Here is a 144179-nt window from a genome sequence, read left to right on the forward strand (position 1 = left end):
TTACATAGGCCTGATATTCGTAGTATTCACGAGGACTGGAAACTAACATATTAGAGGTGGACACAACTGTAATTGCGTCATTAATCAGAAATGGGGAATAACATATGCATATTGGTCATGCATACATAACATATGATGGATGGGGCGTAGGGACACAGAACATGGCAAAATTTACTTTTCCACAGCATCAGGGCTTGTAATGGACGTACAAAGTCTGACATTCCCCCAAAATGTACATTTAACAAAGTGGGAAGGGAGTCAAGACTGGGCTACATTTTTGTTTCACTGTCCTCCTGGTCGCACATTGAGGACTTCAGGGTGATACCCAGGGAGGATATCGATCATAACGCGCTAGAACTAGAATACTCCCTCCCTGGCACTGATTTTCCAAATGGGGGCGGGGCAGATGTGCCCGAAATGGGACTGTCCCTGGCCAGCAATAGACGGAGAGTGAGGTGGGAAAAGCTAGCTGCCAACCCAGAGAAGGTCCCAGGGCTGTATGCCCGTGTCATTCCTATTTTTGAAAGGGTGAGCGCATTAATGGAGCAACCTAACATCGGCGATGTGCACACAAAACTTTGGATGGCACATGAGGACCTTATTAAGTCCATGGCAGAAGTTCTTTTCTCTATGGGAAAGTCAGGGGGAGGAAGGCCACAATGTCCTACCTGGTACAATGCGGCTTGCCGAAAAGCTAAATCTGAACTACTGACTACCCTCAAGGGAGGCAAAAACAGATCTCTTATACAGGAAAGGAGAAAGGATTATAAGTGGCTGATCAACCATGCCAAGGCCGAATGGGACTACAACAATTGGGAGAATCTGACCATCGCACTAGCTGCTAGGGACTCCCGGAAGTTTTGGCGATTAGTGAATGCAGGGTCTGAGGAACTATCTCCCGCAATTGAGCCTAACATCTTAGCCGAGGTCTGGCAAGATCACTTCCAGACCTTGTACACGGATGGAGATAGGGCCTCAACCGATGTCTTGCCGACTACTGGCACACTGCTAGAGGGGAATAATTTCACAGAGGCAGAGGTTCGGGTGGCCATTTCAGGGCTGGCTTCAGGAAAGGCGCCTGGCCTAGATGGCCTCCCGGGCGACATCTTCAAACAAGAACCGGATATCTGGGCTCCCTACTTGTTGACAATTTGTAACGCCGTTCTGAGGGGCATGGAGGTGCCCTGTACTTGGCTGGGAGCAGAGATTGTCCCTATATTCAAGAAGGGATCGCCTCTGCTTCCAGCCAACTACAGGCCCATCAGCCTTATCGATGTGTCCCAAAAACTATTCGGCAGGCTGATACGTGATCGCCTCCAAAACTGGATTGAGGAGTTCTCCATTCTTAACCCCTATCAGGCGGGTTTCCGAAGGAAGATCTCAACAACGGACCAGATTTTCCGACTGAATCTTCTGTTCTGGAAAACTGCAATATTCGAGGGTGGCAGCCATTTCACGGTCTTTGTAGACCTGCGCGCCGCCTTCAATTTGGTCCCAAGATCTAGACTGTGGACCGTCTTGGCGGAGATGGGTATCCCTCCTGATATCCTGAACATCCTGATAAGACTGCACCATGACAACTTTGCATGGGTCAGGTGCGGTAGAAACGGGATGCTTTCAGGAAGATTCCCCGTTGACAGGGGGGTGAGGCAGGTTTGTGTGCTTGCACCGACCCTGTTCTGCCTCTTTGTCAACGGGGTAATCGACCACCTGACTGGGATAGCTGACATTGATGCACCAAAGCTCAACAGCAGCAGGGTGCCCGCTATTATGTTTGCGGATGACACCCTGCTGTTGTCAAAATTCCCGATGGGAATACAACGGGTCTTGGATGGGTTTGAAACCTTTTGTGCTGAGCGGGGACTGAAGATCAACGCCCTGAAAACTAAATACATGATTCTCAGTCCCCCACCTTCAACACGCCCCAATCCCACCATAGGCACACTGAGATTAGAGAGGGTTCACAGATTTGAGTATCTGTGGGTGACCATCAAGCAAAATCTGACCTGGGATACACATTGGACAAAGGCTAACATTAAATTAGCTCAGTTAACGGGTGGCATCTCCAGGATGGCAAACAGATCAACTCACAAACCCCTCGGCCCAGTGCTCCAAATTTATAAAATGCAGGCCCGGGAGGCAGTCACACACGAGGGGGAGTTGTGGGGCCATATACCCGCCCAAAACCTGACAACCAGATGGTGGCCTTACCACCAAGCACCCCACTCTTCCCGCTCAGACTAGATCTGGGCCTAAGATGAATTGAGGAAGAGCTGGGATTAAAACCTCTAACTTTCTGGCGATGAATCTGGAGTACCCCAGAGCTCTTGAGCTACCGGTTGGAGTTACAAGAGATCTTATCTCTACCAAACATAATGAACATTCCCTGGCTAAAATATATAAAAAAGACATGTGAGAGCCAGGGTTGGCCAGAACTGTGGTTGGACCCAGTAAATGCTTGTGGCAAGGTTTCGCGCAAATCTTTATCACAGGACTACTATGATTCCAAAATAACATCTTTACTACAGAATCCTCGCATGGGGTCTTTAACTCAATTATTCATTAAATCCAAAGACTCATACCATCGGGAACTCGCCCTTGATACAATCAGCCCTGCCCTGACAAGAACATTATTTTTTACAGTGGAGGTATGGCACACTCCCTCTTCGAGCACTCAGCAGCACCTGGTCCCACCCCCCTACCCCAGAGCTTTGTCCATCATGCACGTACCACCAGGAAAATGATTTGCATGTCTTATTTTTCTGCAATGCTTATCAGAAACCCAGAAAGTACTGGCTCGTTCCCCTTCTTAAAAACCTGGGGTTCTTGCCCGCTTATAGAATATTAAAGACGGATGTTTCACCTCCGATTGGGTTTGCGGTAGCCAAATTCTTAACTGCGATGTGGCATATACGTACTCGTTGCATCGACCCTGACATAGATTCGGCATAATTTTTAAAACAATTTCATGCTTTGTTGACATTTAACTGAAACACAGTGCATTCAATCTACGATATTTGAAATCGGACTTGTGATTTATGATAGGCAAACTATTGTAACTGCCTGATTCTGTATAATTGGATGAAATCTGTAATGTCATTTTTTTAAACCATTGTAGAATGTACTTGGATTAACCAAGTGCACTTTTTTAAACTTTGGATGTACTCTTTTATGATCTATTCGATCAAAATAATAGATCTGTATACTTTACATCGAGCATATCTCTCTCCCCAAAGACTCTCTATGTTCCAACCAGGGAAGTGCTGCAACAAATGCCTTCTTCCGGCAGCATCCGATGTCCACATGTTTTGGGAATGCCCCAACATTAGCACATTTTGGGAGGAGGTCAAGATTTCTTTAGAATCAATCCTTAAAATTCCGATCCCTCTTTGTTTGTCGTTAGTTATATTTGGACTGAGCGACAACATGGTGGGGACAGAAAGAATATTCCTATTTTATGCTATCCTTTTAGCAAGACGGCAAATATGTAAAAATTGGGTCAATACCAACCCTCCGACTCATGCAGACTGGCTGACATCGCTCTATGAAATATCTAAAGTGGACATGATAAGATCTGGCAGTCCCAGAAGCTTTGTCTTCTGGAATTTTCAACTTAATTGGAGATGAAAAACCATCTGGACATCCGTTTTTTTTTTCCCGGTCCGATGATTAGGCCTTTTACTCCAGGTCCAGAGGGAGGCTCCCCGTGCCACGATAAAACTGGGCCAATAGCTCGAAATAAGCCCTGCTGGAGTAAGATCTTCCGGAAGATACCTCCCGCCAATCTGATACTTCTTCCCCGGGAAAGATTGAGACCACTTCTGATCTCTAGCCTTTCAAGGACATTAATGGTGGTTGGATATTTCTTGGAACGATAATGTTGCTAATTAGGACCAAAAAAAAAATTACAAAGGAAAAAAAAAAACCTGTCTGGAACAGGTTAAGAGCTGGATGACGATGTCATACCTCAAGCTCAACGGTGATAAAACCGAGCTTATGCTTTTCGGCCCACCAGCCCTGCATACCATATATTTGTTATGGCCCACTAGTATGGGCGTGCCTTCCACATCCAGAGACGACATAAAAAGTCTTGGGGTGTGAATGGATAAAACCCTGACCTTTAACATCCAGGCAACTAAACTGTCAGCGACCTGCTTCGGACTTATCTGGATGCTGAAGAAGATTTTCCCACTCCTACCCTTCGAAGCCAAGCAAGTCGTTATGCAGGGCTTAATTCAATCCCGCCTCGACTTTAGTAACACCGTGTACTTAGGGGCGCCTGAATACTGTCTGCAAAAATTGCAGCGGATCCAGAACTGCGCAGCACGAACAGTGCTTAGTCTCCCACGCAGAGCCTCGGCGGAGCCTGGACTGAGAACTCTGCACTGGATACCTGTTAGGGAGAGAGTCAAATTTAAGTCCATGTGCATCTCCCATCAAGCGTACTGGAAAACTGGCCCAAAAATCAACCATTCTCTGATCACTCCCCACTGTTCAAACAAACAGCTTCGCTCCAACCATGCTTTTCTGGCGACAGTTCCCCGTATCAGAAGATCTAGAGCTGGTGGTCGATCCTTTTCCTATAATGCCGCCAAGTTATGGAATTCACTCCCCCTCCATTTGAGATCTAATTCCAACCTGACGACTTTTCGCAAACAGCTCAAAACCTTTTTGTTTAACACTGCAGACAGCCCCTAAGTTACTACCTGGGGAGGCACCAATCTAATCCTCAGCGCCTGGACGCCTCAGGGCAGCAGCCGCGCTTAATAAAAATTATTTTCATTTCATTTCATTTCTCTCTCAGGACTCGATCTCCCAGCAACCCGCAAGGGTGACTGGAAACACCGGAGCTCGAATTTTCTCAGCTGGAGAAAAAGACAGCGTCTTTCTCAGTGTGTCAAAAGGGAGGGGCGGCTTCCTTCAGCTCTCGCATCAGCTGGGCTTCGGGCAAGTAGATAGCCGCTCCGCTCCAAACCACTGTGTGTTTGCTTAAGGCAACGTTGGTATATTTATACCTGAAAGGTGCCGGGTTTGACGTAAGGTTGGACATAAGACGTCACTAAGAACTAACAGTTCTTTCTGGACTCCAGGAGTTCTTGTGCAAATCAAAACAAAAGCAGGGGGATTTCACGGGCTGCTGGGGGCTTGGTTTGTTTAAAGAACGCGTTGTACTTTCTAGGAGTCTAGGGGAGTAGCCTTGCCGTATTTGGACTGCATTGGCTATTACTAAATATGGATATGATTCTTATGCCTTTATAAGGATATTATTTATTATAACCATATAAGGGCATAAATTGGGAATATCGAATTAGGGTCCTAGATAGAAACACAACACCCACTCCACGTATTAATGTCCATCATTATTAAAAACTAAGCAATATTAAACATATAATGATGCATGTGTGTTTTACAACCCACCTCAAAATACATAATTCGCATTTGAAATGGTATATGGTAAATACACGAAAATGAGTATTGGTACTGTACGCTTTTCAAGCAGTGTTATCATTCAGTTAAATGCATATATATATCAGCTGAATGAATTGCGAAAATTACACATGAAATGGCTCTGAATACAGAAAAGAAGGTCGAGGCCATTTCATCACATATTTAAAATATTGTCTCTAGTTATCCTAAAAATAGAAGCTCTGTTCTCTAAGAATAGTTCTACTTTAAGCAGAGTACCATGTGCCAGAGAAAAGGTAAATATTTTGGAAGTGAAAAAAAAATAATTTCGCTTTCAGGGGAAAAAATTGTTCCAAATGTTTTCAGTAGTTTTGAAAACTGTAATTTTGTTGATCAAAAGCTCAAGGCCGAATTCAGAGTTCATGGAACGCTGTGTGCTCGTTGTTTTTAAAAAGCTATTCTTGTTGTTCAGGGGAGAACATCATATCAGACAGGCTTGCAAAAAATTGGTCTACAACATCAGGTGAAAGGTCGACCAAGTTCGAAAATGCTGAAATTGTGCATATGTGAGAATGATTGCTATCATCGATGTTTGGATCAGCAATGCTCACAGAAGGTTGTACCTGTTTGGTGCTGCTTTCCGCTCGTACTTCACCGCCACCTACTCGTAGTGGTGAAGTCTCAACGAATGCCGTCATCAGAATAGGTAGCCGCTGGGGACAACACGTTGCATGAGTCGTTACCGGACTTAGCAAAGTATTGATATCCATTGGTACTGCTGATGGTAGTGTAAGACAGACGTCCAACACGCATTCTTCTCCGCATAGCAGACATCGAAGCACAGGTAAGATGCAATCTTGCCAGATTGGTCTGAATGAAAGAAACCAAGTTGTACTTAGATCTCTTAGCCGGGCTAATCCGAGGACTTTAGTGATGCGGTCTCGGTAGCGTATAGCTAGGATCGTTTCTCCCATCGTTCCTGGAGTCTTGTCTGTGGCTTGGCTTGCCGTATCGGGGCAGAAGGATCAAAAATAAAATTCCTGCTACGAGTCCCAAAAGAAGAGGCAGACCGCCGAAGACAGAATGGACAAAATTCGGGAAAATGCCCAAAACTGTTTCAAAGGGTGCTAACAGTCCCGAAAAAATTGTCTTAAATACATGTGCGATGCCACTGGTATCAGACATGTTTAAGATTTGACTTAACATTTCTACGAAATGGACGGTAGCAATTTGTTGATAATAGGGAATGTATCTCTGCCGCTGTCCTTGCAACTTGTAGATCACACGTCTCTTTGGACGAGGCTAAAGGCACAGTTGTCTGTAAAAGAATAGACTTCATTCTGCTTAAAGTATCAATTTGAGTAGAAGAGATATTCAAAGAAGGTCATAACACAGCCTCCATGTCTGGATTGCTGTGTGGATACAATACTTGCATACAGCAAATGACCCTGGAAGTGACGGTTACAAGATAGGCTTTTCTTGGCATCATGCCACAACAGCTGTGGTCACTTAATAAAACATAACTGCCGTTGGAAAGCTGTCTGAAAAATGGCTCTATCTGTTTTGCAGGAGTGCCATGTAGGTGACATGAAAGGTTATTTGAAGACCCTTCGCAGGCTCCATGCAAGTTAATACCTTGACACAGAAGTGTACCACTTAGTGATTTTTTACAGTTGTTACCACTAAGGAATACCTCTTTTTTTCCTTCACTATAACATTTGTGTGTGTAAGGTAAATGCCAGGTTGATTTGATGTATCCTTTACCCAACCTTTCATACAGGCCTGCTGGTATATATTTTTGGCAATACTTAAACTGGAAAGTTGCTACCGGAATTGTAATTGTTCTGTGTATTATCCATTCAATGACAGGTCTTTCTGACATTGTCAATGGTAATCTCTCAAGTTGTTCAATGCTCAGAATCGTATAGTCTGCTCCTTTTTGTGCCAAACTGATTTGTTTATCAGTAAGGTTAAAGATAGAGAATAATGATGTTATGTTGATTAAACGCCATGGCACGTAGCCTGAACACAGTTTTTGCAACGTCCAGCCAAGCTGTACAATAGAACGCAATTGGGACTGACCATGTTGTAACATTAGCAAGTCCTGCTCTATTATATCAATAGCAGATGATACAATGCTGGTCAGTGAATATATTCTAGAGGACAGAGTCGTTAACCCATTGTCCACTACAGAAAGTGATTTTTCCAAATGTATACGATGAATTTCTCGTATTTTTTCAGCTGTTTCAATTTGTGTTACTTTCCAAGCCTCGTTGTAAGCAGCGTATATACCGGCGTATATGAAACATTTTTGACGCTGTTTGCGTGGTCCCAGTATGAAATCACGCAAGTCAGCACCGTCTTTAAGTAAAGTCAAGTGTTGCTTAATTTCAACCAGTGTGGATTTCTGTAGCCACTCATGGCATAGTTTCCCTACACTGTATGTTGTAACTATCCCTGGATGTTGTCTCTGGGAATATCTCGGGTCTGGCCTGTTCTGTTTTAACCCCTGTGTTTTGTTCAGGAATCTATCTTGACAGTTATTTGTGTCTGTGGGCCAGATCAACCATTTTTTCCAATCAGGATTTGTTCTGTTTTGGTGTAAAATATGGGATACATCTATCTCAACATCTGTAGTGCTATTACTATCAGGTATTGGCTTCGGAATAGATGGTTTATTAAAGTCTTTTATCTTGGCTAAACCAAGACAGGTCGTTTGCTGAATTGTATCATTCAGGAATATTATTTGTTCTGGGATCATGCAGGCTCTAAATAATGCTTCTAGGCCTTGTACCTGCCAATCTTTTGAACCCCAGATGGTTTTTGTTTCAATGTTGTTTTTCCAAAATTGAAAACCAAATGTAGACATTTTGTCATAACATTATTCAGAATAAATCAATTTAGTATTTGTCAACATTGTTTTCATTCCTGTCTTATTTAACATTTTAAAATAAAACGTTTCTGGATCACTGTTGTTAAACCCTGAGAAGTATTGGAATTTCTCATAAAATGTTTTCGAGCTGCCTTTTGGCGGAGTTGGACAATGTTCCCATTGCTTATAAGTAAAAACATTTCTAGGCTGAGCAGTTTCATGCAAATAGTGATCGCCAAAATGATTATAACAATATAACTCTTCATATTTTGATGAACCCTGCAAATAATCATGTTCTGACATCATAGTATTAATGTTTTCAAAGTCCCAATCATCAGAGAAAGTACTTGGTGTCACAAAGTCACTTAAGGAAACTTTAAACTGGTGTGGATATTTCAAGAGCTCAATCCGGCCATAGATTTCATAGTCCGTTTTGTCCCATGCTACCCCACCAGGTATTGGATTGGCTGTGATGTTCAGTGATGACAGTTCTCTTTTCTCGATGTGAGAGTATCTGTGAGGCTTTAGGACCAAGTTGATGTTCTGACTTGATGTGTCCATTGTACTATATTTTCCATCAATAAATCTACCCAAACAGGAATTAGTAATTCAAGATGTATTGCCCCTTACGTGGTCTGATCATCATGCAATTGTATGTCATATCCCCACTAATCAAGCCCCTAATCCTAAAACAACCCTTCCAACGCAGGAACCATTTAGAATTTGGAAGGATATTGATTATGAGGTTTTTAGAAGGTCTTTGATTAAAACATGTCCCGTTATCTCAGAAGACCCTAGCATAGCAGTAGACCAGTATTGCACCTGGTTGGGCAAGATGGTGGAGGCACATGTCCCGTTCAAAACCATCTCAAAAAACAGGAAAGTGCCCTCAGCCCCGTGGTTCTCAGAAGCCTTGCGAAGGCAAAAGCAGGTCTGTAGGAACCACGAAAGAATTTGGCGAAAGACTTATGACAGCGAAAACAAATCTATATATAAAGGAACACTAGCTGTCTACAAGAGAATGATTCTGGAAGAAAAAAAGAAATACTTTGAGGAACAAATCGAAAACTCAAAAAACTCAACAAGGCAATTATACGAGGTGGTAAAATCATTGGCTGGGAAATCTAAAGATCTAGGCCCCCCTCCTTCGCAGGAATTTTGCGACGCCCTAGCTAACTTTTTCTACTCAAAGGTACACGATATTTATAGTGACTTTTCAGTAATGACTACTTCTATCAAGTTGAAGGGTACTTCTTTAGTCAAACCTCTGGACAGGGCATTTTCCCAGTTCAGAGAGATAAACAAGGAACAAACAGCTGATATCATCAGGCTTATAAAAACAGGCTCTGCCTTAGACCAATGCCCTCCAAAATATTTTCCCCCAATAATTGATTTAATTAGTGAAGTTGCAACACAAGTTTGTAACAAGATGTTTATATCAGGGGTTTTTCCGGACAGATTGAAGAACACCTTACTCAAACCACTTCTCAAAAAAATCTGGTCTTGAGAAAAACAAGTTAAAAAATTATAGACCCATTGCTAGCCTGCCGTTTCTAGCTAAAGTAGCAGAGAAAGCAATGAATAAACAACTGTCCGAATATATTGAACAGAACATCTTACTTGACGACTTCCAATTTGGGTTTCGTAAAATGCATGGGACTGAGACTGCACTTATCAAGGCCGTCGATGATATTAGGACCATCAGGGACCAAGGAGGGACAGCGGTGCTGGTCCTGCTGGATTTATCCGCGGCCTTCGACACGGTCAATCATTCTATTTTGATTGACCGTGTCGAAGAAATGGGCATTCAGTCCATGGCCAGTGCCCTGCCTGCCTCTTTTTTGTCAGGCAGATCACAGGCAGTAACTTTAGGATCCTTTAGATCTGTGGATCTTGCTCTTCCATGTGCTGTTCCCCAGGGCTCATCCCTAAGTCCGACACTTTTTAATATCTACGTGTCGAACTTAGCTAGGGTTATTAAAAACTACCGGATGAGCCTCACCACATATGCCGATGACACTCAGTTAGTGCTTGCCATCAAGAATGATGGAGAGGAGGTGGCAGCTCGGTTTCAGGAAGGTATGCTAGCAATTAAGGAATGGATGGCCGATAATTGCTTACGACTTAATTCAGAGAAGACCGAGGTAATCATCTTCGGAAAGCTATTCCCATTGTGGTCTTCCGTCTGGTGGCCTCCGTCAATGGGAATTTTACCAACCCCTGTCCATAAGGTTAGAAATTCAGGGATAGTCTTTGACGAAAAACTGAATTTTACTAACCATGCTAACCAGATAGCATCGGCCGCCTTCCACAAACTCAGGCTTCTGAGGAAAATCCTGCCATTTCTTCCAGAAAATGCAAGGAAAACGGTGGTTAGTTCCTTGGTATTATCAGCTCTGGATTACTGCAACGGTTTGTTTATGAATGCTCAATCTAAGGTGGTGACCAAATTACAACTGATTCAGAATGCCGCAGCAAGGCTGCTGTCAGGCACCCCGAAATACAAATCCGCTAAGCATGTAATAAGGAGCAACCACTGGCTAACTGTAAGAAATCGGATTAAATTTAAAACTTTATGCCTTACTTTTAAAGCACTTCACGGTCTTGGCCCGGTGTTTCTCAGACAGAAGCTTATCCTATATCAACCCAGGAGATCACTCAGATCCAAGGATCTGCACCAACTAACAGTATCACGGACCAGGACGGCCACCTGGGGCGATAGATGTTTTACAAACACCGCGGCGAAACTTTGGAACACTCTGCCGATGGCGATAAGAACTACCTCATCATTGTTGCAATTTAGAAAGTTGTTAAAAACTTGGCTATTTGACCAATGATCATTTCTTCCACGGTACTACTTTTGAAATCAGACAATGTTCCTACTGAGACAAGAAGTTGAGCTACAGCGCCAAGACACCCACGGGTATAAGTCGCGCTTTATAAGTCGTAAAAATAAATAAATAAATAAATAAAACCATGATGAGCCAAAGCAGGAGGAAAAATACCCCTGACACAATCCAAAATTCAATCCATGGTGAAATCAGATATGTTTCTTTTAGTTGGTGAAAAAGTTCAGTCATTTTTTCTTTGAAAGTTTTTGTTGCTGGCGTTTCTTCATGCTAGCTTGGATCTTCAGAAAAGTCATCGAAATTGATGAAGTAGCCAGATGTAGTTCTGTCAATTGTTGGAATTGTTTCCGGATTTTTATTTGCCTTTGGATCTTTCTTTGTATCATTAGCATAGTCTGAGGCTACATCGTTGTAGACTGGTGTTTCTTGACGAACTGTTGCAATTTGGGTTTCAAGAGGCACAAGTTCCATGGCTTTGTTGCATAGTCCTTTTTTATTCACTGCAGGTTTATCAAATGTGATTAGTCTTTCAGTTTGAACCTCTTGGATTGTAGCAAGATTTGGTCTTCTGCTATTTCTTGGGAGTTTTTTTTCTATGATTCTGGCAAGTTCAAATGGTTGTTCTGTTGTATCTGTTTCTTTTCATTTCTGCAGATATGTTATATCGTCCTTTGCAAATTGAACTAATTCTCTATATGCCTTTGTTAATTCTTTTAGTGTAGCTAAAAGTTCTTTGCTTGACATTTTTTCTTTTTTTTCTTTTCTTTTTTTTTTTAAATATTTTTTTATTTTTCTTATTCACCAGGCTGAGCACAGTTTAACTTACAATAAGTACATTTTGACAATTACAAAATTTTGCTTAATTTCTGATATGTAAATTCCATCTTCAAAGTATATCATACGAATATTAATTTCTACCAACATATATTAAACACCTTGTTTTAAACAGTGAGGGAATCTAACACAAACAATAAAGGAGGAAGCGAGAAAACAAGAAAAACAGAAATATAAAGGGAGATTACACAATCCCCTCATTCTTTCGCGCCCCCCTCCAGTCATCCTTTCTTTGCCTCTCTTTCCATTTACTTATTGGCTCCCATATTCTTCTCCCCAAGCATCTTCCTCTCCTCCCTTTACGAGCATAGATATTTTTCTCTATATTATATGCGTGCAGCGTGTTAGCTAGCCAGTTTTGCAATTTTGGGGGGTTTTTATCTAGCCAAGCTCTGGCTATTGTCAGTCTATAAACAGCCATTATTACAAATAAAAATTCTGCGTACTGCTCCTGCTCCCGTTCAGTCACTCATAATCCAAGATGGTGTAAGGGAAATCGCAATACCCAAGGACCTTGCTAAAAACCCCTCTATATCTTTAATCAGTGTTTGCAGTTGGGGACAGGTTGCAAAAATATGTATGCTATCTGCTTCCAGTGCATCGCAACGGGGGCAATTAATTCCTGTATTCCCGCCCCATTTTGCTATCCTTGCGGGAGTAAAATAAATAAAATATAATGTTTTGTAGTGTTGCGACTGCAGAGGGGCTGCGCTTAATATTGTACAGCCTAAGTTTAAGGAATCGTAAAACAAATTGCTTTCAACTCCCAGTTTTTTCTGCCCATTTCTTGCTGAATTTCTCTAGGTCTTCCTGCTTTTCTTTCAGCAGACTTGCGTAAAAGGACCTAATTGTGCAATCCCCCATCAGCTTTATTTTCTCCATTATTTCTATTTTATTAAAGCCTACGCGTCCTCCCACTTGTTATTTAAAAAACTTCTAATTTGCAAGTACTTGAAAAAACCCCTATTGTGTATACCATATGTGTCACGCAAATCTGAGAATTGCTTAAAACCTTTCTGAGAGAACAAATCTCCTATTTGCGTAATCCCACATATTGTCCATTCCGTCATTGTCTGATCGGCGAATATTTCCGCTGGGAGTGATCTGTTATTAATCAGGGAGACATACCTATTATACCTCCCCATCTTAACTTTCTTTGAGAAGGCATTCCATACCGTAACTGCCGCCATAACAGTTTTAAACTTGGTTCTCTTAAAGTAACTGAAATCTGTACATTTTAAAAAACAAATATAGGAATTTGCCCCTAATGCAACAGCATAGATCCCAGTAGACATATTGAACGTTCTTATATCATCAGTATTCCCCCCAATAAGACCTTGTAAATACTGCAAAACAGTGGCCATATAATATAGACGGAAATCTGGTGCACCCCAACCCCCTTTTTCCCTAGGAAGAGTCATATATCTGTAGGCCCTCCGGGTCTTGCCATGTGCCCAAATGAACCTATTACATAGAGCCTCAATAGTGTTAAACCAGCTAGCTTCAAACAACAAAGGAACAGCCCTAAAAAAATACAAGAATTTGGGTAGAATCATCATCTTAATAATATTTGTACAGCCGACCAATGATAAGTGTAAATTGTTCATTTTTTCCAGATCCTTTTTAACTTGAGTTATCAAAGGGCCCATATTGCTTTTAACAATCTTATCTACTTCTGCTGTGATTAGCACCCCTAGATACGTTGCTCTTTACGCCACTCTATCATCATCACATGTGACCCACTGGTTTTTAACAATCTGAGTTTTAGTGTTGTTGAGACTATATCCTGAGAACTGTCCAAATCGCACAGCTTCATCTTCAATTGCCCTGATTGCAACTGTGGGTTTTGCAGTCAGAACGGCCACGTCGTCCGCATAAGCTAGCGCCTTGAGTCTACAACCATTTAAGACTAGTGGTGGGATCTGATCATTACTCTCCATCTTGCGAATATAGGGATCAAGATATAGAGCAAAAAGCAGCGGGGAAGAAGGGCATCCCTGCCTTGTCCCTCTCTGTATATTAACTGCAGATGACTGCCCTCTATTAACCCTTATCTTGGCTGTCGGATTTATGTATAGAGTCTGGAGGGCTTTCAGAAATCCTGCACCTATACCATTCCATCTCAAAACTTCCCACAGGTATCTCCAGGAGACCCTGTCAAATGCTTTTTCAGCGTCCAGGAACAGAGCTGCCATCGGATCTTTTAAAGTATTTGCTACATCGAATGCGGTAATTACCAGTCTGGTATGTTGAGTTGTTCCCTTGCCCGGAATAAACCCATGCTGAGACGATATTACTAGTTTTTCGATTACCCTGGATAACCTTTTCGCCAGCATTTTGGAAAATACCTTGATGTCTGCATTCATTAGAGTAATGGGGCGATAAGACCCCGGGACGTCTGTGGGTTTGCCTTTTTTTGGTATTACAATAATATCTGCACCTCCCCATGACTCTGGAACGGACTCGCCTTTTTGCGCTAGTAGCATAACATTAAACATTTCTTTTAAGAGAGAAGGTTGAAAGATTTTGTAGAATTCTACCGGAATCTGGTCCGGACCAGCTGCTTTCCCAGATGGTAAATCCTTCAAAGCCTCAACCAGTTCATCTAACTGCAAAATCTCTTCCAACCCCTTTCTGTCCGCCTCTGCTAAGGGTGAGGGCTCTATCTCACTAAGATAAGTCCTTATATCCTCCTCTCTTTCCTGACCATCTACTGTGTATAATTCCGTATAAAATTGCTTGAATACCTCTCTGATCTGGTCCACTTCCTTGACCCTGACTCCCTGAGAGTTTATAATCTCCTTAATCTCAGTCATCCCATCCCTTTGCCTGGCTCGCACAGCCAATATGTGACCCACTCTTTCACTGAGTTCGTAAACCTTTTCTTTATTTGCAATATACCTCTCAACAGTCTTTTCCGCCATCCCCTCCATAGCTTCGGTTTTAAGGGCAACTATTTTCAATAAAATCTGATCAATTGGAGACCGCGTGTGTATGGCTATCATAAGTGCTTCCTCTGCTTCCATGATTAATTTATTGATTTGTTCAGTTTTTGCCTTCACTATTTTTTGAGCCTTAATAACATAACTCAGTGTTTCCCCTCTTATTCCAGCTTTAAAAGCGTCCCACACTATCCCTGGTGCAGATGTGTCTTTATTTATCTCCCAGTATTCCTTAATCTACTTACTCATTCTTTCCCTATAGCACAGATCCTGGAGCAGTGCTCTATCAAACGTCCATTGTCTCAATTCTTTCTTTGTTCTTTGCCCAATAATTACGGTTAATACTAATGGGCTATGATCGGAAATAATCCTTGGCTCCCTACGTATTCTTGCTCCTTCTTTCAGCCCTCTTGTAATTAAAAAATAATCCAGCCTAACCAATGTCTGGTGAGGGGCTGAAAAAAAGGTACTCCCATCTAGGTTTGGATGACATTTTAACCATGGATCTTCCAATGAATTATTCATTACCATATCTGCTAAGGCTCTATAGGTCCTTTTTTTCCTTCCTGAATAATTCCTACCAGAATCTAAAAAACTGCTGTCTTCGACATGTATATTCAAATCACCACAGAGTATAATGGGTTCCGGCCACTGTGCCAATTCTGTATCTAAAAAATGAAAAATATCTGGATCATCTCCTGTGGATCCATAGACCGAAACAATCGTAATAGTTTCCCCCCTGAAGACTAATTCTACTATGACCCATCTACCCAACACATCCTCCATCTTCCTCTTAACCTGCGTGTCCTGCCTCCTACCCAGGATTGCCACCCCTCTCGTCTTTGTGTCTTGATTAGTTTTCGCAAGTACATTGAAGCCAAGATGGTCCAGTAAGTAAGCCTTAGTGCCTTCAATGTGTGTTTCCTGGAGGCACACTAGATCGGGATTTAGCGATTTTAGCAAAGCAGCAGTTTTAAGCCTTTTGTTTAGCTCATTAAGGCCACAGATATTTACTGAAACTATTCTACATGTCATTACACTTCGAAATTTTTCCTGCATTCTGCATATACCTATGCCGGTGGGATACAATAAACTTGGGTGTTTCATTACCTATATTTTTTATTACTGCATTGTTGTATACCATGTACCACACATCATCTTTTACTCTCCTACGTGTACTGTGCTTGTGACCACCTCCTACGTGCATGCCTTCCCCCCCACCCCCCCTACCCCCCAGCGCCCCCCTCCCTTTTAACCCCCCCCTCCCTACTACAGGCAAATAGGCCAATCCTGGCCTATGTGTGACCTCTGTAGTCTGCAGTGTCGCTACTCTCTCCTATCCTGCTCTCTCATCTGTTAGATATGTCCATATATACTTTCATTAATCTTCTCACTTATGGGGTTTTTGGTGGGCTATTTGTTGGAGTTTTTGCTGGAGATCCAACTCTACTTTCCTTTCGTTTGTCTGACTCCGTAATCTCTGCGAGATACTCCGCTGCTCTTATTTCGGACGTAAACATCTTGGTATATCCTTTCCTGATGTCTTTCAGTCTTGACGGAAATAACAGATAGGCTTCTGCACCTTGCTTTTAGAAGGGAGCTATCATCTGCCTTAGCTTCCACCTTCTTTCCACGGTGATGTGGCAAAAATCTGGTCAGGCGAAAAACGTGTTTCCGTCAGCTGACATTCTGGAATCGGGCCTAGCTTTATCGATTATTTCTTGCCTTGCTAAGAAGTTACCTAGAAAGACCAGCATTGCTCTTGGTAGTACATTCTCTTGCCCTCCCCGGTTTTGCCTAATAAATAGAGGATACCTATGGGCTCTTTGCACTTCCAACTCCCAGTGCCATTTTGATTCTGGAAAGGCCTCTTTTAATACTTTAACCACATATCCTCTAGGGTCCTGCCCTTCTCGCCCTTCCTCAAGTCCCAGAAGTCTTACATTGTTTAGCCTTTGGCGGTTTTCAAACCCTTCTAGCTTCCATTGTATATCCTCAACCACCTTTTCTTGTTCCGTCTTAAAAGTCTGCCAATCTGTAACCTCGTCTTCCACTCTGCTAGTCCTTTCTTGAGTTACTCTCACCTCGACTTCTTCCTGCTTTCTATTTACTCTTCTCAGCGAGGCTTGCAGTTTTTTGTATCTCTTTTTACTCTTCGGCTTTCTGCTCTTGCTTCGGACTGCATCTGCTTCAAAGTTCCAAATAGCATTTCAAGAGTTACATTTTGAGGTTTTGAACTCCCGACATTTTCTCTGTCATCCTGATCGTTTTCCTGATAGGTCTCTGATGTAGCAGAATAATCCCACGACAATTTCTTATTCATACTACTTCTAGACCCTGTCCCATCTCTTCTAAGACCAACTCTCTTTTTCCTCTTAGTTGCTAGATCCCCTGAGTCCTTGCTTGTGTCTGAGCCGGAAGACTGATCTGCGGAGTTCCCCCTTTCCTCAACTTCAGGGTCGCTAATGTCTGTTGTATCAGAGCCCTCATTAACGGAGAAAAATTCAGGGGAGCCTCCCCTCATGTCTCTGTCTTCTCTCCCACTCTTATCATTGTCCCTGGCGTACACAAGCTCTTGTTTATCTCCCAGGCTCTGAGTACTCCCCCAGCTCGGGTTGGATTGTTGCAGAGTTTTAGATTTTAGGCCTGTCTCCACACTTAGCAGCGCGTCTAACATTAAGTTATTGTTATGCCTCTCAAGCTGCTCTAGTGCATTACAATCTGAGCTGGCCTTCTCCGCTCTCTGTTCGCTCACCGTCTACGCTTCAGTGCTCTGCGCCGCCTGCTGCGTGGTGTCTCCCGCAGCCTTCGTTGGTTGCTCAGCAACCAGGATTTTGACGCTTGCGTCCTCGCGGTCTGCCGGTTCCTTGGCACCCGCGTTCAGCTCGGTTGGGAACCTTTGCGCTCCTGCTTCAATCTGTGGTGCCGTCAGGTGTCCGCTCGCTGCCCCAGACTGCCGCGGATCGGCCACCTGTAGCTGGACCAGCGGGGGTGCTCTGGACGAGAAGGATTCTGGTAAGGTTGATTGCCGCATCTGCTCCTTTGCAGACACAATTTGCACGCGCTGAGCCTTCCCTTCCGAATCCGCTGTTAACTCCCTCGCCGCCTTGGTTGCTGCTGAGCGGGTCTCTAGCTTTGCTTCGGTTTTCTTTTCTTGTCTTTCCGTTTTCTTAAGCGGGGCACTTTTAGAGGATCGGTTAGACAGCTCCGTGTGCTTTTTTGTGACAGTGCCTGGGATTTTTGGAACAGCGCCTTCTCTTGCTGCTGCTGAGCCTTTAGTCGACCCAGCTAACATCGGTCCGTCTTTTTCCTTGACTTTATCTTTGTCCTTATCTGGCTTACTTCTTTGCGACATGTTGCGGGATACTTTGGCACCGTTGATTAATCTTCTCCAACAGTAAATCCAAATTTTCCCCGTTTTAATTGAGAAGCTCCTTAGCAAGCCTGGCCTGGAAACTCCTGCCGTGATACGCGATATCACATCAGCCAAGACCCACATCCCCGTATTCACAAATCCATTCGCATCCTTAGGATAGGAGAGAGGAGGGTAAGCGACTGGCTTCTACAGAGCTACAGCGGCCATCTTGCCTCGAGTCAATCGTGATAAATGCTTGACATTTTTTCAATGTCTGGCTGTGGTGTGTAGCTGGCTATAACCGGCCAAGTAGCTCCGGGTCTACCTAGTGGACCTAGCCTGGTGATGTGATTTTGATGTTTTAGGGCGCCTTTAAACCAGAGCATGTACTCTTGGTAAATTAGTGGGATTTCAACGTCCTCAAAAGGAGCGTATTCATCCGGAGGTTCCTCTATTTTATAATAGTGGAATTCGTGTGTCACAGCGTGTGCTGCTGGAAATTGTATCCATGAATAGAATACCTCTGTCTGCTGATATTCATGAGCCCCCTACCATGAATATGACTGTACCACCTCGTGATGATACTCCTTTTTCTATAAGTTTTTTAGTTATAGTTCTTCTTACATTTACCGGAATGATTATAGCATTTGGGTCATTGTCTTGGAGACTTGTGTCATCCGCTAGGAGTTGAGCTGCTAATCTAGCTTTCTCCCTTTCATCGTCACTTTCCGTCATTTTTACTAACAGAAAGCTTTTTGTTGCAGAGCAAGTTTCAAGGAAACAAAGATTAGGTGCACAATATTTTGGAACACTGTATCCTTCAACGTTGATTAAACCAAAAACGAATACATAGGAATCTCTTCCTACTAAGTTCCGGCGGATATTCACATTTTCCCCACTCCAGACGTCTTTTTGAGTTTTTACGGGAAAAGGGGTCTGTGTGAAAAAGCACGACTGAGTTACTCTAATGTCTTGCGTTAGATTATCGCCTTACCAAACCTTGGGCGCCATATAGAGTAGTTCCTATATTCCCAATAGGCTCTGCGCATTAGAATAATATAAACAGCAGTGTAGACGTAGGACTGAGGTCGACTAGGTCTCCACTGACTATATTAGACTTAATTTGTTTTGCCAGCTAGCTCAGAGGTCACTAGAAACTTTCTCGAATGTTCAGGAAAGAGTTAACTCTCTTGATTTAGACAAGAAGGGATTCGTTTCTGACAACCGCATAAACATGACAACTTTGCTCCCTCAGAATGAAGAGTGTATGTCTAGAGTCTTGTGAAAACAATAGACAGCTATTTCACTCAGTCAATCGTGCATACTTGGTTTCACCAGAGTGCAGAGAAATAGAGAGACGGGCGTTTTCAATAAAAGATGTTATTCATTGAGCAGTCTTCTTTCTCATGCAAGAGAAATGAATTGCCACAATTGCAATACTTATCATGAAGTAAAGTGCGTACAGTAAAAGTAGTATTACGAAATAATACTGTAAAAGCATTGATATGGTTTCTTAGCCATATGGTACTTTAAAATGGATAAAATATATACATACATAAAAACATCGACTAACGTACTCAACAGGTGCTTCTAAGATATGCCTACCCCGGTGTACCTGACCTAAGCCTAATACGTGGGCAGGAGTAAGTAAGTTGCAGTTTAAGTTAAGTTGTTTTTTTGCCAAGGAATCTGAATCAAGAATTCTCTTAAGGGTTTAGTCAGCTCCGTACCTTGGTAATAGAATGTAGGAGGTCTTGTATCTCTCTCTCAGGACTTGATCTCCCGGCAACGCGCAAGAGTGACTGGAAACACCGGAGCTGGAATTTTCTCGGCTGGAGAAAAAGACAGCGTCTTTCTCAGTGCGACAAAAGGGAGGGGCAGCTTCCTTCGGCTCTCGCATCAACTGGGCTTCGGGCAAGTAGATAGCCGCTCTGCTCCAAACCACCGTGTGTTTGCTTAAGGCAACGTTGGTATATTTATACCTGAAAGGTGCCGGGTTTGAAGTAAGGTTGGACATAAGACGTCACTAAGAACTAACAGTTCTTTCTGGACTCCAGGAGTTTTTGTGCAAATCAAAACAAAAGCAGGAGGATTTCCCAGGCTACTGGAAGCTTGGTTTGTTTAAAGAACGCGTTGTACTTTCTAGGAGTCTAGGGGAGTAGCCTTGCCGTATTTGGACTGCATTGCTATTACTAAATATGGATATGATTCTTATGCCTTTATAAGGATATTATTTATTATAACCATATAAGGGCATAAATCTGGAATATCGAATTAGGGTCCTAGATAGAAACACAACATCCTGATCCCCCTGCCCCCTCACACAAACACCTTTTTCTGGAAATTTTCCACATACAGCTGTTAACATTAGGTGAGAATTAATATGTCTACTTTTGTCCTGAGGAGACCCCGAAAATCACTAGGGGTTGAAACAGCGATATTATTTACCTGGGCTACTGATCAATAATGATTCCACATGTTGCAATGCTATATGCACATGTCATCCGTTTTTTGTAACCAGCGAATATTTGTTGCGTGTCCTTTGAATATATACTATATTTATTCACACACTGGAGAACTGCGTCCCCTGCACTTACATTTAGTTGTGTCATAGTATCAGCATATAAAACTAAGAATAGTACAAAAAATAATTTCAGAAACAATTCTGAGCAATTTGTGATCACTAAAGCACATCTTTTTTGAGTGTTATAATTTTTGGGGTTAAACACTACCAAAGTAGGTACCTATCACTTGGAATTTTCAAACATCAGATTGAATGTTGGCTCTCTCAGACATGTGCAGGAGAAGGTCGCTTTTTCAGAGTCTGAAGGTGGACTTTGTTCATATAACAATTATTGACCCTGGTACACAACTCCGCATAGAAAGGGTTGTCCTTGTGATAATATATAGGTAATTACATAGCTGGCCATGCCATATTAGTGGGAAGGCTTAACCAATGAGCAGCCATATCTAGATCTGGTATCTAAATCATTTCTCATAACTACAGCAAACAAATCTGGATCCAGGTGTGAGTCGTCCGGCGTCAAGTAAAGTACTTACTGAAACATCTGTCCCTTTTCTGCTGTTCAATATCTGCATGTACCCAATGACATAGCTTCCTGAGCAGTACTTGGAGGAGGTCTAAATGTAGACTGAAGACACCTACAGTTGGAGGACTATGGAACAGGCGCCACTGAGCAGCACCCTCTATTGAGAAGTAGGGACCTACACATCTTCTTTTCCTAAACCTGTGCGCGAACAGCGTTATTTGGTAAATAGCATATACAAAAGGACGGTGCACCAGAGAAGAATATCCAAGAGATCCAAGACGTATTAAAAAAATCCTTTATTCGATTCCAATTAAAACAAACTCCTCAGCCAACGCGTTTCGTTCACAAGGAACTTTGTCAGGGCTATTTTGTAAAGGGAATTCACTGAACCTGTATCCGTTAATAAAGTCTGATTGGAAGTAAATGAAAAGCCGCTTCACAATAGGCCAATAAGTTGAATGGCCGATATCTAAAATATGTATGGGCAGTACTCTGAATATCGGAACAACAACAATTAACCTTTCGACTTACTACACTACCAGCGATACGAGCTGGCGACTGCGACTTGAACCTCTCCCAAAATTATCATACGGCGGGATCCTTAATTGTTGTTGGTCCGATATTCAGAGTACTGCCCATACATATTTAAGCCTGACTAAATGTACTCAGAAAATATCTGATCTTACAGCTAGGTGGCACCCTCTCTACCTGTCCTGGTGGGGTCGTTTGGACACCATCAAGATGATGTTATCCCCCATTATTTTATACACAATCTTTAATATCCCTGTCCCTATCCCAGCCAAATTTTTTATGGAAAATCAAATCGGTCTTATCCTCCTTCTTATGGCATAACAAAAGACCCAGAATGTCCCTTGCCAGGCTCATGCGCCCCGCTTCTGAAGGTGGAGTTAATTTTCTGGACTTCCCAGCTTACCAGAAGTCCTTCTTGTTACATCAAGCTTCCTTTTGGTTACTAGACCCTGCTTCCCCATGCCCCCTGTGGACTAAGGTTGAGCGCCTCTTCCTTTCCCCTTTCTCCTTTGCTGAATATATCTCTTTTTCACGCAAACCCTCCTTGATTCCCACTCCCATTCATACATTTACTGTCAAACTCCTCTTATCCTCTAATCCCCCCCCTACGACTGTTTGCCCTCATCCTTTGCTACTAAATACCTCCTACTCAAAGCAGCGGTTATGGAGGTCTACCCAAGACTCATGCAGGCATCCTCTTCCCCTATTTCTCCTGACCTTACTCTCCGTCTTCATTCTACCCTACGAGCTATTCCTAAAGCTTCTATCCTTTACAGGCATCTTCATGCACATACACTTACCAGGCCTAAGTCTAAGGTGGAGGAGCAGTGGGAACATGACATTTCCACATCATGGCCAACTTCCTTTTGGGACAAGATTTGGACAAAGGTCGGTAAAACATCAAGAGCGGCGTCCTTGAAGCAATCCATGTTTTTCATCTACAATCGGCTGCTCCACACTCCTTCCTCCCTTAACAAGCGATTCTCTACCACTCCAGAGGTTTGTTGGTCTTGCTCCTCGCCTAATGCTACCCTGTTTCATATGTTGTTTCTCTGCAAGCATGTACATGATTTTTGGTTACAGGTCTGGGCTCAACTTAATGTCATTTTCCATACTTGTATTCCCTTGTCTCCCCCATCTCTTTTTGGGAAGTATTTCCCCTTGTTGGGATGGGACTGATCTCCATGTTCGTATTGTTGATTTGCTACTGGCTGTTGCGTTTCAACAGATTACTATTAATTGGAAAACTTCCTCTACCATTTCTTTCAGAGCATGGTTGTATAATGTATGTCATAATCACAGGCTTGATACTGCTTTTGTTTTTCCTGCCCAGCTGGAAGCCAAAGGTGCAGATCTCTGGCTTCCTGTTACGATGTATTTAGATAACTGTACAACTCGTTCATTCTGTCCACGACCTGCTCAGCAGGAAGTCTCCAAACCCCCCTGAGGCCCTTGTCATTTTCTTTCTTTTTTAACATTACCTGCATATCCTCGTTTGCATTTGCTTTGTTGTTTAATCATTGTGCCCTTTCTTTTTACTCATTAATGCCCATGATAAGTTAGTTGTTGTTTCCTCAATTATAAAGTTTATTCAGATTTTTCTTCCTATGCTTCCCCTTCTCTCCCCGTTTTCCACATAATTCTTATATATCTAAATATATTATGATTAATAAACTTCTATTGAACTAAAAAAACATTGCAATAGAACGCATTGATAAGTTCATGTGTGCCTTTTGTACTGATAGATTGCAAATTTGATGAGGAATGAAGTGTCCTCCGTTCTATGCTTGGTGCTATATTAAATGTCCTCAGACTGGAAAGATGTTCAGAAATCTCCAGAGGGTGAGTATTTGAGCCCGCGTCTACGTGGCAGAATAGAGGTTGTTCTCATAGGCTGTTGAGATGAAGCTTTGAGTCAACAAAGATGTTCATTAGACTTGTTTTCCTAAGGTAGAATGTTGACTTTTTTCAGCGTAAACCTTGGTATAAATATTGGCTCTTCTGAGCTCCTCAGTAGTGCTGGTGCATCTATCTTCCAGAGCCTGTCTGCACCCACCTGCCTCTGCCTGCACCCTCCTGCCCTGACTACAGTGAAGAGATTAGGGACTGTGACTGAACCATCATGTCTAAAGGAGGTACGGCGACATATCAAGTCTTTTCTTGACATACATGTGTCTACTCATTTAATCAATGTTGCATCTTATCCTGTGCTGTGATGTGGATTGGAATTAAATGGGAAGTTGTCAATTTATATTACATTTTGTCAGAAATGTTTCTTGCAATAATGATGAAAGTCAAAAAGTATGCTCCCTCCATACACTTTGCAAAGTGCCAGCGATGTAACTGAACCAGTCTGCAGAAAGCAACAATGATATTGATACTAAATCTTGGTTTGCTATGGTGCGTATGTTTGCAATGGAAGAGGACTTTCGATGGATCCAAATGCAAAATGACACAAACAACTTGCCAAAGGCTCCCTGCTCCTTTACATTTATTAAAAAAGATGTTCCTGGTGTATTGCTAGATCCAGGATATCCCTCAAGTCTTCTTTCCCTCCTTCTCTGAAAATGCTGAAAAAAACACCTGGGACTGTATTTTGAATACGGTGCACTTTCTATTTTTACGCCATGGAGCATGGCGCACCTTTCAAAAGGTGTGCCGAGTGCAGTGAATTGCACTGTCTTACAAATAATGAACTGCCCTCAAGGCAGCACACTCATGTGAAATATGGAGCAGCTGTTTGTAAGCCGCTCTGTGAATCACATTGCAGGCGGCAACCTGCCCCACAAGAGGGAAGAGAGATCCCCAAGCAAGCGGGTGCAGTGAGTGACTGCACCCATCTGCAGAGGGGATGTCTGGGGGGTCCAAGGGCTTTTAGGAGGCACACTGAAATTGTGCCACCTGCTTGTGGCACACTTTCAGTGCGCCTCCCAAGGCATGTTTGCCTCTATGCCAACGTGAATAATATATAAAAAGGAACAAGGAAACCCTTAAAGTCAGAAGGGACCAAGGGTAGTAGTTTGTAAGAAAAGAAAGTGCTCCCTTACAAAGTAAGTCAGTATAATACCCCAACTTCACAATCACGATTGTGTCTGTTGTAGTCTCAATTAACAATTTCTATGAGTTTATTAACAATTAGAAAAAACAATACATCACATTAAAAGGTGAGTGAGCACGACGTGATAGGGTAATGGGAAGTCAGCCGATTTTGTTACCACAGGCAAGTAACTTAAAAGTGACTTTTAAGGTGAGAAAATGTAAATACGCAAAAATCACAATCCAAAATACATCTTGTACTCCGCAACTATAATTACAGTTTAGAGTTTAAGATGCAAGTTTCAATGACGTTTCGATCCCCAACAGGGTAGGGGTGTCATCATCTGGACTAAACAATGAAATAAGTGCCTGGGAAGTTCCTCGTGGTCAGCGTGCTTCAGGAATGCAAAACAAGTGGGTATGTCATGAATCCTCTTGGGGGAAGCTAGAATATCGTAGGTGGGTATATGAGATATTCTGTCATGATTGGAAATAGAGATGGTGGCGGGGAATCCTGCCCCCCTGCGGACGGCTAATGAAAGGATCATTTGCGCTGTATCTGATGAATTCAGCAGGTGTGCTAGCGGGGTTAGTTCCAATGAACTTCTGCTTGCGGTGGAAGATGCTGTGAATAATATGGCACAGACACAGCAACGAATGGATTCCATCCTTCACATGGGGCTTTGCCTCCATGTAAACCAGGGAACGCACTCTTATGATAGTATCATTCAGTATAACAGAAGGGGACACACACGTGTCTTCTGCCCCCTCTGTAATACTGTAGAACTTCAGGTCGCATAAAGTGGGCACAAACATCCGTTCCCCCAGGCCACAATGTATAATACTGATTCTGGGGCCCTTTCATGAAAAGGGCACACTTTCTGTGTTTGTGCCCAGCGCACCTAAAAAATAGGTGTGCTGGGCGCAAACAGGGAAAGTGCGCTCTACTACAAGGAATACGCTGTCCCCAGGGCAGCCGCAAACTTGTGTTGCCATGGGGGCAGCGCATTCATGTGAAAAAAGAGTGACTGCTTTGAAGCCGCTTGTTTTTTTCACAGTGCAGGTGGCACTTGTACTTTTAAAGGGGATTAGAGATCCCCCTTGCAGGTGGTTGCAGTGAGTGATTGCACCTGCCTGCATGGGCATATCTCGGGGATCCATGGGACTCCCTTTGCCCCCTGCAGAGGACTGCCATCAGGGGACGCACTGACAGTGCGCCATCTACTAACTTCTTTGTTTCTGCACCTTTGTCTATAAAATGCGGAACGGGCGCAAAGGCGAACGGATTCCCACATTTGCATGGGGCCACGCCCCCACGCAAATGTGGGACGCCAGTATGAGGAAAAGCTCTGACGCTGTATGTGCGCATGCAATTTCAGTTTACAGAAGGGGACGCACAAATGTGGCTGGGCTGGGCTGTCTGTGCACAATGGACACATCACCCAACTATGTCATCTGGCTCAATGGAGTAATTGGTGCTGGCTGTGTGGTAGGCTTAACTGCCGCCTTCTGTCACTGGTGATGAATTGATTTGCAGTGTTTCATTAAACAATTCTGCTCCATCCAATTTGGTATTTTAACTGCACATCACATCAACAATATTTGAATTCTCATTTTTTTATATGCTATTTTATGAGTCTTATGAATCAACTGTTAGCACTGCACCACACATGCCACAACATACCACTTACATTTAGCTAAACTCTTTCCAGCTATTGGCTTGTTTGGTCAAGCCCCCTTCAGGCACTGGCTTGAATGGAGAAGCCTAAACATTTTACAGATATGTATTGTTTCTTTCCAGCAGCCCAAGTTAATGTGAGTGATAGAGTGAAAACAGTACTCGTTTTATTTATTTGTATCCAGCCTAGATAGCATATTTGAATTCAGATTTATTTTGCACAATATTTCTTTTTTCCTTCTCATGCTGACATCTTTGTTATGGTAAACCAATCAATATCGCAGTAGCCCCCGCTCTTCCTGTCCCCTTGTAGAGTGATTGCAGGTCTCAAAAAAACAGCTGATTAACTAAGAGTAAAGGAAGTGACTGAGCACGCTGCTGCCCTCGATGGATGTCAGTGGATGCAAACCTGGCAAGGTTATGGCAATGACTCACACGTGTGCTTCTTCCAGGCAGAGTTACGGCCCCTACGGTTACTCACAGAGTGATACCAGCGAGGGGAATCCCAGCACGTCGGACCGGGACAAGCACCGATTCTGCCGAACCTGAAGATGTCGTAGATGTTTCCACCTCCGACAGGGAAGGTAAGTGTTGTGGAGCCTTGCTCGGGTTTCTTTTTTGAGACTTTGTGCCGTGCAGTAGATTCCTGTCTAGGATACATATGGAAACTAGTATCCTGTTACTGCAATTCTTCAGTTTCCTACCCTTCCTGCTACACCCCACTCAAAAGTGCCACTGAAGCTCCTATCCCGGGGCTCAGCTCTATTCCCCCCTCACCCATAGCTCCTTACCTCCCATACCCCTTTCACCCTCCTCCTTGACAACCATCTGCTTTCCAGATTTGCCCACGGCTGCTCCATTTCTTTTGCCTTCTGTGAACTATGGCAACATCTTTCTTTATGGTGAAACAACCAAAAAACAATGTTAATTCAAAAAAATGTATTAAGAGTGTAGGTCTTTGGGAGGAAACAGCTCTACATAAGGAGAGACGGGTGGTAGGTGTTTCATGATTTAAGGTCCAGTGTTTTTATTGGGATCTCAATATTGCCTCCCTGCAAGAACCCAAAGCTGTGACTGGTTCAGTACTAACAACGTACTGCCAGGCTGAATACTTTGGATTGTGCAGAAACGTACATTTATTAGCAGGTCTGCAATAATATAAGTGCGAGCAAGTACTTCTCTACTAGGATGCTATACTTGAAGTGCGAGCTAGCACTTCAATACTAGGATGCGGTACTTGAAGTGCGAAACTAACACTTTTCTATTAGGATGCAGTAACACTTTTCTATTAGGATGCAGTACTTGAAGCGTGAGCCAGCACTTCTCTACTTGGATGCAATACTTGATGTGCAAGCCAGCACTTCTTTACTAGAATGCAATATTTGAAGTGCGAGCCAGTGCTTCTATACTAGAATGCAGTACTTGAAGTGTGAGTCAGTACTTCTTTAGTAGGATACAATACTTGAAGTGCGAGCCAGTGCTTCTATAGTAGAATGCAATACTTGAAGTGTGAGTCAGTACTTCTTTCCTAGGATGCAATACTTGAAGTGCGAAACCAATACTTTTCTATTAGGATGCAGTACTGTCGCCAAAATTCCGGAAGGCAGAGGGAAGCCGTGACGACAGGACGGGACGCTTCTAAAACTATTTTCTCTCTACACTCAGGTGCGGAAGCCTTTCACCACATTGTACTTTATATGGTGGCCCATACAAAAGAATACTTGTTCAGGGTGTGAACCCACATCGACCAGTTTTCATTCATAGAAACTTATGAATGCGAAATCCCTTGAGGTTTTTTATTAACGGTGAAAGATTATTGCTCTGAGAATACATGGTGGCATATTACGTCCGCCATGAGGTCCCAGGAGATCCCCTCTTATTGCGACATCTTTTGTCATTAGTGACTTGGTAAAAGGACCGGATATATCTGCACAATTATTCGTGGATACATTTTTTCATCTTTAATGAAATACGTACAAGGCTTATGAATTATATACCAGCTAATTGAGAGACGAATATTGTTAGAGTCCTGATGAAGGTGGTACATCAATAAGTTCATACTACCGAAACGCGTCAGCACCCTTTTTGTGTAACACGTTATATCCACAGAACCTCCTGATGTCGAAGATTACCATGAGTCTTTTAGACTGAGATCTATTAATATATTTATTCCATTTAAAGTAACTTTAACATGATCTAATTTGTTCACATTTTGTCTGTCTCTTATTGCTTGTTTTTATCCTCTGCTATTTTTAAATATGTTATTTTTTAACATTGAGTAAAAGCACTTTATCATTGTGTATATTACAATTGGTTTTAGGGTTCCAAATTAGGGTGTTCCATTGAGTTGTGTGGTAGTCTGAATATATGAGATGTGTATGACTGATTATATTGATTGAATAGAGGCAATTCTAACAGTTCCAAGAGAATCTAGCTGTTTCTGTACTTGTGGTACCCTGTCTCTTGGCAAGTGGGGTCCCTCCCTTGTTCTTTTCACTTGAAGCGCAAGCAAGCACTTCTCTATTGTGATGCAATAATTGAAGTGCGAGACAGCACTTCTCTACTCGGATGCAATACTTGAAGCGCGAGCCAGTGTTTCTATACTAGAATGCAATACTTGAAGTGTGAGTCAGTACTTCTCTACTAGGATGCAGTACTTGAATTGCGAGCCAGTACTACCCTATTAAGATGCAATACTTGAAGTGCGAGCCAGTACTTCTCTACTAGGATGCAATACTTGAAGTGTGAGCCAGTACTACTCTACAAGGATGCAATACTTAAAGCGTTAGCCAGTACTTCTCTACTAAGATGCAGTACTTGAAGTGCATGACAGTGCTTCTCTACTAGGAATCTGTACTTGAAGTGTGAGCCAGTACTTCTCTACTAGGATGTAGCACTTAAAGTGCATGCCAGTACATCTCTACAAGGATGCAGTACTTAAAGTCCGAGCCAGCATTTCTCTACTATGATGCAATGCTTGAAGTGAGAGCCAGTACTTCTCTATTAGGATGCAATACCTGAAGTGTAAGTCAGTACTTCACTAATAGGATACAGTACTTGAAGTGCCGTCCAGCATTTCTCTACTAGGATGCAGTCCTTGAAATGTGAGCTAGTATGTGAGCCAGTAGTTCTCTACTAGGATGCAATACTTGCAACAAGACAGTAGCCAACACTAAGGGGCTGATTACGATCTGGGTCGGAAAGCATTCTGACCAGCCGGATCCGGGGTGTTTTCCGACCGATCTGGACTCCTGCAGTCCGACCCAGCGAGCACGATTCAGGTGTATGCTGAAGGACTCGGTTCGGTTGGACTCCCATAGAAGTCAAGGGAGCGTGCTCCCAGCGCAAGATGGCCATCGGACAAGAGGTCGCCTAAGAAGCTCCGGGGCTCGGGATCACAATTTGTGTGTAAATCCCTGCTTCTTACTCTACCCCCACACTTTGAGGAAGTTCTCAGCCACACAGCGACCAAGAATTTAAGCACACATCAACAAATATAGTGCTTCTGGTTTAAGCCTACCTGTGGACTGCTGCACAGCCAGAATCGACATGGCCACTGATGTCCATGAATGGCTCTAAATTCGGGTTGCTTCCATCGCTCTTTAGGGCTCCTCCTGCAATCTCCTCATTTTTGGCATCCTGGGGCTGCTGCAAAACCACACCTTTCCCCATCCAACCGCGCACCACGGGGTCTGATGGCCCTGTGAGCTTCACACTCGGAGCTGGGCTCACCCGGTGCCGAGTTCAAGGCCGCGAGGGGTCGGGCCCCCTCCTTTGACCCTCGGGATCTCTCTGCCTGCCCTCTGCCTTCCCTGCATCTCGGGCTTGATCCAACGACTGCAGGACCTGCCAGGGGACTTGGGGGCTGAGGTCACGCTACCGGTCATGCGGCGATGCGAGGGTCGGCCTCCTCTCGCTGCCGGTAGATCCCGTGAGTTGTTCCCGTGACATTTTCACGCCTGTGCTGGTCTCTCCCTACCCCCGCAAAGGCCCGGGTGAAGAAGTGTCTCTGATGGGGGGCACGTTCACTTTCACTTTACTCTCGTGATCACATTCCCGATGCGCTTGCCTGAGCGGGTGAAGAGAGGACTTATGGCGGCCTAGAATGTGGCGTTCCACCTCTGGTGAGCCCGAGGTATCTCCTAATGGTGCTAGGTTTGTGCTGCTCCCAAACTGAAAGAGGGGGAGAGGAAAAGAACGGGTGATCCCTTTTAGTTCACTCCCAGCCACCGGTGATTGTTTGCCTTTGGCCCCTGTGGCAATCTGCAACACAGTCCTCAAAGTGTTTTTTTATTCGCGGAGTTCCTGGGCTATGGCACTTGGCGGGGAATGACTTTGGATATCCACCTCGGACGCCTGACCTGACTGTATTATCGAGTCCCTTGGGGGAGATAGAGAGTTTACCTGACCTCCATTCTGCCAATGGTATCTTTTGCACGATCTCCTAGAGTATCTTGGATTTCTCTAGCGTCCATTTTGTCCCTGGCCTCTTTCCTTCGACAATCTCCTCCCCTACCTCTTCACTGGTTTTTGCTCCCCAGATCATGAACACTAAAATAGGACTATATTGGCACCCTCATCCTGAGTTATCATTCCTCGACAGTTCCTCCCTGTAAGGCTGGAAGCTGCAGTTGCCTCGGAAGTACCACGGAGGTGCTGCTCAATCCCTAACTTCCCCCAACCGGTTCACCATATGCCAGAATAGAATTACTGAAAACAAATGGTGATGCCCGCAAGGGGAAAACAGGGAAACAAAACAAGGTAAGTAGGGGAAACACAGGTACTTCGTACACACTTGGATTGGCTGTCAGTCCTGGGGAACCAATGCACCTCTGTCAACCATTTCCTAGATATAATGACAAATAATAAACATTAATGTAGTCCCTATTAACATACGAGGGAAAATAGAAATAGTGGCAAATGCATGTACCTTTAGGTAAGTAGGTGTTGGCATGAAAATGAGAGGAGAACTGGTCCTTTGGCAGGAATGAAGTGGCTAGGTGTGTCCTGCAATAACATAAATATATGTAACCTCTCTAACCCATATGACTGAACCCTTTAGTCTACAATTTACTCCAGGCCTACCTGTGTATGAATGAAGGAGAACTTGTAAGAAGAAACCCGGACTAGAATCAATACTCCTCTTGTCCTGAACTATGAAAGTACAAGTTAACTTTCATCAAAAGTATACTAAGTAATGGACAATCCGTCCAGAGGGGAGCAAGTAAATAAATCAGAAGTACTGCGAATCCCTTAATAAATCAGGGATTAACACATCTAACTGTATCACAGGAATGAGACTCTCGAGTGGTTTACTGAAAACGAACGAAAACGCTGCACCAGACAGATACTTCACATCCTTCTCATTCTTAGCTTTAATCCTTGACTGTACATTTGGACGTGTTCTACTATTGTTGTTTATTCTATATTACTATGCTGTCTATTGTTGTTTATTTTATTTGATTATGCTGCCCCCAATAGGATGTTCTTTTATTTTGTTCTCCCCCATTTCTTTGTTGTAATTTTGCATTGGCTAAATGTATCTCTTCCATAGTTCCGCCTTTCTATATCCCTGTTCTGATTAATCTTATGGTTTAATCTGCTTGCTTCTCTCTCCATACTCTCCTAATCATGCCTCCCTTCTCTCTTTCCCCCTCCCCCTCAGTATCACCTATCTTGAAACTTGCCTCAACTCTTGGTCTATCCTCTACCCCTCCCATCTCTCCAAGCCTGGTAAAAAAAAATTCAAACACAAGCTCCTCAGTCTCCACCCTGAAACCTTATTTGCCGATTACCATAATAGCCTTAACGCCTCCTTAATCACCAACTACATCTTCTTTTCCAAAGGCCCTTCAAAATGGAAAAGCCTATTTCTTAGTCACCTCCCTATCACTAACTCTCACAATATTCCCTATGGTCTGAAACTCTCCACCATTCCCTCGTCCTCATTTCCTGGTGAAATTGGTATTTCCATCCTCAAATCTGGAAACATTCTCATCCAAGCATCTGAAAATCACCTCTACATCTTTGAACTCCACTTTTGTGCCTTGTCCCAATCCCTCGCTCAGTCCCTGAACCCCCCTCTCCCACCCCCTCATCTCCTTGTTCCTTCACCTCCCCCCTCGTCTCATACCCCCCTAACTCTTCTCTCTGATCTACCTACAACCTCTCCCAACTTTGACGTCTACACCCAATCTCCACTGACTACTCGAACTCTCAATACCGTTACTAGCATTGACACCCCACACCCCCCAGCCCCACTTTCCCTTCTCACTGATTCACCCACTCTTTAACTCAGCCCTGATGCACACACCCAACCACAGCTGTCCTCCCTAGCTGACTGCTATATCACCAGTGCTGACTCCCCTCACCCACGTTCCCCCTTATCTCCTCTAACTACCTCCCTCTCCTCCTCCCCTAACCATGATGTTCTCTCTCAATCACTACAAACCACCCCTTCTCTTAACATTATAACCTGTAACGACACCCCTATCTCCCAATCTCCCAGTTTTTCTGCCTTTCTCCTATCCACCTCCACCAATGATTCTCACACCCCCTTCGTTCACTCTCACCCCTCACTGTCCCGTCCCCACCCTCTTACATCCTTGCCTCCCATCTCTACGTCCTCGCTCCCTCCTATCCCCCAACACCACCCTCTTTCTGCCTGTCCCCTCACCCCGTCTTCTTATTCCTCCCCTGCCCCTCCATCCTCCTCTCGCCTCTCTACCCACTGCCTCCCTCAGTAAGGGTCTACTCCACCCACTTCTCTTAAGCCTTCAAACTTGTTTGATACTCCTGTTACCCGCACGCTTACTCCTCCCCTATAAACCAGCAGTCTTTAAGCTCTGCTGAACACTCCACTCCTTGTGATCTCTCCATGAACAAGCCCCCTCCATCCTCCACTTCTTACTAATCCACCTCGTCTCCTCCAACCTCTCTCACGGACCGCCCTATGCCCCCTCTTCTCAATAATTCACTTCCGTCTATTCACCTCTCTCGTTCTGACTCCCATAATACCCCACCCTTTGATGCACTTTATCTTAACTATCTTCCCATACCTCATGCCTCAACCACTCCTACCTCCTCTGTCCCCCCGCTCCCCAATACGAAACCTCCCACCCATCATAACTCCCTTCTCCGCCCCCCCAGGTTACCCGCCTTCCTCTCCCCAATCCCCCTCTTCGATAACTCCTACTTTTCACACCTCCCAAAAACTTTTGATCCACCCCATTCCTCACTTCTTACTCTATCACTCCTTAATGTAGAATTTCTACTTTTGTCCCTTGTTTTAGAACTCTCCTCCCTCAGATCTGATGTCTCACTCCTTGCTAAGGCCCACTCTTCTGATCACGCACACAGACCTCGGTCCCTTCACTAAACAGCTTATCATCGCACTTAAGCACCCCTCTCACCTCCCCCATCAACAGCTCCCCTAATACTGGTAACAATGATTATTCTCCACACGGCCCACCCCTCCCCACAAACTTCCTGATCCCACCCAAACCTGTTGAACTTTTCAATGCCCCCCCACTGACACAGCAACTACGATCTCCACTCCCCAACATGCTGCATGCCCAATATCCTTGAGGGTTAACTTTTCTCCAAACTCCCCTGTCTCCCCCTTCCCTCTTCGTCCTCTTGTCCCCCTTGCCTGCAGTCTTCTATCCCAGTTCTCTTGGGAACGAGCAGACTCCCCCTTTACCCAACATCACCTAGGCCCTCTCAACAACTAACAACTGTCCTCCCTGGTGCCCTCCACCCAATACCCTGATTCTCCACCCCTCTACTGCATGTTGATTAACTGCCGATCTGCATCGTGCCATGCGACGAATATTGCGGAAACCATTCTCAATGAAAACATCAACATGGCATTCCTAACTGAAACCTGGCTCAACCCCCACTCCACTCCTATCCTCGGCTTGCTCATTCCTCCTGGATATTCCATCATTAGGAAAGATAGAATCGAGCAAATAGGAGGTGGCCTTGCCCTAATCTTTAAAGATGAACTTAATCTCACGCTAGTCCATCTCCAGGACCCTTCCGCCTTGAGTACCTTTGCGCTGATCTTTCTATTCCTGGGTCCCCCATCATTCGTTTACATTCTATCTACCACCCCCCCCACCCCCGGCAATTCTATCCCCTTTACCAAGGAGCTGTCTGATCTTATCATTCAAACTTCGCTCTCTCGCTCCAAGAATCTCTTTCTTGGCGACTATAACATCCACTGGAATAAAATTGATGACCCTGCTGTCATCCTTTTTAAAGACACCATGGACATTACTGACCTGTCTCAACTCTGCCAATCTCCGACTCACTCCACAGGCGCCACCCTTGACGTTATTATGACTAGCAAGGATCTGGCCTCTCTCTCAACGATCCTTCCCATAGACTGGTCCTCTTCACTTTGAACTGCTCCATTATACGCCCCACCCCTATGGGTACTTTACCCAGGAAACACACTCGTAATCTTAACCTTATCCCCCCAGGCGATTTGGAATCCTCAATCAAAACCCACCTACTTCTCCCCCCTCTCACAGCACTAATGACCTAACTGAACATTACAATAATTCTATCCTTCAAGCCCTTGACCAAACTTAAACAACAACAAAAAATCCTCCCAAATCCTGGTTTAATTCTGACCTTAATAATGAAAGACGGGCCCTCAGGCAGTCTGAACGTTCTTGGAGGATTCATCCCTCCCCTGCCAACCTGGTATTCTTTAGAAATGCCAGAGCCAAATAAAAGAACCACATCTTCAATGAAAAAGCCTCCTTCCTCCGTTCGCAACTTGACCAGGCTAGAAACCGTCCCAGAGAACTCTTTAGCATTGTTAAAAAACAAACTTCCTCTGGTCCTCCGAAAATAACAGCCACTGTTAAAAGATGTGAAGAAAGCGCCAGCTGCTCTTCGAATAAAGTCAACTCAATTGAACTATCCTTCTCTTCCTCCCCTCTCCCATTCCAATCTCCCCTCAGCCAACACCACCTCCTTAATAGGCCTACTGCACCTTTTTCCTCTTCCCCTTCATGTCAGGACCCCTCTCTACCCCTCCCTACTCTACCCCACCCTGACTCTATTTTTAAGAACACCCATGCTAAAACAATGCATCCTGAGTGAATTATGTCCAGTATCTGAATCTACTGTCCTCAACATCATCTCTAAACTCAAACCATCCTCACACACCAAAGATCCTCTTCCCGCCCAGCTGGTTCAGGAACTCAAACACATCATTGCCCCCATTTGGACCAATATCATCAATTCATCCTTTGCCACTGGTTGTGTCCCAGCATCCCTTCAACTAGGTCAAATCTCCCCCATCCTCAAAAACCCCACCGCTAACCCTAACGACTTTAACAATATGCGCCCTATCTCTAACCTTCCCTTCCTCTCTAAAGCCCTTGAAAAATGTGTCCTGGCCCAATTAGACAACCATATCATCTCCTTCAATCTCCTCGACGTTTCCCAATCTGGTTTCAGAAAAGGATGCAGCACTGAAACTGCTATGCTCAGTATTACTGATGATATTCATCGCGGTATGCAACCTTTACCACGCAAATTTTACAACGCAGGATCCATTACAACGAAGTACCATTACAACGCATGTTTTTACAACGCAGATACCTTTACAACGCATACCATTACAACGTAAGTATTGGTAAGTATATAATTTTATTAGGAATATTATAGGTTTGGGTTTTTGGGTAAAGGGGTATTTTTAGGGTTCCGGGCTAGGTTTGGGTTTTTGGGTAAAGGGGTATTTTTAGGGTTCCGGGCTAGGTTTGGGTTTTTGGGTAAAGGGGTATTTTTAGGGTTCAGGGTAGGTTTGGGTTTTTGGGTAAAGGGGTATTTTTAGGGTTCAGGGTAGGTTTGGGTTTTTGGGTAAAGGGGTATTTTTAGGGTTGAGGGCTATGTTTGGGTTTTTGGATAAAGGGGTATTTTTAGGGTTCAGGGCTAGGTTTGGGTTTTTGGGTACAGGGGTATTTTTAGGGTTCAGGGCTAGGTTTGGGTTTTGGGGTACAGGGGTACAGGGTAAAAATAAAGTAAAATTAAAAGTAAATTAAATTAAATTAAATTAAATTAAATTAAATGAAATTATATTAAATTATAATAATTTTAATTAATTTACATTTAAAACAATATTATATACTTACCAATACTTACGTTGTAATGGTATGCGTTGTAAAGGTATCTGCGTTGTAAAAACATGCGTTGTAATGGTACTTCGTTGTAATGGATCCTGCGTTGTAAAAATTGCGTGGTAAAGGTAGGCGTTGTAAAAGTATGCGTTATAACGTCATACATCCATTCATCGCTCTCTTGACAAAGGCAAATCCTCCCTCCTTATCCTCCTAGACCTCTCTGCTGCCTTAGATACGGTCCTCCATCCCACCCTTCCTAATGCTCTCAAAGAACGCTTTGGATTTGAGGGCATTGTTCACCAATGGTTCACCTCATATCTTCAAAACAGATCTCAACAAATTAAACTCAGTCACTGCCTCTCCAAACCCCAACCTGTCTCACTTGGTGTCCCACAAGGTTCTAGCCTTTCCCCAACCTTCTTCAATCTATTCATGGAACCACTCACCCTCATTCTCCAACAAGCTAATATCAGTTACCTCCTCTACGCTGACGACACACAACTATATTACAAAATCAAGTCCCACCATGACATCCTTCACCTCAATGATACCTTGAATAAAGTTCAAGCCTGGTTCCACCTTAATGATCTCAAACTGAATCCTAAAAAAACTGAAATAATCCTTTTCACTCCCAAAAACAGTTCTTTGCCTATCCAACGCTGGATCAATGATATTAAAGCTCTCAACTGCTCCCTCTCCACCTCTAACTCTGTCAAATCCCTGGGCATCAGCATTGATCAGAATCTTACTCACATCCCTCACATTAAAAATGCTGCTAAAGGTGCTCTTTTCACCCTTCTCCACCTTAAAAAATCAAACCTTTTATTCCAGCTGATGACTTCAAAATCGTTGTCCAATCTCTTGTACTTTCCAGAATTGACTATGCCAACGCCACCCTTGTAGGCACCCCTAAAGTCCACCTTGCCCCGATTAAATCTGTTCTCAACCTGGCTGCCAGGCTTATCTCTGACTGTAAGCGATTTGATCACATCTCTCCTGTCCTCAAAAACCTCAACTGGCTCCCAATTGAAGGTAGATCCACCTTCAAGATGGCTTGTATCACTCACAAAGCCCTTCACCAGAACACCCCCTCCTACCTCTCTGACAAACTACAAAAAGCTGGTTGTTCCAGGTCCTTGAGAAGCACAAACGACCTTGTCCTCATCCCCCTGACACTCAAATGTAAGAAGACCCAATCACGTGCATTCTCTCGTAATGCCCCTACGATTTGGAACTCTGTCCCCAAAGATCTTCGCTGCAACCCCTCCTACCCTCTCTTCAAAAAAAAACCTCAAGGTGCTTCTTCTCAACAAATACTGTGGTACCTAGCGTCGCTGTAATGATAATAAACCTAAATATGTCAGGTCACCTAGGGTAGCCTGGCTTAGGGTAAGACAAAATCACTAGAGGCACCTGTGTAAAGGTTGCAGACCACCCAGCAGTAATTCAATGCAATAACACGCAAAAATGACACTACACCAAAATTTGTGTAAAAATACGAGCTTGTTTATAAAAATATTCTCTGCTCTCTTGTCTTCAGATATCACAGTTCAGTACATTACATTTATCCATGAAATTATGAAGATTTTAAAAGTTGCCAAATTATGTCATTAATCAGCATTAACAGCACATTACATTAGTCTCCAAACTTTGCTAGACTTGACTCCTCTGAAGGGTTTTATACCTTTACCCCCTCTCCACCTTTGACTCCAGAAGAATGGGCTAGCCTCACTCACTTTAGTTTCTCTAAGCAAGGGGGGGTTGGAATATAGTTATTTAATCACAAAACGGGGAACATCCTACATTCAAAGTTAAGTTTCAGAAGATCCTTTCAAGAAACTAGATGGGCATTACCCAGTACTAGCCCAATCCTAATATAGCCAACCGGAAGTCTTTGCTCCTTTAAGAGAGACGCTAAAGCCTCCAAGTTCCCCCTCACGACCTCTCCTTACTTTGTTTTATGTTGGGCCCAACGGCCGGTGTCTCCGTTTGCTGGGGGGGAAAAAGACAAAAGGACCCAGACTCCTCCGGCCGAAGTTGCGGCCCCTCGTCCCTCCTCCTCGTTAGCGCGGAGTCAGGGAAAGAGGACACACCAGTCGCACCTCTCCGCTTGAAGTGGGCTCTCCTTTGGAAACCGGGCCGCCCCGCTCCCTCTCTTCTCAGAGAAGCAGGGGCCCGCCTTGATGTAGCTCCCAGCGCTTAAGCGGGAAGCCCGGTGCTCGGCGGCTGCTCCCCGAAGATCTCCTCACCGGCTGCTGACAGGATTTCCCCCGCGAGGACGCAATCGCGCATGCGCGGGGAGTAAGCAGACCAGCCAACAGAGTCTGCTCTGCCTGCCGGACGCGAGTAGTGGCTCCGCAGCGACCTGCTCGGTCCTAGGCCCCTCCTGTGATGGATCACCAGTTCAACTTGGAATATGCTCAGTGGCGCCGGGCACTATACAGCTAGCCCCCTTTTTCTCTTTCTTAAAGCAGCGCTGTCACGGAAGCGCGATCAGCGCCCCAGGGGTCCCGCTCACGGCGGAATCAGGGAAGACGGCTCAGCCCCAATAACCCTGTCACCCCACTCTTTCTCCTCACGAGTGGGGAGGTTTGCTCACACGCTGCAGGACCAAACACCGGTAAGGGGGTCTCGGCGTCACGCAGGGCAGGAACCTGCTTCACACCATGGAGAGAGGGGGTTAGAGGTGGAATCCCTCACATTTGGGCCCCCAGATCTCCAGTTACAGCAGTAATCCACTAACCCTCCATACTGGACAGGAACAGGTGCACAGGAGAACTCCTTGTTTGGTTCCCACAGCAGGGATCTCCGCAGCTCCACAGTCCACTGGGATTGACCCCTTCACCTAACTTGGGCACCTCCCTGACCAGGGTCAGCAGGACGAAACTAACTCGGCTAGGACAGCAGGAATGGGGGGCGGGGAACCCAGACAGAGGGCAACCCTTGTAGACCAGTCCACCCTTAAGGACCCTACCCCTTCCAGACCTCAGCCTTCCCTCTAGCTGTTCCTCACTGGCAAGACAAAATGGTTGCCCAGCATTCCGCCTTTTATAGGCTGACCCTCAGAGGTCCAGAAGGGACCAGAAGGTTCTGGAATGCCCTACTCTATCCTATGGGACAGGTTCTAGGTATGTCAGTTCTGACAGTTGGTAGCCACCATTTTGTGACTCCAAAGAAATTCCTGTCAGGAAAGGCCTCTAGGCCTGAGGTGAAAAACTATAAGGGCGAAAGAGCACCTATCCCCCAGACCAACACCTTGAAAAATCTAGTGGACACAAAAAAAATGAATAAGGGTATGAGGGGCAAAAAGGGGACAAAATAAATAATAAATTGGAGGGACTACGCAAAAGGCCAGACAGGTCTAACACACGTCCCCCCCCAGCTGAAAGTGGGGAGAACTACCTAACCCCTTGGGAGTCCTCATCACTAAGGCGGAAATACCTGGAGAGACCGTCTGCATTGGCGTGGTCCACTCCAGGCCGATGTTCCACCCGGAAGTCCATTCCCTGTAGGGAGATGGACCATCTCAGCAACTTGGGATTCTCCCCCTTCATCTGCATTAGCCAACGAAGGGGTCGGTGGTCAGTCTGAACCAGGAAGTACGAGCCAAACAGGTATGGCCGCAGCTTCTTCAGAGCCCACACACCCGCAAAAGCTTCCCTTTCAATGGCACTCCACTTCTGTTCCCGGGGAAGTAGTCTCCTGGAGAGGAAGACTACAGGCTGATCCAGGCCCTCTTCATTCAGTTGCGATAACACTGCCCCAATGCCATGTTCTGATGCATCTGTCTGGACAATGAACTCCTTGGAGAAGTCTGGGGCCCTCAGGACCGGTGCTGCACACATTGCCTGCTTCAACTTTTCAAAGGCTTGCTGACAAGCCTCCGTCCAAACTACCCGTCGAGGTTGTTTCTTTGAGGTGAGCTCTGTGGGGGCGCTACAATAGTGCCATACCCCTTCACAAAGCGACGGTAGTAGCCTGTGAGACCCAGGAAAGCTCGGACCTCAGTCTGTGTCTTGGGGGGTTCCCAGGCCATGATTGCCTCAATCTTTGCCTGCAGGGGCTGCACTGTCCCCCTACCCACCAAGTGTCCAAGGTACACAACCGACCCCTGTCCAATCTGGCATTTGCTGGCCTTGATTGTCAATCCAGCTTGTTTCAGGGCCTGGAGAACTGCTTGCAAATGTTGCAAATGGTCCTCCCAACTGCTACTGAAGACAGCAATGTCATCCAGGTAAGCAGCAGAGAAACCCTCCATTCCGGAGAGGACCTGATTCACCAGCCGCTGAAATGTGGCAGGGGCATTTTTGAGCCCAAAGGGCATCACGCAAAATTGGAAGTGTCCCTCAGGCGTGGAGAAGGCTGACCTTTCCTTTGCTCCATCTGTCAAGGAGATCTGCCAGTACCCTGAAGTGAGGTCAAAGGTACTTGGGTATTGGGCAGCCCCTAGCCGGTCAATTAACTCATCCGCCCTAGGGATCGGATGGGCATCAGTTTTTGTAACTGAGTTCAGTCCCCGGTAATCCACACAGAACCTCAGTTCTGGCGTGGTGCCCGGTGGAGCGGCTTTTGGCACTAGCACCACCGGACTGGACCAAGGGCTGTTGGAAGGTTCTATCACTCCTAGCTCTAGCATCTTGGCAACTTCTCCATGGATGCTAGCCTTCACCTTATCTGACAGCCGGTAGGTCTTTGACTTCACTGGTGGGCTGTCTCCTGTGTCCACATCATGGGTACACAGGTGGGTTCTTCCCGGGACAAGGGAGAACAACGAGGAGTACTGCTCCAATACCTGGCGGCAATCCTCTCGCTGCTCAGGAGTTAGGGATGGGGAGAGATTCACTCCCTCCACCGACCCATCCTTCTCTTGAGACGAGAAGAGATCAGGGAGAGGCTCGCTTTCTGCTTCCTCGGCACCATCAGTCACCATCATCAGGATGACCTCTGGCCTCTCATGGTGGGGTTTGAGGCGATTGGCATGCAGCACCCGTAGGGGCTGTCGAGGGGTCTTAAGATCCACCACATAGGTGGCCTTACCCTTCTTTTCCAACACCTCAAAGGGGCCAGCCCAACGATCTTGAAGGGCACTTAGCTCTCCAGGTTCCATCACCCACACTTTCTGGCCAGGCTCCAACTCCACCGGGTGAGCATTGTGGTCGTACCATTCCTTCATTACTGCCTGGCTGGCCTCCAAGTTGTCAGAAGCTTGATTCCACAACTTTGCCATTTGGCTCCGGAAGGCCAGCATGTAGCTCACCACATCCTGAGGAGGCTTTCCGGGAGACTTTTCCCATCCATCCTTCACCAGGCTGAGAGGTCCACGCACAGGGTGCCCGTACAACAGTTCAAAAGGGCTGAAGCCCACTCCCTTCTGCGGCACTTCTCGGTAGGAGAACAGCAAACAGGGCAGGAGGACGTCCCATTTCCTCCGTAGGCTCTCAGGCAGACTTCTTATCATGCCCTTCAGGGTCTTATTGAACCTCTCTACCAGTCCATTGGACTGGGGGTGGTATGGAGTGGTGAACCGGTAGGTCACTCCACACTCCTTCCACATTGCCCGCATGTACGCTGACATAAAGTTGGTCCCCCTGTCGGACACAACTTCCTTGGGAAAACCCACTCGGGTAAAGATCCCCATCAGGGCCCTAGCCACCACAGGTGCAGTGACAGTCCTCAGAGGAACTGCCTCTGGGTACCGTGTGGCATGATCCACTAGAACCAGGATGAACCTGTGACAAGCTGTTGTTGGTGGATCCAATGGCCCTACAATGTCGATGCCCACCCTTTCAAAGGGGGTGCTAACGACAGGAAGTGGTTCCAGGGGAGCTTTCAGCTTCACCCCTGTTTTCCTACTGGCTTGGCAGGTGACACACATCCTACAGTAGGTGTTAGACGCCACTTTCATCTGAGGCCAGTAAAAGTGGAGGACAAGCCGAGCAAAGGTCTTGTCCTGACCTAAGTGTCCTGCCAAGGGTATAGCATGAGCCAATTCCAGCAGAAAGGCTCGGTATTGTTGCGGGACTACCAAGGCCCTTGATGAACCAGGTAAGGGTACCTTGGGTTCACTGTAGAGGAGTCCATCCTCCCAGTAAATATGGTAGTGTCCCGTAACATCACCTGCTGCCTGGGCTTCAGCCTGTCGCCTCAGTCCCTCCAGGGTAGGGCACTCCCTCTGCCCCTTACAGAATTCCTCTCTAGTAGGCCCCCCCTCCACATGCCACTCAGCAGGGATGGGTAGGTCCTCCAGAGAGACTACTTCCCCCTCCTCGGACTCCTGGTCCACCACCGCAGGTGGCCGATCTGTCACATGGGGTGTGAAAGCCGAAGCAGGCTCTTCCTGTCTTCGGGTCTGTCCCTTTTTGGCAGCGGGTTGGGCCTTTGTTCCAGGCTCCAACCCAGGCGAACTCCCTCTCCGGGCAGTCGCAGACCTTGTGCTCACACAGGCCCAGTCAGGTGTACCCAGCATCGCAGAGTGCGTCCGGTATTCCACCTCTCTCCAAGCGTTGTGCTCCATATCATTCCCCAGCAGACAATCAACTGGCACGGCAGGGCTTACGGCAACTCGAAGTGAACCTGCAACCCCTTCCCACTCAAAGGGAACCTCAGCCACGGGATAGTGGCCCATTCTGCCGTCAGCCATCGCGGCAGGGTGGAGTACATTGGGAACCACCTGCTCTGGAGACACCAGTTGACTTCTCACCATAGTCATACTGGCTCCAGTATCTCTCAGAGCCTCCCCTCTCTGGCCATTGATGGTGATCCATTGCCCATACTTAACAGTATTTGGGGGCACCTGGATCTTAGGAACCATCTCCCGTTCCCCCAGGGACACTAAGGTGACACCCGCCCACTCACCCCCCTTATCTAAGGGCAACTCCTCCCCGAGCGCTACACTAGCTACTCCCAGTGGTTTTCCTCCGGTGGGAGGGGGTGGTCTCTTTGGGCATCTGACATCTCCCTTATAATGTCCAACACCACCACACTCGAAGCAGTGGAGAACCCTTGGCTGCTGGCTTTGGCCAGGATTAGGGTTCCTGGGCGGGTTTGCCTTAGGGGTGAAACCTGTTCCCTTTCCCTGGAAATTGTTTTGGGGACCTTTAGGGAACTCCCGCTTTTTATCTCCCCCCTCCTTTTCTGAGGGGCGCCCTGTCCGGCCTTTTGGGAATCCCCTCCAGTCCCCTTTGAGGACACCCGGGTACTTGCCCAGATGTCCGCCTCCTCTGCAAGCTTCCGGGGATTGGTCAGCTTGCTGTCCACCAGGTGTTGGCGCAGCTCGGGAAAGCATTTCTCGAGGAGGTGCTCTTTCAAAAATAGATCATACAACCCCTCATAATCCTTCACCTCACTGCCCTTGACCCAGCCCTCTAATGCCTTTCTTGCATAGTCAAGGAAGTCCACCCAGTTCTGGGTGCTTAACTTGTGGCTCCCCCTGAACTTCTGGCGATACCTTTCTGGGGTTAATCCAAACTTCCTGATCAATGCTAGCTTCATGGTGGGGTAGTTGGTCTGCTCCTCCGGTTCTAAGGCTAGCAAAGTGTCCCGACCGGTAGGAGGCATGTACTTGTACAACCCACCCCCCCAGTGCTTCTCCTGGATCCCATGGGCTCTTAAGGAGACCTCATAGGCTGCCAGCCACTTGGCTATGTCAGCCCCCTGACTATAGCTGGCAATTATATCCTTAGGCAGGTAGGGTCTGGACTCCCTGGTTGGTTCTCTGGTTTCGCTGCCACCATTTGGAGTCGGAAAGGGTCCCCGTTGCAGGGCCTGGAGTTCTAACTCTTTTAGTTTGAATTTATGAGCCATTCTCCGCTCTTCCTTCTCCTGTTCTAACCTCCTCCCCTCCCTCTTTTCTTCCAACTCCATTTTTGCTATTTCCCACCTTAACAGTCTATCTTCTCTCCTGTCAGCTAACTCGGTTTCTGACAACCCTCTCGATGACACACTGCTGCCCTCCCGTGAGGTTGCCTTGGGGCTGATTGACATCTCACCCACCCCTGGGGGACATTCCGCAGTCCTATCAATGACAGTACCTCTGTCCGATTCCTCCTCTTCCACCGTTCCCTCCTCATTGCGCGCTTCCACCCAAGCCCTCAAACTGGTCTGGAGTTCCCCCTTCTTGGCACCACGCTTAAAGAACACTCCCAATTGTTGACAGAAATCTTTTAGCTGGGCCAATGAATAAGTGTCCAGTTTTTCCATTGCAAATTCCATTTTGCAAAAGGCAACACAAGGTTAACCGCACAAAAAGAATAGAGTTGCAAGGGCAACCTGAAGCTACCTCCACCCCACCACCAGGAACAAATTTGGAAAAACAAAAGTAAAAATTAGGAGGGCCGCTAGGAGAAAACTCCAGGTGTAGGCTAGTGGATTACACTAAATTACTACAGAGTAGTTGCAACCACAGTCAAGATCCCACCGCTAGACACCAACATGTTGGAACCTAAATATGTCAGGTCACCTAGGGTAGCCTAGCCTAGGGTAAGACAAAATCACTAGAGGCACATGTGTAAAGGTTGCAGACCACCCAGCAGTAATTCAATGCAATAACACGCAAAAATGACACTACACCAAAATTTGTGTAAAAATACGAGCTTGTTTATAAAAATATTCTCTGTTCTCTTGTCTTCAGATATCACAGTTCTGTACATTACATTTATCCATGAAATTATGAAGATTTTCAAAGTTGCCAAATTATGTCATTAATCAGCATTAACAGCACATTACATTAGTCTCCAAACTTTGCTAGACTTGACTCCTCTGAAGGGTTTTATACCTTTACCCCCTCTCCACCTTTGACTTCAGAAGAATGGGCAAGCCTCACTCACTTTAGCTTCTCTAAGCAAGGGGGGTTTGGAATATAGTTATTTAATCACAAAACGGGGAACATCCTACATTCAAAGTTAAGTTTCAGAAGATCCTTTCAAGAAACTAGATGGGCATTACCCAGTACTAGCCCAATCCTAATATAGCCAACCGGAAGTCTTTGCTCCTTTAAGAGAGACGCTAAAGCCTCCAAGTTCCCCCTCACGACCTCTCCTTACTTTGTTTTATGTTGGGCCCACCGGCCGGTGTCTCCGTTTGCTGGGGGGGAAAAAGACAAAAGGACCCAGACTCCTCCGGCCGAAGTTGCGGCCCCTCGTCCCTCCTCCTCGTTAGCGCGGAGTCAGGGAAAGAGGACACACCAGTCGCACCTCTCCGCTTGAAGTGGGCTCTCCTTTGGAAACCGGGCCGCCCCGCTCCCTCTCTTCTCAGAGAAGCAGGGGCCCGCCTTGATGTAGCTCCCAGCGCTTAAGCGGGAAGCCCGGTGCTCGGCGGCTGCTCCCCGAAGATCTCCTCACCGGCTGCTGACAGGATTTCCCCCGCGAGGACGCAATTGCGCATGTGCGGGGAGTAAGCGGACCAGCCAACAGAGTCTGCTCCGCCTGCCGGATGCGGGTAGTGGCTCCGCAGCGGCCTGCTCGGTCCTAGGCCCCTCCTGTGATGGATCACCAGTTCAACTTTGAATATGCTCAGTGGCGCCGGGCACTATACAGCTAGCCCCCTTTTTCTCTTTCTTAAAGCAGCGCTGTCACGGAAGCGCGATCAGCGCCCCAGGGGTCCCGCTCACGGCGGAATCAGGGAAGACGGCTCAGCCCCAATAACCCTGTCACCCCACTCTTTCTCCTCACGAGTGGGGAGGTTTGCTCACACGCTGCAGGACCAAACACCGGTAAGGGGGTCTCGGCGTCACGCAGGGCAGGAACCTGCTTCACACCATGGAGAGAGGGGGTTAGAGGTGGAATCCCTCACATTTGGACCCCCAGATCTTCAGTTACAGCAGTAATCCACTAACCCTCCATACTGGACAGGAACAGGTGCACAGGAGAACTCCTTGTTTGGTTCCCACAGCAGGGATCTCCGCAGCTCCACAGTCCACTGGGATTGACCCCTTCACCTAACTTGGGCACCTCCCTGACCAGGGTCAGCAGGACGAAACTAACTCGGCTAGGACAGTAGGAATGGGGGGCGGGGAACCCAGACACAGGGCAACCCTTGTAGAGCAGTCCACCCTTAAGGACCCTACCCCTTCCAGACCTCAGCCTTCACTCTAGCTGTTCCTCACTGGCAAGACAAAATGTTTGCCCAGCATTCCGCCTTTTATAGGCTGACCCTCAGAGGTCCAGAAGGGACCAGAAGGTTCTGGAATGCCCTACTCTATCCTATGGGACAGGTTCTAGGTATGTCAGTTCTGACAGTTGGTAGCCACCATTTTGTGACTCCAAAGAAATTCCTGTCAGGAAAGGCCTCTAGGCCTGAGGTGAAAAACTATAAGGGCGAAAGAGCACCTATCCCCCAGACCAACACCTTGAAAAATCTAGTGGACACAAAAAAAAAATGAATAAGGGTATGAGGGGCAAAAAGGGGACAAAATAAATAATAAATTGGAGGGACTACGCAAAAGGCCAGACAGGTCTAACACTCCCATTGACTGAATGGTTACATCCCGGACAAGTGCGCCCCCTACAGTGGGTACACGTCGGTGCCATCTGCACCGTACATGCCTGGTTGGGGAGATGGGTCTCCCCCTGTGTCCGAGTCGTAAGGCTGCGGGTAACAGAGGGTCCGACGCGGACTCCTGAAGTCCAACTCCGGGAGTTATTTCGAGCCAGATGCTCCGACTCAATCCGGCTGTCCAAATCGAGCATCGTACTAGCTCAGTCATGAAATGTTTCCATTGCGTGCCACGGTTTGCTTGTGACCAAGTCGTACGGAGCGGTTTGGACCCGGAAACAATTCGGATGGAGATTTCGCACTTGTTCGCATCGTACTTCAAGGCCCGGACCCGTGTACGAATCGGACGGAAATCCAGCCTCCGAATCGGATCCGCTAATGCCAAACCCGATTTGGTGCCCTTCCGACCGAGCTCGGAATCGGCCCCTCAGTAGCGAGCATTGCTTCAATGAATTAACAGGATACATACACTACCGGACTGAAGCTCTTTGAATTGTAGAAATGTAAAATTGTAGTACAGTGCTAGTGGAACTGCCCTTGTCTACAGTGGACTGACAGAGCTTGGAGGTATGTATAAGGAATCTAGGATGTTACTTACATTTTTTTAAAGGCTTTGAGGTCCTGTCTGTGGAAGGAAAAGCCTATTGTCTACCTAGAGCCACTTTAATTCACTTGACTTTTTTTTAAATATCCAAGTGAGTTAATATTGAAATTAAAGGAAAGTATAATACTGGAAAATACGGAATTAACTATTATGGTGATAAAATAATGAATAGTAAGAGTGCCCCACGAAGTGCGGCAATATATTTTTTATAATTGTAAAAGAAAAATTTATAAATATGTTAAACTAAATAACGTATTGCTGATTAAATATCTGCTAATAGTTGGCAAGCCATCTAATGCCATGCTATATGCTGAGTGCAGAAGCAAACGATTGTTAAGAAAGGCACATGGCCACAAAGAAAGGCTGTGTTTATTTTACATTATCAACAGGCTGCAGAAAGCAGGGCCTGATAATGAGCAGTTCTGGAGTCAGATTTATGACCCAGGGTCAGGCACAGAGGTGAAGATCCGAAGCACTGAGGAATTTAAATTCTATATAAAAGTCCTTATCAACTCAGTATTGGAGCTGAGAACAAAATGATGCTTCTGGATGTATTTAAATCGGAGAAAATTAAAATGAGAGTTGAATAAATGAATACATTAATTCTTCATTTTAAATTTCTCCCATTTCAAACCATTTCATTTGCAAATAGCAGGCTTCTTGCCCCCAGTAGTTACTGGACCATAATTATAACTGATAAATAAATAATATTTTCTAAATAGGAGAAATATAGAGTGAAGAAAAATATTTCTATGGAACATTATGGGCTAATTACAATGTAGGGCCAATCGCCACCGCCTGCATGGCGGTGGTGATCCGCCCTACATTTCCCTCTGACCGCCACCCATTTCCACCGCCATATTAGTATGGCAGGGGGACTACGGCGGATGGAAAGACTGTTTGCCGGTTTTCTGCCGGTCGAGCAGTCGGCCGGGCGGAAAAGGGGCTAGGTATGGTGACAGTGTCTGCAAGACGCCACTATCCATATTACCATGGGTGTGGGAAGTAGCCTTTCTGTGGCGGCGATGCCACTACGGAAAGGCATGCAGATTTTGCTGTTCGGTCCTGTTGTGGGCCCCCAGGTTATTGGGGGGGTGTGGTGCACATGGGGGTACCTGTGGTACCCTCCTATGTTGTGCTTGTCACCTTGTGCATGACAATGCACACAGTGCATTCCCACCTGAGTGGCGGGCGGTGCTGTGAGCACCCCCCCAAAATGCTAAGAATTGAGGATGCCACAGTGGCATCCTAATTGCAGGTGCGGGACCACTGCACCACTGGCGGCTGGTCCCAGCAATGCTAGGGTGGCGGGTGGACGAAAGTTCGCCCGCCGTCCTAATCGGTCTGTACTTCTTAATGTTTTCCTCTTGTGTTAAATTAGCCAGTTATGTCTTAAACGTTTCTGAAGCAAGTTTCTTCACTTTAAGTTCCTCCCACTAAAACAAATGAATGTTGACCAAACAATATTATGTTTTTCAACACTGGGGGTCTTCATCAGGACACAGACAGAGGAAGCAACTTCCCAAACTACTTACTCTATTTACCTCCTGATGATGCCCCCAACAAATTATTTAATGGATCAAAACATCGGTATATATTTTTGTTGACTGTCAAATAATATTGCATTTAACTTGCACTTCAATTCTTAAGTCCTAATGTTGAATACTTGAAATTATTTGGTCTACCTTTATTTTTGAATATTTTATGTAACTTTCCACCATCTCAAATTGTTTTCACCTTTGTCACCAATCACTTTCACTGCGCCATTTATGAAGCACCTATTGTATATAGTGACTGGCCTTCTACCTCAAATTTTTTCTACCTTTCACAGCAAACTCTAGAAGATGCGTGACACATCTTATATTTATAATTCTGATGGATACATCTGCCTGTGGATTCCTCACCTTATGAGTATCCCTGGTGCCAGCATTACGCGGAACTTTTTTCTAGCTCTCCATGCCGACGAGGTCGTCACAATGCCACGCCTTGCAAGCGGCTCCGCATGACGTCACTGGAGCTATAAGAAGACCACATCGGCGTGATGACGTCAGTTCCCTTTTTCCGCGCTTTCGACGCTAACAGTTTTTCTGGGACTCTCCATACTTTTGACAGGATACCTTGTAATTTAGATTGTATCTATCTGTGTTATGGCAAGTCTGCCCCTAGGAAGTCAGGCTTGAAGCCTTGTAAAGAATGCGGGGGTCATATGTCGATCACTGACCCTCATGAGGACTGTCTGTGGTGTGTATAGTCTGACCACAACATTGAGGACTGTTCTTCTTGCAGGAAGATGAACCCGAAGGCTCTGAAGGAATGGGAAGGCAAGTTGTATATGGCTAAGACAAGAAAAGAAAAAAGGGGTCGTAAACGATCAAAGTCAAGGTCGTCGACATCGCATGACTCCAAAAGGAAGCATAAGAAGAAGAAGACGCATGCATCTTTCGTCGAAGGCTATGGTTTCGAGGTCGATTTCTGCAGCACCTCGACGTCAAGAAAAGGACTTTCTCTCTCCTTCAGTATCTCCTCTTACAAGGGGACTCTGGCGCAGTCACCGATGCTGAGATTTTCACCGACTCCAGAGGGTGTGTCAAATCTGGCTGATGATGAGGTTCCTTCAGCTCCTGCAGTTCCGCCTGTGGCTCCGGCGGCTCCGACTACAGAGGTGCCTCGTTTGGATCTCAAAACGGCTCAGTACCCACATTTTCCGGTGCCGGATTCCGATCCATTGCATTTTTTAAATGGGAAGTATGGCCAGAGACTCGTACCCCTCTGGTGCACTTTCGGGTCCCATGGTTCCTATGGCATTTAATTTGAGTGTGCCTCACCAGTATCTGGTTCCAAGGATGTGGACGCCGTATGGGCAGTCCCCGACTCCATCCCATGAACCTTCTCGGATTCGATCGGCGCTGGTTACTACTGCAGATCCTCCTTCGACGCCGCTCCCGGAGACCAACTGTACACATCCTTACATTGGAAACCCACGGAGCGTAACACTCTACTCACGTACAATAGCCATCATCCAAGGGCTCTTAGGGATAAACTACCATATGGCCAATTTTTAAAACTGTGGCGCAAATGCACCAAAAAAGACGACAATATGAGAGAGGCAAATGTACTGAGAAACACATTAATATCAAGAGGATACCCCAGGAAACTAATAAAGAACTCACTGAAAAGAGCCTGGTTCTGTCCCAGAGAGGCATTGCTCATGCCTAAAGAAAAATCCAAAATAAACAAACTCATCTGTGCCACTAAATTTGGTGTACACACGAACAAGCTACGCCGATTGATTACTAAGAACTGGCATATCATTAAGAGCATAGAACCAAGTATAGAAGTCCCCATGTTTGCCTATAAAAGGGGCAGAAACATAAAAGACCATCTCATTAGATCATCCCTAGAGATTCCTATACAAACAACCAGAACACTGCACGCTGCTTGGAGGCTTCCAGAAGTTAAAGGAAACTATACATGCGGCAACTGTGTGGCATGCACATTCACCTGTAGCACAAAAACATTTGAACATGGAAATGTCAAGCAGATTCTAGAATTTTTTGCCATCTGTAACACAAACAACGTAGTATACTGCATTACCTGCCCATGTGGTCTCCCATACATAGGCCAGACTCAACAACCAATCAAAGCGCGCATTGGACAGCACCGTAGCAGAATCAAGAACGCAGTCCTCAATACCCCACTTGTCAACCACTACCTAGAGAAATCTCACACATCAGTGGAGCTTAGGTGGCAGGTCATGGACAAAGTTCAGATCCCTGTCAGGGGGGGTGACCTTTCTCAAAAACTCCAAAGACTAGAGTGTCGTTGGATTGAACATAACTCAATTGTAGACGGGCTCAACTCCGCAGAGGAGTGGTGCAGTTTTGTTACTTCACTGGCATCGTAAATTCCATTCGGCATTACTACTCCCCTTGTCAATAGTTCTAACCTGGCATTCAGGGGCTTGACCTATCTGGTTAACAGGGGATATTTGCAGTTAGAATAACACAACAAGGTTTTCTGTTCAGGTACTACTGTGCGGAATGATTGAAAGTATGCATACCTTCTGTTATAGCGCTATTATCGAACATGTATTAATTGTGGTAGCACAGTCGACCAGTGTACTCTATACCTATGTGATGAATAGACCGCCCATAATGTAACCATGCTACACTCACGATATGCGTAATGGCGGCTAGTACACGCCTTATAGGACCACTTGAACCTGTAGATATTGCTATATTGTCGTCGCTACATAAGTTAAGGTTATTAAATGTTTGCTTTGCTTTAACATAAGCTCCTGCAAATGTAAGCTCATTGTTATCACTGTATGTTAAAAAACGGCACATATTGACATGATCATGATCACTGACTGTATTGACACTGTTTGCAATGGTACATCATGCCTCATCGACCACCACATTGTTTCGCATTGAAATCTTCTGATGCTAGTATTATTGTTAAAACCATATGAATATTGATTGATTATACGGATGTGATGCTATATGCCCAACACATGCATTTAGATTATGCTACTTCTACCATTACTCCATAAGTTCCTAACATTTTCCACCCCTCTCTATCCAATTGCCGCAACACAATGTTAAGGTTCCCCTAATACCCGGGATTGCACCAATAGATGCCCTTGAACTATATATACAGAACTCCACTTGGCTGTACATTTTCCACCACACACGGTTAAGTCTGTTGGCCCTTTCCATGATTATGTGCCGTTTCCATCAACATACCTCCATCGAGGGCCACATGGTCCTCTATGATGGTCATATGCTGACTAGATCCTCCGAGAAGGGTTGTGCACGGATTAGAGGCCTACACCACAATAATGACTGTTCGTACAGACACATTTTTAATTCAATCCAATTCATCTTAAAATCCTCTTGGTTTTTGCAAATTGCCGGTATTTGGTTATATGTTTCTCTAAACCGTGTATCACTGGTTAGTGCCCGGTTCATTACCCAGAGTACCCCACAGTCCCTCGCACAATGCGACTGATACGGATTAGTAACTAAATGTAAAGTAGAAATCTCTTGTTTTTTTAACCACACCATTATTTCTCACTTCAGTAGTAGAGGTTTGTTTCTCTATATGTTCACTTGGGACACACTGTCACTTTATGATTATTTGTATGGATAGGATATTTTAGATACTTTGTAAAAATTGGTTACGTTTACTTACATAAACTATGCGAATTGTTGATCACACTCACCAAGTGTATATACAGCTTCTTTTTTTGACATCCCAGATACCACCCACATTGCCATTGTGCTTTGCATTTATCAGAAAAAAGATATATTTATCCACAGGAGCCGTTGTTGTTCTTATAAGAATTCCCTTGTCTATGGCATAACAACATTACCTATAAAAAACATAACCACAGCCCATCACCTCAATCCTAACTTGTCACTCTACCTCCCATAGGCGCATACCCAACAAGATCCCTTCAAAAGGTTTTTGGATGATGAAATGATACCCACAAACAACAGTTTTGTAGGCCAGATATGGTTAACACCATCGCCAATAACACACCTCACAGATCTTCAAAAGACAACATTAACATTCCTCAGCACAAGCATCACATCCAAAACATATCTGTTAAACTGCTCACTAATCAATGCCCGATCCATTAAGAAAAACAAGTCCCACATTTTAGATCAATTGACAGGTGCAAAGCCTGGCTTATTCTTCATAAATGAATCATGGCTACAGACAAAGTCACAGGAGATCTGTGCTCCAAGATTAACTGGTTGTCTCGTGGACTTAGACGTTGCATTTGTCTTACACATTGATCTTTTGATTGCCTGACTTTACCTGTCAGAATAGTGTATGACCATTTCACTCAACTTTTCATTTCCTTATTTTTACGTTCTTCCAGGTCACTAGCAGATTTACTGTTTCCTGTGACTATACTGGACACATTCATTAATTAGAAAACTACTATGGTGGCTACTTGTTAAGGCAAATCTCACCAGCTAGAGCACTAGCAGAGAAACGTTTGACCACAAAATCACCCATTCTGACTTAGTGCACTTCATCTGTAGTTCTAGGGAGGACCCTTCCCTTGCGAGGCCCTCTCCTATTTATCTTAGGTCAGTCTTCAATACATATAACAGGAAATTGATCAATAAAACATTAAGTTAGGTATTTGGGTAGATTATGCTAGATTACCTAAAAAGAAGACACAAATATAAAATATATAACTGATGTACTTCCTCCTCCTATTAAAGTTGGTAAGATAGGATGCTCAGGATAAGAGCTAATATTATCAAAAGGAAGTTCAAGATTGAAATCGTGAGTATTAGCACTTAATAGTTTCCATGGGCCTGAGTGCTCCATGTGAAATCCACTGTCTAAAACTAGGCCATGATACCCTTGAATACACCTATAGAGATGCACATTAAAGTCTTCAAAAAAGAGATAAGAGACCAGAGATACACTTTGCCTCTATAGTCCCTCAAGAAGGTATGTAAAACGTTTAGCTATGTCAAATGATTAGTTGAGCAATTGACAGTGTTATAATACATCATCAGGGCACAAGCGGTATTGAGAGGACACAATTCCACAACCTGCAGATTAGGAGAACTAGTATAAACTTTTGCGGTTTCCTCTATATGGAAGGAGATTCAAGGAGCATGTATCTCCCTTCGGCCTGACCAGCGGGAGAAGGAACAGCTGGTACATTAAATGAGCTTTAAATGTCCCGCAATAAAGAGTTAGATGCATCACTTCCGCACCATGTAAAGTGGTACATGCGTGACGCAGGGCTCCGAATGATATTTATAAAGCCATGCAAGTCCATCCTGTGTGGCTTTGAGGGGCCTCATAAATCTTGAGTGAGGCGACGCAGTGCATATCGCTGCATTTCCTTCCTCTGCTCTCGGGTGGCATTCCATGGGTATTGCTGTGGTTGTTTCCCACACAACACCCATGGATTTTGACGCTGCCCCAGATTTAAAAAATCAAGTAAACCTGGGGAAGCCCCAAATCCTTATGCCTCCCGAGGTGAGGTGGAACGATGAAAAATATCTTTACTTTTCCTCCTTTATTTCCTCTTTCTAAGCGTGCTGCATCACACATAGAAAGCAGAAAAGTCCTTTTAGGATTATTTCAATGCAGGAAGATGCCCCTTCCTGCACAAAAACAATTGTGCAGGAAGAAAGGGCAGGAATGCACAGTTTTGCATAAATACGGTGCATTCCTGCATTTTCACTTTGGTGTAGGCAGCACAGTACGGTGACTTGAAGCGCTGCCCTGAACCAAAATCCTGTAAACGAGGGCCCAAGTTTCATGGAAACAAAAAAAAAAAAAATGAAATAGAATGTAACCCCCAGTTTATCAGATTACTGATTTCCATACCTGCTACATTCCAGCTTAAAATGTGAACACAGTTCTGATAACTTGCAAACACAATTCTGATACCTAAAAAGAAGTATATACTTTACATGCACAAGAAGAACCTTTAGTAAGTGATACCAGAATGTATAGAGGAATGATCTGTTTTAGGAAGGATTAGAAATGAAAGTATAATGACCACAATTCTTGCTGTTTATTCAGACTTTGAAAACGGAGACAATCAGACACTTTGTGTGTGTTCACCTAGACAATCAGACACTTTGCGTGTGTTCTGGGGTTACCCGTATGTGAATGACAGTTAATACAACATTTAATCAAATGTAATTTGAAGATGGATATTTAATTCAGAGAAGTAAATCATATGCTCACGATCAATGTGCTTCAGCTTGTCCTGCTGACACTCATAGTTACAATGCCCTCCATATATGAATGAACATGAGCTCATGAGCAGAGCCTGATGAAGGACTATGGGATAATGGGTGCCTTCTCTTTCATTCTAGAGACCGTGTTTTTTTGTGTTGATGAGCACAAAACCTGCAAGATTGGCATACCTCCAGCCGCAGAGGGGGACAACTACCACCAACGGGCCATTGAATTAGGAAAGTTAGAGAATGTCAGACATGTTTTCTTCAATCCCAAAGGTGAGATGTTTGTTGTGCGTGGGCACGAGCTTTACAAAGGACCAACACCTTCAGGACAGTGGAATGACTGGTTCCAGTTGGCAAAGTGTATCGGAAGAGGTAATTGGGATGAGGTGAAATTCCCTTTTTTCACCCCTGGAGGCGTCCTCTATGCAATAACCTTTGCCGGGGCGTTAGTTAGAGGCCCTGAACCTAACAACAAACATGTATCCTGGATCCATAAACACGCCACTACCCTAGGCAGTTTTAAGTATTATTTTCCTGATGCTATCTTTTCTGACCCAGAAGGCATCATTTATGCCTCTTGGCAAGGTTCACTTTATAAAATTATCCCCTCAAAAAGTGAAGGGGGCTCAGCTGATCTTCTAAAAGAAAAAGTTGGAAGGTCTGGTTGGGAGGCTCTCTCCGTTTTCATGGGGTGTTCCTATGAAGGCGATCTTTGGTGTGTTGCAAGTGATGGGAAGATGTACTCAGGTCCACTACCTACTGACGAGGAAGAATCATGGTTCGAAAGAGCGAAGAGGATGGGGTCGAATTTTCATTTGTACGATCATATGAACTTCACACATGACAAGACAATTCAGAAGGTTTTGAGACTCGACTTCCTGGTGGACAATGGCAAGATCCTGGACACAGCCCCAGAGCTGGTCGCTCAGCAAGAATATGATAACAAGGACAGCAGCATTCCATTGAATAGCACCTTTGAGTGAGTATGACATGCATGTAATGTAGTTATATGACTACTTTTACAACTATGCTTGCTGCTTATTATGAAACAATTTATTTGTAATGCTCTTCTCGTCACCTTTTCCGCCCCACCACACTGTCTCTCAACCCACCTTTCACCATGAAATCTTAGCCAGGTGACCTACAATGTACCTCTTTAACTGTTCAACCCTTTTCCTGATTTCTCAATATCATGCACCCTAATTACTTGCAATGAGTGATTGATATCACTAACCAGAGTATTTTATTGTATGATTAAACAAAGTCTTTACAATTAGAAGAAAATAGTTTTAAATGAGGAGGAAAAAAGAAAATGTGTATGCTAAGCAGTAAAGTGCATTATCACAAGCAGACAAAAATGGTCCAATAATCAAAGGACTGTGCTAGTGTAGAAAGTTATTTTGGGCTAGCATAATGGAGTTAGCACCCAAGTAACAGTTAGAGGCGGAGACGTTTCAAGGCATGGGCAAACCGGGCTCTGGTCCAGGAACCCAACCTTTCAGGGGGCCCCTGATAGAGCCAGCTATGTTCTGCAGAGTCTTGCCCTGATTAACTAGAATACTTCTTAAACAGATTGCTTTAAATACCATTTTCCTTTCATTTAGTTTTAATGTGGGTGATGTGTGAGTCTATTTCAGACATTTTAAGGAAAATTGTTGTTTGTTTATGTTTCATGGAACAGGCATAAAAAAGTATCTTTTAGAAAAACCATGTGGCATATTAGCAAGAAATACCGATCATTTTCGCTGCCTATCGCCAGATATTATCGCAGAGATAACATGCCATTAGCAACTTTTATCTCCAATGTGATCAAATATCCGGCGATAGCGGCTCAATGCGAGAATATCGCTGGAAATCTATTAACGCCAATAGGGGCTTAATCTGATAATCCACCCCCCACTGACTATACAGGTAAGTCATGTTTTTAGCAGAGGTTAGATTCTAGCGATAATCGCGCTTAGCGTGATCTTTTTTTTTCGCTTCGCCCGCCTTGCTAATAGGCAATAGCAATTTGGGTACGCCCACTTTGCATGTCATTAGCGATAAATATCGCTGACATGCAAAGCGGGCCCCAAACCTGTAGCTATCTCCTAAAAGCTGTCGCTAACTGCTGTTAGCGACTGCTTGCTAATAGGGCGATAAAATTATCGCTGCTTTAGCGGGAAAAAGTCCTGCTAAAGCAGCGATATCGCTCTTGCTAATATGCCCCCATGATCTCACATATGAGAAGTGGAAGAATGTCACAGAAATTATTTGAAGTAATATTAGTAAGCTGCTGATGCAGGACAATATTGCAAACTCACAGCACTATCCCTGAATATCAGATGTACACCATTTAGAATTTGGACTGGTGTGCCTATGTGTTGACAGTGACCCGGCCAAACATTGCATGAAAGAGCTGAAATTGGATCATATTTTCAAAGCTGTTCCAAACAGGGGACCCCAAAATACATTTGTTGCACGGCCTCCAAAATCCTTAAGATGTCCTTGGTTGGAAGACACTAGTGCAGGAATGTTCTGCAGCCGGACTGAACAAGTCTGGAAGTACTCATGCTTGCACGGAGGCCGAATACTCAGCTGGGCAGACCTACTGTGATTATAGCCTGTAAGTGCACAGCTGTAATCAACAGTTCCTGTGCAGTGTGACCAATTAAGCACCTCTTCTATGTATCATTGCGTGAGGATGATGTATTTTGCCAAGTTTCGACTGTGTCATCGGCTCCATGAGATTGAACACCAGGCTTGTGGCTTCATTGTAAGTAGTTCTTATTTGCTTCGCAAGGAACAGTGATCTTAGCAATGTACAGAGTAAGTTCACGAGTGCATGGCAGCAACATAATAAGTGATTAAAGGATTCATACTTGTAGGCACAAAGTCTGCAGTTGGAAGTTTTAATGAGGGACTGCCACTTGGGTTTACTTCTCTGGATTGTAGACCCATTAGCCTGGCAAACATTATTTGTTTCAGGCACACAACTGAGGTAGGGTTGAGGTCTGAGGAACTCAGATTGAACACTGGCATATGATTGTCCCACAGCTAACAATAGTTTGGATTTACTGGGGCAGATTTACAAGCCCCGTGCACCACTTTTGCGCCGCTGTTGCGTCACTTCTGTGATGCAGCGGCGGCGTAAAGCTAGCGCCATGCTGCAGGGGATTTACAACGTGACGCATCTAGGGAGATGCGTCATGTTGTAAAGCCCTGTGCCACATGGCACCTGTGTCAAGTTTCACGTGGGCGTACCGGCGCAGGGTGGGCGTTCCGTCGCAGGGACACCTCATAAAAGTGACGGAGTCAAATCTACACAATTCACTGAGTCACTTTTAAGTCCATTCTGCATCAAAACCCTGCGCCTGCTTGAAGTAGGCATAAGGAAGGATGCAGCATGTCAGGCATAGGGTGCCCCTGTGCATTGCTGGAGCCCCGTCATGCTTGCGACACGACTACAGCAATGCGCCGCCCTTATGCCATAGGATGCGACACGCAACATCCTATCCCTGTGCCATGATGCACCGCATTATAAATGCGGTGCATTTGTGGTGGCGCAGGGAGGGAATTGGGTGTTGCATCTGTTCTGGCGCATCCCTGCTGATTTGCAGAGATGCGCCAGAACTCGTAAATCTGCCCCATTGAGTTTATCCATGTCACATGCCTTGGACAGTATTTCAGTATTGGTGTTTTGATGGCGGCACAGAAGAGCTGCAGACTGTCCAATACTGACTTGTTCAAGTTCAAGTTCAAAAGACCTTTATTCGAATTTCATAAAATTCATAAAAGTACCGATAACAACAACAATTCATTAGATAAATATACAAACAAATAAAACAGTGTTATACAGAGCAGCATTACATGATTTCATAATATACAGCAGTATTACATGATTTCATATTATACAATTCCATACGATAACAATGCAGTGCACTTCATTTCATTATATTATTTACATTGTAGCAGCATTAAAACTAATTATATTCAGGGATTTTCCATCGTTTTACGGGCTCCTATGGCCGATCTTAGGAAAGTGCTGGTGCGAAAAGTCAATTCATCGTTATCCAAAGTAACCAACATGATGTATGATTCTTTGAGTGTGAGTGGTCTGTGCTTTTTGAAATAAGGAGTTAAAAACCATTTAATGAATCTAAGATAAAATTTGCAGAAAAATAGGAAGTGCAAATCGTCCTGTGTACTCACACCATCACAGGGCATGGAGTGAAATCAGCACTATGGCGATATCCCAAAGGAAAAGACAACAAAAATTTTACGGTACCCGCCCTTAAGCGAAACAGTAGTGATCGCTCCCAGCTGGTCATGGGAAGGGAAAGATAAGGCGGCAAAGTTTGTCTACATAATTCATTTCCTATGTATTTCATAACACTTGATTTCTTTGATTCACTTCTTATCCGTTCATTATTCTAAAGTGCATAAAGTGCATTTTTTACCTCGATTTTATCCTTTGACTTGTTGATTTGAAGGGTGGCTATATATCTGTAAAGATATAGTAACCAGGGGTTCCCTTCTTGGGCAAAGATGTTCTGGAGAAGGGCTTTCATGGTATTGGGTGTGGCCTTTTTGATACTATAGTAGTAATTTATGAAGAACTCCATGTCTGACCCTCCTGGCTGAATTCCAGCCTTATTAAGCAACTCTGGAGATATGTGGGAAGTCTAAAGACCATTTTATATGCCTTGAGCTGATACTTATCCATGATGTTGACTAGATAGCCCGGATAGGATCCTTGTTAGGCGGGTTGCTGGTATTACTCGTCTTATTGGGGCAATGGAAGGGCTTTCCAGGATATTGTTTAGTTTGCACATTTAATTTAATTTAATTTAATTTAATTTAATTTAATTTAATTTCAGTTATAATTGCTTCCACCTTTTTTGCAGTGTGTGTAAGGTGCTTTTGACTCCTCTTTTGGTTGATACCCAAACATCTAGATAGTTGCTATCAGCTTTTTCGATTTTTAGTAAGCCCAGGTTCCAGGTGAGATTTGTTTTTTGGTTGAATTACCAAAGACTTATACTTCGGTCTTGGAACCATTAGCCACCATTTTGTTGTCCTGATTGTACCTATGCAAGGCATTAAGGTCCCTCTGTAGGCCAAATGTAGCACGAATAGGAATTTACCTTGAAAAAACAAAAGACAAGAGGCGTTTGGCAAAACAGGAACAGTTGGTTTAATCAAACATTTCGGCCAGGAGAACAGTTACAGAAACGGGGTAGGAGGACTGTCTTAAAGAACAATCGATCTGAGCGTGTTGTATACTTTTCTTTGAGCATCATAAAACAATTTTAGCATTCCTTTTTAGGTAAAGAGTGTGGGCCGTTGTCTTGGAGCCGTAAATAAAGTCCTGATGACAAAAGCAGGTGGGTCCTGACCTTGCGTAGATCCAATGTGGGCCAGTTGTTCAGCATGAGGGGCATGTGATTGCTGTGTGTGCTGTGTTTTGATTGGCTGAGTGTTCCTAACTGTATGCGTCATCTGACTTTATGGTGTTCTGAGAATGGGTGCAGCCCTCTGGACATGTGCTTTTTGGGGAAAATCTCCCTGGACCATTCTGAAGTCACTGTGCCTATCGGTTGGATTGATCTGAGTTCCCTGTTTGCGCATTCGTCTGCCGGCTAGGCGCTACCCCACCTGTAACCTGTCAATCAGCAACCTCAGGCCTAGGTCTCAGAGCCTGTCAGGCCACCTATTTATGAATCAGGGTTAATGGAGAGTTCATTAAGGGTGAATTTGATAATAGTGATGCAATTTTGTTGTTAAATGTGAATGTACCATTGTTCACATCGGCATCAACCTTTTCAATATTAACACACTTTTAGATTGGTCAAGGAGATTGATTTTGTCAGCATATTGAAGTAGTAGACTTTTGGAACTTACAGGTTTTACGCATGATATAATTTGCTTTTTTCAGACCTGCACCCATGTCTGCAGTGTAGAGGTTAGATAGCAAGGGCGCTAACACGCAACCTTGCTTGAGGCTATTGCCTGTCTGGATTTTCCTGCTAACTGATGTCATTGTTAACTTAACCCGTACTCAAGTAGAGGTGTATAGGGATATTACAGCAGTGCTGCAAGCCTACTAGTAGTATTTGATTTACAGGCCCAGGGCACACACAGCGCACTGTACCAGGGTCATAGTAGTAAACCAAATAAGCCAATTATGGAAATACCAATTCACAAACACAACTTACACGGAGAGCATATGCACTTTAGTACTTATAAGCAGTGGTAAAGTGCCCAGAATCCCAAAACCAATGAAAAATAGGTAAAAAATGGGAGGCCAAATATCAAAAAGTGTGTGGGTGAACCCGCTGAAAAAGCCAAGTCTAACAGGGGTTCAGGATGGAGCCCCTCCATCTCTCTGGGACTTTCTTGGTCGCTAGGAAAGATTGAAAAGGTGAGATTAAGATGATGGTCCACAGGTCTGGATCTCCCATGAAGACATTGGCAGCTATACCGTTTGGGTCTGGCAATCGTGTTGCTCCGGTCTTCTTTGGATTTTATAGACAATATTTTGTGTGATCTTAACCTCTGGGTTTTGGGCTTCCAGATAAGTACTTGGAGCATCCGGTTCAGTGTCAATAGGAGTTTTTGATGCATATAGGTTATGTACATGCCGAGTCCACTGCTGTTGAGTGATGCTGTTGATTCTGGCAGTTGGCCGGCTCATTGTATTCTTGAGGCACTTCCAAAGATCGGCTTGCCACTGTTTGCCCATCAATGTATGAACTTGCATCCATTTAGTTTCCAGCTTCTCACATTTTGCTGCTTCCATACTTCCTATTTGTGCTGTTTGTTTAAGATCTGCAATTGACCTTTTTGGTCTTCCTTTGTTGTTTTTTACCATTCTTTTTGACAGGCTTTTTGGAGTCTGCATATCTTCAGTTTACTGGCAGTTATATGTGGCTTTGTAATAGTCTGTGAGGAGGTGGCAGATGTTCTGTAAAGGAGGGATTATTTCTAAGCACTTGGTGTGTTTCCTTAAGGATTGAGACCCACTCAGCTGCAAGAAGTTCTCCATTCAAGGTCTTAATGTGCAGGTTTCTGGAGGATTTCCATATTTTAAGTTTCCGCAGGTTCAGTTGACCCCTTTTATCCTTCTGATTAGGTGCCTGCTTTCTTCGCCCATTGAAATGTTTCCCAACCTTACGGAGCTAACTTTTAAAATATAACAAGACCGAAGTAGTCACTCTCGGAACAGGTCGGGATCTCAAAGTTCAACGGGGCATCTAGGGTTTTTGCTGTGGTAAATACATAATTCAAAGCGTTGATTCCCTCACATGACTTCTGGAATTTTGGAGCCAATGGGGTACTTTCTATATAGTGCTAGATTGATCTTAACTGTGGTTGATAAAAAGAGTGACAAGCAGATTGGTGTGGTGGCTCTCTCCCTCCTGGTATGGTTGGAAAGCTCACAGGTGGCGCTGGTGGAAGTCGCCACATACGATCACTTCAAAAGTTGTATTTCCGAAGAGCACAGATTCAAGAGAGTCACGAAATATGAACAGCCGATCTGTGTGATTTTCACCAAAACTATTGAAGTATACTTTAACCAATAGGGCCTTCAGAGGCTTGCCATTTAGAAACATACCTTCCATGATAGCTAACTGGATCATTTTGTCTTGGATTTCGAGGAGTTTGACATTCATATCCACACTCAAGGATGCATAGATTGAGAGGTTGCCTGAGGGTCAAATAAATTCGATCATGTGGCAGTTTGGTGCATTCTGTAAAATCCAGAGATTAGGATGGGACGTATTTCCAAGGTCTATTTTTTATATTTTTTTTTTGACAAGAACAAATATCAACATATACAATTTATTGTTAATATTACTTCTTTACATTTGGTCGATACATTTGCGCGCTCGCTAATTCACACATGCCTTCACCACCATCACACGTCGTCGTCTGAACACTCTCTTCATCCTGGGGGGGGGTGCAGATGACTCCCCTATATGTATTCAATTTTACCTAGATTCTTCCTCATTTTTTTGGGCATTTCCTATTAATAAATGTGGTCTTCTCCGCTGCCATGATTATATCCATAATGTTACCCCACTGCATTACAGATGGTACAGTCTCAATCCCCCACTTTTGCGCAATGTTTCTCTTGGCTATTATCATGCCTGTCGTTGCCCATTGCCGTTCGGCATGAGTAAGATCTGTAAATTCCCAAACATCAAGAAGACAGTGTTTAGGGTCTAGCGAGACTTGTTTCCCTGTAACCTCTGTAACAGTTCTCACCACTGTCTCCCAGTATGGTGCAAGTTTCGTGCAGCCCCATAAGTTGTGATAGAAGGTACCTGTGTCACCACACTGCCGTAGGCAACCTGGATCAGGGGTCCTCCCCATTTTGTGTAAAACCACCATGGTGTAATAGGTCCTATGTAGTATTTTGAACTGCGCTAGTCGTAGTCTAGAGGAGATTGCCACCTCCTTTGGCGACGGTCATCCATTTCCCCCACCTCTGATTGCCAGAACTCCCAGAGCCGGACAAGTGGATCTGCCCGGTTATTGATGATTTTCTGATATGTTAGTGAAGACGCTCGCTCATACAAATGATCTGTGAGTAATCGGTCCTCTAGAGGTGATGACTCCGGGAGAATCTCGGCAGGAGGGAGGACCGCCTCTATAGCGGGTTTTATTTGCATATACCTGAACTGCTCTCTTGGGGCCATCGTGTACAGTTCTTGCAGGTAGGCAAAACTGACCACCTCTGCCTATGTTTCTTGAAAGCAAAGGAGATCTGCTGTGTGGATGAATGACATGGCAACTGGAGATTCAAGTAGCTTCGATAAACTCGCCACTTTCCATGATATCAGGTTTATGGTTGGTTTTCTTTGGAGCTTTTTCTGGCGTGAATCACTATTTTGGCTAGGAATGCTTTTCAATATTGCGCTAAAGTGTAGCTTATAGTAAGCTCCAGTCATTTCTTTGTTTAGATCTGTTAGTTAGCTCTAGGTCTATTCTCCTTGCTGGACCTTTTTCATTGGAATATGAGTTTGATATTTGCAGCGTATTGTAGGACAGATTAAGTTGGGAATTTCCGCCCCCTTTAAGAATATTGAATACGTTTGCATGCAACCTTAACTATTATCCTGAGGCCCTCCAAGGGTGAGGATATTTAGGGACTACTTGTTTCGTGAGCTCTATCCCCCATACATCAAAAGTTCTCTTACTAGTCAGAATTTCTGCCGCTAGTGAGGGGGATTTGAGCAATGTTATTGTTGATTCTGTTCTGCTCTTGCAGGTAACCAAGGTTTTAAATTCAACTCATAGAATGTCTTTCGATGTTACATTAGATACATTCGAAAAACGTTTAAACAACCTCAGCAAATTTGATTCATTTAGGGTGATGTGTGGACTCTCAGACTGGTAGTGTGGAGACAAAATCAATTTTGTTGGTATTTGTTCGCCTCTGACCTCCATTTGAGTTCCATTACAGTTGTCATAGTTGGTAGCCTGATTGCACCGCAGTTTGTCTTGCCTGGGCCTATTCAGGCTGATACTAGAGTCACCAACTCTGTTTGGCCAAAGAAGGAGGCAGTCTATTTTGCACGGCTACTGAGATTGGTGACTCAGCTCCAGGGCCCAGTCTGGTTTGTACCTTTGCTGGGTGAGTGGCACTTAGCCGGGTTTGTGGCACAGTTAAAGACTGTGCCTATGTTTCTGAGGCTGTCTAGCAGAAGGCATCTGTAGATGGGCTGCCCCTCAACAGGATGGGTGACACTGAGTGGGCTTCTGGTTCCTCTTGCTTTGGCCAGTTGAGGCAGATATTGGAGTTGACCAAAGGAGGCGGCACCTGTGTTTTTTGCAAGACTACTAAGATCTGAGCCTGACTTGACAGAGTCCCAGGGCCTGGCTTGGTTTGAACCTTTGTTGGGTGAGTGGCACTAAGCTAGATTTGGGACACAGTTGAAGACCGTGACTGTATTTCAGGGTCTGGCCAGCTTTACATTTTTGTAGATTGATTGCCCCTTAACTGGGTATGCGAAACTAAGGGGGCTTCTGGTGCCTCTTGGGGATTATAAAAGTTGGCAGGAGTTTCTGATCTCATAGAATGCTATGAGCTGCTTGCTGGGGATTAGTTTTGTTTCTGTGCGCCTGTTTCCTTCTTTGAGGCAGTATTACCCTTGAAGATGGGGTACAGCGTGACTGTTTTTTCACTTGATGTATTAGCCTGAAATGGGAGCGCTGGATGTTGTAAGATTTGTTGATGTTGTTTCATAGCTTTATTTTGAGCTTTTTTCAATCTTTTTTTTACAAAGAGGTCAAGATCATTTGTGTTTCTGCTGTTTTATGGGGCCTTAGGTGCTACATAAAGATTCACTGCCATTAGTTGCCATTATATGATGGTTGGGAACGATTAAGTTTCTTGTCGAGGTGCATTTCCAGCTTATTGGGGCATCCTTGATAAGAGTGGTTAGAGTTGGATCAGGTTGATCCAGAAGATCTGACAAGTCAGGTTGCTCTCATATGGCACTTTGAGTGTCACTCTAAGATTGCCTGCTCCTATGTTACCTTTACAAGGCATTTGGGGTCCAGTAGATTTGTTCTAGGAATGTCTTTACTGGTTTTTAGAGCGCCCAGGACCTGTGTAAAGGGGAATGAGCCTGTGTGACTGTTAGAAATGGGATTTCTGGTTGGCTAGGGCAAGCACCTCTGGCAGACAGAAACGACCACTCTAGTCAGGGCAAGGGAATTACACACCAAAGATAACCCCTGCTCACCCCCTTGGTAGCTTGGCAGAGTAGTCAGGCTTTTCCAAGAGGCAATGTGTAAAGCATTTGAGCAACACACACACACACAGCAGTGACACAGTAGGCACACCACAAAAGAGACTCCACACAAGGTTATATAAAAAATAGCCTTTGGACTAGCAAAAACTGATTAGAATCATAATCACAAATGTACACTGTACACATTATGCAACACATCAGGGCTTTCGCCCTACCAGTACCGCAGGTACTCGCAGGCCAACTGGCCTGTCTCGGGGGCCCATCTGGGACTTCCTCGCAATGCCCTCTGTGCAAAAGTCAGGGCTCTAAATGGAGCAAGGATGCAACCCACCCTTGTTTCTGTTACCCAAAAAGGAATGCCCCCTTGTAGCAGCTGTCCGCGCTCTCGTGATGCAGCTGTGTGCTAAATCAGCACCCACGGTGCTTAGAGAGCCCTTCTTTCCCGCGGCTCCTCTTCACAGTATGCTGATGCCCCCAAATAGGCACTTGTAACGATGCAGTGACCGCAATCAGGCAGTGCAGCTGTGTGTCAGATCAGCACCCTCAGAGTGCCTGGGGGAGCCCCTCCCACTGGGGAGTTGCTTGTGGGAAAAATATCAGCTCCAGGTTAGGCACCAACAGTGCCTCTTACGGGTCCCTTTCACACAACCCTTGGGCACCACCTGGAGCCTTTAGGACCCCCTCAGTCCCGCAGCTTCGTTCGCTAGTTCTCCCCTGCGAGCTCCCTGGTACCAATACTCCCCAGGGCACACGGGACACACACTGTCTACTCTGGTGGGGTTACCTCTTTCGACCATCCTGCCAACACTGGAAATGCCAAAACTAAGAAGAACAGCCACAAGGCTCCTCATCCGGGTCTACTCGATCTCAGGGCCACTGGCTATGACGATACTGCGTGTGGGACTTGCTCCTCTCACAAGGCCAGCTGCGTTACTCCCCCTCCTTAGAAGAAAAGCGCTGATGTGGGTGCCCCATTGTCTATGTGGGCAACCCAACCAACTTCTCTGCCCTCACATCTTGTGGTGGTGGACTCCGCACACAGTCAGGCATAAACTTTACCTGGCTTCGTCTTTGTGATTAACCGGCTTTGTCCTGAATGATGGCAGCCGACCCCCACGGGGTTGTCGCTTTCTACCCGGAAGCCCCGCCTACAGTCAGGCAGAACATCCTCTGCCTGACTTTCGGTTTGCCTTTGCGGCTGCTTTCGTCACGTTTGAGAGTAGAGCCACCTCCTGGGATCAATAGGCACCATCATGAAGTGCCCCTACCGCGCTTCAGTTGTCCGGACACCGCAGGATCCCCACACCTCAGGGATGTAGGTGAACAATACCATGTGTGCTCACTGCAAGCAGGCAGCAGCGCTCACCCCGTGCTACTGCAAGATGAGCCCAAATCCGGAGCTCAGCACAGGGGTGCCTTTGTAACATTCCAAGCCCAGGTGCAGGGCCATCAATAACACATGCCACGCTCGGCCTGTCTCCCGCTTCCAGCTACCAGCAGAGAGCAGGCAGCTCTTTTCTCCAGGAAAGGACACAGGCAGAACTGACACAGGCAGGCTAGCACACTGGGTCCCCCAAACAGAGCAGCAGACCCTTCCACTGCCAAGCAGGGCAGCAGGTCAGTCCCCAGTGGCTGCTCCTCATGGCAGTCCAGCAGCCAGCTGGCTGCAGGTCCACAGTAAGCCCCAAGCAGCACCAAAAAACATGGGGTCCCAGCGCCACTATTTATACTATTTTCTCTTTGATCTGCCCAGGCACAGGGCTTGGAGAACCAGTCACAACTGGTTCTGGGGGGTTCTGAAGAACTGTACGTGTTTACAGTGCTTCTACTCCCCTTTGTCAGGTGGGGGCTCGGTCCTCAGACACATCACAGGAAGGCAGAGCCAGCATTCACCCAGGCAGCCACATACCTATTTAGGGTCGGAGGACTACTCCTCCCACTACTCCAAATGCAGATATCCTATTCAGCCTTGCGCTGACTCACCCTGCCCCTCTGGATCCACACAGCTCACCAGCCTCTGTCACTCCAGAGCCAGACATGCAATATACATCAGGCAGGCAGAGACACATAGCACACAGAAATGCCAACTTTTAAAAGTGGCATTTCTACAATAGTGATCATAAATCCGCACACACCATTACACAGCATTTAGTATTACTATTCCAAACATACCAAACTTGACCATGCTACAACTCTCATATCAGAAATTTTACCACTGAAACACTTATCAGGGAATCCTCAATGCATTCTTAGGAGAGGGCAGCCTCACAGCAGTGAGAAACCAAAATGTCTGTTTGTCACTACCAGGACATGTCGTGCACTTAAGGAACATGTCCTACATTTTACAAAGCACCCTGGCCATAGGGCTAGCTAGGGCCTACCTTTGGGGTGACTGACATACAGTTATAATGGAATGTTTATTTTTTTGGGGTATATATATCCATAACATCAAATCTACAAAAAATAAACATTCTATTATAACTTAAACATTAAACTATTTAAAAAACTTGAAACTTAAATTTCACACTCCAGTGAGTGAAACTGTAAGGAAGGTGTTGGATAGCAGAGGGGTAGAAATTACTATTCCCACTCAAATGAGTGCAACAGTAGAGGAAGTGTTGGATAGCGGAGGGGTAAGTACTACTATTCCCACTCCAGTCAGTGCAACAGTAGGGAATGTTTTGGATAGCGGAGGGGTACAAATTACTATTCCCACTACAGTGAGTGCAACAGTAGGGAAAGTTTTGGATAGCGGAGGGGTAAAAATGACGATTCCCACTCCAGTGAGTACAACGGTAGGCACATTGTTAGATAGAGGGGTAAAAATTACTGTTCCCACTCCGATAATTGTAAAAAGTAGGGAAAGTGTTCGTTAGCAGTGGGGTAAAAATTACTATTCCTCACTCCAGTAAGTGCAACAGTAGGGAAAGTGTTGGATTATGGAGGAGTAACAATTATTATTCTCACTCCAGTCAGATCAAAATTAAAACAAACAAAACATTAACAACAACAAAAATATTTAAAAAACAAAATACCTTTAAAAGTATATAAATATGTTCAAAATTAAAATACAAATATATTTAACATTAAAACATTTAAAACACATATTATAATGTTAAATACATATGACAAATACCGACAAATATTCTATTAAATAAAATAAAAAATAATTTCCAAACAAATAATTATTTGTAATTAGAAATTATTTAGAAACAAAAACATTAATCATTACATAAATTTACTTTGTAGGTCTCGCCTTGGCAGCGCACACGCTACATGCACTGTCGCAGACATAAAGTAATCGCTTTATGTTGGCAAGCAGCCAGTAGTTTCTCCGGCCGCTTGTCATTTGCTAAATGTTATCGCTTTTGTTACTTTTGTTTTCTACTTTTGTTTTCACTGGCTGTTGATGTCCAACTGACTTCTGTGTAGTCCGGAAGAAGCGGCCACCAACTACAGTTTTCATCTGCACTGTTCCGCCTTTTTCTTTGTCTTGTGCCGGACCTAAACATGGCAGCCGTGCATGCGCAAGGAGCCGGTGAACGCCAGTGGTGGGCAGCGAATGCTGCTTGTTTCACGTGCCGTTGAACAAAGCAGATCTGAGTGACACCTCCATGACTCAGAATTCTAGTTCCTTTTCCCCGTGGAAGTTGGAGTGCCCCTCCTTAAATAATGAATAGCAGAGATGCCCCCGTGCTGACATCACAAATCTGGATTGTAACCACAATAGGGGTTAATCCAAGGACCTGCCTAACGCTGTTGTTTGCCATCGGTGGCCTTAGATAAACAAAAAAACTCTATGTTTGATCCCTTAGGGCTTCCAAAGTACAAATAGTGCAACAGGTTCAACGAGGCTTTTACGCTGCCACAGACAGGTCAGCGGGTTCGACAGTGACCTGCTTTGAGGCAGTATTTTTTGTTTCTTACTTCCATTACCATGTGAAGCCACTCGGCTTCACGTCCAGCCTTTGAATATGGATAGCACTCGTCATGTTAGGAACACATCTTAAGCCGGCCTTCAGTACTGCTCTCTTGAATGTATTACAATGGGGTCAGAAATGCCACAGGACCTCTATTCAGACAGATTCAGCTGTTTCATAGGGTGACTTTAAGCCACAGCAGAACTAAGTTGCATCTGAGAGTTTCCTTCTCTAGCACATTGTGCCCAAACTAACATGGCACCGTGCTTGTTTCCTGCTTTTAATGAGCGAGCACATGGTACAATCAGTTTGCAAGAATGGCCAGAAGAAGTGGAAGAGTTTACATTGGAGACATTGCAGCCTTGCTGCTTCTTAGTACTCATGTACTGAAGCGCTTGAGGCATTAGTGCACAGTGGGCTACTCAAGAAAACACATGGGCTCACATGTGTTACTAAATAGCACAGGGGTTCATGTTATGCAAATGGCAGCTTCAATCAACCTACGAATAAGTGTTGTACGCTAAAGTTGATAGAAGCGCTGTTATTACAACAGACTTTCATAGTATAGCATGAAACGACTGGTAAAGTATGCAGAGTGGGCGTTTTTTAGGGTGGGAGCAACAAACATTCATTCGCACAACTGCTAACCACGTCTTACATAACTTTCATGAAGTTACACAAATGAGCATCCGTGTTTATAGGGGGGAGAAAAAATAGCACAAAATGGAAATAGGTGAAAACATTGCACACTTTGTCTACAATGTAGCACAGCACAAGTGAGAAAACATCCCAACAATTGGCCAATAACAACCAGACAAAAGGGAACAGGCATTAGCAATGCAATAGGTCTCGCAATTGCGATATTTTGAGCTATTGGCATTGTAAATAACAATGCCTTTTATTTATGTGTTTAAAAAATCTGCAATAATAAAAGGCATTGTCATTTGCAATAGGTCAAAGTTTCTAAAATGCGAGACCTCTTGCATTGCAAATGCTTGTTTTTATATCCTACCCTATAACACCACCCAATTCACAACCCCATCTACATTTTTTTTAAATGTACATCCTTAACTAACATAAATAATTACCAATGAAATAAATATTGTTAATTAAAAAACAAATTAAAACTCCTAACAATTATTTGCCCACAGTTTACCCCTATAATAACCGCAACCCACAGCTAAAATTAAACTATAAAAATTAATTACACAATTAAAAGTTATTTTCAATTCAAGAAACTATTAGTATTTAACAGCTAATTTTAAAGTAAGATAATTAATTCACTCCCCACACTGTACCCCTATAACACTAAAACCCACACGCAAAAACATATCAACAAATACCCTAATTACATTTCAATTAATTAATATTAATGAACAACTGATTTTTAATTAATTAAACACAAATTACTTTCCACGTTTTACCCCTATTACACCCTACAAACCACAGTGAAAAATGTATTACACAAATTCCATATTTAATATTGAATTAAATAATTAAGAATAATTAACAACAAATATTAATGAATTGAAAATAAATTACTTTCCACCCTTTACCCCTATAAACCCCACAACCCACACATAAAGAAAATCACACAATTACCATAAATAAGTATCAATTAATTAGTTAATATAAATTAAAAACGATTTATTAATTAATTAAACATAAATTACTTCCCACGCTTTCCCCTATAAATCCCACACCACACCTAAAATTAATTACACAATTTCCATAATTAATTTTCAATCAATTAATTGATATGAATAAACAAATTATTAATTAATCAAACATAAATTACTTCCCACCATTTACCCCTATAGACCCCACAGCCTGCACCTAATTTTATTTACACATTTACCATAATTAATTATTAATTACTTAATATTAATTAACAACCAATTAATAATTAATTACAAATAATGTAATTCTCACAGTTAATATAAAATCTAAAAAAATATAAAATAATCATCAAAATACATAACACTATTTAAAAAAATCGATATTTAAACAACTATATTTTTGCAAAGAATATTGACTTCTATATTTTTAAAAACAATATTTCTTACCTCCAAGTCGATATTCTTGACCACGATATTCCTGCTGTCGAAATTTCTAAATCACGTTATTTCCAACTCGATATTTGTGTAAGTTGACATTTCCAGCTCAATATTCTGTCTCAGAACACTTCAAAAGACCTCACACCTTTCTCATCCCATCATGTTTCCTATGGTGCTTCTCGTCTCCTTCCTTGATCGGATGAGGGAAACAGTTCACCCCCTGCACCTTTTCAAAACTAGAAGGTAGCAACATGGAAAATATTGAGTAGACTTTGTTTTAAATTAAACATACACATGAGTGAGGCAGTTGTGTACAGTGGGCACACTTCCTACTGGTCAGACTCCATCAATACTCATGCAGTTCACACTGCTTCCAAGACCTTTTGATTCCAGCTCAGGTGGATGCGATCAGTAAGCAGCTATTTATCCTTCCTTCAAGATAGCATCCACATACCAGTAAGATAAGCAGCTACAAGTTATTTAAATTCCACTGGCTCATTTTCAGTCAGAGGTGGCTTGAACTTCATATTTATGTCACACCCCTAGAGTCAAGTCAAGTTAAATTGACTTGATTAATACAGATTATTCATAAAAGATCAAAAATACATCACATATATATATACAATACAAATGCCAATGATGACAATTAAAAACCAGTTAAAACAGTATCAAATATTAAGAAAAACTATTTGTCTCAGCAAATGTGGAGTTTCCTGGTTTTCAGCGACTGACATACAAAGGAGGCAACACCGAAGCAGGTTAAAGGGTCGGCCAAAGTTGGTAGGGAATACAGGGCTGGGCGACATTGACTAAAATTATATTTGCGCTTAATTGGAATTAAAATATCTTTTGATGCTCACAATAAAGTCTGCAGAAAAAGAAAATGTGCAAATCGGATTGGGTCAAGGAGCTATCACATGGGCAGCACAGGAGATCTCTCAAGAGTAAATGCCAGTAGGAAAGCCCAAAATGCATGAAATGAGGTTAAGGCAAAACCGTAATAAAATAAATCTGTGATGGGTTTGTTACAAGATCCGAATAGTATGGAATCCCCTCACCCGGCATTGGGCCCTCAAGATACTCACGAACCATAGGTTTGAAGTTCTGGGCAGTAAGTCTGGCTTCCTTCGTGAATTTTAAAAAGCGGACTCTTATGGATTTTTTCAAGATAGACAAGCATTTTTCTGGGGTATCAAAGAGACTCCCTAGGTCCAAGGAATAAAGGGGCACATGCATCAATATTGCTTTTTGCGATTCCTTAATTGCGAAAAACAAGGAATTGCAATTAAGGAATCGCAAAATGCAATGCATCAAGAAATCTCTAAAAAAACTTGCGATTTCTTAATATTCCTTAATTGCGACTCGCAAATTGCGAGTCGCAATTAAGGAATACCTCCCCATTCATTCCTATGGGCCTAGAGGCCTATAGGAATGAATGGGAAGACATTCTCAATTTGCGATTAGGAATTAGCGAATCTCAAATTGAGAATGCAATTTCAAGGGTACAGGGATGTCCAAAGGACACCCTGTTGCACCCCTGAAATCAATATGTGCACATATGTTGTGCACACACATGCCTTAAGGGCACGTGTGTGCAGAACATGAAACTTTGAAAAATGCACAAAAGTGCATTTTTCTAAGTTTTTGCAAATTACCAAGAGGTTCAACCTCATGGTAATTTGCTTCCCCTAATTGCGATTTTTTTAAGTTTCATGCATTGCTTTTAAGGAATCGCAAAATGCGATTCCTTAAATGCAATCGCAATTTGAGAATTCACAAATATTTGCGAATTCTCAAATTGCGAGGGCCTTCACCCTTCCTGCATTCCAAAAGCAGATTTTGCGATCGCAAACGGCCGGTTTTTGCGATTCGCACCATTTGCGATCGCAAAATCCTTTGATGCATGTGCCTGAAAGAATATTTTTAACATACGCTAACCACATTATATTCTGTACATGTTGTAGCAAGAAACAGTCCATAATGATTTGTTGTGTGATGTTAACTGTATCTCTACTCCATATAGAGTGCCAAAGGAGAATTGGTGCTACATTTATTTCCTCAGTGATGTAGGAAATGTTTAGCTCGTAATCTAAGTTTAAAATTGGAGCAACAAATAGGAAGACATAATTTTTTTTCTAAAAGAGTTTTCAATTGTTTGAATTACCTTTTCATTAGCATTGCCCCACACTCACGCACCATAGGAAGCTACTGACCTTGATTTAGGCCCGTAGACTTTTTTGACCACATCTAAATGCCTGAGGCCAGCTTTTTAGTAATTGAGTGAATGGCATTGGTGCTCTTTTCTAGCATCATCCCTCGGTTCAACACCATTTTGGTCCAAGATAATCTATGATCAAAGGTCACTCCTTAGACTGAAAACAGCTCAGTCTGCACTACTTTGTGGTCAGAAATAAAAAAGGAAGGGGGGTTCATCACCTCTCGACCAGTAATTACAATAAAAGAATTGGCCTCATTTGTTTTTAAGTCCAAACTTTGCATGCAGTTTACATGCCTGTCTAGCAGTTTCTGGCGGGCCCTATCCATGTGATCCATCAACACTGCATCATCTGCATATAGAAGAATTAACTCTAGGAGTTGAGACTCTCCTCCATTTGAATATAGGGAGAACAGGAAAGGGGCGAGAGTGCACCCTTGACAGACCTTCTTGGAAATTGCAAACCATCTGGTGCGCTCCCCCGGTTGCCCATAGCGTATGCAGACTTCAGCCTTAGAGTACAGCTGCCTTATAAAAATAACTATAGCTTGGTCGACCCCCATTTCTTTCATGATCCTCCAAAGATGGGAATAGGCAACAGAGCCCCCTGTGTCATTCCTCATTCTTCTCTTTTAGAGCTTCATTCTGTCTCCTAGATTGCTTTGTTTTCAGGCAGGTTGTGGGATCACTGACTCTCTTATCACTATTCTCATAGTAGATGGTATATCACAAGGGACGGCTGTTGGTAAAGCAGAACATTACTGATTATATCACAGGAAAGGGAATAATGATGAAATAAGATAAAGGACGTTATTTAGAGTTTGGTGAATACAGAATGCAGGACTTCCGCAACAAATTGACAGATGTCCCTGCAACCCTATGCTAAGTGTAAACACAATTATATACACTTTTTCCTAAATGTCCTGAAAAGAAACTCTAAAAAAAACATAGGGTCTCATTTACAAGTTTTTGACTCATAGCAGTGCCGCAAGTCTTTTTGGTGCTCTGCCCTGCGTCAAAAGAGAAGAGCAGGAACGTGCTGTGTCTATGATGTACTGCACATTCCTGTCCTCTTCCTCAGCTCTGGCACACAATTGAGTGCTTTGTGCCAATGAAGGCACCCTTCCAGTCTGCTTTGTAGGAATTATTGTATTTGTGAAGGCATGGACACAGTGAACAGCGTTTACATCGCAACTTTTACCACGCAGTACCTTTACCACGCAACTTTTACAACGCAAGTCGTTACAACGACTTGCGCACGGGGGTGCTGTAGGATAGGGAATAGTGTAATTTACTATCCAAAACCTTCCCTACTATCCACGGGGACTGGAGTTGGAATAGTAAATTAAACTATTCACTATCCAGCGCCCCCCTACGCAAGTCGTTGTAACGACTTGCGTTGTAAAACCTGCGTGGTAAAGGCATGCGTTGTAAATGCATGCGTAGTAACTACATACATCCCTTGGACACCATCCGACACGAAAACAATTAATCAATGTGTTTTCCTCCTTCTATGTGTGTTGCAGATCATATAGGCTTTTGACGCATACCCAGGTTTGAGATATGCCCTAAATCCGGGAATTTATCAAAGTCCATGGGCATTGCATGGGAACACCCACAGCAACGCCCAAGTCACACCTCCCTGACACAGTGTGAGGGAACACAACGACTTGCGCTGCTTTGCATTACAGCACAACTACGAGGCCATGAAAAGCCACGCAGGGTGACTTTGGGTGTCCTCGTAGACATCACTCTGCGCCACTGGAGCATCGAAAACCGTAACAATGGCGGCAAAGGCCTCTTGTAAATCAGGCCCCAGGGGGCTTATTTACAAGCCCCTTGCGCCACCTGTGCATCACTTTTATCAAATAAAAAGTGACGCACCGGCAGTGCAAGTGGCTTGTAAATGAGCCCCTTTGTGTTTCCAGGATATTTGGGCCAGGGTGCCCCACTCGGGTGTGAGCATAATTCTAAGCAAGGCTCTAGAGAGCCAGAGTGACTATGATCACACTGGCCAGTCATTAACCTGCTAAGAGACAGGTCCATAGGCTACTTGTACTGTTTTTCAGATTGAACCACAACACACAGTGCATATAGTGGCACATTGTAGTTATATGTCCTATAAAGAAAAGGCGCAGTCCTGGAACATAGATAAGCAAAGCAGCTGCATGGAGAGAATCCCAAGTACTGCTGTTGTCCATCTCAGCAATGCACTTCTAAAGATCAGAATTTGGGGTACCCCAGCTTCATGCAGCACTTGGGTAGGTGAAGAGCTCTGTGTATATAAAGCGATAGGGCAGAAGGCAGGAAAGCGTGTGGACAGCTGTATGCAGTACTAGAGCATGTCATTTTAAATGTCACTATGCAAGCAAATCATATTCAGAATATCGGCTTAAGAAGTGTTCTAATGTATGCTTATATGTATTACTATATAACTTCACATCTTAGTAACTTGAAGATATATATACTGTGCATTCTTGAAGTAGTTCAGTTCAAAATTACTTTATTCGGCATAAAACAACACCATAAAAGTACAATGTTAAAAAGGTATCTCAAACATTTTAAAAAACCGTGCTAAAAATCTATTTACCAATAATACATGAAGTAAAATTGATTCAACACAAGGTTCATCTCATAGAGCAACCATAGAATGTATGACAGATATTAAACACACAGACCTTTATTCCTCCCCTCTGCTGGTTCTAACTTTCATTGCCAATCTTAAAAAATTATTTGTAAAGAAAAGCGTTAGAGTCTCTGCAGACAATTTCAAAAACAATAGGGCCACCTTGTCTTGTTTACACTTAGCGTTTCTTAAAATATCTTTTACAATTAATCGCCTAGGGTATGCATAAAAAGGGCATAATAAGACAAAATGGAGCGTATCCTGCGGAGACCGTTGGTCGCAGCCGCAAGGACCCTTCGTCTCCAGGTGCATTATATACCCTGCTGGAACTACCAACATATGGTGTAACAAGTTTAGCCTGAAACGGGTCGTAAGAAATCTGTCCTGGGGATTATAAATAAGGCCAAAACATGACTTTGTTAGCTGGTGAGTTCTCACTGATAACTTAATCAGATCCCTGTCTTCCCTATTAGATATTACTCTATTTAAAAATTCTAACTTAATGGGGCCCTGGTCCTTAGATAACAATTTTGTTGGGTGAATAAAATATTCCACATGACCCATTTCCATCAGGTTTTCCTTAACATATTTGAGCCACGGAATATTATGGCCCTGGGCCCAGGACATACAATCCAATATTATCTGCTGGTTTAACGTCGCCTCTGGATTTGTCCATGTTTTGATCCAGCGTGCAAGGGGTTTCCACTGCAACCTGTCACACAGATGGGCTATGCCCAGTTCCTCATGAACAACATAAGAAGGTGTACTCTGGGGGACATTCAATACCCGCCTCAAGTATTTATTTTGTTCTATTTGTAACTTCTGTGGGTCTATAAAACCCCAAACCTCGCTACTATATAGGACTTTGGCACATCTTACAGAACTGCAAAGGTTCAAAATTTGCTAGGGGGACCATCGACCTAACCTCTTTGCAAAATTCATAGTTGCCCCTGTGAAGTTAATTAGTGTATGACATTTCTCCTCTACAAGGGCTTTAAAGCTAAGTCGACTATCAAATAGGATCCCCAATTAGGAAAATGACTTGACCTTCTCCAGCCCATGTGTGCCTATTGTGTACTTAATTTTCCTAGTTGGTCCTTTCCCTATCTCCATAACATATGATTTGGTAAGGTTTGGTGACAAGTCTAGACTATCGATAAACTGGAGAAAGCCGTCTTTAAGGCGCTACAATCCACGCGCAGTGCGAGCCAAAAGCACTGCATCATCCGCATACAATAACACAGGAATCCCTCTCCTTCCTATCTGTGGGCAGTCCACCCCAAAGGCTACCAGATCCTGAGCTAAGCCATTTATGTATAGAGTAAATAGGAAGAGGGCCAGGATACACCCCTGCCTCACTCCCCTTGAACACGGGAAATGGTCAGTGACATTTCCCTCCTCATCATATCTGACCTGTGCAGCGGAATTCTGGTGCAGTGCTCCCAATAATTTCCACAATTTCTTCCGATTTACTCTATCAATTGCCGCCGTAAGATCCATGAAAGCCAAGTACACTGTCCCCTCACTGGCCACAGTGTACTTGGCTACCAGGAGATATAAATTGAGACATTGGTCTGTGGTGGAGCGGCCATGCCTAAACCCATACTGGGTGTCCGTAGTAATCTCATGTTCCTCCGCCCAATCCAGCAAACGGTTAAGAATGGCCCTACCTAAAACTTTCATGGTAACATAAATACGTGAAATGGGCCGGTAACCATGTGGGCTATTTCTATTCCCTTTTTTTAAATATGCGGACTACTGTGGCCGTAAACCAGGATGCTGGCATCGTTGACTCTACTGCAGTGTTTATTACCCTGGTGAGTATGGGCGCCCAAAGTTCTTTCTGGCTCAAGAAGAGGTCTGGGGGAATCCCATATTGGCTTGGTGCCTTATTACGCGTCAGCCCCTCAATCCCCGCCTTTATCTCTCCTAGGGAAAAGATAATCTGCAATGGACTCACACTGTCTGGATCTACTATGATCCGATCAGCAGTACTACCATAGTTATAAAGACCCTGATAGTGCTCGAGCCAGGTATCTGGGAGAATATGACAGGCCAACTTAGGTTTATTTGAATCGTGAAAACATGGTTCATTGATGACTTTCCAAAAGGCAGTCGAGTCCTTTGTCTCGGCTGCTTCTCTCAGGTTTTCCCATGCCTGATTCTTCAGTGTGGTCTTACGGCATTTCAATGTCTTATTATCCGGTGCCCTACACCTCGACACCTTCATCCCATCTTCGGGTACTCATTTCAGAGCTGACTTCAATTCCCTCAGGGCGAGGGTGCAGTCATGGTCAAACCACCCGGGGTTACTATGGTCCCTATTAATCTTCCTACTCCTAAGTAAACCATCAATTTGTTGGGCAACGCCCTCAAATGCCCTGATCAGGTCTACCCCCTCGACTTCTAGGTCCAGACACTGCCGGAGTTAGATTCATCCTCTGTCAGTAAGGTTCTGTAAAATGCTTCGCTGTCAATGTTGACCCACCTTAATTTCCTACCCTGGTCGATGGCTTTAATTATACCTCCGGGCTCCCTTTGGCCTAGTTGGTTTACCGAGTTTGGGTCTCTAATACATAAGAGCAGCCGGTTATGGTCACTAAAAACGCTGACCTCTATCTTGAACCTTGTGACTTGACACTTTAACGTGATAGTAACAAAAATAAATCAATTATAGAATCCTTTCCCCTACCTTTGAAGGTTGGGGTAACCGTACTGTTTCCCTCCCCGCCAATCAGATCCATGGTGTGTGTAAGTGCATGTCTGCCTAAGACCTTGTTCAGCGCTCCTCCATCCCTTGTATGATTCAAGTGCCACCCCTCTACCATCGGACAGGCCGACCAGTTCCCCCCATTCATTCTTAAAAAGGTGCACGGATGACAATTGAAGTCCCCCGCTAATACTAGCTGGGAACTTGATGCCCCTTGCTCCTCCATTCCTGTCAGTCAAGCCCCCAATTCAGTTAAACATAAGAGGAGTTGTCCAGGAGTGATAGCATTATAGAAATTAACAAGGGTTAGATTAAGGCCCTTATTGCGGTATGTAATTCCCAGTATGCAATCCGAAGCCCATCTTAGTTCATCCCATCTTCCTGGTAATCTAAGGTCGACATAAATGGTCACCCCACCTTTTGCCCGCCCCGAAGTTGACTTACGTGCTGGGACAAAGAACATTTTATATCCTTCTTTTGCCTGGGCATTACTATGTACCTCCCATGTTTCTTGTAGGAGGATTATTTGGTGTTTCTTTATATAAGTTAGCCAATTATGTTTTTTAACTTTTGATAATAGACCCGCGATGTTCCAGGATATTATATTAATCTCTCCCACTATTTGGCTACCTGCAATATCAATTGTGGGCCTAGTATGCATTGCTGGAAGTTCACCCAGTTTGTCCTCATTTTCCACTGGGCCCCTTCCACCGGGCTGTTTATCTCTCGCATTAGGGTTGGAATCGTCTAGCTGTATGTTACCTGACCCATCATGGTCTCCTAGTTGGGACCGCCCCTCCCGCATGGCTTCTCTCCCATATGACAGTCTTCCTGTCAGTCAGTCTAATCGTTTAGGGCTGAAGCACAGTGAAGAGGAGCATATCAATTAGTTAGTGGGACTATCCAATCCTCCCCTTGTGGTGCAACCCAGTTCCGCCTGTGGTCACCTTGCGTGTTCCTATGCACTGTGTCCCTATAAAAAAAAGGCCAGGGGGAGGAGTCTGATACTAGACCTTCCCTCTCCTCGGTGTTGACCCCTCGATTGATTGTAAAGGAGGTCTCTAACTAGCTCTGGGTGTCTAAGAATCACGCAGTCACCAGCAAAACTCTTCCTGCTGCTTCCAATCCAGGCCACCCTCCTTGCCATCAGGATATGCCTGTGTTGTGCGACATTAAAACCTGTATTTGTAGCTAACCAAAGGGCTGTCTTATTAATTAGGGTACGCAGGGTTTTTTCCCTATCATCCCCACAAGTCAGGACCCCTACTAAAACCACCCTATAGGGGCATGAGGCTGGCGGGAGGTCCAGTGTTGGTAGGCCCCGGGTGCTCTGCACAGGGTCGGCCAGTATTGGGACTATATCGCTGTCTGTTGCCCTTCTTCCCTCAGAGCCCCTATGGACTGTGTCATGGTGAGACGTATAAGTTGACCCAATTCTACTTATGCCTTATCCCACTCGTTCTTCCCGGCAAAGGGCCCTTGTTGTTGACCTCACTGACTTCCACAGACTACCTGCATTCATGTGGCCCCCCTCCCTGGCCGTCATTACTTGTAACTGGCTTTGGATGTGGTGCAGCCTCTACTACCCCTTCCTCTGGCCCCGTGGTTCTACTGGACACATTTCTATCCTGATCACATAACAAGGAAAGTTTTTCCTCAATCGCCTTGATTTTATCCAACACAGGCCCCAAGTGAGTAATAAAGAGTAACTCTAACATAATGAGTTTTCCGCTTCCTGGTCAACCTCACTCTTCCCACAGTTTGGGAACTGTCCACTATCTGTGGGTCCCACTGAGCTTTTGGCCCCACTCGTCTTTACCACACCCCTCTGTTTTGGCTTAGGTCTTGGCGGGTGCTGCCCCCTCCCCCCTGATCGTGTACCCCGATTCCTTGTGTCAGCTGACGGTGATACCAACTGTGGGATGCCTACAGCTTTTATAGCTCCTTTCGATCTTGTGACCACATCTCAACCCTCGCTGGCCGTGGTCCCTGCACCAAAGTTGGCTCTGGGTACTGCCAACTCTGCTCCCCCCAGTTCTCTCCCATCAGTCAATGGTGCTGTTGGGTTAGAATACTCCTCCGCCTCTTCGACGATAATCTGGGACTTATCTAAGTCAGGGATGGCCGTATCAACAGGAAATGTAGGTGAACTAACCTCCTGTACCATGTGGGGAGCATGAACTATGGCACTAACGCTATTACTACAGTCTTGTTTTGATTGGCCTTGGGGAATGTCTTTATTTGGGGATTTAGATTGGCTATAGAACCCATAGATGTTCGCTTGCAGTCTAAAAGTGTGTCTAGCGACAGTCTTTTTTCTGTGAGTTGGATTTCATGAACTAGCAGCAACAGTCCCCTTTACCCCACTCCCTACCCCACTCCCTACCCCTGCAGGTGTCGCCTTCCGCTTACTCATACTAGTAATTGTTTAAATTAAAATACAGCATAAATATACTTTAAAACGTAACCTAATCTTACAGTGCATACAATGCACAGAGCACTAACAACTGGGGTAAAATCTGCAAAGGCACTGACTCCGGGTCAGCTAATAGGCTGGTGTGTTCTAACTCTATGCCCCAGACTGTCCTACTATCAGTACGGGGCTCGTCCACAATGTACACAAATCAGTCTGCTTTTCCTCTCAGAGTCTTCCATTCGTCCCTTTAAAAGTTGTCCTAATTATAGATACAAAGGGGGTGGGCCTCCTCCGGCCTATGACGGGCGCGGATGGGCCCGCCCTTGGCCCGGGCAGCGCCCGGGCATGCCCTGGGCGTCCCGCTCTGCGGGAGCCCTGGGCGTTCTTTAAGCGCCTCCTGGCGCGAAGCGCGGCGTCAGCGGGCGCGAAGGATGCTGGGTGTTGTGGTCTCCTGGCTCCCCCGGCGTTAGTGCAGGAATGGCGGGAAAGAGATTTGTGTATATATGTGCATTTTATATGACAAATAACAGTATATATATATATATGTAAAAAAAAGACCGATTGCTTTGAAGTACGGATTACTACAAATAAAATTGGTAATCATGATGTGTAAATGTACAGGAATTTATATAGCGCAAATCACCGAGCGGTTTCTAAGCGCTTGCTTAGGGAACCCATCCTGGTATTCCCCTGTGAGATAACCCCGGCAGGGTATCCGCAAGGTGAAAGCCAGGCATCCCACCGCGAGGGGCCGTTGTGATGATGATGACTAGGCATGTGATCATTGTATATAAAATAGTTCTAAATTAATGTTGAGAATTGTGTTCCCCCAGTTAAGGAATTTGTAGTCCCTGACTCGTAAAGGAGTTTGGTATTGATCCCTCCCGACCACTTCTGCTCTTTGAAGGAATGGCGGCCCTCGGCGCTTGGCGCGCAGTCCTCCGTCCTCTGAGCAAAAACAGCAGACATCACACCAGGTAATTGCAGAAAAGGACTCCTGCGCTGGGGGAGCCCTGGGCGTTCTTTAAGCGCCTCCTGGCGCGAAGCGCGGCGTCAGCGGCCGTGAAGGATGCTGGGTGTTGTGGTCTCCTGGCTCCCCCGGCGTTAGTGCAGAAATGGCGGCCCTCGGCGCTTGGCACATAGACCTCCGTCCTTTGGCAGCAGGGCACCTGTCCATCTCGGATATACCTGTCCACTGAGACGGCATCCTTGAAGTACATAACTGTGGAACTAAGAATAGTAAATCTGTACCGACCTCTGGATACACCATAAATGCTTCCCTTCAGAATATTGTCTTATTTGATTCTAAGTTTTATGTAGAGAATGCTTTCAAGAGAAGATTGTGGAGTAACTGGTGGGTTGGAACCAAGTTGATGGCAGAGCTGCACGTGGGTGCACCGGAAACGATGAATGTCTCTGCTTTCACGCTGCCCTGACAAAGGGGCAAACCCTGACAAACAGCTGAAATAGACGGTTCTCACCGCCTCCTGGGTAAAACTGTGTGATGGTTCAGTCCTATGCGCAGCCTGTCCAGTCTGTTGTTGAATGTGAATGCTGTTGGAGAAGGGTACAGAGAGCCTTTGTGGCATCGACACGCCAGGAGTACTTGTGCACTCCGAAATACATAAACAAATGTGCATGGCATTATAGGAACCATGTGATGTCTATTAAGGACTGACAGGCGAGCCCCATGTGCCTCTGCCTGGCAATACTTAATCTGTAAAAGAAGTGCCAATGCCCAAAGCTTTCCTCAGAGCCCCAGAGCCAGTCTTCATCCACCTCATGCCTCCTAATCCACTACCAGAGCATCCCTGCCCTTTCACCTCACTTGTGCGGCTTCTTTTTCATCCATGCTTTCTATGCGTGCCACAGTTTTTCTCCTTCTTGGCCCTTTTTTATGTTTTTCTCCCTCTTGCTCTGGTGTGGAGTCTGATGAGGAAAAATAGGTGTCCCCAAAATGGAATGGCCCGACCTGTAACCACCGGCTCCAGTTTAGCCTCACACATGTGCTCAGGCGCTGGATGGTGCTGGGCCTGACCTCAAGTTCCCTTCCATGCTGATGTATTGCTCATCTGCAGCCTCTTGTTATAACATGCTCTAAGTGTGGTGTGTGTCTGCTTATTTCAGAATCGATAAAACAGTGACTGCTGAGTCCCAGTTTTCCCACGAACATGGATTTGAGATCGGAATTGAGGCTGAAACCACCTTTACAGCTAAGTTGCTTGGTATTGCTGAATCAAGTGTCCGCATAGCTGTGAACGCATCCACATCACACACTTGGAATCTCACTGACATCAACACAATTCAGGTACTGATTTACCTGCTTACTTTATTGTATCTATCGATGTGGTTGGGTAACTATAACTGTACATCAGAAGTACAAGCAACTGCAACTCTATGAGCCATAATGTGAAATGTTATGTCAAAGAAACCTCTTTGTTTCCTTCTGTGAACTAACAACGCATGTTAAAGAGACAGCTTTCAGGAAGGCTTCTTCATTGCTTTCTGAAGGCAGCATAGATTTCCTTAGGATGTAGAATATTATATGTATATTATATGTTTCACAACTTTTGTAGCACAACCTAGTTAGTCACCTAGTAGCAGCTGTCAGCCTGAAAGCTCTTCAAATCTTTACTAACTGCTTAATTGGCACTCATTCTGATGAGTATCCATCCTTTCCTGAAGCTTTCTCTTTGGGAAATGTGAAAATGTCATCGTTTTTGTCCAGATCACCCCCACTTTTTGATTGATACTGGTGGTAACTGACTGACTGTGTCCTGGGCTCTGCTAACCAGACCCAGGGCCAGTGCTTTGATTAAAAGGTATATGGTAATTAGGTGTAATCACAATTGGTACTGACAACCTACCTCTAAGACCCCACTATTAATATTATTATTTTTAAGCTTATAAAGTGCCTGGTTACTCCAATGAAGCGTCCCTGCGCTAGGGCATCACGGACCATACCACAAGCCCATAAACCCCCCCCCCCCCAAGGTCCCACCAATCCTAAGGCAAAAAGCTCTGTAGCCTAAGTGCACCGGTCCCCAGAGGGTGCTTGAATGAACCAGGTCGTTTAAATAAAGAAAGGGGAATGATTCATTTAATTCTGAGGCTAGAATCAATAAGCTAATATCAACAAAACAGAGTACCTCTGACACCATAAATCACGCAACAATTTTGTACGCAGGAGTCCCTTTTATTGACCCTGCACTTGTTTTAGTTTTTTGTATCTCTGTATCATTTTTGCAATTAAGTATTCCTTTTCCGTATATACAACACAAAAATAACTTCAGCGTTAAAGAGCATTGTTCGTATTTCTACAAAATTATAATGCTTCAAGACTATATACGATGTTAGTCCTGTCCACCTGTCCTGATTTTTGCTCCTTTTAAGTGGTCTGAAAAGAACATTAAGAAACCACATGAAGTGCCACACCTTAAATGCGACCACTTCTTTCTCAGGAGGCTTAATATACCGCCCCCCGGGGAACGCAACCATGTCCTTAGAATCTCTGAGTGACTCTCTAGGGCAGCTCCTGCTCCGCTATCCTTATTTTACACTGCTAGGAGATTTTAACCTCCAGTTGGAATCTAAATCCGATGTGCAGGCGCTTAATTTCTATCAGACTCTAGAGATTTTCGACCTGCACCAAAAGGTAACTCAGTCCACACAACAAGCAGGACATACTCTTGATGGGGTATGTTCAAACTTCCCTTCAATAGAGACTCAGACTCCTAACCCACAAATTTGGACAGACCATAGCTTAATCCCCTTCCACATCCGAGTACCTAGCTCTCAAAAAGCATCAAGGATTAGTAAACATCTCGCAGTCAACGTAAACTGGAGAGAGGTGGAGGACAGTATTAAGCTTAAACCAATCACTCAGTCCCAGATCCCTAGTACGGCAGGAGAAGTAGTGCAGGACTCTATACGCTTTCATATCTGGATGCAGCAAGTAATTAAAGAGCGTGTCCCATTCAAACGCTCCCCTGAAAAGGAGAAGAGAGGAAAGAGAAATGCTCCTTGGTTTTCATTAAAGTTAGCCAAAACCCATTTAGTTTGTAAGAAAAGGGAACGTAAGTGGCGCAAAACATACGATCCTGCAGCTAGAATCCTCTATATTCAGCAGAGGAAACTTTATCTCTCTAGTATTAAAATAGCTAAAAAGGAATACTACATTAACGCCATTAAAGAAGCCAAGCAAAAACAAAAAACAGTGTTCTCCATTGTTAAGGCTTTTACACACCCAAAATCCTTACAGCCTGAAATCCCTCCGTCTTCTGCAACCAAATTGCGGATTATTTTGAGGGAAAAATCGAGTCACTACAAAAGGACTTTCCTGCCCCGGGAGTGTCTCCGGTACCAGGCCTTCCAGACCAAGTGGAAACCAGTCCGGGCAGTATTACCACCTTCAAACCGCTTTCCCTACTCCAAACTCATGAAGTGATCCTGTCGTGTAAATCAGGGGCTCCCTCCGACTCTTGCCCCCCTTGCATACTTCACCAATTAATCGATGTGGTTAATCCCATTATAAATGGGTTAGTAAATGCGTCCCTTAGCACAGGTACGGTCCCATTAGAGTGGAAAAAAGCTATCGCGAAACCACTTATGAAAAAGCCCAATAAATCCACTACAGATCTTACAAATTTACGACCAATTTCACTCCTTCCAATTCTGGGCAAGATAACCGAGCAGATGGTATATAAAGAGCTAAAAGGCTATGTTGAAACTCACAATATCCTTCATCCCCAGCAATCGGGTTTCCGCCCACATCATTCTCCGGAAACAGCTCTGATTGAGCTCACCGATTCCATAAAATTACTACAGGATGAAGGGAGGAGCCCCGTTCTGATTTTATTGGACCTCACGGCGGCATTCGACACCATCTCCCACACAATATTGATCAGCAGGCTAAGAGATATAGAAATTACAGACATGGCACTGGATTGGATAATCTCATTCCTTGCAGCTAGATCCCAAACCATTGCACTGGGTCCTTTCCTTTCTAAGGAAAAAAAGGTGTCGTCCGGAGTTCCTCAGGGCTCGATTTTGAGCCCTTTATTATTTAATATTTATATGGTTCCCCTCATTTCTTTAATTGAGTCATACAGCATACTTGTGACATCCTATGCCAATGATACTCAATTAATTGTACCCCTTGATAGGAATTCCACCAAGGCCGAGCAAAATCTAAAGAACTGTCTGAGGATGTCTTCCTCTGGATGGAAAATAACCATCTAAAATGTAACGTTGATAAGACAGAGATCATACCTATGGGAAAAAAATTACCAATTCTGCCCAAGTAAATGGTGGCCTGACGACTCCCCTGCTCCACCACAAGCTGTGGCATCAGCTAGAAACCTGGGTGTCTTATTCAACGCCGAACTGTCTTTTGATCAGCATGTGAGGAATGTGGCAGGAAGCTGCTTCAACATCATCAAATCCTTAAAGAAGATCTTCGATTTCCTCCCACAGACTCAAGAAAGGCTGTAGCAGTGGCCTTAATCCTTGCCCGCCTTGACTATTGCAATGGCTTGATAGCAGGAGCAAAAAAGGCTACGCTAAAAAAACTCCAGAACGTGCAACATGCTGCAGCTAGACTGGTATTAAAATTACCGAGGAAATCCTCAGCATCGGCCGCCCTGAAGACCCTTTATTGGCTGCCTCTGCACAGGAGAATATTGTTTAAAATCCTTGTGATAGCTTTTCGTGCATTTAACGCCACAGGCCCTAGGTATCTTACCAGACGATATATCCATTATAACCCCGCTAGGACGCTACGATCCTCAGATGGGAACCTGATACATTTGCCCTGATTTAATTATAAAACCAAGGGGGGTAAGACCCTAGCCTTTCTGTCCTCCAAAGCCTGGAATGCAATGCCCAAGAACCTCAGACACTTACATCAGGAAGGCTTGTTCCGGAAGCAATTGAAGACTTGGATCTTTAATTTGCCAGCTGATTATGCAATGGCCGCCATCTAGCCTCCCAATTGTATTGCACACTGTTTCTGTCAGCGCCAGGATGCTCCTTTCGGAGCGATAGTTGTGCTTTATAAATACACAATACAATACAATACAATACAATACAATTTATTTTCAAGGGGCGAGTTTATCTTATTCCAACTCAACCAGATGGAGAAATGCCAACTTGTCTTAGAATAGATGTTTCTATACCACTGTGTTATGCCGACGCGTTTCGACCTTGCAGTTGTGGGACCAACATGTTTATCTCAAGGTCTTCATCAGGGCTGGTATCAGTTGTGATAGGATGGGTTTTGGTGTCGTCTTTGTAGCAGAATAACATACATTTATTTCTTCTTTGCTACCCTCTCTCTTATGGTTTTTGTGTTTTCCGGGGTTAAAATTTGTCGCTGTTCATGCAGCTGGATGCGCTGTTTGGTCTGCGTTCTTCTTCCAGTATCTCTCGTTTCCGTATTTGCTCTCGCTCCGACTTGAATGGCCAGGTCTTCAGTTTTTTATGAAAATTTGTTTCAGATAGGTGGATCCTCAATTTGAAAGGTAAGTTATTCTAGACCTCGGCCACAAGAAAACCAAAGGATCTACCGCCTGATCGTGCCTTGCGGACCTTAGGTACTACCAACTTAGCAGTGCCCATTGATCTCAGGTTCTGGGTGGGTCTATACGCAGTAAGTAATGGGCGCAGGTACCTCAGCCCTGTCTCGTTGAAATTCCTGTGGCAGAAACATAAAGCCTCTAGTACAAATACAAGTTCAAGATCCCACCACTGACCAACAGTGTTAGAACTAGGGGTCTTCTAGTTTGCAGAGGTAGGTACCACTGTCTAAATGGGGACCCTTGCTTCTAGTCAGGGTAAAGAGGAAACACTTTTCAGAGAACCCCTGCTCACCCCCTTGGTAGCTTGGTACGAGCTTGGTGAGAGCAGTCAGGCTTATCGAAAGCAATGTGCAAAGTATTTGTACCAACACTCACAGTAACACAGTGAAAACACCACAAACTGACTCCACACCAGTTTAGAGAAATAAAGGTATTTAATCTAAACTACATAAGACCAAAACAACAAAAATCCAACATACACAGTTCCAGAATATGATTTCAAAAGAGTTCTTAAGGTTGCCTTAAAATAATCCACAGTTGCGTCACGTTTTAGTCAACACTACCTTTAGTAGCGACGAAAGGTCCCAGTGAAAACTGTAGCGTTGAAAAGCAAGCGATGCGTCACTCCTGAGACCCTGGGCAGGCGATGTGACAACCCTGCTGGACGCAGCGGGCATGTTGCGGTGACTCCGGTCTGTACGGGGAGGGATGCGATCCCTAGTGTGGATTCCGGTGCACAGATTTTGGGGTAAGCGGCTCTCAAAAGGTACGATGCGACGATCTTTGTGGTGGGGACGATCTCCGGTGTGGCGACGATGCGCGGCTCAGCGTCGATCTTCTACTCTCACGACCCCTCGATGGGATGGCTCTGCGACGACTCTCGCAGCAACGTGATGCAGTCCGCAAGCAAGCGGTGCGACGATCTCACCTAGTGACGACAGGCTCTGCGACGATACTCGCAGCATTGGTAAGCTTCCGGCACCGGACTGGTGCATCCCGCAAATGGAGGATGCAATGACTCTGGCAGCGGCAACAGGCGCTGCGATGATCTTGACCTTCGTAGCAGTGGGAATTTCCTCACACCGACGGGAATGCACTCCGCAAGCAAGCAATGCAATAAACTTTGCAGAAAGTTATTTACATCTTGGTTTCCAGCTTTGCAACACAGGTACAACTTCCAGAGGCACCAAAACTGGCATAAGCACTCTAGGAAGGACAGAACTCTCTCAGCAGAGTTCAGGGAAGCTGGGGGTGAAGTTCTTTTGTTCCTGGGACTTCTTAATAGGGAGCCAGCTCTTCCTCAGGCCCTTGGAGTTCCTTCAAGCAAGGGGACACAGCACAAAGCAAAGTCCTTCCTAAAGCAAATGCAGGTCCGTCCAGCAAAGCAACAGCCGGACAGTCTTCCTTCTTCAGTCTTTCAGCTTTCTCCTTGGCAGACGTTCCTTCTTGATTCCTGGACTCCTCCCTCACGATGACCAAACAAGTCACCGCCATCTCATCCTCATGCTTCAACACCCTGCGCATGCTCCGTAAGATCTTCTGGTGAATCCCCACCGAAACCAGAAAGACGGTCACCCAAGCCCTCGTCACCAGCGGACTGGACTATGGGAACGCCCTTTATGCAGGAACCACAGCCAAACTACAGAAACGACTCCAGCGCAAACAGAACGCCTCCACGCGACTCATCCTTGACATCCCTCGCCACAGCCACATATCTACCCACCTGAGAAACCTACACTGGCTCCCCATCAGCAAGAGGATCACATTCAGGCTCCTCACCCACGCACACAAAGCACTCCACGACATGGGCCCCGAATACCTCAACAACCGCCTCTCGTTCTACACTCCTACCCGCCAGCTCCGCTCCGCTCTGCCAGCCTCGCCCTCGCCACCATCCCACGGATTCGCAGAACAACCACCGGAGGAATATTGTTCTCCTACCTGGCCGCCAAGACATGGAACTCCCTCCCCGCACACCTACGACTGACGCATGACCATCTCACCTTCAGGAAACACCTCAAGACCTGGCTATTCGAGCAGTAGCGCCCCCACCCCTCCCTTCAGTGCCTTGAGACCCTTGCGGGTGAGTAGCACGCTCTATAAATGTATTGATTGATTGATTGATTGATTTCAGGATGATCTAATTTTCTGTAGTCAGGGGTCCTGTACTTATACCCCCTAAAAGTCTGTGTTCCCTTTGTGCAGGAGGGCTCTGAGCCCGGTCTGAACCAATTCTGCGTGTTCCTTGAGCACTTTGTTTTCCTGGCTTCTCCTTTCCTTTCAGAGAGAGGGGCAGGGTTGTCAGCCACCCAGCAGGAGGTGGAGCCAGCATTGTGGAAGGCAGGCACATCCCTATTCAGCCCCAGGTGCTACCCCCCTCCCATCACTCTAGATGCAGTTGGAGCTATTCAGTCCAGGGATGGCCCACTCAGCCTTTGGGAGCCACCCAGCCCCTGTCACTCACAAAGCAGACAGTCAATTCACAAACAGGCCAAGGCACACAGAAAGGTCAGACAAGAGAACAGCCACTTTCTAAAAGTGTTGGTCTCAAACACAGGATTTAAAAAACACCTTTTCTAAAAGATGTGTTATTAAATTCTGAGTTCAGGGATACCAAATGTTTATGTCCTACCTTGCTCCTATGGGAAGATATGCTGGTAGCCATTGTAGCCAGCATTCCCCATGATTGCCTATGAGCAAGGTAGCCTTACAATAGTGAAAAACGAAAATGGCTGTCATTCACTACCAGAGCATGTCACCTGCACTAGTACATGCTCTACCTTTCACATACACTGCACCCTGCCCAAGGGGGTACTTTGGGCCTTCCATAGGGGTGACCAATGTGCACAGAAAGGGAAGGGTTAGGCCTGGCCAGTGGGGACACTGACCAGGAGGACATGGTAGTTCACAGACTGCACACAGGCACTGCGGTGGCAGGCCTGAGACACCATTTTAGGGCTACTCATGTGGGTGGCACAATCAGTGCTGCAGGCCCACTAGTAGCATTTGTATCACCAGACCTGGCACACTCAATGCACTTTACTAGGGAATTTTAGGTGATTCAAATTTGCCAATCATGGAAACTAATAACAATCACAATTTACACAGGGAGCACTTGCGCTTTGACACTGATCTGCACTGGCAAAGTGCCCAAAGCATCTAAACCAGCAAAAACGAAATCCAGCACAGCATCAAAAATACAGGAGGCAGAGGCAAAAAGACAGGGGAAATCACGCCAAAGATGCCAGGTCTAACAAGCTTGCACAATGGTCTTTTTTACATCTAATGACAATATATCTACTATTTTGCGCAACAATCAAAGAATGCCAAAACATGTTCTAGCCACAGCTGATATCTGCTCTGCAAATGATAGGGTTTTGTCAAACCAGACTCCCACATTTTTAACCTTAACTTTGGGAGTCGGTGTTGGGCCCAGTTCCTCCAGCCACCACAAGTGTATCCATATAGATATCTGTTTTCCAACCACCATCACCTCTGTCTTTCCTGTTTAGTTGCAAACAGCTGAACTTCACCCAGTTCGCAAGATCACTGAGGCAGGCTTTGCAATTAGGTGCAACTTCTGCCTCCTTTTGTTCCAATGTGACAATCAACTGAGTGCCATCAGCATATGACACCAGTTTCACCCCATGTTTCAGCACAATGTCTGCCAAAGGGTGCAGGTAGATATTAAATAAAGTTAGACTAAGGGCTGAGCCCTGTAGTACCCCTTGAGACAGCGGACACATCTCGGACTTTAAAGGATGTTGTAGGACCTGGAATGATCTGTTCTGTAAGAAATACTTGATTCATTCCCATGTGCCCCCTCTGACACCGGCCTCCCACAGATGTTGCTGCAGAAGGCAGTGGGAGACCGAATCAAACGCCGTACTCAGGTTCAACAAGATCAATGCCGTCACTATTCTATCATCAGCTGGTATTTTTAGAACTTCAGAAGCAAGGAGTAAGGCCGATTCCGTGCCGTGAATTGCCCTGAACCCCGATTGGGTTTTGTGGAGAATCTGCTTTTCTTCCATAAAGGTAGTCAATTGAACGTTAAAATGTTTCTCAGCAATTTTTGCAAAATAAGGAAGCAACGTGTCCTCCTCCAGTAAATCTTTTTTTAGCAGGAGCAAAGCTATAGTTCCTGCTACTATCAGAGAAGGTAGCATATATGTTCTCTATCTTTCCCAAGAAGAAATCAGCTACTTTATTCCAGTAGTCTGCCGAAGCAGGCAGTACTGTGATAACACGTTCTAGGGAAGTAAGTTGTTTTACCATACTAAAGTTCTTAGAGGAGCTTTTAGTTGCTTCAATCTGCTCAATGTAAAACTCCCTCTGCACTCTCCTAATTTGTTGATGGTAAAACCTGAGTGCTTCTAAATATTTCAGCTTATTGTCATTTTGATAGTTCACCCTCCAGTGGCGTTCAAGGCATTTGCATTCAGTTCTCAGTTTTGCCAGTTCCTCTGAAAACCATTCTGCTGATGGAGTTTGTCGGGCACTCCTACAGGGTTTCAAACGTATTAAGGAGTCCACCACCTCCTTAATCCACAGAGAGACTTGTTTCTCTGCTATCTGGGTATCAGCCCTTAATTCCGGTTTGCTTTAAGCCAAATTGTCCCTGAACGCGTCTTTGGTGAGTTGCGCCCAACTCTGGGTCATTATGGGCTCTGGTCGCTTTTCTAAATTGCAGGGGACCTTTCTTGGATTTACAATCCTAAATGAGAGAATCGACTGGTCAGTCCAAACTATAGGCACAGGTGGTAGTGCTTTTATTTGAGTGCTGTTAACGAAAATAATGTCTAAAATATGGCCCTTAATGTGTGTGGAGGTATGGACCAACTGTTCTAAGCCCTGTACTAATCTCAGCTGCGCGACCACTTTAACATGTTGAATAAATAGTGTGTGTGTTGGAAGCACTAGAATGCTTAACAAACACAACACACTCTATGGCCGCAAATGAGGTGGCCGGAAGTGAGGCCAGAGACCCAATGGCACGTCGCTGCGCCCTCTGCTAAAATGGCACCAGACAAGGCAGACCAGGGTGAGAGTGACCATCAGGCTAAAAATCAAGAACTCCAGTCTAGAACACGGTAAGTGGCCCGCCACTTTCCTCTGACCCCCACAACAACGTAAAAACAAACCCACACAACGCTAGCAGAGCACACCTTTAGTACTTCCTATCAGGTATATTCAGGCAGCATAAAATATTTAAAACAACAGTGGCATACAGGGCAGCGCTGTAGACTTACTCATTTCCACTGGGTGCCCACTTTAGCATGTTGAATAAATAGTGTGTGTGCCGGGAGCACTAGACCGCTATCAAACACAGCAAAACATATGGCCGGAAGTGAGGTGGCCGGAAGTGAGGCCAGAGGCCCGATGGCACGTCGCAGCGCTCTCCGCTCAAACTGCACCAGCCGCCGCAGACCAGGGCTAAAGTGACTCTCATGCTAAAAATCAAGAAGCCCAGTCAAGCACAGGGTAAGTGGCTCCCACACTTTCCCCCGACCCCTGCAATGGCGTAAAACAAACCCACATGACGCTAGCAGAGGGCATGTATATGGTAGGGCATGTAGGTTTAGAAGCCCAGCAGATTCAATGCACTTCAGTGTGCACTGTTGTGTTGCTTGCTGTCACTTTAAAAGTCAGCCCTGCTTTGCAAGCTGCTTTCAAACTGCAATTATATGTATATTTGACTTAGGATTTAAAAGTACTTCCAAAGTATTAAAATACCTTATTTTGACATATACGTCACCACTAAGGTCTGTTACTTGAACATGAAACACTTTGAAAAAACAAGAAGCAAGAGGCATTTATCAGAACATGAACGGTTCGTTTAATTAAACAGTGCGGCTGGGAGAACAGGTACAGGGATAGAGTCTGAGTAATGTCTCAACTTAAAATTGGTCCGATATTGTCTCACAGTGGGTGAGATGAGAATTTATGTTGCCGTGCATAAGTTGTAGGTTGTAGCTTTATGCAGATTCTCTACTGATCCGCTTTATAAAGCACAGCAAATCACTCTTTACGGTCTCATGGTGGGGTGGCTGTTAGGTTCATGGTTCTCCATTCTGAAACCTCGTAGATTCCGGCAGGAAAAAACATATAAACGCTCCTTTTCAGGAATGGCACCCAGGATTTGGAATTCACTCCCTCCAGAAACCAGGCTTATCTCCTCCACTACATTTTTTAAGAAAGCAGTAAAAGCTATCCTCATGGCTAAATTTACCTGAACTTTTACTTTAGAACTATTTGAGACTCTGCACCTATTTGTACTATTCGTTTTTCTGATTGTCGATTTGTATTATTGGTCTGGCTGATTGACTATGCTCCCCCATGTACCTACCCTATTTTGCTACTCATTTATTGCCTACAACTATTCTTTGCTCAAAAGTCTGATAATCACTCTTGTTTTCTTACCCCTTGTTTTTGTAAAGCGCTCTGATATCTGCAAAGATCTTGTTCGCGTTATATAAAACGTTCAAAATAAATAAATAAATAAATAAAATTGGTTTATATTCAATACAGTGAATGCCATAAATAGTTCTGGTGATCCTTCTTTTGTGAGGAATGTAAAACTTTGCCTTTGGAGCCTTAAATTAATGTATTCGATGAGGAAAACAGGTGAGCCTCAACCTTGCGTGGACACAATGCGGCCAGTGGGTAACATGTCCAGATGTCCGGCATGGGGAGGGTGTGATCACTCCTTGTACTGTGTGTGCTGTGTACTGATTGGCTGTCTGCCTAACTTTATGTAGCATCTGACTGTAGGGTGTTTTAGGAGCGCCTGTACCCCTCAGGCCATGTGTGTTGTATTGGGGCCTATCTCTCTGGACATTATGGTGTCGCTGTGCCTATCTGTGGGATTGATCTGGGTTTTCCTGGTTAATTTTTGTCTGACAGCTACGTGAAACTCCCCCTGTGACCTGTCAATCAGTAATCTCAGGCCTAGGTCACAGAGCCTGCCTGACTATGTATTTTCGAGTTGGGGTTGCAGTGAAGTTTACAACGGGTGAATTTGTCAATAAAGATATGATTTCATTTTTATATATGAATGAATCATTATCCATATTGACATCAACATTTTCAATATGAAGAGGTCTACCCGAGGTGCTCCCAGGGTAGGGTGCCAAGTAAAAATTACCACGGACATTTCAAAAGATTTTTTATATGCCCTGGTGAAGGAAAAACTTCTAATTTTGTTTTTCCTTATTGTAGCATTTTAGTTCCATAGGCTAACATGGGAATACCTTTTTTTAAGTCTCTTTATTGAGTTTTTAGTAAAACACAGAACTTAAGAAGCGAACATTGCCACTCGACAGGCCTGATAAGGTTATTACACATACTCCAATAAAATAGCATTAGCACGTTGCATTGACTGATAACATTTTCATTTGTACAAATAATGTGAGAAAATTCTCGACATAATCTGGTGTAATAGGAGCTAGACCACATCCCCTGTGTAAGCACTGTCAACCATCCGACAGTAGTCCTGTGTCAGTGTCATCGGGGACAGTCTGCGCTAAGAGGTACATATGGAGGGGAGACAGATGTTGTGTGGGCAGGAGGAGGGTGGTAGGTGCTCAACATAAGTGGGCAATTGGTCTTGGCAGAATATAAGGTGATTCAACCATTCTTTGAATGGGCGCCCTTCCTTTACCCCATCTGTAGGCGACCCGCCGTTTAGCTAGCAAGAGTGCCAAGGAGATGTATCTTTGAGATGGAGCGGCCAATGACCCGCGTAGCCCGGTCATCTGGTCGAGCGCCTCCAATACCATCTTCCAGTAGTGCCGGATGGCGGTGCTGTCCTAAGCTATGTAGCTAATATCCACCCCCTCTCTCCCACATCAGTCGCATTGGTCTATGTCTTGTAGGTGAAGACACATCATAAGTGCAGGTGTATAATAAAGGTGGTGGAGGTATTTATAATGAATGATACACAGTTTACTGCTGGATGTGATTTTCCCGGTTGGCTGACAGCAGAAGGACCACTATTCTTCGGTGAGGGGGAGAGACAATTTCTTCCTCTCAGCGCGCTCTGGCCAGCGGAGAGTCATATGGGCAGTCTGCATGGGTAGTGCTGGATAGCAGCAACACATGTGTAGGAGTATCTTTCTGAAGTAGGGTCTGCTGGGAAGAGAACGGAAGCAGCAGAGCAGAAGGCAGGATGGGGTTGGCATAGCCAAACTGGTCTTTAAAGAGGGAAATACAGTTGAGACAGCACACAGGCTAATCTTCACATCCTACCACACAGTGAGATTGAAGTCCCAGTAATTAGATTAGCCAAGGGGCTAGAAGGGGAGTGTTAAAGCAAAATAGACCAAACCAGTAATGTTGGCTTAGCCTGATCTTAACTCCAAGGGGAAAGTTTCTCCATTTTGGATTTTAGATACTAGTGCTTTGAGGGACAAAAAATTGCCACACTTTGGAGGAAGTTCGTAGATGGCAACCAAGGACACAGAGTAAACATGGGAGATCTGCCTGAAACAACCAAAAGAAGAAGGCCCTGCGGAGAACTCTGGCCTGCACCAAAAAGACTGCACTGATTGCAGCTGCTGCACACTAAGGAACTACAGCCCTAAGGACTTTACCTTGCTTTACCAAGTGAAGGAGAGGATTTCCTGAAAGCGACATGTCAACAGAGCTCCACCTGCACCATTTCCAGCAAGAGGACCTGAGCTGATCACCTTCAGCTGGACTTTACAGGATTTGGCCAGGTACATTGTGGGAACTGTAGTCCCAACATCCGAGGAGCCTCTCAGAAACTCTTGAACCTTGGATTTTGTTTGTGGACACTTTAAACCCCTAAAAGGAACTTTATATAGCACCCCTTGAAGTTTGGAGAAGATTGGAGAATTCTTGATAAAAAGCAACATAAGATGACCGACTCATTCTGGATTTCAGATTTGTCCTGCTGAAAGCTCAGGAGCTCAAGACTTCTAGGATTTCACAGAGGCCTCCCACAAATCCAAGCTGCTGTGAATGAATCAAAGATCGACCTGATGGAGTGCCTTGCTCGCCAACGAGAGAAAAAGCTCTAGAAAACAACATAGCAGGCAGGCTCTCTATATCAACATCATTTTGTAAACCATTACTCCTGAGGCGGAAGCCGGGAGTGTTACTGCATCACCTGTTTTTAAAATATTCACTTGAGAGTCACATTTTGTGTATGTTTTAAACTCATCCCCATTCTCTGCTGCTCTGTTGGGACAGAGACCTCAGCCTAACAACTCGCGCTGCGGATTCTATCGCTGCCGCGACCCCCTCGCAAGTCATACAGCTGACGCCATTATCGGCGTGCACAGAGGCCACGCCCCCTCGAGGCCACACCCCCTCCTGCTATTTGTTCCATCCTATAAATCATGTGCATTTGCAGGAAGCGCAGCGGACGTGCGCAGCGGGCGTGCCGTTTGCGCGCCAAAGGCGCGCCTAAGGCAAGCCCGTCTGCGCCCGTCATCGCCAAGACATCGCCTCACGCCGGTACCCCTGCTCAAATCACACGGACGGCATACTACTATGATAAAAACTGTCTCCTTGCACTTAACCCGGGCCAACGCTGCGATAAGCTAGTAGGATGCATTGGACAGACCGACCTACACTGTAAGTCCTGTAACTTTGTTACACCTAGGCCGTGCTTACCTGGACACAAAGATAGCACGATAAAACACACCCCGCTCACGATTCTTCAGCTTAATGTCAGGTCCCTGGTAAAGCACCACTCTGAGGTCAACACTTTATTGACCGATGAGAATCCAGACACACTATTTCTGTGCGAAACCTGGCTCAAGGATGAGCTAACCAGTATTCCAAATCTCACGCTGCCGGATAGTTTCTCTATGATTTCCATCAATAGAGACTCTAGGGGAGGTGGCATAGCTGTTATCTATAGAACACTATACTCCTGCTCCTTTCTGAAGGAAGACATCACGGGATGTGAGTGTGCCCGCTTCAAAATCACCACTAGCCCTCACGTCTCCCTTTCAGGCCTTTTCATCTGCCGACCCCCGGGGCCCACCTCTAAATTCACAGAGGAACTCCTAGAGGTAGCCCATGCCCTGGCTGTGACCTCCGCCAACTTTACTATTCTGGGAGACCTTAATCTCCACTTTGACTCCACGTCGGATCCCATCATCATAAATCCATCCAGTCCACTACGCATTCTGCTGGTCACTTACTGGACCCTGTCTTTACAAATATCCCGGAGGCCAGAGCCGATCCACCCAAGCCCATGGGTTGGACCGACCACTTTCTCATTAAATTTGTGATATCGGCCGACATCCAGCCCAATAATGATCCGCCTCCCTCCTGTCTTAAGCGGCCCTGGCACAAACTCCAAAATAAGGACCTTTTGGCTATTCTAGGAGTACTCAACTTCGTAACCACTAAAGACATTAACACGTCCTATGCTTTGTTTCAGAACTGGATCATTAAAGGACTTGACACCCTCATACCAGCCAAATGGACTAGAGGACGCAGCACCCCCTCTAAGCCCTGGTATAATGAAAATTTGAAACTCTTAAGAAAGGAATGCAAATTAGCAGAACGTAACTGGAGAAAGGATTATAAGGACAAGGATAAAGCTATCTACCTGTCCAAGCTGAAATCATACCATAAAGCTATACGCGCGGCCCGCGCATCCTTCTACGCCAAAGAAATTGACTCCAGCCCCAACCCTACAAAAACCATTTTTAAACTGGTTCAAAAGCTGCAAAACTGTGGCAATCCCACCTCGTGTATCTCTTCCACACAGCAGTGTGAGAACCTCGCCACCTTCTTTATTGAAAAGGTAAGGAAAATCTATAACACCTTCTCACAGAACCCTTCCGACTACATTAGGTCCTCTAACTCTCCCTTTAAAGGCACCAGACTCTCATGCCTACCTGAAATCTCCCATGGGGTCTTAGTTAAACTCTGCAGTAAGGTTAAATCCGGCGCCCCCACAGATCCCATGAGACCGGCTCAATTTTTAGAGGCACTGGACTTCTTTCTTCCATCCCTGGCCACACTTCTCAACCTCTCCTTTTCTTCGGCAATTGTTCCCACTTGCTGGAAACAAGCATGGGTCACCCCCATTATCAAAAAGCCGACCCTGGACCCCACAAAGCCGGAGAACTATAGGCCCATCTCACTGCTCCCCTGGGTGTCCAAACTAGCAGAAGCCCATGCTAACACCGTACTATCAGACCATATGGCCCAAAATAACATCCTGGACCCTTCCCAAAACGGGTTCAGGCCAGGGCATAGTACGGAGTCCGCCCTTCTATCCACCACCGAACATCTTCGGAAAGTATTAGATGCCGGTCAAAGTGCTGCGCTGATATTGCTCGATCTCAGCGCAGCCTTTGACACGGTTTCCCACAACATCCTGCTGAAACGCATGGAAGATATAGGGATCAGTGACCTGGCCCTCGAATGGTTCCGCTCATTTCTGACGGGCAGGTCCTTCCGAGTATCAGCACCCCCGTTCACCTCCCGGTCTCACTCTATCAGCCAAGGAGTCCCGCAGGGTTCAGCTCTCAGTCCATCCCTTTTTAATCTGTATGTGCAGCCCCTCGCGGCAGTGGCCAGAGAATGGGACCTCACGCTGGTGTCGTACGCTGACGACACACAGTTGGTGATTACCCTCACTGAGGCCCCCTCAACCTCTGCCACACGATTCAGGGATGGACTGGCCGCAATCGCCCAGTGGATGACGGGTAACTGTTTACAATTGAACGCAGGGAAAACCGAGGTGCTGCTCCTTGGTAAAGACCCCTGCTGTTGGAGCGACCATTGGTGGCCTTCCTTGCTGGGCCCCATCCCTCCCCCTAAAACCTTGGTAAAAAACCTGGGAGTCTGGTTGGACTCCTCGTTGAGCTACCAAACCCACACTAAAAGAGTGGCAGCTACGTGTGTGGGTCTGCTGAGAAGCCTCAACCCTATTCTTGGCTTCTTAGATCCCAAAACACGTCAGCTCATAGTCCAATCTATCATTCTCTCTCGGTTGGACTATGCTAGTGTCCTACTGTTAGGCGCTAGCAAAGCAGAGACATCAAGGCTTCAGCGAATCCAGAATTCTGCGGCCAGAGCTATAGTCGGCCTTCCAAGAAGATGCTCTGCTAGAGCCACCATACATAGACTCCACTGGCTCCCAGTGGATGCCAGAATCCAATTTAAGGCCCTCACTACTGCCTTCAAAATCCTTAAAACAGATGGCCCTGTACTCCTCCGTCCGCTTCTACTACCCTACACCCCCCAGCACAATCTGCGCTCCCTAGGTCAACATCTGGTAGTTGTCCCCCGCACAAAACTTTGCCGTGTCGGGGGTCGTTCCTTCAGAGTCTTGGGAGCAAAACTCTGGAACTCCCTTCCCCTGAACATCCGTCCCCTGGACAATCTGTCCGTGTTCCGCAAGGCAAATAAAACCCATCTGTTCCCACTGCCTTAGCCTCCCCCCCCCTCCCCTCAGTAGGTTATGATATGGTTTTTCAGCGCCAGGATGCCACGTTGCTGGGGCAGCTGTCGCGCTTCAACAAACTCGTAACGTAACTCGTAACATAACATTTTCATTTGACAATGATAACAACAAATGAATATTTTGAGCATCCGAAAATGTTAAATCAGACTTTTTTATTTTTGTTTTTTGCCTGTGATTCATGGTACTTTTCTTTATCATATTTGGAAAAAAAACTTTTTAATTTAAGTCTTCTACACAATTTAAACTCACAATTCCCATCTGGACAAAATGACAAGACACGTTGCAAAACATTCAATTCTATTTTGCTAATAGGTCTATCAGAAAGATTTATTACTTGTAGAACCTTATTACTCTCAGAACTAGTGGGATCAACAACTATGTTAGGATCTATGGTTTCTTTTTGTCCTGACTTCTGGTCCTCATCCTTGTATTTTCATTTTTTTCACCACCCCCTCCTTGTTTCATATGCTGAATTTCCTCAGAAAAAGAAGAACATTCAGCTGCCTTGGGCCCGGCTTCCTCCACTGAGGATAGGTCAGATCTGATTACTGCACTGAATTTAATTCAGCCCCTTCTTCTGATGATTGTATCAGCTTTAATTTGTTAACATCATCATAGTTTTTAGAGACAGTGAAAATACGTCCCGTATTATAATTATATAGAGTGACAGTGCTTCACCCTTTCTCAGCTTCTGAGAAGACATACATCCAGATCTTTCTAGCCCCTTGGTGGCTAAAGAAAAAACTGTGTGTCTCTGGATCCTTCAATGAGGGTGATTGGTGAGACTTTGGTTCACGAAATGTTCCATTGGATAGTCAAGTACTGTTGCGTGGCGTTTAGAGAGCTCCAAGTGGATTTTCCCGGTTCATGCCTTTATATAGGTACAATTCACATTACCCTTATATAGGCAGAGAAATCAATCACTTTTTTAGACATTGCCCATGCAGACCAAATACAGGCATGGCTACTTCCACCCGTATCAAACGTCACACATTTTTTGGGGAAAATCGGCTTAATCAGTTAGGGAACTTCCCCTTGCTCGAATATTGATTTGTCCAAGAACTCATGCCCTTTGCAAAGAACAACTATTCCCTAGGGGTTGTTTCCCGACGTTATTATGCCCAACTTTATGTCAAGCTCTGTCATTCCTAAACACCTTCAAGGTATAAGTATACCTTCACTTGCTATAGCAAACTATGGTGGTTCGGAGGAGTTCAACGCAGCTCGCTAAAGCTAGTGCCGAAGGAAGCCGAACCTCAAGCTGATGCACTGATGAAGAGGCTGCCTTTCTCTTGCCGAGAATCCTGCTCCGGTGTTTCCAAGCTCCCCTTGTGGGGTGTTGGGAAATCGAGTCCTGAGACAGAGATACCAGACCTCCTTCATTCTAAAACAAGGTATGGAGCTGATTAGAACCTAGAGAAACCTTTGGTAGATTCTTGGCAAAAATAAATAAAACCTATGCTACATAAAACTTACTTCTTCCCGGGTACTAGACTTAGGTTAGGTACATTGGGGTAGGCGTATTTAGAAGCACCAGTTGAGTATTTTAGTCAATGTTATTTATGTATGTATTTGTATGCGGCTTAGAAACCATACAATGCTTTTACAGTATTATTTTATAATACTATTCTCACTGTATGCATTATACTTTGCAATCTGCTTAACGATTGTAGCAGTTCACTTCTCTTGTATGAGAAATAAGACTGTTCAATTAACCTTTTTATTGATAACGCCCGTCTCTCTATTTCTCTATAAGCTCTGTTGAAACGAAGCATGCACGATTGACTGAGTGAAATACTTATTCTTGGGAAACAAAGGTGTCATGTTTATGCGGTTGTCAGAGACTAATCCCTTCTTGTGAACTCGAGAAAGTTTCTAGTGACCTCTGAGCTAGCTGGCACTCACTATTATGTTTAGCATATTCAATAGAGACCAAGTTGACCTCAGTCAAACGACTAATCTATAGGATATATTATTCCAATGCGCAGAGCCTACTGGGAATATAGGAACTACACTACAAAGACAGAATACCCTTTAGTTTGTGTCTATAGAGGGGCATGCCCAATGAGTGATTCGGGTTGGTCAGTTGACTTGTTTGAAGCTACCTAAATGACATGTGGGTTTGGCTGGAAAATAATCCAAACTAGTAATAATAATTCGAAATCTCAAGGGTACTGTGAGATGGTTAATTTTTGCAACTAGGGATTTCTGACCCGTGTTATTTCTGTTCTGCAACACACTTGGGTCCTAATTACGATGTTGGGCAGACTTAAGTACGCCCAACACCATCTCGGACCTGGGACCAACCGACCTCCGGTTGGCAGTTCAAACCGCCTAATTAGGATGTGACATAATGCTGCTGCCCTGCACCTCACACCACTATATGTCTGCACCCACTGCCAGTTCTCCAGCAGCCACCCATTCACCCCTCCATGCAAATACTAACAATACCCTCAACCCTCAACTCTTGTGGGCTGTGTAGCTGTCCGGTAATCGTTCGCGGAGCCAGTTCCTCTCCAGTTTCTGGCATGTTCGTTTGGAGGCCTGGAGGTCTTCGGTGAACCAGGTGGCTTTCTTGCTGGTGTAGCTGTTGGAGGGTGTCTGGAGCAGGGCGAGGGTGTTGGCGCAGTCGTTTATCCACTGTCTGAGGTTGCGGTTGGCGGTGTCGGGGTCGGTGGAGTCGGCGGGGGGGTTCTGGGCGAGGGAGGTGGTTAGCTGGTCTTCAGTGACTTTCCTCCATCAGCGTTGAGGCAGCAGCTGGGTGCGGTGGTGCGTGGTGGGCTTCTTGAAGGTGAAGTGGATGCAGCGGTGGTCGGTCCAGTGGAGTTTGGTGGTGTGGTTGAAGGAAACGTGGAGGCTTGCGGTGAAGATGGGGTCGAGAGTGTGGCTAGCGACGTGGGTGGGTGTGGTCACGATCTGTTCGAGTCCAAGGTTGGTGAGGTTGTCAATCAGGGTGGTGGAGTTGGTGTCGTTATTGTTCTTCAGGTGAAAGTTCATGTCTCCTAGGAGAATGTAGTCTGTGGAGGCGAGGGCGTGCGTGCTGACGAAGTCGGGATGGAGTCGCTGAATTGTGGTCAGGGTCTGGGGGGTCTGTAGATGAGGGTTCCTCTGAGGGTGGTGTTGGGATCGGTGTGGATCTAGAAGTACATGTGTTCAGCGGTATTGAGGGTGTCGTCGGTGTTGGTTGAGACTCTGACGGTTTTCCTGTGGACGATGGCGATTCCTCCACCTGTTCCATTGGTGCGGTCCCTGCGGGTGATCTTGTATCCTTCCGGGATGGCAATGACGATGCTGGGTGTGGAGGCGGGGTTCAACCATATCTCTGTCTGGAATGCGACGTCCGGGGAGGTAGAGTCGAGGAAGTACAGCATTAACTGTGATGTTATGACAATTGCCTAGTTGGCAAAGTGATTTATGATTTATGTGGTTGTAGTGTACGTGTTATATATAATATATGAGATATTTAAATAAAATCCTGTGTGGAGTGTCTTTTTTGGTGGATATGTGTGTCACTGTTGTGTGTGTGTTGCACAAACGCTTTACATGTTGCCTCTGGGATAAGCTGACTGCTCAGCAAAGCTACCACGCAGGAATTATCTTGGGTGTGTAATTCACTTACCCAGATTAGAGTGGTATGTTCTGCCTTGCTTACATTTATACCCTAGCCAACCAGAAACCCCATTTCTAACAGGGACTTACAAGTAAATAAAATATGCCAAATAGTTGTAAACCAATCATGCCATGTTTTAAAGGAGAGAGTACATGCACTTAACATTGACTAGCAGTGGTAGAGTGCCTAGAGTCATACACCAACAAAAGGATGGTCAGAAAAATCGGAGGAAAAAGGAAAAAGTTTTGGGGATAACACTGCAAAAGGGGCCAGGTCCAAAAATTATGTACCATGAAGTAAGGGGTGATGTTACTGAATTTTCCTCAGGTGGGGAGGAGACTAACTGATATCAACAGCATATTGGTTGGCCGACACAGAAAGAACAGACAGCCCAAAAAATACATCTCAGAGATAATTTATCAACACCAGGTGAAGGTCAATGGTGCTTCCAATGCAAAGATGATTTATTTGCTGAAAACACATTTTTTTCTATAGTAGCATAATAGTAACGATAATGACTTTATTCTCTACAAATCCTACTAAAGAATCCCAAATTACCTGTGTTTTCTCTTTGAACCCATCGTCTTCTTCTTCTTTTCAGACACACTACAAATTGTCATTTAACTTTGAAGTTCCACCTGGAAAGGCTGTCCGGCAGAAAGCAGTTGTCAAGAGGGCCAACATCAAAGTTCCCTACACAGCTGAGGTCTTGACAGTGTTTGGATATAAAACCATGGTCACTGGAGAATGGACGGCAACCTCCTTTTTTAACCTGCAGATCCGCCAAGAGGACATGTGAAGAACAAACAGCCTTCATTGCTTTCCAACCACCAGTTTGTGCAACTGAAAGAATGTAATCAATATTATGAGGCAAACATGCTTATTGAAAAGCTTACATGCATGCCACTTACAGCAAGTAAACAATAAATATACGTGCCAGGTAACCAGGTAGACAGAAACAAAAACCCCATGCACAGCTTCTCACTCCTGCCCAATACCCAAACTGCAGAGCAGAGAGGAGCTTTTCCTGGTCCTTAATGACAAGGAAGGACAGGCAGCTTCAATAATTATGCATTATTTTTAATTAGTGGTACTAAGTCTCTGTCAAAATTAGTCATCAAGAAATCACAAAAACCGTTGTATAAAACCGTCTTTGATCATGACAAGCCTGTCAAAAACGGGGAATTATTTGTAATTCGAATTGCAAGAATCAACTTATATCATGAAAAGCAAAAGGTACGCAAAAATTGCAGACTATTATAACCTTGAAGGAAATTTAAATCCTTCTACAAAAACAGCTGAAACTAGTCCTGGTAAAAAAACGTTGAAAATATTTCTGAGCAACAATTATCCCATTCGGCACAGATACACACACATCTGAACAATAACTAAACTTCAAAAACCTCACATTTGTACGATGGTAGAAAGAACAAACATTTTACTTTAGTAGGTTATATTTGTGTGTCTCCACTAAAAACAAACAAATAAAGTATACCCTAACACACAGCACCTGGTCCTACAAACAAATTGAGAATTTTGAATTAATTTGTGCACTTTACGCGCTTTCACCGCTCTTTTGCAAATGTTCTATTTCTTTTTTTTTCTTCTTAATATTCATCAAATTGGCAAACAAGAAAATGTAAATATACCTCTAAAGAGAAAGCAAACAGTACCTAGTTCCAGATAGAAAATTAGGTTACTAAAGTGTCAAGAATAATTTAAAAACCAATATAGAGTTGCAGACAAGATAAAAACATCTACATTCATGAATAATTATTTGTACTCTACCATGTGATATACAAACTTTGCATATCGTGCAATGTTTGTTCAAGCTCCATCCTGTATTTGATGCAAGGAAATCCAATGTTTGAGCCCATCCACCATACTCAATGGACAATGGGTCAATTTTCTTCATAGTCTTTGCAATTAATGTCCTTATTTATGATTTGGCAAAAGGGAAGGAAAGCTGCACACGGCGGCCTCCTCAGTCAGTAACTCCTGACCAGCATTACCGCCTCAGAGGACATCTCATGAAAGTGGCGGGCATAATAATATAATGGCTGTACTATCATCACTCATTTTCCCTGCCCCTGCCCACCATGTGAGGCTTGCTCCAGCCATCTGATCTGCAGCACCAAAATGTTATCCTGATAGGACCCACACTGACAGACCACGCCTGCAACCTCAGCATCATTCTGGACAGCAAACTCACCATGAAACGCAAGATCAAGCAGTCACCTCTGAGTGCTTCCACACCCTGTGCATGCTCCGAAAGATACCAGCCATGAGACAGTTATATGTACCCACTTGCCAGGTGGTTCACATGACGGGGACACTGTCCTTGGTCTGACGGAATCCATCTTGATACCCAGGAAGGATAGTATCAAAGGAGGTGGATCCCTTAACCGGATCAGCCTTTCAGAGCATGTTCAATACAACCTGGTGTGTGTGGTCTACGGAAACATTTTCCCAGTCCTCTCCCCACCAAGGCTTGTTTTCTGAGTCCACTTCCATCAAAGCATTGTACAAACCAGAAATAGATGGTATTTATGCCTGAAATAAACATTAATGACTGATGAATTGTCTCCTTTGCTCCAAAGGGTGTTTTCTCATATAATTAAGCCTGGACATAATTTAGATTTTGCAGGCAGGGTGGCAAAATTAAAAAAAATCTCAAAATGCCGCATTGCGCAATTTTGTGTAATTTCCACCTGTGGGAGACTGGTTTCTTATGAAAATGTCTTTGAGAGGGACATTTCAGCTCAAGCCTGTTCCTGCATGAGTCAACGAGTATTTATATGAATAGCGCACACATCTTTCTGCTGGTAGTGTGCAGCTGAGGTAAATTAAGGAATGTTTAGATATAGGCCCAGACTCAGTATTTTACCATCCTTAGTGATTTGTGGGATTCCTAATTTAAATACAATTAATCTGCACCTAGGAGGGAAAAATATATTGCTAAAATATGGTTTTGTTACACAGTTGTGAGATTATAACTTATTTAAAGCTACCCAGTAGTAGAATCAACAATCCAGGCAATGACGCCAACCTCTTTGTCAAAACATCTAGGGGCATATTACCAACGATTAGCGATATTTATCGCTAATTAGGCCTAGCAACCAACTTTTTATCGCTAAGCATCGCCGGAAAATATCGCTGAGATAACGTGCTATTAGCAATGTTTATCTCCAAAGCGATACATTTTCCGGCGATAGCTTGAATATCGCTGAGAATACAGCGATAGTCACGCATTAGCGACAAAATGCTCTTAGCCATGTTATCCACCTCCCATTGGATAACATGGCTAAGAACTGGTCTGAGCAGGCGTTAGTTTTTGGAGATATTCACGCTTAGCCTTGTTAATAGACGATAGCGACGTTATCAACTGCTTTCAGTCGCTATCGGGTTGGGTACACCCACTTTGCATGTCATTAGCGATAAACATCGCTGACATGCAAAGCGGGCCCCAAACCGCTCGCTATCGCCTAAAAGCTGTCGCTAAAATCAGTTAGCGACAGCTTGCTAATAGGGCGATAGAATTATCGCCGCTTAGCAGGCAAAAACAGCAGCTAAATCGGCGATAATTGTCTATCGCCCCCCTTGATAATGTGCCCCTTAGTCCTGAATACGTTCCATACAAAAAAGGGCAGTTTTAAGTGGTTGATGCAAAGGTCTCTGAGCTAAAGACAGAACATGAGCACTTAGGGCTGTGTGAAATGGGTCCTTTCTTCTGCATTGCTCACCTGGCCACTCTCTCTGAACAGTTTTACTGCTTGTCCCTGTGCCTTTTGAAATGTCCCACTCTGATCCTGGTATAAGGAATACCATTCAGACATGCACCAATGCTACTATCGATGTTTTGTAAGCTGCTGCGGTACTGCCACCTGGCTGCGGATTTAGACAGCTGGCCTCAGGTATTAAATGATTTGTTTTATTTCATAGTGTTTTAAATCACAAGCTATATATTTAAGTGATCAATTGCAAAAGGATTATATTCAAAGCATATGCTTTTTCTGGAAACTGCACACGTCGGCTAGCAAGGGACGTCTGAAAATGTTTTGTCTCTCTAGAGGATCATTAGGAGAAAATTAGCGTCCAGTTGAATGTAGTTGGATTTTGGCAAATAAAGAAGGTGTCTTCTGATGCAATTTAAAATTAAAATACCTGACTCCAAATCAGTTTTGTTGTTCTTGTGTGCTTTATTGTTACAAGTCAAATGAGGTGATAAGGATTATACATCATCGCTGTTTACAATTAAAAGCTGGTCTCCGAAGAGGAAGAAGGCCAGTGTGGATTCCTGCTTGTCAACGTCATATTGATAAATGAAACACAGTTCCCTCAGCCACCCTTCATTGTCTCTGTTTGCAGACAGATTCAGTACCCCGCAGCCTTCAGGTGACATCACTTCCTCTAGCTCACCTACACAGACTGGGTGCTGCCTACTTACCTTCTTACCACGCCTCCCCTTACAATAAACGATAAACCTCAAATTCCTCATTCTGACATCATGTATATGAACCTAGAGACATATTCTGTAGAAGCATCAGAGTCAACGTAAAAGAGTGCAACACTCCCAGAAGAGTGGCCTACAGCATTACAAAAACCTTCATCAAGAGAAACAATGTGCTGTTTTTATCCTGATGCTGGTTTAGGAAACATCTCCAATGCAGCTCCATCGTCCTATTTGCTCTCTGAGGGGCATATTATCAAGACCCTTATCGCCGTGTCATCGGCACTTTTCTGCCAATAATGCAGCGATATTTGCATCGCCCTATTATCAAGGCAGCATTAAGTCAATTAATGTGGCTTAAAGCCACGTTAATTGACTTAACGCTGCCTTGGTAATAGGGCCCCTTTCACGATAAACTCATCGTGAAAGAGCGCGTGGAGTGGGTGTTGCGTTGGGCGTTCCACCGCAACAACCATTCAGTTCGACGCTGCCACCTATTATCAAGAGAGGCGATAATAGGTGGCAGCGCCAAATTTAAGAACAGGAAAGACCTGTTCTTAAGGTGGCGAAACAAGGAGAAATGATTCTTTTCTCCTCGTTTTTGCTTTTTCCCATGTGGGCTGCCTTGTGCAGCTAACATGGAAAAAGCAAAATGTCAAGGTTTGTTTATGTACAGGTGACCTTCGTGTACATAAACAAACCTCTTTTTAAAAATACCGATTTGTAACTTACATGTGTGCTGCATGAAGCAGCACACATGTAAGTTACAAAATGGCATTTAAGCTTTGTTTATGTGCAGGAAGGAACTCCTTCCTGTACATAAACAAACCTTCCCTGCCTGCGCTGGCGTTAAGTTGTAAAACTTATCGCCATCGCAGGGGGAAACGCTAGGCTGCACCATATCCTAGGTAATATGGTGCAGCCTAGCGTTAGTTTTCCCACGATGCTGCTAAAGCCTCAACTTTGCCTTCAATTAACAGTTCAGTGATTTTCCAAGATGTTGACGCAGTGTCAGTTCCTTGGTTGTTTTTGACGGGTGTGGTGGACCTCTCATCACACCAGAGGGGGAAGGGAATAAATGGTAAGAATGCTGATGACCGATGCTACAAGGCTCTGTTTCTGCAGCTTTACATCACTCTGGGAAAAACTTGCACAGAGGTTTTAAGATGTAGAGTGGTTTTGTAACTAGGAATATTTCACAAGAGGCAGCTAGTGTTATCATTTGTAAGATACACTGGCGACACAGGTTTAAGTGTGTTGATGTTTTATTGTACGCAGAAAAGTAAACACGTTCCACAGAAAGGCAATGTAGATGCAGACAGGATATTCCATCATCAACCAAAGGAACTGACGTCAGACAACAAAAGTCATACACAGAGAAATGTGTATATTTTATAACACTGGGCGCCCACTCCATCATTTGTAGGTAGTGCTAAGCTGGCAGCCAGATATAAGGATTCGAAACTTGGGCCCTCATTGTCATGTCGGTGAGACGGCAACCAAAGGGTTGTCAGTTGCGGTCAGACGGACATCTTCTCCCGCGGTCCGACTGCCGCATTACGCCGTTCTGTGGATTCAGCAGGCGTAGGGACGTTGGACCGTTGGAGGGACAGTATCCCCTACAATATGGCTATAATTTTTCTGGGCGGAAGATGCCTGCTGTGTGTAAATGTCACAATCTGAAATAGGAGAAAATTCAACTGAGGAGTTAGCTTTATATTTATATACATTACATAAAACTCATCTTTTTAATTTTCTCACATTTCAGAGTGTCTTTAAAAACAGCACACATTTTACTCCCAGTGGCCTGTAGATATGGTGCCACATTGAGGATAAGAAAATACAGTCATTTGTCAATGTCAATGCGAGGAATTTAAAGTGAATAAATATGCTTCATAAAACATTAAGACTTAATTGGGTTAATTTAAAGTAGTGAAAAACATTAAGTCTGTTTCATAGAAACATTTTTCTTCACTTTAAATGTCTTACATTTAGAAGAAAATAACTGTATTTTTCAGTTATAAATATGGCACTGTCTACCAGCCACTGGGAGCAAGATGTCTGCTGAACGTAAAAGCAACACTTTGTAAAGGGAGAAAAATAGACTGAAGTGTTAACTTAATCATTAAATTAACTATTCATTTTCATTTTTTCTTAATTAAAAGCATTCAAAAACATCATTTTATTCTCATGCTCCAAAATTGAGTAGAGAATTACTTTTATTAAGAGTTAAATACCTCAGTACTTCAGTTCTGAACCTCTGTGACCCACCTGTGGCGTAATTCTGAGTGGAGCACTGCTCATTATCAGGCCCGCTATCTATAATAATGTGAAATAAACACGGCCTTTCCTTAACTTCAAACGGAAAATGCAATGCTTATTTATTGAAGTTCTAAGTTAAAAATGTACTCAAGGTTTCTGCGAGCTACGTCTCAATTGACTATTTGGAGACACCTGCGCTAAACAGATGCAGCCGGTTGCAGATCCTCATTACCAAATCCTCAGCTGCCAACCTTTGAAGGGGCAAGGAAACCGCTTTGAAATACTACTTTAATTATGGTACAATTGGGCAAGGGATGGGGTGACAAGAAAGCACACATAACATATTGTCAACAGACAGCAGAACATCGCACATTAAAATTTTGGACATGGGCTTGTTCATGAAGACTGCAAGACACACTTCACTATAGCTAACTCAAAGACCACTTGCCCTAAGATAAGACTTCGGCAAAAGTACACCTTCATTTCTATTACTAATATCTGTGAACATTCAAGTGCTGTGGTCAGCAAGGGCCATATTTAATAACATTTGGCACAATGCAACAAAACACAGCAAGACAACCTGTTACACTGCGTCAAATGGAGACAGGAGGAATGTGTCATATTCACAAAGATATGACGCATTACCTGGGCTCGAAAAATCATTGACATTTTTCTAGACCTGCAGGTCTAGTAACATAAAAAATGTACTTGACCTACTTGAAATGCACTCGACCAAGGCATTTTTATTGCTTTTTCACTTTGGGAGCAATAAAGATGCCTTTAAATCTTGCTATCTTGTCACATTTCCTCTGCTTTCAGGGACAGAGGTCAAATGTCAGTTTGTCTTCTACTCACCAGAAAGGGCGAGTAGGACCTAAAAATAGCTCACACTAATTAAATCTGGCTCGCAAATGCGAGCGGGCATTTGGATTTCTCGAGCCCTGATTCCTGCTCACTCTGTGCACTGGTGCACTGAACGCTGCCCAGCGCCAAAACAACCACCCTTGCACCATAATGCAAGGACACCTGCATTACAGGCAGTATTGTTTTTGTACAAGAAGGGACATTTTCTTCCATATAAAAAAATCCTAAGAGGCATTCTGCTCTTTCTATGTATGCTGCAGAATTGCATTATATTCGAGTAAGTGAAACTCGGATGGAATTCCACAATGTCGTCTTATGTTACATTGGCTTTAATGTTATAACCAGACTCTTATCACATTCTTTTGCAGAAGGCAAAGGTTGTACAGAGTTCATACCATACACCGACACTGAGAGAGTCCCTGTTGAAATTATTAGACATGTCAGGTGGTAGGAAAGTTCTCTTCACCATATGCATGTAGACCAACAGCAAAATTGTAAACTCACTTTGACTTTTGTGGGTGGCCCTCCAGCCCAATGAGTCGATACCAGCAATACAGACGTGCTCAAAATCTTATGAGCCTCTGGTTCATTGGGTACAAATAAGATAGAGGTGAATGGAAAGTCGGCTGACATTTTTATATTCATATTCTTTATTAAGATTTAAAGACATTTTGGTACACAGCTAATACTGTGAACACATCATCAAAAGGTACACATAACCAACTATCTAAAGAGCAGGTTGAAAATTAGAGTATTATAGGGGTGAGAGGGTGGAAAGGGGCCATGGGGGAAGGGGAGCCTTCCTAATAACAGCTGGTTTAGATACAAGCACCAGTGACACTTGTGTACAGCTATTCTAGGTGCAGCGCTTTCCCTGACATGGGAAGCACTAGGCTAACTATGTACAATTATCCTGTGCGAGCAGGAAGATGATGTAAAACACTACACGAAACAATCCTATATCATATCACAGTAGATACACCCCCCCCCAAAAAACAAAGAGAGCAACAGTTAAGTCTGGACCGGACCCTATACTTCTCCAACTGTTGTAGGTAATCATCTAATTTATAGATTTCATAGGAGGCCACAGTATGCATGCTAATCAGCCATTGTCAGTAGAGTGGCATGACGTGAACTGAAATTCAGTGAACCAGTCAGGCCTATCCCGGCTATTTGGACCATGCAAGGAAACCTGACAAACCCTTACAACATTTTGCAGGAATTTTCAGAATTTTACAAGACTTTATATACCTCCGAGGTGACACACGTGCAGACAGTGAAACATGCATTTCTAGATCCTCTCCGACTCCTAAAACTCATCCCAAAGATTCTGCTGAAGCAGAACTGTACCTTGGAAAGAAAGGACATCAATCAATCAATCAAGCAGTACTTTTATAGCGCAACTTAACACCCGAGAGAGTATCCAGGTGCTGTACTGCAGGTGTCAGTCAAAGAGCTTGGTCCTGTGTCCCTTCCAGACATTGGTCAGTGAAGGAGAAGAGTGGAGTGGAAGGGTATTCCAGTACTTCAGTACTTTGGAAGGTGGGGGAAGAAGCGTCCTCCGGAGCTGCAGCGGCGAATGTATGGAATTTGTGTGAAGGCAAGGTAAAAGGAGCAGAGGTTCCTGGGGATTTGGTAGAAATTCAAGTGGTGGTTCATGTAAGCAGGTCCTTGGTCATGAGGGGCTTTGTAGGCATGGATCAGGTGCTTAAATTGGCATATCTTCTGGATGGGAAGCCGGCGGAGGTCCTTCGGGTGCTGGATGATATCGGCCCTCCTGGGCAGGTTGAGGATCAGCCTGGATGCTGCGTTCTGAATCGTCTGGAGTCTATTCTTGATGGTGGTGTCTGCATAGAGTGCATTGCTATAGTCTAGCCAACTGGTTATGAGGGCCCCCATTACCGTTTTCCTTTTGCTGATTGGGAGCCTCTTGAAAATTTTGCAGAGCATGCGGAGATTGTGGAAGCAGGTGGAGGAGACAGTGTTGCCCTGACACTTTATGGAGAGTTCACTGTCCAGGATAATGCAGAGGTTGTGGTCTTGGTCTTTTGGAGTGGGGGTTGGGCCAAGTTACCATGACCACAAGGAATCCTTTCAGAGGGCGGTATGTCTGTGTAGAGCTTTAGGAAGAAAAACCGACCAGGGCTCAACAGTCCTAGACAGAGAAAGCACTACCGTTGACACTCATAAATGAATGTGTCGTCCAACATTTTTTTTAAATGAAATTAGTACATATCAACCACAATTTTGTGAAAGTACTCCATGTAAACAAAACACAGTTACTCCAATTCTTGCAACAGTCAACATAAAAAAGTAACTTCATCCAAGGTTCTTTTTAATAATAATAATAATAATAAAGAGGTTTATAAAGCGCTTGGTGACGCCATCTCGGCGTGTCCCCGCGCTGAGGAGAAAGGAAGCGCTCAGGAAAGGGAAGGCACCTCTGTTCCACTGTGAGTTTAGAGATTATACAGGTGGGTTTTTAGGAGTTTTCTGAACTTGACTTCAGAACCTTCCAGTCTGAGGCTCATCGGGAGTCTGTTCCAGTTGCTGGCAGCCATCAATCTGAAAGAGCGACCAACCAATTTTGCTTTTTTTACGCGGGGAATTTTCAGTAGACCCGCTCCTACTGAGCGTAGGGCTCTTGTTGGCTCATAAATGTGTACCAGGTCATAAAGATAGGATGGAGCTTTCTGCCATATAATCCTATGGCATATTAGAAGCGCTTTATACATCACTCTCTTTCTGACCAGTAGCCAGTGTAGCGCCGCTAGAGCTGGTTTGGAGGCTGCTCTTTTAGGAACCTACGCTTCCTTTTATTCAGAAGCGGAGTACAAGATCGTGTGAAGCTTTGATACTCGAAGTACAACTTCTTGGCAATCATAACGAAGAAAATCAGTCCAAATGCATTTCTGGTGTCTTCAACACTCTTCGTCAGGGGATATCTACAACAAAACATTTACATTGTAACATGTACCATATCATATACAATACGTTCATAATCCAACAGTTCTCATAATTATCCTGGAAGGACAGTCCTAAATTTAAGAAATGAAACAATAGTAGTAGAAATCATCCTGGTGATGCCATTTAAAAGTAAGAAACCATAACCAACTCAAAAAGAAGTGAAAAAAAGTAGAAAGAAGCGAGTATTACCACATCAAAGGTGCCGTAAATCAAGTTATTCATAAACTCAGAGTGCTGATCCACCCATGTGTTCAAGCCTTGCTTACTTAAACTAAGCCAAAAATAGTTGTTACCTCTATTGATCCAAATAGCACGCTTCTGCTGTTCATTAAAAAAGGTCCTTTAGTAATTCTGTGATACAATAAAAATTACTATTTAATAATGTGCTACTGATAGCACCAAGTAACTAAGTAACTGTCTTGCCATCTATCTTATGGTCTCACCTGCCACTTGAGTAGTGCTAACGGTAGTAGATTGTCGAGTATACGCCAATTGTAATTTAGAATGCTCCAAGGTTTCAACCTGCAGCTAAAAATACAAACGTGTAATGAGACTGCTATCCATATGCGTGTAATGCACTGCAGTTGATCTCAACACTGGATTAGGCCCAATCCCTCCCACAACCCACACTGGTATACCCTAGTCCTTTTCCTGCTGTGACTGGCAAGGTCATTTAGAAGCCCCTCCAAGGTGAGATATCCCAGAATATTTTTACAGAACGGGCAGGCAAGTGGATGATCCCTATTTGCATTCACCAAGGACTTGAAATCTTTTACTCTCCATTGCCCCAAGAGTTATAACCTGAAAGAGTTTATTTCTCAAATGCTTAATAAAGCACTTTTTTTTTTTTTCAAAATCGTTATTGTTGTGTCCAAAGCATTGACAATAAGTGAACTGTCATTGAGGGCCTTATCTTGTGGTGTGGTTACAATGAAATGGTGATGTCACCGACTGCATGTACTCCATGGCATATGTGTTCTGTTACGGTACGTATCTGAGTCATCATTGTATTATTGTGTCATGTTGTCATGAGCCACAACATTTGTGAGCATGATGGTAACATGCTTATACATAAACTGTTTAGAATGATGTCACTTTGGAGCATAGGTAGGGTTGACATTTGTAGATATTTTGCAAGTCTTTCAAAGTCCAAACATCTAGGATGGACATGCATACTAGCGCTGTAAGGAGCTTCAAGCCATCTATCTCATCATTATAAATGTGTATACATGAAGCTTATCTTGGTGCAGATGAGTTCAAACATACACATGTACCATTCAGAAACATTGCGGGACGCCCATTGTTCAGTATTTTAATGCCCCCACAGTTTTACCTTTCCGCCCACAAGCAATTCTCACACCTTCAACGGATAGGTTTGAGGATGCTTGTGGGCTAAAAGTTAAAATCGTGGAGACACTTAATTGCTGGAGAATTGGCATCCCACAATGTCTCTGAATGGTCTCCTTGCAATTGGGACAAGAGGAAGCATCTCCCTCCCCCAGTCATCTAGACACCATCCCTGAGTGGCCCGGGGAGGGTACCCATGCCATGAACCCTAATTGCAGGGAGACACCTTTTTTGTAGTTGGATCGGCAGGGAAACAACAGGGCACACGATCAGTGTGGGGCCCCATGAGTGCGAGGCCCTGGGCAGCTGCCCACACTGCCCATGACTAGCGCCAGCCCTGTATGGAATCCTACTACATTGTGGGCAGGTTTTCCTGTGTCTTCATTGCTGCTGTTATTTTGAAAAAGGAAACAGTAGTGAATGATATTAAATCAATAACCAAGGCCTAGGAGAACAACATAATTAGTATGTAGGGTGACACATGATCATGATTATATAAAATTAAACACTACCAACTTGATATATATAGAAAAATATTTTTTATAGATTCTTTTATCTTTTTTTCTTCATATTCATTCAGTTATTTTAAAAATTACAATACAAAATGTTTTGGGGTCGGTGCAACACAATAAATCATTACAATACAGGGAAAATAAACACACCCAAATAGAAAAAATGAATGCAAAAACACAGGAATAAATCAATAATAATTAATGGGCAAATGAAGTAAGCAAAGCGGTAGATGTGAACTCAACGCGCGTTTCGGCTATTGCCTTCTTCAGGAGTCCGTCATTTGCAGTCAAGAAAAGGGAATTTGTTTATAATTTGATCACTAAAAAAACATCAAGAAATCAGTGTCACATTACAAGTATCAATTAATATCTTGTGAGAGTCTTTTACACATTATAATGGCTTAGGCTAAGGTTAGGTTGACTGAAATTATTTTATTTTAAATTAAAATACATTGATACAATAACTGATGCAGCAGCTGGAATTCATGGATATATCTAAGTTCACATAGTGGACACTTGTTATATTGCATACATTCTTATACATTTGATATTGTCAAAGGCATTGAGGCATATATCTACAGCAAAAAGAGAATGGTACTGATATAAAACATTGTATATATAGATGCAACATTCATGGCAAAGTAAAAAAGGGGGGTGGGGGGTTGGGAGAGAGGAGTCGATAATTACTAGAAAAAGAATGATCTGACAACATTATTGTGAATTTAAATGTCGCTTAAAAACAGAAAACTAATTAAGGTAATAGAATGGCTTCACTCCATGGCGGACAGATTTATTTCACATATAGTACTAAATGGTGTTGAGTAATTTCTCAACAAGGAAACTTTAGATATATGTTTCCCTATTTTAACATTCAGAGTAATGGATAGCTATAAGACCGACACTTACATGGTACCTGACCTCCGTTTTTTCTTAACTATGTTGTTTCATGATGGTAACTCTGTATTAAAAGCTAAAAAGAATGGAACAACTAGTTCAGAAGCTGACGATCTCAACCCAATATTGCCTGATATATATATCTGTTTCAACATTAGATAGAGAAAAGTTACTAGGATTACCATGAAAGTTGTGGTCACTGTCGTTAACGGGATGTAGAATGCAAATTACAACGGCGAGGAACAGGTACTGTTAGACAAATCCAAGTTGCAGATACCGAAAATATAAGCCAGCTGTCGAAAGATTTTAAGTATATATTTTATTAGTGAGACTGGTGCTCAGTAATTGCAAATATGCTTTACGATATATTTTTAGGTGTTGGTTGCATACCTTGAGACTTCGTGTTGTATAATCTTGGTGAGAATCACACGGTGGTGCTGCCATATAGGCTATTCTTTTTCCTAAGCAGTCCAACCCCAAAGTTCTAGTTACGTACGGGAAAAGCACTTCTGATGCTCTAAAATTAGGGAAAGCGAAATAATTACATATAAACCAATAGTGAGGTTGGAATAAACGCTTAAGGGAGGCGTAAGAATTTAAATCGCCTGATGTCTTACCTGATATAACGCGATGCTATTTCCGATAATGGGGGTCTCACATACCAAAGCCGCTCACCGTGAGCAGGATATTGTTTGAATTCAGTGCGATTCTACGTCTGTTTATATAAAGAACTAACTAGCTAGATTTAATACAGGTGTGGTGTTCTATGACAGGATTCGGCGCATATGAAGGACGCGCCGGATAGAGCTCTTGGTTCAGATTAGAGAGCCAATCAAATCGCGAAAGCGAGATTGGTAAAAACAAATGCTGAGCGCATTTTAATGACGTCGGTCGGGACGATCGTGGTTATATACCTCGAAACAAAAATGAATGATTAACGATGAAAAACAAAAAACAAAAATGAGAGTCAACTAAGTTGTATTTATATTGTGCCCCAATTTAGTTACACGTGTAAACTCTGTGTAGCTACAAGGTGAGTAGCTTGGAAACGATTAAAGTTTGAACTACAATAGACATTAAAGTAGGACAATTTGGTCGCTGCCATTTTGGGTGAAGAGAACTACTGAACAGTCCAATGGTATGACACATATTTTCAATTTAGAAAATATGTGATACCGTAAATGTATTATTTCCACCTTAGGTTATTGCCTGTTCCCAAGGGATTTCAAGGTTCAATCCTTCAGTGACTGTATTAAGCAGGAAAATCCAATAAACCTCTCTTTTTTTACTGATTTTTTCGGGACATAGTCCAGGCCTAGTCACTATGTTTTCTATGATGAACCATTGTAAATCTTCAGGTGAATGTCCATACTCTATGCAGTGCGATACCAATGGTGCATTTATTTTTTTAGTGCGCACTGCAGATTTATGTTCAGTAACTCTCTTGTTTATGGTCCTACAGGTTTCTCCTACATAACCCTTTCTGCAGGGGCATAATAAAAGGTATACCACATTATGGGTTTTGCAATTTGTCATGGTTTTAGGTATAATTTTGACATTATTAAATGTCAGTTCAGGCCCTTCTATAGCTTGGGGGCATATTTTACAGGTTCCACATTTAAAATTCCCTAACACAGGATTGTCACCAGAAATACTGCGCTGTATGAATTTTTCTTTTGTTGGCATTCCAGATCTTACCACAAGATCCTTTAAGTTTTTGTTTCTCTTGTATGCAAACAATGGTTTGGCAAAGGATTCTTGTTTAGTTTTGTTGACATTCAAAAGATGCCAGTTAGAATATATAATCTGGCATATTTTGTTATTAAGTAGAGAATGTCTGGTAACAAAGACTAATGCGTCTTTCTGTTTCGTTGTGCTGCCCTGTAGAATGGTTTGCCGATCAAAGAATCTAGCCCTTTTATAGGAATCACGAATTAGTCTATGAGGATAGCCTCGCTCTTCAAATTTCTTTTTCATAGCTATTGATCTTTCGTCATAGTCAGAAAGTTTTGTGCAATTGCGCCGCAATCTTAAAAATTGACTGAAGGGAATACTGTTTTTTTGTGAGGTGGGATGAAAACTTTGGTAATGAAGTAGAGTATTGCGGGCAGTGGTTTGACATATAAATCTGTGAATAATTGGCCCTGGTCATGTTTGATGGTTATATCAAGAAATTCCGTTTCTTTGTCATTTATGTGGGATGTAAATTTGAGGTTGGTGTCACATATATTTAACCAAGATATAAATTAGTTTAATGTGTCCTCATTATCATCCCAAATAAAAAAAACATCATCAATATACCTTGACCAATAAAAAATTGTTTCAAAAAAAGGGGCTATTTCATTGAATATGTGGATATGTTCGAAAAATGCCACATAGATATTAGCAATTGTGGGGGCGCAAGAAGCGCCCATGCTGACTCCTTTTATTTGTTTGTACAAGCTCCCTTGAAACTCAAATACATTTTCTTCTAAGACTATCCGTAGACAGTCCAATATGAATGCAAGGTTGCATTCAACTTCATAGGTATTAATGAACCATTCAGTGGCATTGATAGCACCTTCTGTGGGAATATTTGAATATAAGCTTTCCACAACTAGTGTTACCAATAATTGTCTCTTTTCATTAAATGCAGTCCCTTCTATTAGATTGATAATATGGCCAGTATCTTTTACGTATCCCGGTATACTTGAGATGTATGGTCTAAGGATTACATCCAGGTATTTTGAAAGAGGTTCTGTAATGCTACCTATGGTAGTGCCAATAGGGCGAAAAGGAGGGTCTATTTCATTTTTGTGAACCTTTGGTATACCGTAAAGGCTAGCCATTCTAGGGTTGTCTACATTTAAGTAATCATGGGGCATATTATCAAGGGGGTTTATCTCCGCTTTTTTGGCTTTAAAAGCCAAGAAAGCGGAGATAAAATTATCTCCCTATTACCTAGCTGTCGCTAACACCAGTTAGCGACAGCTAGTAGGAGATAGCGATCATCTTGGGCCCCACTTTGCATGTCAGTGATATTTATCACTAATGACATGCAAAGTGGGCGTGCCAAGATGTTAGCGACTGGAAACAGTCGCTAACATCGCTATCTCCTATTACCAACTTTTGGAGATATTCGCCCTAAGCGCGAATATCTCCAAAAGCTAACACCTGCCCTGAGCAGTTCTTAGCCATGTTATCCAATGGGAGGTGGATAACATGGCTAAGAGCATTAGCTCGGTAATGCATGAATATCGCTGACTTTTCAGCGATATTCATGCATTGCGGCCGTTTTTTATCGCATTTGCGATAAACCTTGGTAATACCAAGGTTTATCTGCAATAAAAATCACCGCAGCTCAGCGGTAAATTTTTGTCTCTAACCAAGCAATAGCGATAATTATCGCTATTGCTTGGTAATATGCCCCCATATTCCTTATTACAGATATCACCGTTAGTCAATGCTTTAGATGTTAATTTCTGTATTTTGCGTTTAATGGTGACCGTTGGATCTTTGGTGATTTTGAGGTAGAAAGTAGTGTCATTTAACATCATTTCAATTTTTTCTATATAGTTAGAAGTGTCGAGTATTGCGATTCCACCTCCTTTGTCACATCCTTTTATTGTAGTTGTGGGGGAATTTTTTAGTGTTTGTAATGCTCCATATTCTGCTGTAGTATGATTAAATGGAGTATTAGGTATATATTTCGTCGCCGCTATTAATTTGTTCGTGACTACTTGTTCAAAAATCTGAATTTCTGGTGTTAATTGTTCTAGCGTTGGAGTAAAAACCGATTCAGGTGCCAAACCAGACTTATTTGTTTCTCTTGAATCGATATTAGTGCTAGAAAAAAATGCTTTAAGACGGATTTTCCTAAAGAATGCCATTAAGTCATTAAACAGTTCGAATTTGTTTAAGCCAGAGTGTGGTACATAACTTAAACCTTTAGATAGTAAGGAATAAACAGATTGATCAGGCATTTGGCTACTCAAATTGAAAATGGGGATCATTTTCAATCCCTCCAGTATCGGGCGTTGCGGGTTTCTAGGTATCTGTTCGAATTGGGTGGTTGATGTTCCTGATACTGAGGCTGTTGTTCCTGATATTGAGGTTGATATTGTGACTGACATTGAGGTTGGTACTGCCCTCGCGGTTGATCGAACTGTCGCGATTGATATTGGCCTCTGTATTGAGGTCGGTAGTGGGGCCGCCAATTGCCCCTGCCCTGGGGGCGCTGTCCTAAAAAAGATGATCTAGATCTTTGGTTTGGTTGGTATACATGGTTCCGATATGAAGAAGAGGAACTAGCATTGCTGTCTGAATCTGAAGAATTAGAGAACGTGGTTACTTTACGACCCATGTTTTCATTTTGTACATTAGATAGATCTTCTGGGTTTGTGCCCATAGGCATATAAAACCCATCTGCTAGGTATGGATAAACATTCTCTTTACTGTAATATCTAAGATCTCGTTGGAATTTGTCTAGCTTACGTTTGACAAGATAATCAGTATATGAATTTAGTTCAGATTCTAATTCTTCTAGTTTCTTTTTTATGTCGGGTATTATATCTGAGGTTTTGATCTTATTTTCTAGGTCTATTATCTCTTGTAGGAGTTCCAATAATACTGTTTTGGCTGATTCCACTATCAGCATCATCATATCCCTTGAGCATCTGTTCGCAATTAGGGACCATTTTTCTAGAAATAATTTGATGTGTACAAACAACCCCGGAACATTTTTGATTTGAAGTCCTTGAGGAATGACTCCAGCTTTGAGATAGTCAAGCATATATTTGCCATGAAGTTCAATACGTCTAGATTTTTTCTTTAAATCTAGCAGTTTTTTTAGGTCATTGTGATTGTTTAAATTCGGTGCAGCAATTTCATCAAAATTGATGGCTGTGCCCACCATTGACATGAAATCTTCGTCTGAAAATCCAAAGGATTTCAGAGTGGCCATGATGTTCTATTTTTAAGCGACTAATTTTCAAAGAAATTATATTAAGGAAAATATTGATCCAATTAGATGAACAGAAAAGAAAAGAAAAAGTGATGGGAAAAGGGGGGAGATTTGTCTGTTTGAGATGCCACAAAAACAGGTATCCACGATATTATAGAGTATAGAACTTAATTTAAGAACATTATATATATACTCCAGCTATTTATATCACATGGTTTGATATATAAAATAAACCCCTCATGGAACGTCCATGAGTAACAACATTTTGAAAAAAGAGGGGACCCCTACTAATAATAAGGACACTACTGGTAGGGACTAACAACAATTATTTTGAAAAAGGAAACAGTAGTGAATGATATTAAATCAATAACCAAGGCCTAGGAGAACAACATAATTAGTATGTAGGGTGACACATGATCATGATTATATAAAATTAAACACGACCAACTTGATATATATAGAAAAATATTTTTTATAGATTCTTTTATCTTTTTTTCTTCATATTCATTCAGTTATTTTAAAAATTACAATACAAATTTTTTTTGGGTCGGTGCAACACAATAAATCATTACAATACAGGGAAAATAAACACACCCAAATAGAAAAAATGAATGCAAAAACACAGGAATAAATCAATAATAATTAATGGGCAAATGAAGTAAGCAAAGCGGTAGATGTGAACTCAACGCGCGTTTCGGCTATTGCCTTCTTCAGGAGTCCGTCATTTGCAGTCAAGAAAAGGGAATTTGTTTATAATTTGATCACTAAAAAAACATAAAGAAATCAGTGTCACATTACAAGTATCAATTAATATCTTGTGAGAGTCTTTTACACATTATAATGGCCTAGGCTAAGGTTAGGTTGACTGAAATTATTTTATTTTAAATTAAAATACATTGATACAATAACTGATGCAGCAGCTGGAATTCATGGATATATCTAAGTTCACATAGTGGACACTTGTTATATTGCATACATTCTTATACATTTGACATTGTCAAAGGCATTGAGGCATATATCTACAGCAAAAAGAGAATGGTACTGATATAAAACATTGTATATATAGATGCAACATTCATGGCAAAGTAAAAAAGGGGGGTGGGGGGTTGGGAGAGAGGAGTCGATAATTACTAGCAAAAGAATGATCTGACAACATTAATGTGAATTTAAATGTCGCTTAAAAACAGAAAACTAATTAAGGTAATAGAATGGCTTCACTCCATGGCGGTAGGATTTATTTCACATATAGTACTAAATGGTGTTGAGTAATTTCTCAACAAGGAAACTTTAGATATATGTTTCCCTATTTTAACATTCAGAGTAATGGATAGCTATAAGACCGACACTTACATGGTACCTGACCTCCGTTTTTTCTTAACTATGTTGTTTCATGATGGTAACTCTGTATTAAAAGCTAAAAAGAATGGAACAACTAGTTCAGGAACTGACGATCTCAACCCAATATTGCCTGATATATATATCTGTTTCAACATTAGATAGAGAAAAGTTACTAGGATTACCATGAAAGTTGTGGTCACTGTCGTTAACGGATGTAGAATGCCATTACAACGGCGAGGAACAGGTACTGTTAGACAAATCCAAGTTGCAGATACCGAAAATATAAGCCAGCTGTCGAAAGATTTTAAGTATATATTTTATTAGTGAGACTGGTGCTCCGTAATTGCAAATATGCTTTACGATATATTTTTAGGTGTTGGTTGCATACCTTGAGGCTTCGTGTTGTATAATCTTGGTGAGAATCACACGGTGGTGCTGCCATATAGGCTATTCTTTTTCCTAAGCAGTCCAACCCCAAAGTTCTAGTTACGTACGGGAAAAGCACTTCTGATGCTCTAAAATTAGGGAAAGCGAAATAATTACATATAAACCAATAGCGAGGTTGGAATAAACGCTTAAGGGAGGCGTAAGAATTTAAATCGCCTGATGTCTTACCTGATATAACGCGATGCTATTTCCGATAATGGGGGTCTCACATACCAAAGCCGCTCGCCGTGAGCAGGATATTGTTTGAATTCAGTGCGATTCTACGTCTGTTTATATAAAGAACTAACTAGCTAGATTTAATACAGGTGTGGTGTTCTATGACAGGATTCGGCGCATATGAAGGACGCGCCGGATAGAGCTCTTGGTTCAGATTAGAGAGCCAATCAAATCGCGAAAGCGAGATTGGTAAAAACAAATGCTGAGCGCATTTTAATGACGTTGGTCGGGACGATCGTGGTTATATACCTCGAAACAAAAATGAATGATTAACGATGCAAAACAAAAAACAAAAATGAGAGTCAACTAAGTTGTATTTATATTGTGCCCCAATTTAGTTACACGTGTAAACTCTGTGTAGCTACAAGGTGAGTAGCTTGGAAACGATTAAAGTTTGAACTACAATAGACATTAAAGTAGGACAATTTGGTCGCTGCCATTTTGGGTGAAGAGAACTACTGAACAGTCCAATGGTATGACACATATTTTCAATTTAGAAAATATGTGATACCGTAAATGTATTATTTCCACCTTAGGTTATTGCCTGTTCCCAAGGGATTTCAAGGTTCAATCCTTCAGTGACTGTATTAAGCAGGAAAATCCAATAAACCTCTCTTTTTTTACGGATTTTTTCGGGACATAGTCCAGGCCTAGTCACTATGTTTTCTATGATGAACCATTGTAAATCTTCAGGTGAATGTCCATACTCTATGCAGTGCGATACCAATGGTGCATTTATTTTTTTAGTGCGCACTGCAGATTTATGTTCAGTAACTCTCTTGTTTATCGTCCTACAGGTTTCTCCTACATAACCCTTTCTGCAGGGGCATATCAAAAGGTATACCACATTATGGGTTTTGCAATTTGTCATGGTTTTAGGTATAATTTTGACATTATTAAATGTCAGTTCAGGCCCTTCTATAGCTTGGGGGCATATTTTACAGGTTCCACATTTAAAATTCCCTAACACAGGATTGTCACCAGAAATACTGCGCTGTATGAATTTTTCTTTTGTTGGCATTCTGGATCTTACCACAAGATCCTTTAAGTTTTTGTTTCTCTTGTATGCAAACAATGGTTTGGCAAAGGATTCTTGTTTAGTTTTGTTGACATTCAAAAGATGCCAGTTAGAATATATAATCTGCCATATTTTGTTATTAAGTAGAGAATGTCTGGTGACAAAGACTAATGCGTCTTTCTGTTTCGTTGTGCTGCCCTGTAGAATGATTTGCCGATCAAAGAATCTAGCCCTTTTATAGGAATCACGAATTAGTCTATGAGGATAGCCTCGCTCTTCAAATTTCTTTTTCATAGCTATTGATCTTTCGTCATAGTCAGAAAGTTTTGTGCAATTGCGCCGCAATCTTAAAAATTGACTGAAGGGAATACTGTTTTTTTGTGAGGTGGGATGAAAACTTTGGTAATGAAGTAGAGTATTGCGGGCAGTGGGTTTGACATATAAATCTGTGAATAATTGGACCTGGTCATGTATGATGGTTATATCAAGAAATTCCATTTCTTTGTCATTTATGTGGGATGTAAATTTGAGGTTGGTGTCACATATATTTAACCAAGATATAAATTTGTTTAATGTGTCCTCATTATCATCCCAAATAAAAAAAACATCATCAATATACCTTGACCAATAAAAAATTGTTTCAAAAAAAGGGGCTATTTCATTGAATATGTGGATATCTTCGAAAAATGCCACATAGATATTAGCAATTGTGGGGGCGCAAGAAGCGCCCATGCTGACTCCTTTTATTTGTTTGTACAAGCTCCCTTGAAACTCAAATACATTTTCTTCTAAGACTATCCGTAGACAGTCCAATATGAATGCAAGGTTGCATTCAACTTCATAGGTATTAATGAACCATTCAGTGGCATTGATAGCACCTTCTGTGGGAATATTTGAATATAAGCTTTCCACAACTAGTGTTACCAATAATTGTCTCTTTTCATTAAATGCAGTCCCTTCTATTAGATTGATAATATGGCCAGTATCTTTTACGTATCCCGGTATACTTGAGATGTATGGTCTAAGGATTACATCCAGGTATTTTGAAAGAGGTTCTGTAATGCTACCTATGGTAGTGACAATAGGGCGAAAAGGAGGGTCTATTTAATTTTTGTGAACCTTTGGTATACCGTAAAGGCTAGCCATTCTAGGGTTGTCTACATTTAAGTAATCATATTCCTTATTACAGATATCACCGTTAGTCAATGCTTTAGATGTTAATTTCTGTATTTTGCGTTTAATGGTGACCGTTGGATCTTTGGTGATTTTGAGGTAGAAAGTGGTGTCATTTAACATCATTTCAATTTTTTCTATATAGTTAGAAGTGTCGAGTATTGCGATTCCACCTCCTTTGTCACATCCTTTTATTGTAGTTGTGGGGGAATTTTTTAGTGTTTGTAATGCTCCATATTCTGTTGTAGTAAGATTAAATGGAGTATTAGGTATATATTTCGTTGCCGCTATTAATTTGTTCGTGACTACTTGTTCAAAAATCTGAATTTCTGGTGTTAATTGTTCTAGCGTTGGAGTAAAAACCGATTTAGGTGCCAAACCAGACTTATTTGTTTCTCTTGAATCGATATTAGTGCTAGAAAAAAATGCTTTAAGACGGATTTTCCTAAAGAATGCCATTAAGTCATTAAACAGTTCGAATTTGTTTAAGCCAGAGTGTGGTACATAACTTAAACCTTTAGCTAGTAAGGAATAAACGGATTGATCAGGCATTTGGCTACTCAAATTGAAAATGGAGATCATTTTCAATCCCTCCAGTATCGGGCGTTGCAGGTTTCTAGGTATCTGTTCGAATTGGGTGGTTGATGTTCCTGATACTGAGGCTGTTGTTCCTGATATTGAGGTTGATATTGTGGCTGATATTGAGGTTGGTACTTCCCTCGCGGTTGATGGAACTGTCGCGATAGATATTGGCCTCTGTATTGAGGTCGGTAGCGGGGCCGCCAATTGCCCCTGCCCTGGGGGCGCTGTCCTAAAAAAGATGATCTAGATCTTTGGTTTAGTTGGTATACATGGTTCCGATATGAAGAAGAGGAACCAGCATTGCTGTCTGAATCTGAAGAATTAGAGAACGTGGTTACTTTACGACCCATGTTTTCATTTTGTACATTAGATAGATCTTCTGGGTTTGTGCCCATAGGCATATAAAACCCATCTGCTAGGTATGGATAAACATTCTCTTTACTGTAATATTTAAGATCTCGTTGGAATTTGTCTAGCTTACGTTTGAGAAGATAATCAGTATATGAATTTAGTTCAGATTCTAATTCTTCTAGTTTCTTTTTTATGTCGGGTATTATATCTGAGGTTTTGATCTTATTTATCCTACTACATTGTGGGCAGGTTTTCCTGTGTCTTCATTGCTGCTGTGACATGACTGGCAAGACTGGGCTATTTGCATTGATTTCTATGTCGATGGTTGACCCCGATACAGGGGTGTCAATTTCTGACAAGCAGGACATGTGTACGTATACTGTGGGATATGTTCCGGTCTACAACAGGGTGTCTGATGTACACAGGAAACGTATTTCAGCACAACAGTTGTGTGTTGTGGTTGTATGGAGAGATGTCTTATTTACTTACCTGCGGTGTTGACTGCGACGGCGTCTTATCTGCTTTTAGTGGATCAGGTACAGCAGCGGTAGGGCTTGTAGAGCTGGATCCATGGCAGCGAGGAATGTGTGAGGGTGCCTCGGATTTGAGTTTTTATCTCCGCAGTTGGGCTTCCACGGTCTCCAAGTGGCTGGTTTCTCCGCTGCCTTCTGTTGGACTGTTTGAGGCATTGTGATTTGTCCAGCGGTCGTAATGTCATTCCCCATGGTGGTCTTTCTCTATTGGTTCCCTCCACCACTGTTGCAGAAGACAAATTCTGTCAGATCCTGAAACTCCATGATGGATGGGAAATGGGAAATCTTTGCCCATTGTAATTTGTCTGACGCGAGGACCACCACAGGATTAAGTAAATGGACGTTTTCTGCCACCGCCAGCACCTCGGAGTTGCCTAGAACCGCAGTCGTAATTGGCCCCTTAGTGTGGATTTTTGGAGGTGTCTCCAAAAACATGGATTAAAATCATAATAGCAACCCTAAATTGCTGTGTGAAGGTTCGTTTTTAGTATTGCTTGTATCATTGTCTGTTCAAAGTCAATGAATATTTTTTGGGGAAAATAAATATTGTTTTTTTGTTTCATTTTTGCTAATAGTTCAATATGAGTGGAGTTTTGCTTATTTAGAAATAAACCATATAGAAAAGAGATGTTTGTGTTTTTAAAAAGTGCATGTATAGCATATAAGTGATAAAACGGCTTGGGACATATTTTACAAGTCCTGTCTATCATCCAAGTGTCACAGGTTTGGAGTTTTTGTAAATTAGTAGCAGTTCCAAATAATATTATTCTTTTGCCTGTTGATTTGTTATCATAAAGAAGAAACTGTTCTTCATTATGAATTATTGTGAGTTCTGTGGGAATTTCTACTTCTGCAAAAGTTTTGGGGATGGGTATGGTGGTGGGAGTAGCTTTTTTAGGTCTAGATATTGTTCTTTTTAGTGACGAAATGGAGGGCATTTGGCCAGTTGCATGTTGTGCGATTCAGGGGAGCATTTCTTTAAATATTTCTGTACTAGACTTTTCTGATCTAGAGCCAGCTTCTTTTATATCAACTAAAGCATTTCTAACTTCAATTTCAGCAGTGTTAGGGGGGTGGTAATGCTCCCTAACATATAGTACAGTTGTTTCCTTTGTTGCAGCCCTCCCATAACATTTGTTAGAATAGTATTTACTGCATTTCCAGTTGACTTTGTCTCCTGTTTGCTTTTCTTGAGTGTAACCATACCTCATATAACATAGTAACATATTCATTCTTGTGATGTTATGAATTGGGCTCCTTCAGTCATTGTGATGTGTCTAATGCTAAGAAAAATGTATGGAAAATTACAAAAAATATTCCTGTACTGTTTCATTTTCTGAAATATATACATTGTCAGTTTTATACCTACAATGTTGAATCTGAAGTCTTTTTCAATGCTGGTGGGTTTTCTTTATTGTTTGCCTTTGGTGTTATTGCTGAGATTCCTTCTGGTAAAAAAAAGTAATTTTAATAATTTCGTTTAACTGTGTATTGGGGTTAGGGGTGTTGGGATTAACTTGGGTTTCTGTTGGGTATTTTACCAAATTGTTTTCATTTATTTCGGTTTGATAGTTACTTTATTTGCAACTCAATTTTTCACAGTGTTCTGTAGGTGTTTGAATCTCTTTAGAATAATCTGTAGAGGAGATATAAATTTAAAAAACATATTTTATTTTTTTGTAGAAAACAATAGCGCTTTTAGATGATTTGCAGTAGAATTAGTTTCTAAATTTTGTTTTACTTGCTTTGTGGAGCAGGAAACAGAGTTTTCTATAATGAAGTCCAGTGTTCTGTCAACAATCTGGCATAGTTTCTCCTTTTTCTTTCTTTTTTGTTAGAAGTGTAAAAATAATGCTTAATTGTCATATGTTTATATAGTGATTAATTAATTGTTGTTTACATTTCGTTGGGTTATTTTAATAGAGTGTGTATTTCATTGGTTGATTTCTATTGTTTTAATTTATTTGGTGGATGCTTTCCATATATGGAAAACGCTAATTAAGTTTCAGTTGTTGCATTTTTTTATTTTAAAGTGGTTTATTATATTATATGTGAATTATATTGTTTTGATGATAAATATTAAGTGCTTTTTATTTAGGTATAATACTTTAAATAGTAAATAATAATGTGCATTTAATATATTTTATGTTCATATTTTAAATGTCTTGAAAACATGTTTTAATTGATTTCTTTTGTATGTTGTGTGTGTTTATTAATACTTATATATTTTTTGGGGTAAGTTTTGTATGTTTATAAATGTTTTTAACATGTTAATATAATTTTTCTAATGATATTATCAGTGTCTATATTGTGATCTTCGATATTGACGCCTTGTATCTTTTTTAACATGTTCGATATTTCCTAAAAAAATTTTGGGTGTTTGATAATACTGATATCAATGTAAGTGTATGACGATATTTTGGTCTTGATATCTGTGCATCTTTTTAAATAAGTATAGTCTGTCGATATTAGTGTAATCAACGTTTGTGTCCCGATATTATGGTAGATTGATACAGCGTCTGCCGATATTATGTCAATGATCCCTGCTGGAGGAGACACAGAAATTAGCCGAAATACAGATAGATTTTGTTTTTAGGGGGGGGAATTGGGAAAAAGTGCTGTAGAAGAAAGCCATTTTCTCAGCTTTAAAGGACAGTCAGACGTTTGGAGGTAAATCAACATTTTCTGCATAATTTTGCATTTTTCTTTTGAAGTCTCCACAATACGTTTTATGATATGAGAATTTGTGTATACATGCCAACTTTCAATACCTCTCGTCTGGTGCTATGGGTAATTTCTTACAAGCTGACCATTTATAAAGTGCTATTCATTTCAAAGTTTAATTGAAAATTCTGAGAAATTATACCTTGGTTTGTGAATATGTAATCTATGGATGACTCTTTTTACAGACAGTTCAGGTCACAGTATGATTGCAAGCACCTTGTGCTGCTCTTTTTAGGAATAGGTAGTTTCCCAGACCACAGAGATTTGAATGTCTGTCCTGATAGTGTATGTCTTTTAATTTGCTTAGGTTTAGAAGTAAAAATTATACATCATATGTGGTATATAATTCATTAAGCTATTAGGAAATAAACACTGTTTTCAAGTGATATTCATTGTTTAATCAATTGCTGATCTCAATCTAATGTCTCCAGAGCCATTATATTTGTTACACACATCAATACCAGCAAACAAATGCAAACTCTTTACTTAATGTCAGAGACTGTCACAGATATACTTCATGTTCTGCCTCTTCTCCTTGTTTAAAAAGGATGCACCCATCACTACTACAGATGTGATGTAAAACTGGGTCTGTGTGTACCTTGCTGAAGAATTCCACTGACTTACAAAAACATCTGTGAGCTTTCACAGAGTTCTGCAAATGTGTGAAGTCGGCATGGCCCATTGCTCTCACAGAGGTATAGCGTGCCAGTGGTGCTCCTGCTTGAGTAGATTTTCTTCTTGAAAGGCAGCATTCTGACTGCAAACAGGCCTGACTGCACATTACCAGCCATGTTGGAGAAATCTCGCCAGGTGCCCTGCTACTGAGCGAAAATCACAATAGGAGACATCAAATCTCACTCGCAAGTGTACAGTTTTCAAGCTGCAGGTGAGTGGCCAAAATTCCACCAATTCCACTGACAAAGTGGAATAGATCACCCACACTTACATGATTTTGCTCTTTTTCATCGTTCACTCTTCTACGGCCAAGATTAATAAATAGTGATGGTTACAATTAATAAAGATTCCATTTGTTCTGCATGACCAGTACACAATGAAATATCAATATCATTATAGGATACACCTCAGTTGTTGCTGTGGGTAACACATGGTTTTGGACAATCAACAATTATTATACATTCCTGCAACCCACTAGGTCTGAGTGACGTAATAGCTTATTACTTTGGTAAATCAGATTTTGGTACAAAACATTCCTAATGAAAATATTGATATTGTTTCTCGTTTTTTCTGTCATTATATGTATTCATTTTTGAGAAAAACCATGAGAGCATGCGCAAGATGTATAGCATAGGTTTTGTACTGAAAGAGAATCCTTCAGGTAGAGCATACAATGCACAGACATACTTGAAACACTTACCACATTTTATGTGTGCTGTACAGTGCAGCAAAAATGCAAGCTTAGAAAAGTTTTGCAGAAAAAATCAACATTTCTCCTAACTTGCGTTTTCCCCAAAGTGATATTCTGCCCAATTTATCAACTATTCATGCAATGCAGGCGAACCTGCTGTGCTGTGCTCCACAAAAGGGAGAGTGCTGGAATATGCCATATTTAACATCACATGGCACATTCCTCCTCTCAGCCGGCACAGGAACAGAAACTGCTGACTATGTTGTAGGGAGGCTTGTTTTTGTTCAGAAAGAGCAACCTTACTTCACAAAAACCAACCGGCAGCACACTTAGATAGAGGAAGCACCCAGGAGAAATAAAGATATTTCTACTCATTCCACTTCTGGGTGGGAGATGTACAATTCTGATGCATTCCCAAGTCTACCAGTGTTGGTAAATATGTAAATGTGTGAGAATGCATGGGTGGATGTGTACCCGGCCTACCACAGAGTAATCCTAGACAGTGACTTGCGCTGATGTGTGTTACTCTAAATGTATCAAGCCAAGCAGGGACACACAAAGTTGCATTGCGTGGCTTGATAAATCTCATTTAGGTTTTGCTTCACCCTTGAATCCCCTTGCATGGCGCAATGGTGGCACAAAACATTTATGAATATGGACATAAGTTTCTGGTGCAAAGTTCGATCTACAAATGTCTGTAGATAGGGATTTGCATGAACATCCATTGGTAGTAACATGGGAACATCCACTGTACCACCCAGAGCTCTTTTGACTCTGACAAAATGCATTTATCTAATTTCATTGTTACTCATAACTAAAACATGAATATCACATTAACCAGATTGTTCACTTTAAGTGTTTCTTTGTATGTTCACCCCTAGTTTTGGGGGGGATTGATGCTGCTAGTTTTTCCATACAGAGAGTGTGTTGGGGTCTGCTTACCAGACTTCTGAGCTTGTGCCCTGATGCCCAAAATGCATATGTTACATTGGCTATTCCCAATTGGCAAATGCTAATTTATCTGTAGGTCCCTAGTATATGGTGCCCAGTGCATGTAAAATAGAGATGTCACCCTATGGATTGCAGCGCTGACTGTGCCACCCTGCAAGTGACCCAGGTAAAAGAAAACTCCCACTACACCATTTCAGGCTGGGAGAGCTAGTCCAACGTTGCCATTCCGAGCAATGAGAAAGCCAAACCTCCACCTGCAACATGTGTAAGACACTCATATGTCAAGCCTACTGAGTACTAAGGCAGATTGTGGCAAATGTCATGGGAAGAACATGTATTTTTATATAGACAATCGAAACGTGTCTCAAGTTTTGCGGTATGTGGTGGCGCCTGCTCGTGTGTACGTGTGTGTGCGGCAAACATCAATTGGAGATGGTGCCACAGGCGGGGGGATAACCCTGAACCCCCAAGGTAGACACATCGGGGGTCATTAGTATGGCGGGCAGACTTTGTCTGCCCGCCATCCTATCTGGAAAGGTGACCGCCTGCCATCAGGGCGGGGGTCCCGTGGGGGCCATTAGGATGCGCCCGCCACAGTGGCGGGCGCATCCTTCATTCCTGTCATTGTGGTGTCGGTGCACTCACCGCCCCCTGGCACCCACAACTAAGATCTGAACTGGACTGGAAGAAGGACCAAAGAAGGGCTGCCCTGCTGGACCAAGGAATTGGCAAATAGAGGCTGAACTGGCTTGATCTGCACCTGGTGGCTAACAAAGAAGTACTGTGCCGTCTGTGTCATGCTCATGGAGACGTAGTCTCCGGAACCCATCCGCAGCAAGGCGACTATTATTAATATTATTATTAAAAAACTTATATAGCGCACAGCTACCCTGGGGCATCCCGGCACTATGAACAGTACATCAACCGAGAACCCTGAAATGGTTGGACCAGCTTACACAGGAAACAAGTGTGTTTTCAGGCCCCTACGGAAGCGCAGGATGCAGGTCTCAGCACGAAGTTTTAGTGGCAGAGAATAAGGGTCAGTTGGCTAACCAGTGCTAAAGTGCTTGTGATCGCTCTCTAAGACATGGTAGAATTGGCTTGTACCTTACTGGCATATTTAAATTACTAACAAGAGCTTAGTAAAGTAATACAACATGTACCCTGGACCTGAAAATAAAATGTTATTAGTAGTCCAGGACTCCCTGCCTGGATAAAGTACCGCTGTGCTGCTGAGAAGACTGCCACTCAGCTGGAAGGCCACTCTGAAGGAGCTGACCTACTGCCCTCTTGCCTGTGGAAGAATAACTGGGCCTACAGGTTCATCTTTTAACCTAGGACCTCAGAGTGATTCCAAGCACTAGTCTGCTGGCCTCCTGATCTGAGCCAGGATGCTCACCAGGGCTCACACCCAAGTCAACCAATAACCAAATGCCTGACACTGGTGCTCAGCGGTGAGGATTGGACTTGTGTTTGTGCAGTGCCATACAGTAATTTTGTGCTGCCCTACCATCTTACATTAATAATCTAGGATTAATTCTAGGTACATTCTCCCTCTGTCTGTTGTGACTGAATCCACCTCCACAGTAATGGAGTTTGAGCTGATAAATACGTAGTCATACACTGTGGCCAATTTCAAGGAGATTCTGTAAAGAAAGTGGGCTTCCAGCCCAGAGCACTGCTGTGGAAGCCCACAAGTCACTTGCTACAGCAACTGAAGTTGATGAGAAGAATGGATAGGCAAGACAAGGATTGGCACTTTAGTCCTGGGGGCTGAAGTAAATGACTTAACCCTTAATTTGGAGCTCCATGCTAGTGCAGGGAACAGTGTATCTTCATGGAGTCTGTCCTTAGAAGAGCTGGCAGAGAGGAGAGAGAGTTCAGGGTGTATCTAGGCAAGGTCAAGACGGAAGAGAAGAGACTGGCCATGGAGGAGCAACTAAGTTTGAGTGTTTGGGTCATTAAATAAGCCTTGAGGATCTGGAACTTGAAACCAAACAGGCAGATTTCTGGCACTGGTGGCAGCATTACCTCAATGTCTGATGGGGACAGAAAGTTCAGACTACCCAAAGATCTGGCGCCCAAAAATGTGATAGGGGATCACAAGACAAGTGACTTGCCAGAATGTGTAAGAAGGTACCTGAGAGCAACCCCAAGAAGGGTGGTTCAGATTCCCCCCAGATGCAAGAGGAGAAGGCTAAAGAGGGCCAAGACAAGTACCAGAGGATGGTGTGGAAAAAGGGTGCCAAACGCTCCAGGAAATCAGAGGGTGGTTCTTGTGGGTAGTGACCCAAGGTACCACATTTCCAACCCTGATGCTTAAAGTGCACCTTGTTAGGACATAAGCAGGTAAACTGTTGGAAAATGGCTCTTTCCGCAGGGACACCACCAGACCTTTTGCTTTCCTGCTCCTATACATTGCTGAGTTTGTGTTTACTGGCCTTACCAGTGATAAAGTACTTGTGCTCTCCTTCAAAAACATGGTACAAATGTTGTTCTCCCTGACCAATTATTTGTGATTAATGTTCTTGCCATGAATTCCATATTCTTGTACAGTATTATCAAAATTATATTTTGTTCTTGTTCTGCTATGTGTAAGGGGGAGATGTCTGGATTTTTCACTGAGAATAATCTGGTGATAAGCTGCAGACATTTCAATTACGCTGAATATAGTCCCACCACCCATAGCAGTCAACATTTCAGAAATGTTAGGAATGGGCTGCCTGTCGACCCATATATTTTTGTTCAGATCACGCAAATCGACAGACAAACAAATTTTTCCACCATCCTTTGGTGCGACCACTGCCAGACTCAACAATTCTGAAGCTACGATAGGTTCTATAATTCCTTGTTTTAACAATTTCTCAAGCTCTTGCAAAAGACCTCTCATGAGACGAGGTACAAACCTCACCTTATGTACATCGGGCATTGCATTCTTTTTGAGATTATTTTTATGAGAAAAATGTGTACGCTTTCCCAATTCATCGGAGTATTTCTCAAGTACATATGAATCAAAATGATCAACATCATGCACCACTGTAGACTTGACAGGCTCAGTGGAGCTAGGATTCAATATAATCCCCAAATCTTTTTGATGACGCCAACCTAATAAATTAGAACCTTGTTTCCTTAAATAGACACAACCATACTCCTTTTTCCCATCAAAAGAAATCACCATCCACTTATGTCCCAAGATGTCAATGGTTTTGCCACCATACCCCACAGCCTTGATGTCAGGTATGTCCCAGGATTCTATATTACTCATATCACCCCAAACTTTAAGATAAATTTCTTTTGACAGTAGAGTATATAAACTACCTGAATTAACTAACATCCTGATATCATTCCAATATAAACTAATGGTATAATGGGGTTTTTCTAATTTGTCAGTACTTTCTGTGGTAATGTTATTTTCCATCACTCCATTATAATTAACTTCATGAGGACTACCAATATCATCCACACAAAAAAACAATTCATGCACACTCTCAAAAGAATCATCCTCTTCCTGTACAAATTGCATCTTAGTCCTGCACGCTTTTGCAAGGTGACCTCTCTTGCCAAATGCCCTACAAATAGTGTTCCTACCCATACACGTACTGCTGGAAGCAATATGACATGGCGCACCACATCGATAGCATTTCACAAAACGTGGTGTATTTGTTCCAGGAACAGCATTAGTGCTACTAGGAACTTAATTTGTTGTGTTAAAAGGTTTAAATTGTGATTGTTTAACCTGGGATTTTATAACAGGCCGCATGTCCTTAGTCTCATCAATGCATGCATGTATATCAGATCCCTTAATATTTACATTCTTTAATGTAGAATCTTTTGACATTATTGAACTACTGAATTTGTCCATCTCTTTTATGCATAACTCAGTGTGTTCAAGACCTTTGGCTATCTGTATTGCCTCCTCCGATGTAGAATCTTTGATGAGTAATTTTTCATGCACTCTTTCATTATTTGTACACTTTACTACATGGTCACTTATAGGAGAATCACCTAAATTCTCAAAACAACAAGTTAAAGAAAGTCCTCTAGGAGCAGCGACATATGTTGCAATGTCTTCATCTACTTTTTACATTTGACAAAAAGACATATGCCTTTCAAGCACCACATTCACTTTAGTAATGAATCTCAACTCTTGCATTTGCATAGTCATTTCGTAAACGTTACTAGGTTGACCATCACCTACACCAAGTGAAACCTAAGGCAGATTTTCATACGAGCGTTGCCACTCAACACCTAATTAATGGAGCCAAATGGTTTGTTTGCGTACTGTAACATACTTATCTGCAACAGTTGCTAGCACATATGTTAAAAATAGCTTCTTCCATTCCTTCCAGGGAATGACAGGTTCATCAGGAGTAGGAAGGAAACAAGGAGGAGCAGCTAGACTTTGATCACCCATAACAAAATGTTAAATATACTTTAAATACAACTAAGTACAAATAACAAGATCATTTTGTATGAGGAACCACTACTGCTTTACAAGTCTACCTGCAAGAAATCGATATTAGCACACAAAACATACTAACATAAAAAATATAAATAAAAACCTTGTATGATGGAGCAGTAGATGCAACCAAAACACTTAATTAGGCAGTCTTCCAAAGTTCTCTGGCAAATTAATTCCACCTTGACGGGATGTTCGATGAAAGGCACCTTGCCGAAGAGAAAAGATTTTTAGAACAACATTCTCCGTGCCGATCCTTAATGTAGCAAAAAACATCGCAAATCCTATGTGTAGAAAGGGGTTTTTCCCAACTTTATAAAATGGCTGTCTCCGTACATCCTTTACATTGGTTACCTCATTTACATCTACGTTGTCGCATTGTACTCTGTACAAGTGACAGCGCCTAGCAGACCAAGCACATGGCAACATGACCTAGTCGCAGAGTCACCATTGAAACGTGAGTTGCTATTTTTTTTATTTTTGTAAATTTTTATTGAAATTATATATACACGGTGCATTACACTTACATGGGTAGCAATTGGACGAGAGACAGAAAAAGACAACCGGGGGGGGGGGGGGGGGGAGAGGTACAGAGGTAACAATATCACATAACATAACATTGGCTTTTGGCATTTCTGACTGGCTGCATAGTCCTGGCATTGTGTCCTGTGTCCTGTTGTTCGTGTCTTCTTGTGGGTTACATCTCGGCTCTCTGCCCCGTCTTCCCCGCCCTCCCCGCATTTGCGGTCGGGCTGTGTATACATTCGTGTGGCCGGTGAGATTGTCCCTTTCGCGGCCATTGAATTGTCCACCCCCTCAGTGGCAGGAAAGAGAAAGAGAAGGAGCAAAAGGTGGGAGGTATAGGGTGAGTTTAGTTTGGTTGTGGTCCTGGAGGGCATGCGCAACTATTCTAGGCCGGATTATGACTCCTGCAGGAGCTTCGCTTGCTACAATGTTTACGGCGGCTTGTGCGAAGACAGGTGTGTGGTTGGCCGTTATGGTGTCTGCTCCGCTTAGAAAGGTGACCCAAACGAACCAGGTTTTGAAGGAGGTCTTCCCCGTGTCTTTCCAGTTGTTCAGTACTATCTTGACCGCTGCTGTTAATAGTAGGTCAATCAGGTCCCTGTCCTCTCTGGATTTGATTGTGTGGGTCATAAAGCCTGTGGCTAAGCTGTGAAACTCGAGCTGGAGTGGGGTGCCTGTTATGTCGTTTATAATGTTGCCTATCTTGCGCCAGAATTTTTTAACCTTGGGGCATTGGAAGATCAGGTGTGCTAGATCGCCTTTCTGTCTGTTGCAGTTCCAGCATGTGTCATTTTCGCAGATTCCTACGGAGGCTAGGCGGGCGGGGGTCCAGTATGCTTTGTGTATCAGCCAGAATTTAGTTTGGTTTAGGGTGGTCGTTACTTTCTTTCTCGAGGTGGATGTCCAGAGTACGGACTTTTCATTCTCACTGAGTTCCCTACCCATTAGTGACTCCCAGTAGGCCGTGGCCTTGTTGTTAAGTTTGGGGGATATTGGGCACAGGGCTTTGTAGAGGTATGCCACCTAGGGCCAGATGTAGGTAATTCATATTTACCGACTCTTAAATACCGAATTTTACCGATTCGTTATTTAAGAGTCGGTAAATATGAAGGGGGGGGGTGTAGGTATTACAGAATCTGTAAATACCGAATCGTTAAGATTCGGTATTTACCGAATCTGTAAATACCGAATCTGTATTGCCCATTGATTCCTATGGGCCTTAAAGCCCATAGGAATCAATGGGCAATACCGACCCTAAGGGCATGTCTGTCTGTCACATGGCTAGGTGTGCATGCACACATGTGCATGCACACCTGAATTCGGTATTTTAACACCCAATTGGATTGGGTGGTAAAATACCGAATTTGTAGGGCCTTTGGGACTCAGAAGAGTCACACCTACATCTGGGAATTACCGAATCGGTAAAAATACCGATTCGGTATTTTACAGATTCTGTAAATTTACCGATTCGGTAAATTTACAGAATCTGTAAAATCTGGCCCCCTACATCTCAAGATGCCAAATACCGGTCGGAAACGGCCGAATTCGGCCGTTTCCGACCGGTATTTGCCACCTACATCGGGCTCCTGGTGTCTTGTTCTATTTAGGTTGGTAGCATAATGCAGTATTGAAGGTGTTTGTTTGTTTAGGTCAGCCTTGCTAATCGCAACTTTGATCTTAAGGAAGTTGTATAGCTCAATGCTGTCTAGTTTGTGTTCGTTCTTGAGTGAGTCAAAGGTGGTGTGTGTGCCATGGGTGTATAGTTGACTAGCTGTGGAGATTCCGTGCCTGTACCAGTAGTGTATGTCTAGTGTTCTATCCCTATATTTGATCTTGCGGTTGTGCCATATGGACTCCCACTGGGTGTTCCTCACGCTTGTGTCCAACATCTTGTCTATCTTGAGGAGGGCCGTCCTGGTGTTCCTCAGTATGGGGTTGTGCGTGATTGGGGGTGTTTGGTTGCCGTGAGGAGGGCGATGGGTTCCATTCCTTCTAGTAGTCTCCTCTCTAGTGAGAGCCATGCTGGGGTGTAGTCTTGTTTGTGGCTGACCCAGTACAGCCCTTGTTTCGCTATGCATGCAAAGCTTTGCATGGAAGGTCTTGAAATTTGTTATATTTAGGCCCCCCAGGTTCCTGGCTAGCCTGAGTTTTTGCAGGCTAATTCGGGGTTTTTTATCCTTCCATAAGAAGTTATTGATTAGTTTATCCAGCTTTTTGTTTAAATCCACTGTGTTAATCAGCGGGAGCATGTTGAGCATATAGTTCACTATCGGCGTGAGCATCATTTTGACTGTCTCCACTCTCCCCCACCATGTGGTGAATTTGGGTGACCACCCTTCTACTCTCTCGTTCAGTTTGCGCAGTATCGCCTGTTCATTCTGGTCTAATGTGGACTTGAGATCTCTCTCGAAGAGCAGGCCCAGGTATTTCTATGGATTTTTTCTGCCATGTTAGGCCTGATTCTCCCACGACAGTCTTTGTGGTGTGTACATTTAGAGGTTTGCATTCTGATTTTTCTCTGTTTAGTTTGTATCCTGATACGTGTGCATACTGCTCTATGGTGTCCATAAGGGCCTTTATTGACTTCTCTGGGTTCTCTGTTGTGATAAGGATGTCGTCAGCATAGGCTGCTAGCTTCACCGCCTCTCCAACTATAGGAATTCCTGTTATGTCTTTGTTCGTTCTTATCATATTGAGCAGTGGTTCTAGCGCCAGTAGGAAGAGGGCCGGTGATAGCGGGCACCCCTGTCTAGGGCCGCGTTCTAAGGTGAGTAGTTCTGATGTCCCTTCGTTTACTACAACGCGTGCTTTGGGCTTGTTGTAGAGTGCAAGTACCATCCTCCTGTAATTAGGTCCCAGGCCAAATTTCTGCATGCACTGGTCCAAGGATGGCCAGGACACTCTGTCAAATGCCTTCTCTGCATCTAAGGCTATCACGACTGCGGCGTTGTCGCTTTTGGAGGCGTGGTTTGTGAGGTAGCCTACCTGTGAGCAGTGTATGAGTTGGGGTAGGTGTGCATTGAGTCTGGTCGCTAGGATTTTTGCATATATTTTGCAGTCCACATTTATGAGGGAGATTGGTCTGTAGTTCTTGGGGTGTTGCGTGTCTTTCCATTCTTTTGGTATTACTATAATGTTAGCTTCTGCCATTGTTGGTGTCATGCGTCCTTGTTGGACGCAGCTTGAGAACACGTCAGTCATGATGGGCCTAAGTATGGTTAGGAATTGCTTGTAGAATCTCGCTGTGAAGCCATCTGGGCCTGGGGATTTATTATCTTTGAGGCTGCCTACTGCCCTTTCTATTTCGTCGCCTGTAATGTTTGATTTCAGTGTTTCACGCTGGTCGTCAGTGAGTGCTGGCGTTGTGATATGTTCAAGGAATGCCTTACCTCCGTCACTGCCTAAGGTGGTGTCTTTTTTGTGGAGCTGCTCATAGAAGTCTTTGAAGACATTGAGTATCTCCTTGTTTGCTGTCTGTGATTTGTTTTTGTTATCTGTGACTGCTGCTATCGAATGTTGTTTCTGCTTGCTTTTGAGGTAGGAAGCTAGTGCCTTCCCCGCTTTGTTGGCGGTGCATAGATTTATGGCTTTGTACTTGTTTATCCAAGTTCCAGCCATTTCCATAAGAATTCTGTTTAGCTCATACTTTTTTTTCATTAGTGTTGTGAGGGTATTTCTATCTTTTAGGTAGGCTATGTCTCCAGCCTCCAGGTTTTTGATTTCCTTTTCCAGGTTTTCAATCTTTTTATTCCTCACTCTGTTGAGTCGGCCTTTGATGCAGAGTATTTTGCCCCTGATCGTGGCTTTTAGGGCATCCCATAGGGGGTTTCTGTCCATATTGGGGGTGTCGTTAAGTATAAGGTATTCTTTTATAGCAGCCTCTATTTCTGCCTTGGCTGTTGTGTTCTTGAGCAGGTCATCGTCAAACCTCCACCTGCGTGTTGGTCTTTCATTGTGTTTGCCCGTCAGCGTCAGGCTGATGTATGAGTGGTCAGAGATGGTTTTCGGGCCTATCTCCGTTTGGTCAATAAGGTGAGTGTGTGAATCTGCTATTAGAATGTAGTCGATTCTGCTGTAGGAGTAGTGTGGGTTTGAGTAGAAGGTGTACTCTCTGCCCTCCGGGTTCTGAAGTCTCCAGGGGTCTTTGAGTCTGAGTTTCGAGCATAGATTCCCCAGAATGTTCCCTCTTTGTGATTGTTGGCTCGGTCTGTGTAGGTGTCTATCTATGGCTGGGTCTAGGACCTGGTTCATATCGCCTGCTACTATTAGGAGTTCTTCTAGTGGTAAGGTGTTCAGTTGCTCCCCAACCCTGTCCCAGAAGAGTCTGTCTTCTGTGTTGGGGCCGTAGATGTTGGCTACATGTATTGATTCTTCCCCTCTTGCTAGACTGGTCACTAGGACTTTGCCCTCTTCGTCAGCCTGTGAGTTTTTTAATACTAGCTTTGATTTCTTGCTGATTACTGTAATAACTCCGTTCTTTTTATTTGGTGCGGGTGAGCCTATCACTTCGCTTATCCAGCTTGCCTTGAGGTGGCCTATATTCTCCGCCTCTAGTTTTGTCTCTTGTAGGACGTATATGTCACTTTTGAGCTTTGACAGGTATTCAAGGACTTTCCTTCTCTTCACTGGGTGGTTGAGACCCTTCACGTTCAGGGATACTACTTTGATATCAGCGGAAAGGTGGCTATTTTGGTTGAGTGTCATTTTGTGTGTTGTGTATCTCGCGGTATGACTGGTTCACTCTTGTAGATGTCATTGTTCTGTGCAGTGTGTTCTCTGTTGCCCTGTTGTGTGCGGTGGTGTTGCCTGTCTCTGCATGTCGGTAGCTGCCTATGCTCCCTCCTAGTCTGAGAGTACAAGTGGAGAGGTAGAGAAAGGAGATAGAGAAAGGAAAAGAGAAAGAGAACAAACCCATGTATTAGCACCAAAAGCCTCACCCCCACACCCCTGCCCCCCTCCCGCCCCACCCCCCTGCCCCCCCTGACTTGCTAAGTGGGTGTGCGACGGCAAAGTTTCCTTGCTCCGCATTTTGTCCCTGAGGCTCTTGCTTGGGAAGCCTTAGGGGATATGGTTGTTGCATAGTCAGTTTTCCGTCATCGGTGCCCCTTTGCTTCCTCGCTTACTCTGTTAATCAATGGCACTCTGGTTTCTTTGTGTTAGTTGCCGCGCTTTGGAGGAACTCGAGCCGGTTGAGCCCCTTCAGTGTTGGGCCGTTGTGCGCGTGCCTTAGCGCTTGATTCCCTGCGTGTTGGTTGGGTCTCTGACCTGTGGCGCCAATATGGGCTGCTGCCGATGGGTTTATATTGCGCTGCCTTCAGTATGGGGTGCAGTATTGATTGTGGCTTCCCCGCGCCGGTTCCCTCTCCCGGTTTCCTTGTGTTATGCTGGGTTTCTGAAA

General features: G+C 43.6%; 1 protein-coding gene across 1 annotated transcript; it reads left to right on the forward strand.

The window, feature by feature from the left end:
* Positions 1-23863: 23863 nt before the first annotated feature.
* Positions 23864-109021, forward strand: LOC144817780 (uncharacterized). The gene is made up of 5 exons (XM_078674594.1): positions 23864-23974; positions 27006-27137; positions 55656-56502; positions 84340-84520; positions 105462-109021. Exons 1-5 carry the CDS (start codon positions 23962-23964, stop codon positions 105657-105659), a joined length of 1371 nt encoding a protein of 456 aa, XP_078530720.1. The 5' UTR covers positions 23864-23961; the 3' UTR covers positions 105660-109021.
* The last annotated feature ends 35158 nt before the right edge of the window (positions 109022-144179 follow it).

This window comes from Lissotriton helveticus, chromosome 2_1 (assembly GCF_964261635.1).
Source record: "Lissotriton helveticus chromosome 2_1, aLisHel1.1, whole genome shotgun sequence".
In the NCBI taxonomy this organism is placed as follows: Eukaryota; Metazoa; Chordata; class Amphibia; order Caudata; family Salamandridae; genus Lissotriton; species Lissotriton helveticus.

Bases quoted from the DNA above. Each gene is read 5' to 3' on its own strand.
- LOC144817780 (XM_078674594.1), top strand. The intron at 56,503-84,339 runs GTGAGTATGACA...TGCTTATTTCAG, and splicing joins CCATTGAATAGCACCTTTGA to AATCGATAAAACAGTGACTG. The intron at 84,521-105,461 runs GTACTGATTTAC...TCTTCTTTTCAG, and splicing joins CTGACATCAACACAATTCAG to ACACACTACAAATTGTCATT.